Raw genomic sequence first — 119,220 nt, forward strand, 5'->3', positions numbered from 1 at the left:
GGAGAGGCATTCATTCGTCCAGCATAAAGGGCCTGGTTGCATCTAGAAACACTGTCTCTGACTTCTCAGCATGTTTCCAAGAGCCGGATTCCAAGTAAATGCAGTTTGCTCTAGAAAACTGAGTTGGAGCAAGGGCCTCCCCATATATATGTAAGTAGCGTAGGTCCCCTAAGTCAGAAAGTCTCTGTTCCCAACAACCTAGCTGAAGGATTGCTTCCACACATATTCAGATCGCAGAAGTGAGCATGTGGAGAGGCGTTCATTCATCCAGCATAAACGGGCTGAGTACATGTAGAAACACTGTCTTTGATTTCTCAGCGTGTTTCCTAGAGCCAGTTTCCAAGTAATGGCAGTTTGGCGTGGAAAACCACAGAGAGGCGAGAGCCTCTCCATACATATCTAAGTAGCATAGTTCCTCTAAGTCAGAAACTCTGTGTTCCCAACAAGCCAACTGAAGTACGGCTTCCATACACATTCAGAACTCAGAAGTGACCATGTGTACAGGCGTTCTTTTATCCAGCATAAAGGGCCGCTGGAAATCTAGAAACACTGACTCAATTCTCAGCAGGTTTCCTAGAGCCGGTTTCCAAGTAAAGGCAGTTTGCACTGGAAAACCAAGTTGAAGGGACTGCCTCCCCGTAGATATATAAGTAGCATAGTTCCACTAAGCCAGAACTCTATGTTCCCAACAAGCTAGCTGAAGGACAGCTTCCACACAGATTCACATCTGAGAAGTGAGCATGTGGAGAGACATTCATTCAGCCAGTAAAAACGACCTGGGTACATCTAAAAACACTTACACTGATTTCTTAGCATGCTTTCTAGAGCCGGTTTCCAAGTAAAGGCAGTTTGTGTGGAAAACCATGTTGGAGTGAGTGCCTTCACATAGATATATAACTAACGTAGATCTCCAAAGCCAGAAACTCTGTGTTCTCAAAAATCTAGCTGAAGAACGACTTCCATACACATTCAGACCTCAGAAGTGAGCATGTGGAGAGGAGTGCATACATCCAGCATAAAGGGCTTGGGTACATACAGAAACATCTACTTTGATTTTTCAGCATGTTTCCTAGAGCCAGTTTCCAAGGGAGTTTGCGCCATAAAATGGAGTTGGAGTGAGTGCCTCTGCATTGAATTGTAAGTAGCGTTGTTCCTCTTAGTCAGAAACTCTGTATTCCCAGCAAGCTAGCTGAAGGACAGCTTGCACACACATTCAGATCTCAGAAGTGAGCATGTGGAGAGGCGTGCATTCATCAAGCATAAAGGGTGTGGGCACACCTAGAAACACTGACTCTGATTTCTCAGCATGCTTCCTAGAGCCGGTTTCGAACTAAAGGCAGTTTGTGCTGGAAAACCGAGTTGGAACAAGTGCCTCTCCATAGATATGTAGGTAGCATACTTCCTCTAAGCCAGAAAATCTATGTTCCCAACAAGCTAGCTGAAGGATGGCTTCAACACACATTCAGAACTCAGAAGCATGTGGAGATCCGTTCATTCATCCAGCATAAAGGGCCTGGGTACATCTAGAAACACTGACTCTGATATCTCAGCATGTTTCCCAGAGCCAGATTTCAAATAAATTCAGTTTGCACTGGAAAACCAAGTTGGAGCGAGTGCCTCCCCTTACACATGTAAGTAGCTAGTACCCTTCACCACAAACTCTGTGTTTCCAACACGCTACATGCATGATGGTTTCCACACACATTAAGGTCTCAGATGTATGTGGACAGGTGTTCTTTCATCCATCATAAAGGGAATGGTTACGCATAGGAACACTTACACTGAATTCTCAGCATAGTCCCTAGAGCCACTTTTGAAATAAAGGCAGTTTGCACAGGAAAACCCAGTTGGAGTGAATGCCTCCCCATAGACATGTAAGTAGCGTAGTACCCTCACCACGAAACTCTGTGTTCCCAACATGCTACATGAATTACCGCTTCCACACACATTCAGATCTCAAATGCAAGCATGTGGAGAGCCATTCTTTCATCCAGCATAAAGGGCATGGTTACCCCAAAGAACACTTACTTTAATTTCTCAGCATGGTTCCTAGAGCCAATTGCGGCATAAAGGCAGCTTGCACTGGAATACCCAGTTGGAGGGAGTGCTGCCCCAAAGAAATGTAATTTTCATATTACTCCTCTCCATGAAACTCTGTTCCCAACACGCTACATGCATGATGGCTTCGATACAATTCAGATCTAAGATGTCAGCATGCAGAGAACTGTTATTTTCATCCAGAATAAATGGCTTGTTTATACCTAGGAACACTTACACTGATATCTCAGCATGTTTCCTAGAGCCACTTTCAAATAAAGGAAGTTTTAACTGGTATGCCCAGTTAGAGGGAGTGCTTCCTCCAGGACTTGTAAGTTACATAGTACCCATTGCCACGAAATTCTGTGTACCCAATACGCCACATGCATGACTAATTAGACAAACATTCAGATCTAAGATGTGATCATATGGAGAGCCGTTCTTTCATCCAGAATAAATGGCACGGTTATATGAAGGAACACTTAGTATTGTTTCTCAGCATGTTTCCCAGAGCCAGTTTTGAAATAAAGGTAGTTTGTGCTGGAATACCCAGTTGGAGGGAGTGCTTCCCCATAGACAAGTAAGCTACATTGTTTCCCTCACAATGAAACTCTGTTTTCCCAACACGCTACATGCATGACAGCTTCCATACCCATTCAGATCTGAGATGTGAGCATGTGGAGAGTCGTTCTTTCATCCAGTACAAAGGGCATGGTTAAACCTAGGAACTCTTACACTGATTTCTCAGCATGGTTCCTAGAGTCAGCTTTGAAATTAAGGCACTTTGTCCTAGAATACATAGTTGGAGCGAGTGCTTCCCCATAGACATGTATATTACACAGAACCACACACCATGAAAATCTGTGTTCCCAACAGGCCTCATTCATGACAGCTTTGACAGAGATTCAGGTCTGAGATGTGAGCATGTGGAGAGCCATTCTTTCATCCAGCATAAAGGACATGGTTACAACTAGGATCACTTTAATTCCTCAGGATGAAACCTATAGCCAGTTTTGAAATAAAAGCAGTTTGAACTAGAATACCTAGTTGGAGGAAGTGCTTCCCCATGGACATGTAAGTTACATAGTACTTGTCACCATGAAACTCTGTGTTCCTTACACGCCACATGCATGACTGCTTCAACACACATTCATATCTGATATGAGCATGTGGCGAGCCATTCTTTCATTCAGCATAAAGGGCATGGTTATACCTGGGAACACTTACTCTGATTTCTCAACATGGTTCTTAGAGCCAGTTTCCAAGTAATAGGCATTTAGTGCTGGAAAACACATTTGCACTGAGTGTCTTCCCTTAGACATTTTAGTAGCATAGTTCCCCTCACCATGAAAATCTGTGTTCACAATACACTACATCCATGTTGGCTTCCAAGTGCATTCAGATCTGAGATGTGAGCATTTGGAAAGCCGTTCTCCCATCCAGCATAAAGGGCATGGTTACACCTAGGAACTCTTAATCTGATTTCTCAGCATGGTTCCTAGAGTCAGTTATGAAATTAAGGCACTTTGTGCTGAAATACACAGTTGGAACAACTGCTTCGCCATAGACATCTAATTTTGATACTACCCCTCTCCACAAAATTCTGTTCCCAACATGCTACATGCATGATGGCTTCAACACACAATCAGATCTGAGATGTGAGCATGTTGAGAGCTGTTCTTTCATCCAACATAAAGCCATGGCTAAAACTAGGAACACTTGCTCTGATTTCTCAGCATTTTTTCTAAAGCCACTTTCAAAATAAAGGCAGTTTGTGCTGGAATACCAAGTTAGAGGGAGTGCTTCCACAAGGACATGTAATAGTACCCCTCACCATGAAACTCTGTGTACCCAACACACCACATGCGTGATGGCACCGACACACATTCAGATCCCAGATGTGAGCATGTGGAGAGCTGTTTTCTCATCCAGCATAAATAGTATGTTTATACCTAGGAATACTTATGCTGATTTCTCAGCATGGTTCCTAGAGCCACTTTTGGAATAAAGGCAGTTAGCACTGGAATACCCAGTTGGAGGGAGTGCTTTCCCATGAACATGTTAGTTCCACAGTTACCCTCAACACGAAACAGTGTGTTCCCACATGTTACATGCATGATGGTTTCGACACACATTCAGATCTGAGATGTAAGTATGTGGATAGACGAATTTCCATCCAGCATAAAGGAGATGGTTTTACCTAGGAACACTTTGATTTCTTAGCATGGTTCCTAGAGCCAGGTTTGAAATAAAGGCAGTTTGTGCTGGAAAAGCCAGTTGGAGTGAGTCTCTCCTCATAAACATGTAAGTAGCATAGTACCCTCACCACCAAACTCTGTTCCCATCACACCACATGCATGACAGCTTCGACAAACATTCAGATGTGAGATGTTGTCACATGGAAAGCCGTTCTTCCATCCATCATAAAAAGCATGCTTACACCTAGGAACACTTATACAGATTTCTCGGCATGGTTCCTAGAATCAGTTTCAAAATACAGGGAGTTTCTGCTGGAAAACCCAGTTGGAAGTGTGCCTCCCCATAGACATATAAGTAGTTTAGTTCCCCTCACCATGAAACTCTGTGTTCCCATCAAACAACATGCATGACTGCTTCCACACACATTCAGATCTGAGATGTGAGTATGTGGAGAGGCATTCTTTCATCCATCATAAAGTGTAATGTTACATCTAGGAATAGTTACTCTGATTTCCCAACATGGTTCCTTGACTCAGTTTCCAAATAAAGGAAGTTTGTGCTGGAAAACCCAGTTGAAGCCTGTGCCTCCCCATAGACATGGAAGTAGCATAGTTCACCTCACAATGAAACTGTGTTCCCAACACACTACGTGCATGATGGCTTCCACACACATTAAGATCTCAGCTGTGAGCATGTGGAGAGGCGTTCTTTCATCCATCATATAGGGCTTGCTTACATCTAGGAACCCTTACTCTGATTTCTCAGCACGATTCCTTGAGCCAGTTTTGAAATAAATGCAGTTTGTGCTTGAAAACCCAGTTGGTTTAGTGCCTCCCCATAGACATGGAAGTAACGTAGTTCCCCTCACCACGAAACTTTGTGTTCCCAACAGGCTACATGCATGACGGCTTCCACACACATTCATATCTCAGATGTGGTCACGTGGAGAGGCATTCTTTCATACATCATAAAGAGCTTGGTTTCACCTAGGGACACTTACTCTGATTTCTCAGCATGGTTCCTAGGTCCAGTTTCAAAATAAAGGCAGTTTGCGCTGGAAAACCCAGTTGGAGCGAGTGCCTCCCCATAGACATGTAATGGCAACCCAGAGTTTCCGGGTTAGGAGAAATACGCTACTTACATATATGTGTGGAAGCACTCATTCCAGTCCCGTTTTCCCAAGCAAAGTGCCTTTCCCGTCAAATGGGTTCTAGAAAACATGCTGAGAAATCAGATTAAGTTTTTCTATATGTACACATGCCATTATAAAAGATGAAAGAACGCCTCTCCACATGCTGCATTCTGGGATCCAAATGTGTGTGGAAACTCTCCTAGCTAGCTTGTTAACAACACAAAGTTTCTTGGTAAGGGGCACTACGCTACTTTCATATCTATGAGGATGCAGTTGCTCCAGCTTGATTTTCCAGTGCAACGTGCCTTTCCCATAAAACCAGCTCTAGGTAATATGGTGAGGTGTCAGAATAATTGTTTATAGATATACTCAGGTTCTTTATGCTAGATGAAAGAATGCCTCTCCACGTGCTCCATTCTTTGACCTGAATGTGTGTGGAAGCCGTCCTTCAGCTAACTTGGCAACACAGAGCTTCTGGGTTAAGGGAACTTTGATACTTATATATCTATTGGGTGGCAGATGCTCCAGCTATATTTTCCAGCATAAAGGGCCTCTCCCTTGAAACTGGCTCTAGGAAACTTGCTGAGAAATCAAAGTAACTGCTTCTAGATGTACCCATGCCCCTTATGCTTGATGAAAGAACACCTATCCACATGCTCCATTCCGGGATCCAAATGTGTGTGGACACCGTCCTTGAGCTAGATTGTTGGCAACAGAATTTCTGTGTTGGGGTAATATTCTACTTTCATATCTACGTGGAGGCACTGGCTCCAGCTCAGTTTCCCAGTGCAAAGGGCCTTTCCCTTGAAATCGGCTTTAGGAAACATGCTGATAATTAAGAGTAAGTATTTCTTGATGTACCCATGTCCCTTATGCTAGATGAAAGAACGCCTCTCCACTTGTTCCATTCTGGGACCCAAATGTTTGTGGAAGCCATCCTTCAGCCAGATTTATGGCAACACAGAGTTTCCGGGTTGGTGGAACTATGCTACTTAGCTATCTATGGTGAGGCTCTGGCTCTAGGTTGGTTTTCCAGCCCAAAGTGCCTTTCCTTTGAATCTGGCTCTAGGAAACAGGCTGATAAATCAGAGTAATTGTTTATAGATGTACCCATGATCCTACTGCTAGATAAAAGAATGCCTCTCCAAGTGTTCCATTCTTGGAACAGAATGTGTGTGGAAGCCATCTTTCAGCTAGCTTGTTGGCAACACAGAGCTTCTGGGTAAGGAGAACTTCACTACTTACATATCTATGGGGAGGCACTTGCTCCAACTCAGTTTTGCAGTGCAAATCGCCTTTACTTGGAAACCGGTTCTACGAAATATGCTGAGAAATCAGTCAGTGTTTCTGGATGTACTCAGGCCCTTTATGCTGCATTAATAAATGCCTCTCCACATTCTCACTTCTGAGATCTGAAGGTGTGTGGAAGCCATCCTTCAGCTGGCTTGTTGGGAATGCAGAGTTTCTGGGTTAGGGGAAGTACACTACTTATATATCTATGGGGAGGCACTCATTTCAACTTGGTTTTCCAATGCAAACTGCCTTTACTTGGAAACCAGATCTAGGAAACATGCTGAGAAATCAGAGTCACTGTTTCTAGTTGTACCCAGGCCATTTATGCTGGATGAATGAACGCCTCTCCACATGCTCACTTCTGAGATCTGAATGTGTGTGGAAACAGTCCTTTAGCTAGCTTGTTCAGAACATGTGATTTGAATCCTTTGTTCAATCTCATCTGCTTTTATAGCCACGTTTTAGGACTCTTTATTGCTGCAAACAGTGGGTTCATGTGTCTGTGAAACTTCCTTCTCTTGATTGGTTCCTATGTAGTCATTCTGTACTCCCTAAGTACAAATAGCTTGGAGCCGAGATGCAAAGCCCTCTCTACCTTTGTCTCCCACATCACAGCAGTTGTCTTCTTTTTTGTGCCCTGCATATTTGTGTATCTGAGACCTGCAGCTACTTTGCCTATTGATAAAGCAGTTGCTGTGTTCTACACGATGATAACTCCCATGTTAAATCCCTTAATCTATACCTTGAGAAATGGCCAGATGTAAAATGCCACTAGGAAATTATGTAGTAGGAAAGTAATTTCAGGTTATCAATAAAATGTGTGTGGAGTCCAATGTTCACTCAACTGATGAAAAGATCAAAAGGATGTTATTGGGGATTTCAGCAAAGAATACCTATGAGATAAAGACAAAAATTAACCACTACAAATCATTGATTCCGCACAGAGGGGATAAGAAATGGATGCAAGAAAAGGGAGAAACACCTAGCCCAGGACTAAACTTTGCTTGAAACATTCTAGCAGATTGGGGCTTAATATTACTTGTTTCTTTAATGTACATTGATTAGTAAGCTTTCATTGTAATAAAATAAAATAAAAACATCTTGTTATTGAACAATAATCTTTATAACAATCCAAAGTAGGCACTGCTATTATCTACATTTTGCAGGTCAGGAAACAAACACAAGGGGGAAAGTTCCAGAACAGAAATATTAAAGAACCAGTAACCAGAATCTAACCGACCTCTCAGACCATGTTCTTATGTCACTGTCATACACTGCCAGACAATATGATAGAAAGGTAGTGCAATTATACTATTTACCATTTATTGAGACAGGACTGTGCTGGAATATATAATGTATGCATGTATATGTTATATAATTGTATGTATTATTATTATACTATTATATACAAATTATTTATTACATATAACTAAATTCTAAAACTTTATATTAATAACTTTGCCCATTTTAATATATTGTAGTTGACAGTCATGTGTTGACTGTAACCACTTTAGGAGTATAAATGCAATGGACCATTTAACCTCCAAGGGGTAGTAAAGCATATTACACCACATTTCCAAATTTCTTTGTAGCATTCAGAATCATTTTCTATCACTCGTTTCACCATCTTATGCTGATAACCCATCAGAAAAAGTAGTGATTCAATAAAATAATATTTTAATACCAGGCATGAATTTAAATTTATAACATAAATAAATAGTCATACTCCATAAAGTACTTACCTACTTGATAATAGTAGTTTCTACAAGTAGCACAATGTCTGGTTCACAAAAAATGCTGAATTAACAAAGGCAGATATAATGCATGATGAACAAATTTAATAAAATACATTCTAAGTAAGATAGAGAAAGAAAAATACCATATGATGTCACTCATATATGGAATCTAAAAAAAAGAAAAAAGACACAAATGAACTTATTTACAAAACAGAAACAGACTACAGATACAGAAAACAAACTTAGGGTTACCAGTGGAGGAAAGGCAGTGAGAAGGGATAAATTGGGAGTTCAAGATTTGCAGATACTAATAAATACATAAAAAATAAAGTTAAGTTTCTACTGTCTAAGAGCAAGGAACTATATTCAATATCTTACAGTAACCTATAATGAAAAATAATAAGATAACAAATATATATATATGTATATGTATATGTATGATTGAAATATGCTGTACACCAGAAATTGACACATTGTATACTGATGAGACCTCAATTTAAAAAAATACAGAGCAAAAAATTACTGCTGGAGACTAGGACACTTTTTCTACCTTTATCTTTTTCAGACTCTAAGAAGAATTCTAGCTATATTTCTTTGAGAAACCACAATTTGTTTCACCTCCTGCTTAAAGTATGAATAAGAAAGAAATTGAAACTGAGGATGTCATCATATGAACAAATTGGTTGCTTTGATATTCTCCCTGCTCTTAGCCAGATTTCTTCATTTTATGAATGTGAATAGGATTCTAAGAAGCAAAAAATGGTGTTTGTAATCTTCATTTTCTATGTGGGAACCATGGTGGGAAATTTGCTTATTACTGTGACCAGCAAGTCCAGCTGGACACTTGGGATTCCTCATGTACTTCTTCCTATTTTGTCTTTGATTGATACCTGCTTTTCAACTTCCTCAGACCCCAAACTAATTGTGGATGACATCTGCAAAGAAAATCATGTCCTACAATGAGTGCATGACTTAAGTCTTTTCACTGCATTTATTTGGCATCATGGAGGTCTTTGTTCTCCTCCTCATGGCCATGGATCACTATTTACCCATCTGCAAGCCCTTGTGTTACCCAGGTATCATGAGCTTCCAGGTCTGCATCATCCTGATTGTTCTTGTATGGATAGGGTCTTTTACACATTCCATGACTCAGATTAACCTGGTCTTGAGATTACCTTTTTGTGGGCCCAATTTGATTGATGAATTCTGTGATATGCAGCCCTTGTATAAACTTGCAGGCATGGATATTTATGTGATGAAACTGTTGGTGGTGTTTAACAGTGGGGTCATTTGCACAAGCAATTTTGTAATTCTGATAATTTAATACACAGTTATCTTGCATTTAGTGCAAAACCACAGTGCAGAAGGGAGGATAAAAGCTCTCTCCACTTGCACGTCCCACATCACTGTAGTTGTCTTATTTTTGGTCCATGTACATTTATATATATCCACTCCCCCAACCACATTCCCCACAGGAAAGATGGTGGCAATATTTTATACTATTGCAACATCCTTTCTCATTCACTCATCTACACGCTAAGGAATGCAGAAGTGAAAAATGCCATGAGAAAGTTATGGCATATCAAAATTTCATCAGAAAACAAAAGATGAATTGAAACATAGTTTGACTGAATCTGTACAGATATCAAACATGAGGGTGTCTGATTATTGTGGGAAGGACATATAATCATATATGATTGTGAGTTGTTATCTTTTTGAGTCTACATGCAAAATGAATGACAAGTCTTCTTATAGTTACTTTTTTCCTTTTTTTAAAAAAATTTTATGGAGTTATAGCTCAGTTTATAATGTTGTGTAAGTCTTCTTATACTTTAAGTGGCCCAAACTTACCAATTCAGACTGTGTCTCCAGTCAAAGTTTATTCAAATAAATTCAGAAAAATGGCATTAAATTTTCTTATTATCAATTCTTTTTTCCTTCTGGGACATTACAAAGTTCAGTGTCAAACTGGTGTCACAAAATTGGCATGTCATGCATATGTAGAGTCAATATATAAAAAAGAATGGACATACCATGATTTGGTCATAAATTCATTTAACTATACCTCCATTACACCACATGCACACACACACAATACAGTGGTTTATGATTATTTGCATTCCAGAGAAATGAATGAATGAAGGTAAGATACATAGAAGAAAATAAAATAAGCTAATCTGTTATTGTATATATAAAATTAAAATAATAGAGTAAGAAGAAGTCATAAAGGTAAAGAAAACCTAGGAGTTTGTGTGGTTCAAAGTACTTGAAATCAAATTAAAACTGGGAGCATTACATGATTTTTTAAAAATATCTGGGACACAATGTCCATCCAATGTATAATTTTGCAGTTATCACTTATGTTCCAAAGTGATTTACCTAAAAGAGAAACTATAAATTCTAAATATCTTTTCATTTTAGGAAGAAGTAGAGTACCTGATATGTGTCAAGTGCTTTTTTGTTATCATGCTTTCAACTCAAAAAAAAAAAAAAAAAAAAAAGGACAAAGTTAGGTACATCTATTGAAAGTATACAGATTAAAACTCCAAAGTCCAGAGAAGTAAATGAATCTTTGAGGTTATTTTGCTAAGTACCAAAGCAAGGTTTTAAACCACTTCCATATGTCTTCCAAGTCAGTAATATACACCTCTACTCGACTTTATCCCATAATTCAAACATCTGCAAAATGGCCTAAAACACAGGAAACTTTAAGAATTGATGCAGTGATCACAAATATCACAGGAATTGATGCAGTGATCACTGTCCTTGTTTTAGCTTCAAGATGGGTAGCAGAACATAAAGATTAAGAATATGAGCTCTAGACTCAGACTGGATGGATCCAAATCTTGGCTCTGCAACCTTGTAGCCCTGTAACATCAGGAAATACAGATGAAATTTTGGCCCTCAATTTTTCTGTGCAAATTAGAAATGAAAATAATCCATATTTCATTGGCTTGTCATGAGGTTAAAAATGATGGCACACATAAAGAACGTTGAATAAATGAGACAACATAGCATGTGCTATGTATTTTCATTAGAAAATGCATTTTCATGAATATTTACTGAAATTTGTATTTTTATAATAACAGCCATCTTATATATACATACTAACAGTACTTTTCTTATGTTGAGGTATGTGCTTTCTACACCCTATATTCTAAGTGGTTTTTTTCTTTTCATGAAAGGATGTTGTATTTTGTCAAATGTCTTTTCTGCATTTATTGATCTGATAACATCATTTTTATATTTTATTATATAAATGTGGTATATCACATTTAGGAAGTCAAGAATGCTTACTTGGGAAATTAATGTCTCTTCAATATATGGTATTGGGAAAACTGGTTAACCACAGGCAGAAAAATAAATTTGCCTTCCACCCAACCCACACTACTCACAAATATTAACTCAAAATAGACCAGACATTTAAACATAAGGCAAATCACCATAAACTCCTAGAAGTGAACATAGGAAAGAGGCCCCTGGACATTGGTCCTGAGAATGATTTTTTGGATATATTAAAACACAAGCAGCAAAAGTGAAAATAAACAATAGGGAATATATCCACTAAAAAGCTTATGCACAGCAAGAGAAACAATAAAAAGAATGAAAAGAAAACCTATAAAATGAGAGAAAATATTTACAAGCCATGTATCTGATAAGAGGTTTGTATCCAAAATATATAAAGACAGAAACTCAATAACAAACAAACAAACCAATTAAAGACTGAGCAGAGGACCTGAAAAGATATTTCTTCCAAGGAAGGCATCAAAATGGCCAACATGCAGGTAAAACAGATGTTCAACCTCAATAATCAGGAAAATGCAAATTAAAATAAGATTCCACCTCACACCTGTTAGAACGTCTATCTTCAAGAAGACAAGCAGTAACAGGTGTTGGTGAAGATACAGAGAAAAGGGAGCCCCGTCCATGTGCACTGTTGGTGGGAATGTAAGTGGACTGCAGCCACTTTTAAAAATAGTATGTAGTTTACTCAAGGAATTAAAACTTCAACTGCAATATGATACAGTTATCAAGTTCAGGGTGTATATCCAAGGAAATTAAATGAATATCTGCACTGCCATGTTGATTACAGCACTGTTCAAAATAGTCAAGATATGGAAACAACCTAAGTATCAGCCAATGGATTAAAAAATGTGATATATATATATATATGTAATATATAATATATATAATCTTGCATCATATGGTATATTTGTCACACCTAATTCATTGATGTCAACACATTTGTACATTAAATACATTAAAAGTATTTAAAAAGTATTGTATTAAAAGTAAAAAATATAAATTTCAACTAATAATTCTGTTTTTCTTCTCCAGAATCTATCCAGGATACCACATTACTTTTAGTTGTCATATTTCCTTCAGCTGCTCCAAACGGTGACAGTTTCTCTGACTTTTCTTATCTTTGACGATCTTGACAGTTTTGAGAAATACTAATCATACATTTTATACAGAAATCTTACATTGGGGTTTGATATTTTATTCAAGATCACACCGGGGTTATAGGTTATTGGGAGAAAAACTGCAGGGGTAAATCACTCTTTTCACCACACATCAGTAGCTACATACTCTCAGTGTGACTTACCACCACTGATGCTAACCTTGATCACCTGGCTGAGACAGTGTTTGTCATGTGTCTCCTCCATAGTTACTTTTTCCCCACATTCCACACTCTACCTTTTAGAAATTAGTCACTATGTACCATCCATAAAAAAAGAGATGACTCTTTGAGAGCAGAGTATCTACATAATTATTAGGAATTATTTTTGATGTGAGATTTGTCTATACTCCCCTATCATTTAGTTATTTATTCAATTATTTATGTCATTATGAACTCATGGACTTTTATACTGTGAGTTACAAGTTCAATTCATTGTTATTTTGCTGCTGAATTATCTTTCTATCTTTGTCCACTGGAGGTACATTCACTCAGCTCCTGTGTCACACTGGCATATTCTCATCACTGTTTGTGTCTTTTCATTATTCCTTACTGTCTAGCACTACAAGATGCTCCATGTCATCTTGTCCATTCACTACCCCAGACCTAGAATCAGCCATTTCTTTAAGAGGTCCTAGTTTATTTTATTGGAGGACAGTATTAGGAAACAAGACCTGGGTACTAGAAGACAATTGTTTTTGATTTTAGTCAAAAGATGTCATTTATGGCACAAATGAACATCTTTGACTGCAAGCATAGTCCACCTTTATTTTTTCATAATCTAATAATGTATAATAAATGTTAAGTTCTTTATAACATCTGTTTTTCAATTGGAATGGGAGGCACACTTTAGGGAATGACTTTCCCCAGACTCCTATATTTTGCATCATTCATACTTAAATAGTCCTTCAGGGAATACAAAAGAGAAGCATTTTTTTTTTCAGTCAAAATCTCGTGTGAGAGTGGATTTCAGAAAGTTTGCAATGAATCTGGGATCAACTCAGATTGGCATGCAGGTCAGAAGCTAAGCCCCTTTGTGAGATCATAGAGATCCTGGCCTCCCAGTGAACATCCTAACTTCTACATAAGCTCTTATCATAACTGGTAAGTTTTCTAAGGCACTTGCAGACGTGTAGTTTTAGGGAACCTAAAAGTGTTTTACAATCTCGAATGAGCAGATGGGAATAAAAAGGTGCACACAGCACCTGATGGAAATAGGCACTACTACTGGTAGACGTGGTGTGAGAGATAACCAAATAGAAATATTGCTACTTGAGCGTTTCAGGAAATGCTCCATGAATATGATGATTTTGCTGTATATATAGCAGAACAGAATTCTCCTTTATCAGTGGGTAACTGAGTACAGAATGGTGTCAAACACGATTGAATTGTATCTATGGGAAATTCTCAATTCATTCACGCAACAAATATTTACTATTAAACACCTACTTTTTTGTAAAATCTTAAATTTGGCAGTAAAGAGATAAAACTCTCTTTCCTTGTGTTACTTCATTCTAAGTTATGCCATTCTTACATTATCATTCATATACATATAAGTTAGTTAAATATACAAGTGTGTCAGTGTCCATCTGTATCTGGATACAGATAGATATATGGATAAATATAAAGACAATTACGGCATAATAGTTGTTAGAAACTGCAAACTAGTTTTCATTTCTGATTGCTGAAGAGTTGTGAAAAACACGTATTTTGAAAACTTTTTGAAATTTGTTGAGCTGACTCACCATCTCTCATTCAAATTCCTAGATCTTAATATTGCTCTAAGAATTTCACTATCCCTACTGCCTACATTAGAAGATAGCTGTTGTAGTAATATGCAAATATAAACAAATTATTTACTAAGATAAAGTTTTTGAAAGTTTTATTTTTAATGCAGCATAATTATGACATGTATTAAAATATTACCAAAGGGAATATTTTAAAAGGTGGGTCATCCCCCAACTTTGATACCAAGATGCAATTTTCCCATTCAGAGACCACAAATTTCATGCTATTTTGATGCGCTCCTAACTAAAAGTAATTTATATGAATGTATCTGTATGTGATCTACATTATTCTGCTGTTGATACAAATATTACCATCCTAAGCACAGTTTTGAACTCTTCCACTTTACAGTGTATTTTAGAAACTGTTGCATATATATCTGCTTCATTTTGGTTGATGATTGATTCAGCGATGAGTTGGTCCCTGATTTATTCAGCTCACTTCTGATAGGCACTGAAGTTGTTTCCTATCTTTTGCTACCACAAAAGCGGCTGCAGTGATTACCTTTGTGCCTGTGAATGAGGTTATCTATAGCAAATAGAATCACTAGACCTATGACTGTATACAGTTGTAATATCATCAATGTTGGAAATCACTTCATAAAGACTGCTCCCACTTAAATATCTAGCAAAAAAGTCTTGAGATTTTTTCCACATCATTTTCAGCACTATTTAAAAGACTCTTATTAGAGGATCATTTTGCTAGTTCAATGTGTAGAAAGATATCTGTTTGGGATTTAAATTTGAACTTATTTAACTAGAATGAAGTTGAGCATATTTTCATATGCTTAATTATTTTTAATAATGTTTCTTTTGAAATTAGTTATTTTGCTTTAATTCACGTGTGCTGTGTTTTAAAAGACTGATCTCTGAAATTCACTTATATTTGAGTAAATTATGCTTTTTTCTGGTATTTATGCCATAAATATATTTTACCAGTTTGACACTTATGCTATGCTCTTAACTGCACTATTATTTGGAAAACATTTGTGATGAAGTACATAAAAACATTTGCCCATCATTTGGTATATATGAATAAATAATAATTTCTTTCCTTTTTCTATCTTCTCTTACTGAAGTCAGGGTTTGGGACACTCAAGAATATAGATCCAAACAATTCTATTGAAGTTTCTATAACTTGGGGCATCCTGAGCTAATTTTCCATATTTTCTGGTGCTTAACAGGAATAAAAGTTGAAATACTATTCAGATGTATGACAAATGTTCTCACTTTATTCATCTTTGTGCCGTAGCATCTCCTTTTGTTTTAAGAAAATGTTGACAGACTCAGAAAAATAATGAATAAGGGGAAGAATTTAACTTTGAACAAAACAGTATGATTTTAAAAGTACAAAGTTTAATGATAAAAGCTGAATTTGTAACAGTAAACAACTGGAAATGTTTGAGAGGTAAAGTAAAAAGAAATCAGCTTAGTCAAAGGCAAAAGATTAAAGTAAATTGCAAGATGTGCTGAACCAACTGAGTGTTCATTGCTAAAACTATGTTTCTCTTCCGTTCACTTACTTCTCCCTCTCGCCCCCTCCACCCACTTGTGTGTGTGTGTGTGTGTGTGTGTGTGTATGTGATGTGTGTATCTTCAGGTTTAATTAAGGAAGCTTAATCAACTATCAAATATTAAAACATAATTCTTTGAATGTTCAGAATATTTACTAGAAGTTATTTTATAAATGGCCTAGCAGGTTCAAGTAATGCGAAAGCATATTAGGGTAAGTCATGCATAAATTTTCGCTTTTTTTAACAACATGTTATCTTACTAGGTCTTAGCTGAAAACTGGGAAAAAAAATTCTGCCCAGGAAATTATCCACATGCCAAATCCCCTAAAGTCATGTTTATTATACCTGAAGAATCATTTATTTTCTCATTATTTAAATGTATCACTGTTTTCATAAGCAATCAGTTAAGTAGACAGAATAAATGTCATGATTTTCATTTTATTCAGGAATAAACAACATGGAAAGTAAGTGATTACCCACTGGAAAGTGGCAGTTCCATGAATGAGCACATGCATTTGACCTCCAACTATAGTATTCATGTCTTAATTTTTTTTCCTTTGCAGATTTATTACTTTTAATCTGTACTTTCTCCACTTTGATTGAAACAATGCAGCCAAATAACAGTGTAACTGAGTTCATACTCTTAGGATTGACACCAGATACTATGAGGCAGAAAATGGTGTCTGTAATCTTCTTCATTTTCTATGTGGGAACCTTGGTGGGGAATTTGTTTATTATCGTGACCATCAAGTCCAGCCAGATACTTGGGAGCCCCACTGTACTTCTTCCTATTTTATTTGTCCTTGGCTGATAACTGCTTTTCAACTTCCACAGCCCCTGGACTAATTGTGGATGCCCTGTCTGCCAAAAAAGTCATATCTTACAATGAGTGCATGACCCAAGGCTTTGCACTACATTTCTTTGGCTGCATGGAGATCTTTGTTCTCATCCTCGTGGCTGTTGCCCGTTACAGTGGCCATCTGCAAACCCTTGCGTTACACAACTATCATGAGCCGCCAGGTCTGCATTATCCTGATCACTCTTGCATGGATAGGGTCTTTTATACATTCCATGGCTCAGATTGTCTTGGCCTTGAGACTGCCCTTCTGTGGACCCAATCTGATCGCTATTGCTGTGACTTGCAGCCTTTGTTGAAACTTGCCTGCATGGACACCTATGTGATCAATCTGCTGTTGGCAACTAACAGTGGGGCCATTTGCTCCAGCAGTTTTGTAATTCTGATGACCTCTTACATTCTTATTCTGCATTCCCTGCAAAACCACAGTGCAGAAGAGAGGAAGAAAGCTCTCTCCAATTGCACTTCACACATCATTGCAGTCATCTTATTCTTTGGTCCACGTATATTTATGTATACACGCCCCCCCAACCACTTTCCCCATGGACAAGATGGTGGCAGTATTTTATACTATCGGAACACCCTTTCTCAATTCGATCATCTACACACTGAGGAATGCAGAAGTGAAAAGCGCCATGAGAAAGTTATGGCATGTCAAAATCACATCAGAAAGAAAAAGATGAATTGAGGGCTTTGTTTGATTAGTTATTAAGTCATAGTTTGGCTGAATCTGTACAGATAAAAAAACATAATAGTGTATCTCGTCACTCCTCCATACAATCTTTTACACTGCACCAGATTTTCTTACTTCTTTTTGTACCTCTGTCCTCAGATTAGTAGCTTCCCTCACATTTTCAGCCTGACTCTTGCATTGCCTGAGAGTTCTGGCATGACTGGTTGTAAAATACAACTCACAACACGGTCTACACTATGCTTGATAAGAAAAAATACATTTATATAATCACAACCTTGCAAACACATGATCATCCACAAAGAAAATGTAGCTAGTACTCTATAATTTGCAATCCCCACTATCATGCATTTCAAATTAGGTCTCTTGTTTTCTCTTGAATACTTCCAGAGCAAGAAAATTAACTTTATGTATCAATCAACTTCATTATGACATCATTTTATTTTTGAAATATTGAATATTATTGAATCAAATGCTATTTTATATATAATGGCATTTTAAAATAATTTTCTTATTGTTTCCTTTGGTTATTAAGATAACTGAGACTATACATACATATATATATATATATATATATATATATATATATATATATGAATATACTTATGTATCTATAAACATAGTGTTACAAACACCTTGAGATCTTTATAAATTATGTGACTGATATGACACAAATTATAGAACACTAGCCACATTTTATTTATGGATGATCATACATCTGAAAATAAACTACAATAATAGAAGTTTATAACTCAATGAGGCTAAAAAGTAAAATAATTTATGTCGACTAAAAAAACTTAAAAATATAGGGAACATGCAACATATTTTCTGAAACTGAAGTACTGAAAGGTAGAACATGGTATGAAGAAAAAAGTGTATTATGTTATTTTATTTAAAGTTGGGTTATATCGGTTAAATATAAGAAAGCACACAAGGCATTCTGGAAATACTCACTGTGCTTGTCTCTAGTTAGTGGACTTAGAAAAGACCCATTTCTGCAGCAAGAAGCTGCTTTCTTTTTTTTAACATTTTTTATTGATTTATAATCTTTTTACAATGTTGTGTCAAATTCCAGTGTTCAGTACAATTTTTCATTCATTCATGGACAAATACACACTCATTGTCTCATTTTTTTCTCTGTGAGTTATCATAACATTTTGTGTATATTTCCCTGTGCTATACAGTATAATCTTCTTTATCTATTCTACAATTTTGAAATCCCAGTCTATCCCTTCCCACCCTCCACCCCCGTGGCAACCACAAGTCTGTATTCTCTGTCTATGAGTCTATTTTTGCCCTGTATTTATGCTGTTTTTGTTTGTTTTTGTTTTTTAGATTCCACATATGAGCGACCTCATATGGTATTTTTCTTTCTCTTTCTGGCTTACTTCACTTAGAATGACATTCTCCAGGAGCATCCATGTTGCTGCAAATGCCATTATGTGGTCAGTTTTTATAGCTGAGTAGTATTCCATTGTATAAATATACCACCTCTTCTTTATCCAGTAACCTGTTGATGGACATTTAGGCTGTTTCCATGTTTTGGCTATTGTAAACAGTGCTGCTATGAACATTGGGGTGCAGGTGTCATCCTGAAGTAGGGTTCCTTCTGGATACAAGCCCAGGAGTGAGATTCCTGGGTCATATGGTAAGTCTATTCCTAGTCTTTTGAGGAATCTCCACACTGTTTTTCATAGTGGCTGCACCAAACTGCATTCCCACCAGCAGTGTAGGAGGGTTCCCCTTTCTCCACAGCCTCTCCAGCATTTGTCATTTGTGGATTTTTGAATGATGGCCATTCTGACTGGTGTGAGGTGATACCTCATTGTAGTTTTGATTTGCATTTCTCTGATAATTAGTGATATTGAGCATTTTTTTCATGTACTTTTTGATCATTTGTATGTCTTCCTTAGAGAATTGCTTGTTTAGGTCTTCTGCCCAATTTTGGAATGGGTTGTTTATTTTTTTCTTATTGAGTCAAATGAGCTGCTTATATATTATGGAGATCAAGCCTTTGTCAGTTTCATTTGTAAAAATTTTCTCCCATTCTGTAGGTTTTCTTCTTCTATTACTTCTGGTTTGCTTTGCTGTGTAGAAGCTTGTAAGTTTCATTGGGTCCCATTTGTTTATTTTTGCTTTTATTTCTTCTAGAAAATTTTTGAAATGTATGTCAGATTATGTTTTCCTCTAGGAGGTTTATTGTATCTTGTCTTATGTCTAAGTCTTTGATCCATTTTGACTTGATTTTTGTATATGGTGTAAGGGAGTGTTCTAGCTTCATTGCTTTACATGCTGCTGTCCAGTTTTCCCAACACCATTTGCTGAAGAGACTGTCTTTATTCCATTGTATATTCTTGCCTCCTTTGTCGAAGATGAGTTGACCAGAAGTGTGTGGGTTCATTTCTGGGCTCTCTATTCTGTTCCATTGGTCTATATGTCTGTTTTTGTACCAATACCATGCTGTCTTGATGACTGTAGCTCTAAAGTATTATCTGAAGTCTGGGAGAGTTATTCCTCCAGCCTCTTTCTTTCTCTTCAGTAATGCTTTGGCAATTCTAGGTCTTTGATGGTTCCATATAAATTTTATTATGATTTGTTCTAGTTCTGTGAAATATGTCCTGGGTAATTGGATAGGGATTGCATTAAATCTGTAGATTGCTGTGGGCAGTGTGACCATTTTAACAATATTGATTCTTCCAATCCAAGAGCTTGGGATATCTTTCCATTTTTTAAAGTCTTCTTTAATTTCCTTCATCAATGGTTTATAGTTTTCTGTGTATAATTCTTTCACCTCCTTGGTTAGATTTACTCCCAGATGTTTTATTACTTTGGGTGCTATTTTAAAGGGGATTGTTTCTTTACTTTCTTTTTCTGTTGATTCATCATTAGTGTAAAGAAATGCAACTGATTTTTGAATGTTAATTTTGTAACCTGCTACCTTGCTGAATTCTTCAATCAGTTCTAGTAGCTTTTGTGTGGACCTTTTAGGGTTTTCTATATATAGTAACATGTCATCAGCATATAGTGACACTTTTACCTCTTCTTTTCCAATTTGGATCCCTTTTATTTCTTTCTCTTGCCTGATTGCTGTGGCTAGGACTTCCAGGACTATGTTGAATAGGAGTGGTGATAGTTATAGTAATGGGCTAATAGATTTACAAAAAAAGGTAACCATAAGCCAAAAACTTACAAGGGATTCACAAAAATTAAATAAAACCCATGATAATACAAAGGAAAATAACAAACCACAAAAGGAAGAAGAAAGGAACAAAGAGGATATACCAATTCAACTGCAAAGATAAGTTCAAAATGACAATAAACACACATCTATCATTAACTACTCTAAATGTTAATGGACTAAATGCTCCAGTCAAAAGACATAGAGTGGCAGACTGGTTAATAAAGGAAGAACCTTCAATATGCTGCATACAAGAGACCCACTTTAGGGAGAAGGACACATATAGATTGAGAGTGAAAGGATGGAAAAGGATATTCCATGCAAATGGAAAAGCCAAAAAAGCAGGTGTTGCAGTACTGATTTCAGACAAAATAGACTTTAAAGCAAAGGCCATAAAGAAAGATAAAGAAGGAAATTTTATAATGATATTACACTCATTAATATATATGCACCCAATATAGGAGCACCTAAGTACATACAAGAATTACTAACAGAGATAAAGGGGGATATTGATGGGAATACAATCATAGTTAGAGATTTTAACACGGCATTAACATCACTAGAAAGATCTTCCAGGCAGAAGATAAACAAGGCAACAGAGAAATTAAATAATACAATAGAAAAACTAGATTTGGTGGATATTTTCAGAGCATTACAACCCCCCCAAAAAAAGAGAGTTGATTCTTTGAAAAGTCAGACAAATCAACAGACCCTTAAAGAGATTAACAAATTTAAAAAGAAAAATCAAATCAGATAAAAAAAATAAAAGGAAGAAGCGATGTTACAGCCAATGCCACAGAAATTAAAAAAAAAAAAAAAAGATCACAAGGCTACTGTGAACAACTACTAACCAGTAAATAATCCAGAAGAAATGTCTAATTCTCTAGATGATAGCAACTTACCGAAACTAAATAAAGAAGAAATAAGAAGACAACAAAACAATAACAATTGGACATTGAATTTGTGAATCAATTGAATTAGTGAATCAAAACCTTTCAACAGAGAAAAGCCCAGAACTAGATAGCTTCACAGGTGAATTCTACCAAACACTTAAGAAGAATTAATACAATTCTTCCAAAAATAGAGGAAACAATTGCAAACTCTTCTTTATGAGGCCAATATCACCCTGTTTCCAAAGGCAGACAAAGGCATCATAAGAAAGGAAAATTACAGACCTATATCCCTGGTGAAAGTAGGCACAAAATCCTAAACAAATCACTAGCTAGCTGAAAGACACAGCACACTGAGAGTATACCCCATGACCGATTGGAACTAATCCCTGGAATGTAAGATTGGTTCATCACAGGCCAATTAATTAGTGTGTTACAGCACGTTAACAGAATAGAAGTTAAAGACCTCATTATCATCTAAACAGATGTAGCAATAATAATTGATAATATTCAACATTAACTTTATGATAAAAATTCTCACCAAAATAGGAATAGTAAGAACTGAACTTGCTACAGTGAAGGTCATAAATTAAAAGCCCATAGCTCACATCATACTCAATGGTGAAAAACTGAGACCTTTTCTTCCAAGATCAGGAATAAGGCCAAGGTTCCCATGTTCACTACTTTCATTCAATATAGTACTATAAGTCCAAACCAGAGCAATTAGGCAAGAAATAAAAGGCTTCTTAACCACCAAAGAAGAAAAAAATTACACCTGCTTACAGATGACATGATCTCATATGCAGAAAATCCAAAACATTCTACAAGAAACAATTATTGGAACTACTAAAGAATACAACAATTTTTATATTTAAAATCAATATAAAAAATAATAATTGCTTTGATATACACTGACAGCAAATTTTCTGAAAATGAAGTTAAGAAAACAATCCCATTACAATAGCATGGAAATAACACTTAAAAAATAAACCTGTCAAACAAGGTAAAATATTATTATTATTACACTGAAAACAGCAAGTCATTAATGAAAATAATTAATGAAATAAAATAAATAATGAAATAAAAAGACAAAATAAATAGGCACATGTGCTCATACTTTGGAAGACTTACTATTGTTAAAATGCCTGTGCTTTCCAAACTGATCTGCAGAGTTAATGCACTCCCTATCAACATTTTGATGCCATTTTTCATAGAAATTAAAAAAACCCTAAAAATCATATGAAACTACCAATGTCCCCAGTTGGCCAATGCTGCATTGAGGAAAAAATAAAAATAGAGCTATCATGTTTCCTGATTTCAAAATTTATTAAAAAGCTACAACAATTAAAGCAGTATGATAGAGGCATAAAAACAAATGCACAAACCAATGGCACACAATAGATACCCAAAAACCCAAGCATACACCATAAACAGCTCTTTGACAAGTAAGCTAAGAATACACACTGGGGAAAGGAGAATCTCTTTAACAAATTCACTGAGAAACTGGATAAGGAAATCATATGAAAGAAATTGAATCCTTATGTTACACCATATTCAAAGTGGATTAAAGACTCCAATGTAGGAACTGGAACCACAAAACTCCCCGAGGAAAACAGAGGTGAAAACCTTCATGACATTAGGCTTGGCAGTCATTTCTGGAAAAGACACAAAAGCAAAAGGAACAAAGTCAAATTTAGGCAAGTGAGGTATCACTAACCATCATAAAGGAAACCACAAGCCCGGCGGAAAATCAGCCTACAGGATGGGGGACACTATTTGTAAATCACATACACAATAACAGATTAAAACTGAAAATATACCCAAAAAATCCCACAACTCAACAGCAAAGAATTAACAAATGAATTAATAAATGAACAGAGAACTTGAATAGACTATTCTCCAAAGAAGACACAAAAAACTGCCAACTGGTATATGAATACATAGTCAACATAATTAATTGTCAGGGAAATGCAATCCAAACTACAATGAAATATCACCTCACTTGTAGTAGTATGGATGTATCAAAATAACAAAGATCAAGTGTTGGCACACATGTCAAAAAACCAGAACCCTTGTACACTGCTGGTGGCAATGTAAAATAATACAACATTAAGAAAAACAGTATGGTGGTTCCTCCAAAAATTGAAAAATAATATTAGCATATGATTCAACTTTCCATCTCTGGGTCTGTATATACAATTGCATTGATACCGGGAATGCAAAGAGTTAGCTATATTCTTATTTTTATTGTGGCATTATTTACAATACTCAGCATATGAAAACAACACAAGGCCTATTTTACGAAAGCTAGTCAATAAATATTTGATGAAAACAATTATTTCAATAAGTTATTTCCTTTAATATGTCTTTTTACTAACATAAAAATAAACTTGAAAAATATAAGATATATATTCAGTTTGCAAAAATAGCTTGATATACATATTAATCATCAGACCAGTTGCTATTCATCTATTGTTCCTTGGTGGGGGATGTCTCAGGTTTTAGACATCATAGTGCCATCTCTGGATTGTACCTGCACAAAAAAAATTGGAACTAGGAAGACAAAGATATAAAGGCCTGAAAAGTTTTTTTCCTAATGCAGGGGTGCATAACTTAGGGCCCTGGGTGGAAGCATAATAGTTTCTTGGTGATCTATTTTCTCCTCTACCAGTGATATAATTTTTTCTTCTTCCTATTCTCCACCTCTCCTTTTTCCTTTTTCCCTGATACTTTTTTTTTCAGACAGAGGAAAATAGTAATTACAAACAAAATCTTTGTATCTGGTTCCTGAGTATGTGATGGATTAACTTGCTATTCTTACAGGCTAACTGGACAAATAGAAGTTGAGTTATTACATCTGGGATGAAGCTAACTAGGGAGAAACTTTGGGGAATTAACTTTCTATTATGCTAGTACCTTACAGCATTAAGTCTTAAAATATTCCCTTTGGAATGCAAAAAGGAATCTGTTTTTTTCCCCAGTGTTCTGTATGAAAGCTAGTAACAAAAAAGGATAGGCAGACTTGATGCTAATTCAGAGAGTCTTCTAACAGTAAGTAATAGATTATTTTCATCTTTATATTTTTTTTATTTTGGCTATATGAAATTGGGGCATATTTGTCTACTTACCGTGCACTATGGATAGGAGATCCCAGTAAATTAATGATACTAATGTGGATTATAGTCAGCATAATGCTAAAAAAGTGAGATAAATATTACCTTTTATGGGGTTACAGGAAATATTTAAGTTAAAAGATTTTACTGAGCATCTACACTGTACAAGGCATTGGGTTGGAACTGTGGAGAATAACATCTGAATAGCACATAGTTTTCTGACATACTTATTCCAAAAAAGAAGCTAAAAGAAGCATACACATTCTTGTTATAAACAACAATACAGACTACTATAAGAAAAGTTACAGAGAAAGACTTTAGAGAGCAGAGGTGTGAATTTAATTTCTCATAGGCAATAACTGAAAGCCATCCAGAGGACATTTCTTAGAAGTGTGGTTCTCAATTTCCTGGAAGGTTGAATCAACTAGATATGGAAAGGCATTTCAGGAAGAAAGAAGAAGGCAGGCTGAGTTTGGATACTCTGCATGTATTTATTTTTAATCCCTGGCTACAACATTACTTCCATCATGGAGACCCCACCTAATACACCTGCTAATCTTTACATGCTCACATGGCATCATGAACACACCCTGGTTACACAAAGACTTCCACATGGTTCACTTGAGAACTACAGTCTTCCTTTTCTAGATTGTGAAGTACTGCAGATTACAAAATAGGTTAATAACCCCTCTTTCAAAATACAATGTGCATCCCTGAAATGTACTTGAGGGCACAGGAAATGTTTTTCAAATAAATTACTTAATACTAAAGTAGTCTGAATTATTTGGAACATCAATACATAAAAATGGGCTTTATGGCTGCAGATTTGGGTGGAGACATTTAATGTATTTTTGAACCCACTGATTAAATATTTGATAAGGACACACAATTATTAATGAGCCAATATGACCATATGTGTTTATAATTCTTAATTTATCTTAAATCTGAAAGTCCAAAATTAAAAAAAAAGTAAGTTTGTCCTGGAAAGTGATAGGAAATTAGACTTGATAACATACAAACCAAAACTGTACACTCAATGCAGTGGCCAACATCATGAAATACTGAAGTGACACAGACTTTTACATCAAATTGCTTCCAATGCCTGGCATATTTTCAAGTGTCAATACTTTATAATACATCACTCTTTTAAATTAATAAATGAAAGGATCTCATTGTGATGATTAATAAGACTCAGTTTCCTTATAGATTAGGATTATGCACAAATCTAGAGATTTTATTTTTTAATACTTGGAAACCCAAACTGAAAAATTCACTAGATGTTTGCTCAAGAGTTTTTGTTTGTTTGCAGAAATGAAGGATATTTCATCTCTGTTGAAGGGAAGACAATTCACCACAGGAGAGGAAAACATATTGAAGGGAAACCTTGTGCCCATGTGATCAATCATAATCTGTGCTCTGGCTGCTTACAACTTTCAAGGCAATGTACTGAAGACTAGATGGCATTTAGGAGAAATACAATGGAATAAGTAAGTCTTTCAGCTTATATTTAAATGCATTACATTTCAGTTTATATTTTTACTTGTATATAGCACCACTGCCAGCATCATTCTCACAAGAAAGAACTAAAGAAAAAGTTTGTTTGTTGGAATAACCCCATGATAATATTTCTTTCCAAATGTGAGAGGGGAGAAAAAGCCTTCATTGAAAGAAATTATCATTATTTCAAGTTGAATAATTATTTGCCAGGACAAAAACAAATTAAATGAAGAAGTCAGTTACTATCTTCTATGATTCTTTTTGAAACCTACATTGGCCTCCCTTTTCTGACTTTCTGCTCTGTTCTGTGTATGTGGGGTTTTCAAATACTTGAATATTACAAACTCTCCTGGGAATATAACCATGATCAGGTCCTATACCAACTGCTGAGTGACATCTTCCCCCCCAAAAAAACCAGCCCAGATCTAACATTCTTAAGTAAAACCTTGAATTTAGAAAACATGAACTATTTATTAATAAATAAGCAAAGTTCCTTTCATTTAGAAATGTAACAAAGAAATCTGAGTACTCTAAAATGTGCTTTTCACATTGGAGAAAGAAAAAATAGTAATGGGCACTTTTGAGACATTAAATAACTGAGAACATTCATTCTGTTCATCACATATGTCAAGGACTAAATATAAACATGCTTGAAGTTTGCAACAGATTATTTAAAGGCAACATTTCATTTTACAGACTGGAGAATCCTGCAGAGAGTTTGTGCTGAATGTATGAGTATACATATTTATATGAAATTATATAAATTTATAAATAAAATACTTTTTATAAATATGTATAACAAATATGAGAAGTAGAAATGCATGGGCAAATATGATATTCTTTAAGATGTTAAGTGTGCTGTATGACTTTATATTTATATCATAAACCACCAAGGGCAGTCAAATATATCTGTAATTATGAGTAATACACAATGTCAAACATGCAAATCAAAGCCATATTAAATATGGCCAAAAATAACAAAGGAAGTAACAAAATGGAGTCTATATATTAACTATATATTCATAAATTTAGTCAGAATCACATCACATCTATCAAGGTATTATATTTGAAGAATTTTATAGGAAAGTTTAACATTCACAAGCTTATATGAGACTCATAATGATCCTATGAAGTCATCATTGCAAATTGAAAACAAAGTGTTATTACTAAGAAACCAACATATAATATACATTATTAGGAAACTCCAGCTGGAACATCCCTGATAAGCAGTACTTATTTTTACTTAAAATATTCCATAATATCAAATAACACACCATATATTAATTTCTTTACTTTTTCAGATAATCCATTTTACACTCATCCCATCTTCTCATTCATGAAATCATGAAGTTGAAGAATAATGTGACTGAGTTTATTCTGCTTGGGATGACCCAGAATCCTGGAAGGAAGAAAATAGTATTTGTCACTTTCTTGCTTTTATATCTGGGGACACTGTTGGGTAACTTTCTGATTATTACTACTATCAAGACCAGCCAAGCACTTGGGAGTCCAATGTACTTCTTCCTTTTCCACTTATCCTTATCTGATACCTTTCTCTCTACTTCAACAGCCCCTAGAGTGAATGTGGATGCCCTTTTGAAGAAGACCACAATCTCTTTCAGTGAGTGCATGATTCAAGACTTTTCATCCCATTTCTTTGGCTGCCTGGAGATCTTCATCCTTATCCTCATGGCTGTTGACTGCTATGTGGCTGTCTGTAAGCCCCTTCACTACATGACCAACATGAGCCATTGAGTCTGTGGTGGGCTGATGGCCCTGGCCTGGGTGGGGGCCTGTGTGCATTCTTCAGCTCAGATTTTTCTGTCCTTAAGTTTGCCTTTCTGTGGTCCCAATGTGATTGATCATTATTTTTGTGACCTGCAGCCTTTGTTAAAGTTTGCCTGTACAGACACCTATGTGACCAACCTACTCCTGGTGTCCAACAGTGGGGCCATATGCACAGGGAGCTTTTTTGTGCTGATGGTCTCCTCTGTTGTTATCCTGCATTCTCTGAGAAACCACAGTGCTGACGGGAGGAGAAAAGCCCTCTCCACCTGCATCTCCCACATCATCATGGTCATCCTGTTCTTTGGTCCTTATATATTTATATACACATGCCCTGCAACCACCTTCCCCATGGATAAGATGATAGCTGTGTTTTATACAATTGGGGCACCTTTTCTTAACCCTTTGATTTATACACTAAGGAATGCAGAAGCAAAAAATGCCATGAGGATGTTATGGAGAAAGAAGTTGATCTCAGATGACAAAAGATAAATGGAAGCTTCATAGTTTAGATTGATCTAGAAGAAGCCCCTAGAGAATATTATCTCTTATTGTGGCATTAATGTAATCCTGTCATAGGGCATTAGCATTAGTTTAATTCAGGAAAATAAGCATAGTAAACACATACACTGATTAGTGTTCAGTCAGTGTTATGTACAAGATGAGACAGCACCAGCTGTAAACATGTATACAAGGTCCATTGCCACAGATGTTTTCCACTGCTTTGTTTCTGCCTCTGTTGCCTGCCTAATATTACATTGCTATTTATTTAATATTTTCCATGCCCTCCTTCATTCTAACTTCTGGTCTCCTCTGTGTATAGTTATACATTTAAATGCTCATATCCACAGCCTGGCAGACTTTCCCTCTTTTAAATGGTTTTATTAAATATTTTAGTCACATCTGCCTCATCATAGACCTTCAACTTGGTGGCTCTTCCTGACTCAGCAGAAAGCACTAGATTCAAATAATACAGAATTGTAATGTTATAAAGAATAGTAAGAATAGTATAAAATCTAGATAGTCTCCCTTTCATTTCTTGGTGTTATACTTTGAATTCCTACCATGTGTTTACTGAGATCCTTCTAACAGCTACAGAATATGGAGATAAAAGTCCACCTTTGAAGAACTTCTTTGACCATAGGAAGGCTTTGACTACTGAGTTTATACTTATAATGATATTCCTTTGGAAAAATGTATGTTTCTAATTTGACTCCTTCTAAATTTAGGAGGTATATATTTTCTCTTGAATTATACAAATGTTAGTATTTTGTTTCAATGTTGATTTATTGTAACTGTAAAACTGATGGCCCAAATTAAGGGTGATATATTGATATGGTCCAGAAGTAGAGACTGTAAGCAGTTGACGTTGATGAATATTAACATATTGATAGATTAAAACAAATAATGAAATAGAGGAGGATCTTATGCTTTGAAACACTAATATTTATATGATGAATATGAATTATAAACTCCATTCAGCAGTCACACTTCTTGGTATTTACCAAAAGAAGTTGAAATCTTATGTCCACATAAAAATCTGCACTCACATTTATAACAGCTTTATTCTTAATTTCTGAAACTTAGAAATAATCAAGATATCCTTTAGTGGGTGAATAGATAAACTGGTATATCCATATGAATATTATTCAGTGCTAAAAAGAAATGAGCTATCAAGCCATAAAAAAACATGATGAAAACTTAGACGCATGTTATTAAGTCAAAGAAGCCAATCTGAAAAGGTTACATACGGTATGATTGCAATTATGTAACATTCTGCAAACGACAAAACTATGGAGACAGCAGAAAGTTCAGTTTTTGCCAAGAGTTAAAGTGGAAGGAAGAATCAATAGGTGGAGAACAAAGGACTTCTAGAACCATGAAACTACTCTGTGTGGTACTGCAATGGTGGATGCATGCCATTATATATTTGTCTGTATCTGTATGACATACGACTCCAAGAGTGAACTCTAATGTAAACTCTGGACTTCCAGTGATAATGAAGTGCCAGGGTAGCTTTATCAATTGAACAAATGTACCACTCCTGTGGGACATTAACAATGGAGAAGGCAATGCATGAGTGGGACAGGGGGTACATGGGATACCTCTATATCTTCTGTTAAATTTTGCTGTGAACCTAAAACTGCTCTAAAAATATAAAGTTTTAAAAAATGTCAATAGAGAAGATAAAATTTAATACTAAACAAAAATCATCTACTCAGCTTAAAAGAACACAGGAAAGAAAGAAAATAAGTCATAAAGGGGACAAAGAAAATGTAAACTGCAATAAGAATTTTAAATCCAAAAATTTTAACAATTGCATTAAATGAAAATACATGACATTAAAAGACAGAAGTTGTCAGACTAGATATAATAGGATAATCTTCAGCAAAGAAAAGTAGTGGACTAATGATAACACATCAACATGATTACTCTCAGAAACAGACTATACAAATTAGTAAGTGCTGTGATTCAATTTGTATGCAGTTCTAGAACAGGCAAAACTGAACAGTGACACACACAAGAGCTGTGGTTGCATCTTGGGGGATTGACTGAATATTGGGATGGCAGAACTTTCAGGGTTACTGAAAGTATTCTGGATCTTGAATTTGTTGATGGTTACATGAATATATGAATTTATCAATATTGATGAATATAAATATCAATCATATGCTTAAAATCTCTGTATTACATTGTATGTAAAATCTATCCCAGAAAAAGTAATACAAAATAAAATTACTATCTCTAAGTCCCAATAAAAATGTTTATCAAATCTAGTGATCATTTCTATAGGAAAAAAAAAAAAAAAACCAGAACAGCAAGTGTCATTAAGAATTTCATTCCCATGAATAAAATATGTATAGCTATGTTTAAATTGGTACATGATAACAACTTTTAATAGTTACACTGGACTTCATCAAAATGAAAAATTTTGTGCTGAAATTTGTGCTATCAACAAAGTAAAAAGCCATCCCACAGTTTTGGAGAAAATAACTGCAAATCATATACCTAATAAGGAACTTGTCTCCAGACTATATAAAGAATTCCTACCACTTAATAATAAAAAGATGATAACCTGATCAAAAATTTGGCAAAATATATGAATAAACATATGTCCACAGAATACATACAAATGGCCAAAACTACATTAAAAGATGTCAACATCTTTACTCATTAGGAAATGTAAATGTAAGCCATAATGAGATACTACCTTGTACCCACTAGGATGTCTAGAATAAAAAATTACAGACAATCATAAGTGTTGGTGAAGATGTAAAGAAAGTGGAGTTTTCTATATTGCTGGGGGTAATGTAAAATGATGCAGTCACTTTGGAAAAAGGTTTGGCAGCTTCTCAAATGGATAAAAATATAATGACCAATGACCCTGCATGTCCACTTTACCCAAGAGATATTTACCCAAGAGAAAGGAAAGTATATATTCACAAAAATACCTGCACATCAATGTTCATAGCAACATTGTTCATAATAGCCAAAATGGAGAAACAATCCATACATCAATCAACCGATGAACGGATAAATGTCATATCCATACAATGAAATCTTACTTGTGATAAAAAGGAAAGAAGTACTGATTCTTAACACAACAGGGATGAAACTTTAGGAACATTATGCTAAGTGGAAAAAGTAGGTGATTCCTTTTACACAAAATGTCCAGAAAAGAAAATCTATATAGATTGTTTGGTTAAGGTTGCTGGTGATGGTGGTGTAAAGGAAAAATGAGTGACTGCTAATGGGTAGGGACTTTCTTTTGGGGGTGACAATAATGTTGCAAAATTAAATAATGTTGATGTATACTAAAACACCATTAAATATTATACTTTAAATGAGTGAATTACATAGTATGTAAATTATATACCAATAAAGCTGTTAAAAATAAACAAATGCTAAATCTAGTGATCATTTCTACAGAATAAAAGACCATATAGAAGCTATCATAAAAATTTCCTTCCCACAAATTGATTCTATTAAAATCAATACATGAGTGACTTTTAATTCCTAATTATCATGATTAAGATTTCAAATAATCAACATTATGCTATATAATTTAATTTATACAATTCATACAGAAAGATTCAGAAATTTTATTATTGGGAAACAAATAGCATGTAGCATGAGAAAAGGCCACTTGTTTCTAATCTGGAAATAGTGGCCTGTGAGCAACACCATGGACATCTGCTTCAGCAGCCAAGTGCAGAGCACAGTGGTGCCCAGTGGGAACAAATGTCCTACATGCTGCTGGAGTCCCATTGACTGAGGTGCCTCAGGGTGTAAAAACCTGAGATCTTGAACCTTCCACTTCTCTGAGCCTTTGGGCTGAGAGAGTCATTCCCTTACCCATGCTCCAAAATAATAGTGTCCCTTTGACTGGAGAATACACAAGAAATTCACCTGAAACAGGATCCTCAAAAGATTGATGTTTGCTTTTCAAAATTAGATGGCATAATCTTCATTATCTCCAGACCAATAAATGACTCAAAGATCAGCATAATGCAAAGGAAGCTCTGAATGTGAAAGGAAATAACCTGCATCCCAAAAGTATTTGCAGGACTACACAAATATGAACTTGTGTGAGCTGGGAGAACATTTTGGAGGAAATGAACCTTGAAAGTGTTAGATCTGAGTGCTAGGAAGAGCTTAATTCTGGTAAGGACACTCTGAGTTTTGAGTGGGAACTTGGGGTTCAGCACTTTGGCAATAGCCTTTGGCAGGCATATCCTTGGAGTCTGGACAAGCTTGTGTGTTATAACAAATTCCTGGAGGCAGATAAGTTTCCTGGGAGAGAGGAGAGACTGACAAGGAATCAATCTGCCTGAGGAACTATGTGTTGGGAAAAGGGGACTACTCAAACTTCTTGAGAAATACTGGATATAATATCTGATCCATCACTGTTACAAGAAGACCTAAAATACTATTACAATCTTCCAATTAAAGTAAAAGCTTATAAAGGCCACGTTGTAAATTAAATTTTGGTGCAAGTCTGCCTCAGAGAAGGTTTGATGTGTCAATGAATATATCCTGTAATTATTTCCCTATTCTTCAAATATATCATTGGAATATATGGATACTTAGCACCTGGAAAAAACTTCATGTTGATTACTTTCCAATAAGCGCCCCTATATCACGGATAAAATAGAAAATCAGAAGCAAATCATTTTAAAAGGAATTTCAAAGATAAAAGCAATCATAAAAGATATGAAGGATTCAAATTTCCCATAATAATGCTATTTAATTAATTGGTCTGATTCATGCAAAAAAAAAAAAAGATGGATTATAGCATGTAACTATGGACTACTATAATCTCACTTAGGAAGGATCCCCAATGGAAACTTCAATGCAAAATATATTAACTTTACTATATTAAGTTTCAGAGTCTCTAGCAATTGGTCTGTAGCCCTTCTTCAAGCCCACACTGGCTGTTGCCCTCCAATGTCAACAGGGCAGCACAGGAATCTGGACTAACCATCCATGGAGACTCTCAACTCCAGACCCCACTGAGGGCTACTAAGGCAAGAAAACCAGGACCCAATCAGTGTGCCATACGTAAACAAGAAGGACACTGAGATGATGCCCTTACCGCTCCCAAAAAGGGAAAGAAATAGCAGATCCCATCCACTATCCTTGAAGGCAGAAATTCCAAACAAATAAAAGAATGAGAGAGCCAGAGGAGTCCTGAGCTGGCACTCCAGTTGCCCCCTCAGGAGCACCGGCTAACATTGGACATAGGGAAAAGCCTGTCAAATTTAGTCAACATCAGTGCCACTTAGCCAGTTCTGAGCACCAGATCTGGCAAAGTCAGTCACAAGAGTTGTAAAATCATAGGGGTATTAGGGAAGGCCCAAGAACAGGCATTCATAGAGCCATTAGAACATAAGTTGGATGAACACTTGCCCGCCCACCCACCCACTTCTTCCTGCATGCCCCAGAATGCCCTATACCCCTGCTAGGAAGAGATGTCTTATATAAATTGGGGGCTACTATCCTCCTAATAAGAAACAAACTGGAGACTGGCATCCCCTTAGATGAAGGGCACAAGATGATAATATTAATGGTTGAGGAAAAACTTCCTTGGAGTAAACCTCAAGGTTTGGGCCCAGAGATGAGTAGACTGAGCTGTGGGAGCCAGTCCAGTGATAGCATGCCTAAAACTGGACATACATGGCCCAATAGAAAACAGTACCCTCTCCATAGGGAAGAATTTGTGGGGCATTGTCCCTGTGATGCAAGACCTAATTGGCCAGGACCTTAGTAGATCACGACAATCAGTGTGTAATATCACCACTGTCCCCATAAAGAAACCCAATGGGGAATACTGACTGGGACAAGACCTCAGGACAGTCACTGAAGCCACAGAGTATATACATCCAGTAGTCCCTAATCCCTATACCCTGCTGGCCTCTCTACAGTCCACATGGACCTGTATTCTGCATTAGATTTAAAAGATACCTCCTTCTGTATTCTGTTAGCCTCAGAGTCACAAGAAATGTTTGTTTTAGAGTGTCAGAACCTGAACATGCACAAAAATAACACTGCTGGCCAGTTCTACCCCAAGACTGCAAAAATTTCCCCACAATTTTAGGGCAAACTTTAGCTAAAGACCTCAAATATCTACATGTGGAGTTGGGAACCCCTCTCCAGTATGTAGATGGCATTCTGATCCCAAGTCCAATATAATTGGTTAGCTGAGATCATGGTAAACCTTGGCATGAAAAGCATAATCAGTCAGATAATTGAGACATGCCCTACCTGCACAATACACAACCCCAGCACCAGACCCCCAAGAGTCCTCCCCAGATAAGGCCCATTCAGACCAGGGGGACACATCGTGGAGAAGATTGTCAGATTGACTTTACTGTCATGCTAGTACTGAGCAATGTCAGGTATCTCTTGGTGTCTTGGTGCTAATAGACTCATTTTCTGGATAGATAGAAGCATCGCCCTCCAAAAAAAAAATAAATAAATAACTGAAATGACAGCTGAAGTCGCTCAGGTGTTACTATAAGAAATAATCCTCAGGCTTGGGCTCCTGGGATCCATACAAAGTGATAATGGTCCAGCATGTGTGCCTCAAGTGATGAAGGGATAACCGGTACCCTAGGCATAAACTAGATCTTGCTCTCAGCCTAGAGATGCCATTCACCCTGGAAAATAGACAGAACCAATCAGGCCTTGAAACTAGCCTTAGCCAAGCTACGTCAGCAAAACCAAGGAAATTGGATTGTGTCTTCCAATTGCCTGACTGTGCGTGTGGTTAGCCCCAAGGAATAAGTTAAAATTAAAGGCATTTGAAATCATATATAGTAGACCCATTCCCCAAGCCTGTAAAGAAGAGACACCTTAAGCCCCTTGAAATGACACAACTCAAGTTTGCTCTCCAGGCAGGAGAAACCAGAAAAGCCCTCACAGGATATGATGAGCTAGTGCTGCGCAAATAACCTGGCCCTGCACCCCCTCCAGCCAGGAGACTGGGGGCACCTAAACACCTGGAAGACAAGCCTGCAGAATCAGCTCACTCTTAAGTGGAACAAACTCCACTAGGGCATCCTAGCCACCCATTCTGCCTGAAGCTGCAAGGGGTCACTCCATGAGGACATCACAATGGAGTGAGGACGGCCCCTGAGCACCAACCTCCAGAGAGACAACCTGGGGCAGCAGACCCCGTGACTACGCGTGTGACCCTCTCTCTCACAGGAAGCTTCTCTTCTGAAAAACAACAAAAGTGTGACCAGGGAGGGTCAGGCCCCGGCAGTGAGCCGCAACGACAGGACACACTCGCCTACAGGCAGAAGGCCTAGATGCTTTCACGTCCCCGTGCATCTGAAAGTGCCCGGTGTCCTTTGCCTCCTGAAGCTTAGACAAACACGGGCTGCTCAGTTAACACGAACAATTAGGCTGAAGTCTGGTGACGACCAACCATATATCATAGGCAGATGGGGGGAGTTCCCCTCCACCGCCTGGGGTCATGATGATGCCCCAAATCACCAGGAAGCAGTCACAGGAGATGAACCTGTGCCCCATCCCGACCCTAACACCCCACAAGAATGAGGAGCAGGACAAAGGAGGGATCTGTCATCGGCAAAGCCCAGTAACGGCCCATTAACAATTCCCGGGAAGCAAAAATAGAATCTGGGTAATAAAATAAAGTCTAACCTCTTTCTTTTCCTTTGTGCCATGTCTGGTTTCACTTGTTCCTGCGGTGTTGCATGCAGAGGTCTCCACCCGGCACCTCAGAGCAGGGCTCCTGGTGTGAAACTGCTGCCCCGGCTCCTCAGCCCGGCGGGCAGCGCCCAGAAGCGCCGAGCATGACGCTGCAATTCAAGATGGCGCCGCGGGCCGTGTGCAGAGATGCTGCGCCGGGCCATGCGGTCTGGAGCCTCGAACTGCGCAGCTGCAGAGGCCCTGCGATGGCTCCGCCCCCTGCCCGCCCCGCCGACAAGAACCCCGCCCTCAGCCTGTCCGTCCTGCAGCGCTTATGCGCTAGAATACCGGCTCACTCCTCTTTCCTTTAAGCAAAGACTAAAGCTTTTCTTTGCTTCTTAACTGAACCCAGTCTCAGTCTACTGCCTTGAACAACAGGGGCAGGAGGACACTCAGAGCCTGATTGAAAGGTTCGGTAGCAATATCACATTTAACATTTTAACCACAGGAGTAGAATGTGGTAAAGGTGATATGCAAATCCTGAAGCTTGCCTTGAGAGGCCCGAAAGACTTAGCTTTTGTAAAACAACCACTGTCCTGAAACAACCCTGGGCTTATGGAGCTCAATACATGCTGCTGGAGAACAGAGAGATAACTCAGGTACCTAAGATAATTGCCAGTGAATGAGGCTGTCTTGGAGGCATCTGCTCCATCCAAACTATCAGAGCGTGGCCAGGTAAAACCAATAGAAGAACCACCCAGCTGAATCCAACCCAAACTGCAGAACCATAATCGAATAAAGGGTTTTTACTTTAAGCCTATAAGTTTTGGTTTTGTAATTTGAAACTACTAATTTTTGATTAAATTCTGTGGTTTTAAGCAACTAATGTTTTGGCTTAGTGATGTTTGCCAACACATAGCAATAGATACCTTACATACACAAGGCAGAAAGTGGAAGATAAACACGAAAGTTTCACGGGACATACATAGAGTTCTGAGGAGACCTGTGGTCTGAGAGATAGAGTCTTCCTCCATAAAAAAGAAATGTGTTCCACTGTAATTGACTGTTCTTCAATAAATAAAAATTTAATTTAATTTAAATTTAAACAAATGTATTCTATCCAACCTCTTACCCCTAGGAAAGAGACAGAGAATTTCATGGGTGTTTAAATTTGGAGATAACAGCCTGTATGTTGGGGTGCTACTCTAAATCATGGAGGATTGATGTGTGGGGACTGGATACAATTTTCAGCAGAATCTGCTGGCATGGACCAAGCAAGAGAGAGTTGAGTCACTTTTGGATGAAGCAAATTATCACTTGCAAAGTTAAGAAACAGAGAGCTAATAGCTGAGTGTGAGAGAGATCAAGCTGAAGTGGTTGGAGGAGTAAGATGATGACTATCAGTTACAGCTCTGAGAACAGCTGCCGCAGTGGGGAACACGGCTTGATTTTCTCACCCCACGTAAGTCCCCTGAAGTAATTAGAAATGAACACCTTACTTTTTCTGTTTTTTTTTTTTTTTAAATTGAGCTATAATCGGTTTACAATGTTGTGTCAATTTCTGGTGCACAACATAATTTTTCAGTTATACATGAATATATATATATTCATTTTCATGTTCTTTTTCCCTGTAAACTATCACAAGATCTTATATATATTTCCTGTGCTACACAGTATAAACTTGTTTATCTATTCTATATATACCTGTCAATATCTACCAATCTTGAACTCTCAGTCTTTCTCTTCCCACCTCCCCCCTGGCAACTACAAGTTTGTATTCTATGTCTGTGAGTCTGTTTCTGTTTGACCACCTTCTTAAGAAGTTTGTCTTGTACTTCTGATCTCTCTCCTTTCATAGAAAAAGGTTATGTAATTTACTCTCCCACAAGATCCTGTATCATTAGAAAATATAAACAGATATACATGATACAAGGGTTAACTGTACTGGACTTCATCTTTGCATCACCCATTTTCCTGGACTTGCCTTGCTTGTAGCCAGAGATTCCCTAGCAGTGGCCTTCACTTCACCCATGACATTGAGAGACCACAGGTGAAAAGACCTTTGGAAACTATTCTCCATCTTCATGTCTCTTATGGTCATGACCTGACAGGACCTTGGGCTCACACCTATGTGGACACTTCTGGAATCCTCCTCAGAGATTCCTTGTTGCTTCAGAGGTGGTAGCTACTGCATGACATGATCGGAGCCTAAATATGCTCAGTGTTTTCGCATCAAACTCCCTCCTGCTCTGAATGCCCCTGGTGCTGTTTGGACTCTGTCCTTTCCTACAACTGCAGGAAATGTCCAGTGACATGGTCAGAGACTGCAGAGAAATTGGCCCACTGTGAGGTGAGTTTTGGCCAGTGGGAAAGGGGTGTTAATGAATATATTGTTGCCTTTCCTAGCTATTTACAAATTGTTTGGAAAATAAACATATAGCCTCTATTAAAAGGTCTAGCGAGATCAAGAAATCAACTGTAGTAGGCAACTCATAAGTGCCCTCAGAAAGTATGAAACAGTAATATTATTTTCCTTTTTGGACACTTGTACTAAAAAGGAAGAAGGAGGTGAGATGAAAGTAGGAAGTAGATAGAAAGTAAAGCAAGAATGAGGGGAAAGGAAAGGGTAGAATTAGGAAAGGAATAAGAAAAAATATTAATTGTCAAAAGTCAACCTTAATGGTTTGAAGTCAAACAGTAAAAGAATGAAATTCTGCACTATGATCCATTCCAGGTATAGGTTGAAAGTGAACTTTTTCCCATCAGTTTCTCCAGAAATCTGCAGAGATTCAATTAAAAATAAAAACAGTGAACCCCAATAGTACTGTTGAATCCACTATTTTCCAATCAAAAGGAATTTCAAAAGAGTAGGACAATTCAAAATAAAAAAATACCTTCAAAAATAATTTTAATTCATATGTTATATTAAATATCAAGTAATTTATATTAAATACATGTAAATATATATGCACATTATTCCAATAAACAAGAAAAACAATGATAAGACAATTACATATCTCTGTTTGCTGCAATGCTTTGGATTAGTGCTATGGTTCTAAATGCAAAGATTAATTGGTTTTTAAATATAGCAAGTTAAAGTTTTTTTATTTTTTTTAACAAGTTGAAAAGACATCTAGAAATTAAAGCTCATTTTTAATTCTCTGAAGTGGCCCTGATTATGGAGGGAGACTTTGGGGGAAAGGCTTCCCCCAGGGTCCTTGACATTTTGTAGCATTCTCTTTAAAATGACCTCATAAGAAGAATAGAAAACAGTATTTATTGCCAAAGGCACTATGAAATGGCAGATTTCACTTGGTGAGAGACAGACCAGGAACAAGATATGACTTCTACTAACTTTTGAGTTTTTAGGAGCAATGACACTCTGAAATTAATTATTTACAAAGAGATTCTTAAGGCATCACTCTTAACTTTATTTTGGACAGTTGCACCCAAATTATCTCAGGAGAGGTAGGAAAAGAAAGCAAAACTAGGGTCGTGGACAATACTGGTGAGTTTTTATTCTTCTAAAACTAATATTAAAGTTTTGTGGAAAGGGTAATTTAATCAAATTTATATATTTTGAATGCTTGTAACATAATTGCAAGATACTAAGAAATAAGGAGAGAATAAAAGGTTTAAGTTGATGAAGTGCATTCATACAAGATGATGAGATAGGACACTTAGGATTATGAGTAAGAAAATGCCAATAATTTTAAAAGAAAGTGAGATGTTACCATGTTTGAAATGTTCAGGAAATGGAGGAAGGAATTCTTTGAGACACGTCTTAATTCAGGGAAAAAGAAGTGTTCCTCTCGAATCTTAATGTACTAGACGTTGGAGGTAGCAATTGCCAGGCTTGTGTTTAAATGCTCAGTTTCTCCTGGATGCGAACCTGGTAACATAATTCACCGTTGTCAAAAACTGCTATGTCTTGAGCTCTCTTAAATTGAAGGGTTCTCTCAGTGGAGAATAGTTTTGTTTTTTGCTTTTGATCCAAAGCCAAAGGAGGATGAGCATGTAAAAGCAGGGAGATGTATTTGAGTGTGAATTTGAATTATTATTATTGCCACTGCTATTAGCACCATTATTATTATTGTTGTTAGAACAGGCAGATAGCTAGATATGAGCAGAGAAAGGGGAACACAGACCAAAAGGCAGAAATTGGACAGAAAAAAGGGCCACAGGCCAAATGCTGGAAACCACACATCATGTAAGCACCAGGGGTCCCTGGGAAGAGAAAGAAAAGCAGGAACCTCTAGGTTAATAAGTGGTCACACCTTTGAGGGTGATAAGTGGCCCAGAGGCCAATGAAGAAAGGTAGGAAAAGGTAGGAATCTCCAGTGTCTGAATGTGACCTTTTGCTCATTATGCCCTCATTTCAATAAAATAAGCCTTGCAGATTAGAAGTATCATCACTGCACCGAAGCCATGACACTTCCAATCCAGACTAAATAAGGACAAAAATCCCTCGTCTCTTCAGTAAAGTGAAGTTGGGATGAAAATCAGGGAATATGACCTCGGCCCTTTCCTTCCTAATGAAGGGGGCATATTCTGCCCATTCATTTTTACATTCTATGCAACCAACTTGCCAACAAAACTCGGGGAAGCCACTCACCTGAGCCTGCCCACTCTCCCCTTGATAAATTATCTCTTCCCTTAACAAATTCTCACTGTGTTTTTTTTTTTACTACATCTTGTCTCAGAATTCTTTCTAGGACGCAACAAGAACCTGGAACACCGGTTACATCCACCAGCAGCATTATCATTATTTTGTACTGTATAAGAGAAGGCACACCGGTAACGATCATTCCAACAAGTCTAATACGCAGATCTAGTTTCCCAAAAGCTGGGAATGCCAGGCACCACATCGCTGCAAAGGGCGGCTGAGAGCACAGAGCCCATTAGGAACTGTAAGCTCTGAACGTGAGAGATCGCTGGGGGATGTGTCCTTAGGCGGACAGAATTCCTGATAATACCGAAGACACCGTGCCATCCTATGCAACCCTAGAACTAAAGGAGTCATTTACATCTTTGGCTTGATTTGAAGAATAACTTGTGAGCCCCTTTAATCAAAACTATTCTGCAGTCCCCTCTCCACACATTCATTTCAGTGACCTCACTAGAGTGTCTGAATTTCCTCCACTGAAGAGTCACCCATTAAATTTGAATATGAAGTGGTGGTGAGGTTAAGTGCAGAATCATTTTTTCCGTTGTCTTTTTATTTATTCATTTATTTTAGCTAACAGACAAATATTTAAATTACCAAGACAAAGCAAATCCTCGGGAATCCTCAAACACTGAGTTTAAGGTGAGATCTCCCTTCCTTTCCTTTGAAATCAAACAAGGTTTGATGTGTCTCCAGCAGTTTCTTCTGTCACTTTATCTTCTTTTGCCTCTGCCTCCTTTTCAGGGTTTCATGGCTTTTCCAAGATGAAAGAACTGATTTAATTTCATAATAGAAATAACGGTCAATATTACAGATGAGAGTGAAATTAAGACTTTCTCATTTTGCAAATGGGATAACAGACGCTCCATGAAACTAAATGATTTATCTTAGAGTTACAGCACCAACATCTCAGAATCAGATTTGTATCATCTTGGTTCTCTTTTTACTACAACACACCACTCTTTTATTTTTTAACATTTTTTTTATTAGTAGTCATTTTACAATGTTGTGTCAAATTACAACACAATACTCTTGAATGTGAGAGATTGACATTAAATAGGGGACTGAAAATTCATGTACACAAAGATCAGAGTTTAATAAGAAGGAAGACCTGCAATGTCACCCAATCTTAACTACCTGAGTGCTCATGGCAATATTCAGAAGGGAAATGTGGGCTTATGTTTTCATTTCCATGTCAAAAATAAGATGAACATTTTCAAAATATAAATGTTACCATATCCCCAAATTCAAAAGGTGATTCAAATTTAGGTTACATGCCTTGGACAGATTAGAAGAAAGCAATTTGTTAGAAACAGATGAAAGAACCTTCATGGAAGATGAGGGAGGTGAAACTCTTGGTTAGATGTGTGACTTAAAGGATTTGTTTTGTTTCTCTGGACTTCGATGTAAATGAATGGACTATCATATTGAAATAAGATGATCAGAATTTGTGCATTTCAATTTCTTTAGGTATACATGCCAATTAGTAGTAAGTACACATTTATCTATTTTTAACTATTCCAATTATTCATTTGTTTTGAGTTAGAAATAAATATTGTTGGTCCTTCTTATGTTTTTTTTTTTTTCCAGGTAATTTAAGTGCCTTTTGGGAACTTTGCCTGCCAGACTAATTCCATGGAAAAAATAAGCAATGTAACTGAATTTGTTTTCTGGGTTCTTTCTCAGAACCCAGAGGTTGAAGAAGTTTGTTTCATGGTGTTTTCTTTCTTCTAGACTGTCATTCGTCTGGGAAACCTCCTCGTCATATTGACAGTTTATGTGGGACATCTTTTCAATTCTCCTATGTATTTCTTTCTCAACTACTTGTCTTTTGTGGACATTTGTTATTCTTCAGTCACAGCTCCAAAGATGATCGTTGACCTATTAGCCAAGAGCAAAATTATCTCCTACGTGGGGTGCATGTTGCAACTCTTTGGGGGACATGTCTTTGGTTGCACTGAGATCTTCATCCTTACTGTGATGGCCAATGATCGTTATGTGGCTATCTGTAAACCTTTACACTATATGACCATCATGGACCGGGACAGATGCAATAAAATGTTACTGGGGAGCTGGATAGGTGGGTTCGTACACTCCATTATCCAAGTGGCTCTGATAGTTCAACTACCCTTTTGTGGACCCAATGAGATTGATCACTACTTTTGCGATGTTCACCCTCTGCTGAAACTTGCCTGCACAGACACATATGTGGTTGCTGTTGCTTGTGACAGCCAATAGTGATACCATCACTCTGGGGAGCTTTGTCATCTTGTTAATCTCCTTTACTGTCATCCTGGTGTCCCTGAGAAACCAGTCAGCTGAAGGCAGGCACAAAGCTCTCTCTACCTGTGGCTCCCACATTCGCCTGTGGTCATCATCTTTTTTGGTCCCTGTACTTTCATGTATGTGCACCCTGATACTACCTTTTCAGAAGGATAAGATGGTGGCTGTGTTTTACACCATTATCACCCCCATGTTAAATCCCCTGATTTATACATTGAGAAATGCAGAAGTAAAAAGTCCAATGAAAAAACTGTGGAGCAGGAGGGTTTTATGGGAGGCTAATGCTAAGTAGAAGTAGAAATTCAAGGTGGATGATCTTAAATTTTCCATTCTGCACAGTGAAAACAATAACAACTTCACAGGGTCTTTTTTTTTCTTTAAGGAACAGATGAGAGAATAAAACATTTTACAGAAGTATGTTATGATTTATCATTATTATTATTATTGTTCTAATTCTTCATAATCAGATGATTTTCTGAAATATCTAGGACAAAGAAATCTTATTAAACTCAGATTTCAGGATGATCATACTCAGCATGACAATTTCCTCCTTGCCCTTTTTCCCTTTTTTCATTTTCTTTAAAGAATGAGAGTCTACTGTGAAGTACCTAAGGCTGTTTTATGGTGTTTAGAACTGTGAGCACTCGATACAAGTAGTTTGTATGAATGAAAGTATACAGAAACAGTGGCAAGGATCTGAGCTAAGGCATCCTGATGTAAGTTCTCCAAAACAGTGAAAACAGCCTCATCTGGTTGGAATGGGGAGACAGGGAAGGTATGTACAGAATCTCAAAGAGATGAAACACAGGCTTAGAAAACAAAAAGCCTGTTCTCATCCTCTGGGCTTGGGGAAAAGTTCTTGCTTTTTCTACAACTCATTTTCTTTACCAGAATGATAACTAAATTGGAAAAACAAATACCTCTAAGATCCCCATTTTAACTGTAGCATCCCATTAATGAGCTTCTGCTGACTGACTCTCACCTTTAGTTGCCGTCTGTAGCTAGCACTCTTTATGTATGTAAAGCACTAACAAGAAAAGCTGGAGAAACTAAATAAAAAACAAAGACATCTTTGATGAATACATGATTGTGTCTCAATCAACAGGGTCAATTTGCTGAAATTTCCTCCGTATTTCCTCCAATATTTGAACCAGCCAGCTTCACTGAAAATAGTGAGCCATTTATCACTGCTCGGCTAACATAACCTGATTTCCAGCGTGGATCCACATTTACTCTGGAGAAATAAACATGCATTTCTTAAGTGAACTTGTAACAGAGGAGAACAAATCCTATTTCATATTGAATCTATTCCTTTAGCTCTAACTTTTGTGCTCTGTTCCCTGTGCTTAGTCATGCTGTCCACACCTTTTGTAAAAGACTGTTGCCTATACCCTGAAATACAGAGGATAGCCCATTTTCAAGGCTCTGGTCTTTAAAGGTATAATACTTTTCCATTCATATAGAAATAAGTTGCAAACATTTGTCTTACTGGAGGTTCATAGGAAGATTGTGACTGGACCTACCAGGACAGCTGGAAGAACAAAGGATTCCAGCACCAAGAAGTCTGCAACAACCAGCCATATCCACCCCTTTTTTAGTACAAGTTTGATAAGATGGTTCTTTGGGATACTAGTCCACTATCTTCTCAATCTACTGAATTTCCAAATAAAGCCACTATTCCATGACCCAACAACTCATCTCTCAATCTATTGGTTTGTCATACAGCAAGTAGTATGGGCTTGAATTCAGTAACAAACTGAAACTCACCCTGATGACACAATCCTCCTTCACTTCACCCAACCTGAGCTTTATTTTTCCACAGCAATAAACACATCACTGACTATCTCTCTGCTATTGTTTCATTCATTGTTTTACAAGTATGATTATTCAAGTTATTTCCCATACCTGGGTATGTGTTTACAGTTGTGGGGGGTGTGTGTGCAGCACAAACATATTATGTCAAGGACTATGCATCGTTAGTGCTTTAAAGAGTAATCTCTGATGTTGGAGCACTCACAGAATAAAAGGTAAGAAAGATCAAAAGGCAGCAAGACATCTGGACTAGAAGATATAGTTAAGAAACCCTTGCCCCAGACCACAGGGATCCGTGTGTATTATCCCCAACTTGGACATATACTCACTGGATCTCTATGAACTTCTCTTTGCTCAACTTAAAGAGGTGATTAGGTTCTCAAATTTATCTGATCATTGAAATCATCATGAGAGGTTTTTGAACCAATAACTGGCATCTATTCAAAGAGTTTCTGATTCAGTCGGCCAGTGTTAAAGGGTATAAAAAAATCAGTATCTTTAACAATCTCCTCTGGAAATTTTTAAACAGGCAGTGGTGCATCTAAGATCTTAGATTTGGAAACACTGGGACTAGGTGATACTGGATGTTCTTTGAGCACAAGGGGTTTATGAACAATGAAACCAAAAGAGCCCTAACTTCAGATGTATATTCCCATCCATTCTCCTATAACTTGAACTGAACTTAAGAAACTGTGGAATAAATAAATGTTATCTATTTGATAAGTTTTGTCCAAGATACTCTTTCCTTTGTGTCTCTCCACTAAAGCCTTAACTATTAAGGAATAGTAGTAATATTGATGGTCTCACATCCCTAGGAAGGTAAAAGGTGACAGATTCACTACTCTCCAAGACCAAGAAACAGAACATATAAAATAGTATTCAAGTTTCTACCAGTGACTTTATAAACTTATTCCTGTTCAGAAAACTTCCTCAGAGTCAGTTCTAATCAGAAGAGCTCAGAGAGTCTGCTCTTCATTCCTTGAAAGAGGTGGCCAAGAATCACGGCAACTCAGACTCTCCCCAGTTTCACTAGGGGTGACTCTTGTCAAGGAGAAGATCACCAAGATTTGATCCGTGGATAGCATGATCAAGCTGTAGACATGGGGGTCCTGAGGCACCTTCTTGATACTTTGGTGACTCCAGCCTCCAGGTCTCAGGTGATCCTAGATGACATCAGAAGTCTCTTCCAATCCATAAGGCTTGAGGATTCTTGTATAAATTAAAGAAACACCTCAATGTACCAAAAGTGATTTTAGCTTATGCTTTCCAGTTGGCTATACCTGTGTCTTAGTCTAATCTCCCTTATTTCTCCCTAATATGAGGTCCTGCCTGAGTGGAAATGAGACAGATTTGCATAGTATGCATGATGGAAGAAAACATCAAAATATACTATCAGCATGAGGAACAGTGAGGACTGACAAAAGGCATCCCAAAACAGCCATCTCTTTAGCTATGTGCCTTCTCAAATTCATGGCCTTTCACAGACTGGGAGATTTTCCAAATTGCACATTTACAAAGACTGTCAGTTTGCTTACTCATGAAGACTTTTAAAAAGAGATGATAATTATAATCATAGAATTACATTTATGGATTGAACAAATGTTCATTATCCATTTTGAAACTTCTAATTACCACCAATAAAGTACTGAGTATTAATTAGAACAACTTCTGGAAGTATAGTGTGAGTATTATTTGTTGGGAGATAGTTGGTGGGGCCAGTGATGTGAGTTGGTAAGAAGAATTTATCAGAAAGGGAGGTGTTTAAGAGCAAGGAAAAGGTTTAATTGTAATGTTTCTATAGGCAGCAGTGGGTCACACAGGCAAGAGGTGCCTGCGTGTCCTCCAGGAGGAATGTGCAGATTCTTTTATTGGGGAAGGGGTTGTGAACATAAAGAAGTAGGGGAACAGCCTTCTGATTGGCTGTAATTGAGGTGAGGGACTGTGTTACACAGGAGGATAGTAGATTTACAACTCCAGTAAAATGGAGACACGGGCTGACAAATGAAGGTAGTGGAATTTATGATTCTGATAAGGGGGAGACATGAACTGTGACAGGTCAGCCTGAGCTACAGTGAGGCTAGTCATTTCCCATTTCCCAGCTGTTAACTGTGCTAAACAGCAGTCAGAAGTTTACCTCCCAAAGAGGAGCAGGACGATGCCTAAGGGCCAGAAGCTGGTGGGGGTGGGGGGAGTCAAAGGGCCTCAGCAGGCATCAGTTGGCACCTCAGTCTTATTACATTCTATTGAATTATTTTAGAAGAGTGATTTGTTAATGTAAAAAAAATTAAAGTATAAAACACTTGTAAAATTTTTGGCATTTTTAAAAATTATTGAGTGGAAACCTCAAAACTATGGAAGATTTTTAGGGCCACTCTGTGAGAGATGTTGCAGTCAGGGTATCTGTTTCCTAAAGGAGGTCACAATTGCCAGACCATGCTGCCTTTACAATTTTCCCTGACAAGAGTTCTCTGATGCCCATCTGTCAGGGTTATGAAGGGCAGAACATTCCAGAATGTCAGTCACAAGTTCCAGAGTGTCAGAGCTGGAAGGGATCTGGAGATCATCAGATCCACTCCCCTTGTACACAGTCTCAGAAAATTAAAGTGACAGAAATTGGTAACCAAGCAGGATCTTGTGGGGCCTTCCCAGGACAGGGCCCTCCCCCATATCCTCTGCTGTAGCTCAGCTCTGAAGAACCCAGGTAATAGTATCTCCTATAGATTTCCTGAGTTTTTCAGGTGCTAAAAACCACCACCAAAGGGGAGAAGTTAACTACCTGATGATCATGAGCATGCAGCCCCAGACCTTCTGGCACCTAGGGGTTGATAGTGTTGACAGCCCTGTTACTTCAACATCAACCAATCAGAGAACTATGCATGAGCTAATCATATACCCTGCACCCCTCCTCCCTTACCTGGCCTTTAATATGCTTTATTGAAACCTTTGGGGAGTTCAAATTTTCTTGGGCATAAGCCACTTCATTCTCCTTTCTTGGCCCTGCAATAAACCTTTCTCTGCTCCAAACTCCAATGTTTCAGTTTCTTTAGTCTCATGGTGCATCAGGCACTTGAACTTGCCTGAGGGGTCATCTGTCTTCACGGCTTGCAGCTTTTGATGACAGCACACCACCTATCTGCACCTAAAAGATTTGTCAACATTACAGATTCTGTGATTAGAGCCCAGTCCAGCAAAGGGTGCAAACACCAGAGGCTTCATCTCCCTCGAGAGAGTTTATCCCATCACCACACTTTCCTCATGGCATTCCTCATGTCTGTGTTTCTCAGGGTGTAGATAAGAGGGTTGAACATGGGGGCAGTCATAGTGTAAAACAAGGCAAAAATCTTGTCATTACTGACAGAAGCAGCCATGGGGACATAGGTGAAGATGAGGGGCAAGAATAAAGTGAACACGACAGTGATATGTGAGCCATAGGTGGAGAGGGATTTGCGGAAGCCCTCAGAGGAGCAGGTCCACAGGATGATGATGTAAGAGATTACCAAGGCAACAAAGGTTAAAATGGACAGCACCCCTGTGGTGGTGATGATTGCAATTACCAACAGACTAATGTCGGTACAGGCCAGCTTCAGCAAGGGGAATATGCCACAGAAATAGTGGTCTATCTGACTGGGGTCACAGAACGGAAGCTGGATAATAATCAATACTTGCATGATGGAATGGACAAAGGGGCCGACAGCAGACGCCATTACGAGGCCATAGCACACCTGTCTCTTCATGATGACCATGTACTGAAGTGGTCTGCAGATGGCTGTGTAGTGTTCATAGGTCATGGCCACCAAGATGAAGATCTCAGTGGCACCAAAGAAGTGAGCATAAAACATCTGGGCCATGCAGCTGTTGTAGGAGATGGTCTTCTGCTGGGCCAGTAAGTCAGTGATCAGCTTGGGGGCCATGGTGGAGGTAAAGCAGACATCTGTGAAGGACAAGTAGCTGAGGAAAAAGTACATGGGCTGCTCTCTGAGGCGGCTTCCCCTGATGGTGAGAAGAATGAGCAGATTTCCTGAGAGCATCGCAATATAGCAAAGTAAGAACAACACACAGCAGGTGACCTTCACATTGTCATCACTGAAAAGCCCCCAGGAGGATGAATTTTGTGATGTTTTTATGTCCCATTGCTTCTGTGGGTGTAAGCATTTAGAGGGGGATGTTAGTATATCTGAAACATGCAACTTTTTGAAATGATTTATTTTAAAAGTCATTCATTTTTTCAGTAAATACATATTGATTGTTTCATATGAAACAATCACTATAATCAGCACTGAGGGTACAACAGTGTACAAAATACACACAAACTCTACCCATAAGTAAAGTTCATTAGAGCAGACACGCAGAGACGGCAACAGCACAAATAATTAACTCATTGTAATTACGATAAATTCCAAAGTCTCGCACTTACCAAGATCAGCAGGATGAGTATTTAAAAGATGAAACACTCAAAGTTTTGGGAGTCAATTTGGGGATGCAATTTCAGTATTGTCCCTTAAGGATGATGTTTGAATCTCTGGTATATATGAAACAGCACTGACGTGATCGGTTCTTCAAGGGCAAGAAGGACCCTATAAGTCTTAGCCCTTCCCAGTCACTAAATCTGTGCTAAATCCTGAAAGCTCAGTCATGTCATTAGACTTCGTGATGTCATAATTTTAAATATTGATCCTCTGGATGATAATTTCAGATAATGCATTAAGAGACTTTTCCCTGAACATTTAAAAATCAAGGAAGAGATAAAGCAAGAATCAGAATTTTGGGGAAAAGGTAGCCCCATTGTATGGTCTTCTGGCATATTTATGGCTTCCTGAAATCAACCTTATTCCCCAGGTCATTTTCCAGTCTAACCCAGGAGATCTCATCATTCTTGCCCTTCAGTCACACTTTCTGACACATCCTTTTATGACGTCACCCTTGGAGGGGCAGATTGCGTATGAAGATTCTTTTTCACTCAATCTCTTTCCATCACCTTGTATGTCTTTGAATTGAATCACTTTTCTTCCCAGTCTCATTATACTTCATGGGAACAAATCCTTGAATATTTTAGTTAAAAAGGAAATATTTCTTTGGTGCAAAATATAACATAAATCCCTTACTTCCTTTCTGCAACCTGATCTAAAATGTATCAAAAAACTACTAAATTCAGTTTTATAAAAAGATAAAACCTATACATTGAGAGCATTTGTCAGTCTGTTTATGAGCAGTTATAATAGTAATTGAACACTGAACTTTACTCCAACTGACTTTTTAAAAAGTCAATTTTTCCTAAATTAATCAATGTACTCAATAATTAAAACAAAAGTTCTAACAAAGTTTTTCATGAAATTTGATAATCTGATTCCAAAATTCAGAAAGAGTTAATATTCAAAGTAGTTAACCTAGCTTATTAAAAGAAAGAACAAAAGGTACCTGCAAATCCCAAATTTCCAGTTTACCCATCACCATTCACTGTTTCCTCCCTGGCAAATATGAGTCTGTTTCTATTTTTAAATAAGTTAATTTGTGTCATTGTTTTTTTTTTAGATTCCACATAAAAGTGATATCATATGGTACATTTCTTTCTCTTTTTGGCTTACTTTGCTTAGGAGAAAATTGAGAGTTCATGATTGGCAGATACTAACTACCATATATAAAATAGATAAGCAACAAGATCCTACTGTACAGCGCAGGGAATTATATTCAATATCTTCTAATAGCCTATAATGAAAATAATATGAAAAAGAATATATATATATGTATAACTGAATCACTATGCTGTACACCAGAAATTAACACATTATAAATCAACTATACTTCAGTTAAAAAAAAGATACAGAAAATAATATATATTTTTAAAAAAGCACAAAAAGAATACACCTACCTTTCAAGGCTTAAGTACATTATATAACAATGGCAATTAAGCTGTTGGGAAAGACAGATCACTAGACTTGAACACAGTCAATAAATAAACATATTATATATATGTTTTTTCATATATATATGAATTTATTCTAAGTTTAATTTGAACTTTTAAATTGATGTGAAATAATAGACTTTTCAGTAACTAGTGTTAGGACTTTGAATTTCCCTCTATAGGAAAAAAATATCTCACAAGGCTCAAAAAGTTGTATTCCAGATGGTTGGAAGATACAAATGTATCAAACAAAACTAGAAAAAATATTTGAGAATTAATCAGAAATGATTTTTACTTTAGGATAGGGACTTTTTTTAAGCAAAGCACTAAATCAAATTCATGAAGAAAAATATAATACATTTACCTTTTCTGTATGACAATATCCCATATGGACAAAGTATTTCAAAAAGTAAAAAAATGAGAGCAAATATAAATCCTACAAATCAAAAACATAAAGATGAGTAACTCAATTTCTAAAAGAACATAACCTTTTTTTCTAGGCAACATATGGAGAGGAAGTTACCATTAGCCAATAGGATATAGATAAAAATAGTCAATCTCATAAAAATCAGAGAAATTCAGATTAAACAATGAGATACTATCCTCACTCATCAATTTTGTAAAAATAAAATTAAAAAACCTCTCCATATAACATTTTGATAAGTGACCCAGTGGAATCTTCCCACAGAGCATGCAGAAGGTTATTTATTGCAGAATTGTTCCAATTTAGAAAATGGAAATAATCTAACTACCTCCAAATACAATGAAAATAAGGTGTGGTATGTTCTTATAATGAAAAACTAGGCAGAAATTTTAATGTTTGATCCATGTGGCACATCTACTATGATATGAATCACTAAGATATTTTTTTAAATGGAAAATATAATAAAATGCACAGTATGAGGATTTGTATGTTAAAAAAAAAAATCACACCCACTGAATACCATGTAGTTTCTATGAGACCCTCTGTGTTTGTAAAGTAATAGGAAAACATGTGGAAGGAAGAGTCACTTCTCAGAAATAAAGTGATGATCAAAGGGGATATAGTGGTGTACATTATCTTGATTTCTTTACTAAAGACAGTGTATATCAGTTATTACTTGCATACTTAAAGTTAATTTCCCCCTGCAGGAAACTATATTTAATACATTGTAAAATCCTATAGTGAAAAAGACTATGAATAGGAATATGTTTATATGTATGTACAACTGAATCACTATGATATGCAGCAGAAATTAACACGACATTGTGAATCGACTATACTTCAGTAAAAGTTCATTTTAAAGCTCATTGTTTGGTAACATGGTTTAAGAATACAATACATAATAAATGAAATTAAAATAATATATAAACCACAATTCTTTACTGGAATTCAGGAAACACATATAACTTGTTTCTCATTAGGTTCATCATTTCCTCAATTACTTTAGTAAATATAGACATGGATGTTATTCTGCAATCATTATATGCCATCAATTGTCATTAAAAAATGTAAACAGACTAATGCATTTCTATCACCCTCACTCTGCTCCACAAGGAGATAGTCGGTATAAAGAAGCAGGAAACACATTTGTATATGGATCTATATTTATACTAATATCTGTATCTCTTCTTACACATATCTGGATTTGGTTTTCATATCAGCATTAAAAAGTCTAGTTATACTTTGGTAATTCTAATAGGATTTAAATAATTTCCAAGATCATTTGTTAAACCTAATAGCTATTATTATTGAAGACTCTGTTTTCTCATGGCTCCTTGTTTTGCTGAACTAACACTGATTCTTATTACAAGTTGTAATGGAAGGAAACAATGCATTTGTAAAAGAAGAATTAGGGTGTGCTACATGAAAGATATCTGATATGTGATGGGCTCAACTGAAAAGACATCATAGTTAAAGCTGCTAATTAACTGAAAACATCAGCTCTACTACAAGTTCATTTGAAAAATCTAGGCTGGAGAGCATCCTAAAAGAGACAGTTAAGAGACTAATGTCCATCCTGCCTTACCATAATCTCTAAAAAGGAATTTTTAAAAAATGAAAAAAATAAAATAAAACCTAATCTAAACTCTGATTTTCAGGGTCTTCTTGGTTTCCTTAATCGCACAGAAATGTTTCTTAGAAAACAAGACTAACTAATCTTTAACTCCTAAAATAAATTAGCAATTGTCGCCACTAGGGAGGCAAGTTATTATGTTAAGTGAGGGTACTTGAGTTAGACTAAATGAATTCTAATGTGTGGCCCACTTCTTAACAGTTGAATAATATTAGACAAATTGCATATTCTCTGAGCCTTGTTTTTTTTTTTATGAAAATAGTAATAATACTAGCACCTACCACATGGGATTCTTGTGGGAAACCAATTAAAATATCCATATAAAATATTTCAGTATTGATATGTACATCTAATACTTTGCAAGAATTAACTGAATACTGACTCATTCATCATAAAAGGACTAATACTCTGTAAGTGTTTCACCAGAGTGAAAGGGGAGCTCAGGGAATAAATTTTCTTCAATGAGTTTAACATGCCATTGAATATAGATTTATAATGAAGTTACAAAATATTTTGACCACTGGCCACTACTGAAAGTCCCAACTACCAGGACAAGGGTTAGGTAACAGGATTTCTCACTTCACGGATGGAAGAACTAAAATCAAGGTAAATTTTTCTTCATGAAGACCACCAGAATCCTACAAAAGATAATCTGTCTTGTACAATTAGGAAAAATTGAATCAAACACTTCAAGAAGTTAATAATTTTATCCATATGTTTCACATAGGTCATTTTATAGTTTTCTTAATTTCTTTCAATTTTAATAATATATGCATGATGTACCTTTGTTAAAGAAATAGTCATTAATTATATAATTTGCACTTCTCCAGCTGTGGCCTCATAAATTTCCCTCTGAACTACCTCTATTCATTTCAAATATCAGGGATTATTGCAAAATATTACAGAGCTGTGACAGAGGAAGCCAGGGAATAGAGTTTCAAGTCCTGATCTGAAACTCCCTGATTGTGTGATTTAGGAAAATGTCCCTCACATTTGATGAGTATCTATTTCCTGTTAAGAAAATGAGGAATCATAACTTTCATGCATTATTTTTCAGCTGCAAGGAGCTATTTTTTTTAAATCAAGTGGTTTACTAAATCATTTATCAATTCATTTTCATCAGCTTTATCATCTTTACTTATTTCTTATCTTATTTAATTGTTTAATAGTTTTCAAATGTATATGGTTTTTTCTCATTGATTTTTCAATCCAAAATAGACTCCAACACATTTCAAAATCCTCTAAACCTCCTGTCCTAGTGTCTAACAGTCCTAAGTTTGATACCACAATTTCAGGATAGCATTCTTGCCATCTATCTGCTGTTACAGCACACTTTAAGTTGTTTTGTGAACTAATGTCAAATTGTGACATGACACAATTTATATGCTTAGAAGCCTTTAAGGGTTGTAAAAGAAATAGTTATCAAGCAGATATATATTTTTAGAAATACATTTTTATGGAAAATTAATTTCCTAGGGAAAAAAGCAGGTAAGGATAGGTTATTCTACAGCTAGACAAAGAGATGACTCTCTGCAGATGTACACCTGCAAAGTAAAAATGGAAGAAAGAAAGAAAAGATGGAAAAAGGAAAAGAAAAAATGAAAACTCACATATATAGTATCAGCCAATTCCAATCAATATTTGAAGGGAGATCCTTGTATACTTGAACTCATGACAACATGTTAAAAAAAAGGTATATATATATATTAGAATATATATATTCTAAATCAAAATAACAGATGCATCTCTTAGGGGAAAAAAACAGTGGAAGAGTATCATGCTTTGTATCTAGCTTTCAAATTATATTTAAAATAATAATATTTTAAAAACCACTTTTATGAATATTCAGAATAGGAATGAGGCTTACATCACAAAACTGCAGGGAAAATGTCTAATGCATATGGGCCTTTCTCTCTTCTTTTTTCCCTTCAGTACAATAATGTGCAGCAAGGTCCAGCTCCCTAAATGCATAGGGTCTGATGGCTCCTGGAGAATCTGCACTGAAAGAGGCAGGAAGCGTATTTAAAGGCACTGGAGGAACCTGTGAGCAACCTCAATGGCAAGCCTTATGATAATTCTTGGATACTGAAAATAAAAATTAACCCTGGTGATTTTAATTTGCTACTGCTTTGGATTTTCAAGTGTGCTTTTAAGAATATATTATGTTAGATTGCTTCAAATGTATACTGTTAAATAACAATTATGGGTTTTTATACTCAGTAACCAAAAAGTTTTAAATTTAGTCTTATTACTTTCTACACAGGGAATAAACCCTAAAACATTCATTATATTTATTAAGAGTCTTCCTCTGTGTCCATTACCAAAGGCTAATTATTTATTAATGTTGAAGTTATTGAGATTTTTTCATAACAATTACTGGAATAAAGTAGAAACAGTAGAATTAATAGCTTTATTTTAACAATGGGCCTGGAGCTCTGAGTAACAACCAGTCAGTTGGGTTAGTTGACCTTTTCAAGGGCAAGCGTAAGAATAAGCAATCTGTTAGCCTAAGTGCAGCCATTTATCAATTCTCCTTCACTTACACCACAAGACCCTCTCTCTAAATAAGGTCACATTCTGAGTTACTACGGATTAGGACTACAGTACATTATTTTCTTGGGGGAAACAATTCAGCTCATAATGACATCCAACTTCAAGTCAAGGGTGAGTGCTTTGTGTCAAAAACTCTTCACTCACCAGACAACATTTTAAGTGCAAAGGTTTCTTTTAAAAAAATTATGTGTAATATTAGACAACATTATTTAAAGTTAATTAATTTTTATTTAAGGAATTTCACGTGTTGTGATTTTTTTCTCCAGTGCCCATCAAGTTCCTCCAAAGTCTGAGTCAAAATTTATCTTCAAGATAACACTTTTGAAAAGAACCTATACTTTTCTTTTATTTGAATATATTAGACATATAACATTGTGTAAATTTAAGATGTACAACATCTTGATTTGATCCAGTTAAATATTGTAATATGATTGCTATTTGAAAAAAATAAGAACTTACAAGCTGTATTGAGAACAATTTATATCAGTGAATGGAAGTTATATTTATTCTGCAATGCACGTGGAGAAGGGTTTTAAAAACACCTATAATAAAGAGGTTTCTGACAACGTTAAAGTAAATAAATAAATAATTAGTTGTCATATCAGTCAGCCCACAGTTCTTTTTGTTGGGCTTCTTTTATTTCCCTGAATATAGATATACTGATGACATACTTCAAAAGATTCCCCTGCCCTAAAAACATTGAGATCTAATTTCTTCAAACAATTTACTTTAGGGACCTCTAACTATGAATTAAGTTCATATCATATTCACTCCTAAGCTATCATACTTAAGAGTAGTACAGATTTTTAAGATATTGTCAACTCCTAAGATCAAAATAATAAATCATAATTTAGCACCTCTGTCTTGTAGGTCTTTTTGCTTTCTTTCCCCAGAGATCTAGTGCTTAGTTTTGTGAGTGAAGCTAACCACATCCTTACTCTATGAGGCATTCCCCATGGTGTGAGTCTACAGAAAACAGTACTTTCTTTTTTGGAGCTTCCTCCCACTTACCCCTGGTTAGCTGTTTGGAAGCAATATAGAATGATGGAGGAAGTTTATGCACAGAATAAATAGCATTGCATGACAATTCTTTTAAATGAGGTGATAACATGGTATCTAGGCTAAGGGAGACTGTTCTTTCCTGTCTTTCAAGAAAGAGGAAGCTACTTATGACAACCAAGACAATGCAAGATAATTTTTGAGTTTGTGATTCTTATTCTTCTTCACACAAACATGTATTTTAAACCTCAGAGTTCCACTCTTTCTCTATCAGAACACTGACTTAAACAAAAACATCATGGTGAGGTTGTACACTCAGTCATCTTTCAGCTTCTATAATCTTTATTACATAATCCTGGATAGAAATTTCATCATAATCTCTGTCTACAAGAGATATGGTGACAGTGACCATGGGAGCTCTATATTCAAAGCATGTCCAGAAGGTGTATTAAATAGAGTGTGTCTGGGGAGGTACCTAAGTTGGATCCAGTATACACCATTTTCATATTTTCCTTGTCTTTTCAAGAATTATTTATTTGGTGGGAGAGGCAATTAGGTTATGTATGTATATATGTATATATGTATTAATGTAGGTACTGAGGATTGAACCCAGGACCTTATTCATGCCAGGTACACACTATACTACTGAGCTATCCTCTCCTTACTTCCTTGTCTTGATAGAAGACTTCAACTAAAACTCCACCAATGGGAATCTACTGCTATATAAGCCTTGCAAGGGAAGAATCAAACTGTAGAATCTGTGATCAGTGATAAATTATTTGAGATGGATTAGCCTTGAAATTTACAGAATCTGAAAAAAACAGATGATGCAAATGTGTCCCTAGAGTTCATTCCCTTCCCACATGAAGAAATAGATAGCCTTTTTCTCAAGCTAAAATTTTCTAAAGTTCTTGGTACAATAAAATTAATACAAATTTAGTCATCTTAATAAAATTTAATTATTTATAAATAGAAATAGAAGTTACAAATAAACAAAAATATTCATATTGAATTTTCTACATGGATAAAAATACAATTAAGAAAATAAACTGAAGTGAGAAAGATTCTTAGGGATCATATAATTAGAGATTTCAGTGTTGATGGATGGTGACAAAAAGCGATATCCATTCCCTTGCATAAATTTTCATCCCAATATCTGTCTTTCTTGACTTATTCTTTTTTTCTGGACTGTATTAAAAGACAATAATTTATGTCTGTGATGTAACTATCTTCCAAAGTCTAAAAACCCTCTTCTGAATTATAACATTCTTTCTTTAATTTATGTTCAAATACCTAACCATCAGCTAAATGTACTCCTTACTTCTAGCTCACGTAAATATACCTACCTTAGTCCAGAACATCTATGCTACAATCATAATAACCTAATACTATAAACAAATTATTATAATGGGTGTAATTCAAGAGAAAATTTAATATTTCCTACAAATCTGAAGGGATTATTTTAAGAGCAAAATCTAGTTTTTAGAAAAATAAAATTATTATGAAGTCTACCTCAACTATCAGAAACTTCCTAAGGAAAAAAGACTCCTACAAAGTGGTGAAATTTTTCATCATATCCTATAACTGTTCTAGAAGAATCTAGGTAAACAAGATAAGAATTTGAAGTATAACCCCCCCCAAAGAATGGGTATTACCAAGATTATACATATCGTCCCTTAAAACATGAAGATTTTACAATTATTTGAACCTAGTGCTGCCTGCTGAGTTAAGAAAGACAACTAAGTTGAAGGCCCATGATCAGGCATGAGACCACAGTTTCCAGTAAATAAGCTGTTAGGGAGGAAAACCTGTCAGGCTGTGGCTATGAGCTTATAGAAGTGTAACTCTAAACAGAGAACACTGGAAGTCAATACAAAGAAGCGCATGGAAAATTGATCAAAACCACCGTGCTATTAGTCAGGATAGAGAGGCAAAGAATATAGAAGAGAACATCAAAGGCAGTGTGTCTTACAGGACTGTTTCTTCCTAGTGCTGTGTCTTCTTCTACATAAAACTGACTCAACACTAACCAGCATATGAGTTTACATTGCCTTTTTCCTAAAGAAACTAATTCTCATGCCTCTAGTTAGGGTTATAGTAACTCTACAATAAGAAGATATTCTCTAAGGCTTTCTTTTAGAGCAATCAAAACTATGGAAGAAAAGTTTGAAACTTCTATTCATCTTTTGTCATCTGAGATCACCTTTTTGCTCCACAATTTCCTCATGGCATTTTTCACTTCTGCATTTCTCAGAGTATATATCAGAGGTTTGATCAAAGGTGTTCCAAGTGTATAAAACACAGCTCTCATCTTATCCATGGAGAAGGTGGTTGCAGGGCGTGTGTATATAAACATACAAGGACCAGAGAACAGGATGACCATGATGATGTGGGAGATGCAGGTGGAGAGGGCTTTTCTCCTCCCATCAGCACTGTGGCTTCTCAGAGAATGCAGGATAACAACATAGGAGGCCATCAGCACAAGAAAGCTCCCTTGGCATATGGCCCCACTGTTGGACACCAGGAGTAGGTTGGTCACATAGGTGTCTGTACAGGCAAGTTTTAACAAAGGCTGCAGGTCACAAAAATAATGATCAATCACATTGGGACCACAGAAAGGTAAACTCAAGGCTAGAAAAATATGAGCTAAAGAATGCACACAGGCCCCCACCCAGGCCACAGCCACCAGCACAATACAGACCCTGTGGCTTATGATGGTCATGTAGTGAAGGGGCTTACAGACAGCCACATAGCAGTCAACGGCCATGAGGATAAGGATGAAGATCTCCAGGCAGCCAAAGAAATGGGATGAAAATACTTGGACTATATACATTCATTGAAAGAGATAGTGGCCTTCTTCAAAGGGCATCCACAATCATTCTAGGGGCTGTGGAAGTAGAGAAGCAGATATCAGATAAGGATAAGTGGAAAAGGAAGAGGTACATTGGACTCCCAAGTGCCTGGCTGGTCTTGATAGTAGTAATAATCAGAAAGTTACCCAACAGTGTCCCCAGACATAAAAGCAAAAAAAGTGACAAATACTATTTTCTTTCTAACGGGATCCTGGGTCAACCCAAGCAGAATGAACTCAGTCACATTATTATTCAGCTGCATGATTTCATGAGTGAGGAGATGGGATGACTGTGAAATGGATTATCTGCAAAATAATAATAATAATAATAATAATAATAATAATAATAATAATAAATAATAATAATTCATGATGTGATAATGATTTTACAGAATATTTTAAGCAAAATAAGTATTCCTCATCATGGACAATTTAATTGTAGTTTCTTAATAAGTCACTTCAATCCCTTGCTCCTTAATTTGTAATGACCACATCATAGGGGCTTTATGAGTCTCAAATGAGCTTGTGAGTGTTGCATTTCCTACAGCACTTTTCAAATACAACTCTTTGTGGCTTTTACATGATTCTGGTTAATTTTGCTAATTCAATGAATGTAAAGTTAATTTGGCTCAATTTTTTTAACTTTATTACTTTTCCACATTCAATATTCTAGGAACCATATTTGGATGTTGTATCAGTTGGCATTTTGGATATATCTGGCTGCCTCTGGAAGTTCATAATCTAAATGTAAAATCACAGCCCACTCCCATCCCATAAAAAATGTCTTCTTTATAGAGATATTTACATCATATATTTGATACACTTATTTATAGAAATGTATATTCTTATAAATATATATATGTCCCACTTCATTGCACACTCCTTCCCAGATATGACAGCTTAAAGGAGGAAGTACTAAAAATCTCTAAATAAAACACAAGTTACTTTTAAACACCCTTATGATATTTTAATATTTGACACACACTCGTGTAAGGAAGTGAATGTTTTTCAGTAGTTGATAATTACTAAAATATCCCCATTTTTATTTTTCTTTCTCCAATTTCTGAAACGCATCCTCTAAAAGATGCAAAGTTTTACAGGTTACATATAAATGAAAGGTAGGTATTATCACTTGAAAGTTCATACATTCACAATTCAAGTGTTTAGCTTAAGCATTTTAGATCTGAAGTTGTTAAGGTAGATGACACCAGGCAGTTTGTGTAGGACCAGATCATGTTCATAATGTCATGTAGAGTTTGTTTTATCCAGGTACCTGAAATCTCCACATACTTGTAACAGGGCAGAGTCAGAGAAGAAAGGAGATATAGTTTTAGGTCAGAAGGATAGTGGATGGTCAGTAACTGACATTTCAATTTGTTTTCTGTCCTGGAAAAATCAATGATTATGATTATCCAACTTTAAAACTTCACTTCATTCAATGAAGATTTTTAATTTATTTTTTCTTTTTTCAGATTTGAAAGGGATATTATCATTGGCTTCACTTCCAAGAACAAAATATTTCCCCTAGGTATTTCTTGTCAAGATGATGTTGAAAACAATTCAAATAAAAATATAAATGGAATATGACAAATTTAAATATAATTTGGAATACTTACCCCATTGTGTTTCACCTCAATCCCATCCATACCTTCATTGCATTGTCTTGAAAGTTGTAAGTGGTCAAAGCACAGACTATGATAGGCCAAATAGACACAAAATATATCTTTATTTTTTTTTCCTCTCACTTGGTAAATTTTCTTCCCTTCAGCAAAGTTGAAATATATCTTATGATCCTCCAAATCAAAAATACTCCCAGGAAAGTGTCTGAAGATGTTTTTTACTTTATAATTCCCAATTTAAAAAAAAAAATCTCTTTGGACCTTGTAATCTTTGGTAAAGATCTTAAATTTTCAGGGAACTTAGTATCTTAGTACAATAAGCTCATTCTTTTCTTATTCATTTGAGTCATCCATCATGTAGTACTTGTACTTGTACTTGTGAAAATACGGCCTGTGTTTGTGGTCATCCTTTTGTATGGCTTTTGGTTTGCATGTTACCAATCCCTTTAGACTGTCCATTTCTAGGACAACCTTATTTATAGATTAGGACATATATTTTTAAGATAAATTAAGAATCTTAAATGCATGCAGTTTCACTAACTTGTTAGTAACTGTGAATTTTCATCAAATATTCAGTCAATAGCTTAATCAATAGTCTCCATTGTTACTAAAGTGTAGTTTTATTTCTAGCTACTTTTAACTGTTTCAAAACTTCAGAATCCAACTGCTAAGAAATCTTCTGACAGCCTCCAGTGATTGATTTGTAATAAAGGAAATTCTCTCTTCTGTTCTTCAATGTCTTGTTTTATTGCATTTCTTATATTATTACATACTATGCCTAAGTTCAGTTGTGTGGGCTTTCCTTACCTTCTTTCTTAAAAGGAGAATTTTTGAAAACCACCTACTCTCAGGATATTATTCTCTTCAGTTCCAAACCTGATGGTCTGTGCAATGTAAGTGCTTTGGAAGTGTTTTTAAATTGAACTTTCTTATGAACTTACTCATAATAATTATCTGCTTGTTTTGGCACTATTCTGAATATAAAATACATTTACATTATTAACCTACTTTGATCATCCACATATTATGTATGGTGAACAGACAAACACGCCCACAATTTATAAATCCAGGGAAAAAAATGTGATAAATTTTAAATAACTTACCAAAACAGCTCTACAACATGGAGTAGAAGATCCTGTACTTTGCACAGCACCACATAGTGATGTAAGATTTGGGACTCTGACACACACAAGAATGCTCATCTTGAGTATTTAACACTTTTTACTGTATCCTAGACCCTTGAAGAATGCAAGAAGCACCCTGGCATTTTTTTCCCATCCTCTTCATATTTATACATGTTTTTGTGCATGCCTCTGTGTATGACCATATATCCATTTTTTTCAGCTTTTCCAGAAGTATATTAACAACTTTCACCAGTTCCTCAAAGGAATCTGACATAAAAAACCTATGTTGCAATGATCTGGACACAAAGCAGCCCTGGTAAAATGGCACATCTGCTAGTAATTACTATACTTATCTCAGCTTTTCCAACAAGGCTAGCCAGCTTAACAATGGCTAAGTTTGTCAAGACAATAATGAAGAGATAAGATGTTGAGTTGGGAGCCAACAGAGAAGAGCTGAAAGAAAACCACACAGAACAGCTGATGGGCAGATGAGGGTGGACTACAGGCTGTTAGGTGGGCCCTATACCCTAAAAACCTGTCTTATTACAAAAGCCACAGTGAGAAGCATTGCTGACCCTAGGACTCTCTTAAACTAGCCAACCCTCCCTGGTTGGATTACTCCACATTTCTATCTTTGGGAGAATCCCTATACTCATTTTATTTATACCAAAAAAAAGTACCTTTCTCTGTGGGAAGGTTAACAGATTGTCCCAAAATTCTTTATCCCTCAAAAGTCCACATTAAAGAATGATAAAAACTCCACCTCCACGTATATCACACACTACCTCTCAGCTTCATTATTTAGTTCTGAGCCACCACATTGTCGTTTTCTCTGAACTTTCAATCAAGAGTAGTTATTCAGCTTTTCAAACTAAATCTCAGATATGTGTCAACTGTAAATTATATTGTAAAATAGCATTTTAGAAACATGCAAAAAGTAACAATTTTAATCTGTGATATACAGCAGTCTATTTAAAGCTGTCTCTTTTATATAGAAAAGCTGGCGTTCTCCAGAAGGGAAGTCATAGTCTACTTTTTCCTATTTTTCTTCCTTAAAGAGAGTAGGAGCAATATAGTCACACCACAAACAGAAATATATGTTGAAATGATGTTAGATTATTCTGTAATGTGGCCTCTTTCAGTGCAAAGAGGTAAGCATTCTGCCACTCACCTGCTAGAACACTCTACATTGGTATCAAATCTTTCTATCCCTTTCTGAAAGCAATTTTCCCAAAGAATACTGAAAATTCTGCACTCTAAAGGGAATGTTTTAAGACAGAGTGATGTAAGACATTAGCATCCTAGAAAGTAGTATTCCCTGAAGTTTCCCTACCTTTGCTAATCAGAAACAACCCAGATGTTGTAATACATTCAATTTTTGGTTTGTCCACTCAGCCTGTAGAAAAGCAAGTTGGCCATCCTTGCATTCAGGAACTGAATACAGACAATCTTTTGGAGGTGTCAGGTCCCTCAGGCTGTCCAAAGTCATCACAGGAAAAGAGGAAAATACAAATGGAAGGCAGAGAGGATGACAGAGAACAGGAAGAAGGTAAAATCCTCTCTCTGGAGAAAGGAGAAGTGGATCACCAGGAAGCCTCTCTGCTCCCACCTGGTGCCCTAGATGCCCCTCTGTGCTTTATGAGACAAACCTCACCTCACCAGCTCTTGTAATTTAACTGCAAGTACATTCCAGGGATGACATCACAGTGCCTGAGACCAGATGTTCTATTCTGTGCCTATAACCATCCCTCACCAAGAAACCACAGGTCTGTAGTAAGTGGTCTGACATTAAAATGTCTACTGAATATTGAGTAGATAGCTCATTTTTTTCTAATTTATTTTCATTTGTTTTGCTAATTAATGTTAGTAAAAAAGACCTTCATTAAGATATACAACTTACTGATTTAGTTTACTCCACTGAGTATTGATTGAATACAATTTATATCCTAGGCTTTTTGCTTATCACTTTACATAAGTTATATTTTTAATTTACATAATTATTCCATGAGGTATGTATTAACAATGCCATTTCACATGAAAGAAAACTACAACTCAAGGAAGTCAAGCAGCCTGTCCAGTTTGCCAATTTAGTAAGTTCAATATGGTTATCTGTACTAAGGACACTTTTTTTTTTTTTTTCTAATTTAGCCTCTATCCACATATTTTCCTGACACCAGCTCAAATCAAAAACCAGGTTGTTCTAGAAACTGGTGGTAAGAAGAGAAATTTTTAATGGCTGGCAATATTATCTCAGGTTGAAAAGTTTAGAATTCATAATAAGACAATGAGGGCAGGTCGAAATTCAGGTAGTCTTGGAATATACAAATGAAGATGTTCAGTAGGCCATTGGATTTTGTTTTTAAATATGAATTTCAAGTTAGCACTATAGAGCTAGATTTGGGGATCATTATTTGCGAGTAGTAGTTTAAATCATGGGATCAGGTGAGGTCATCCAAATAAAACAGGTGGAGAGTTTGGCACCAACAAAATGTAGAGTTACATCAACATTTAAATAATCCCTGAAGACTCTTAAGAAGCATATTCAAAGAATCATGAATAAATCACAAAAGGACAGGGATCTGGAACCCAAAGGATTAGACTTTTAGGAAGAAGTGAGTGAAATTCTGCACAAGAGGGCCTCATGAGCACTAGTGTCTAAAATTCATATACATGCAAATCCTGATCAAAATGATCAATTACTGAAAAATTAAAAATAGGAATCTTTTATATAAGGATGAAAAACCAGGACAAAATTCCTATTTTGTTCCTCAAACTCTTAGCATATTATGTAGACTGTAAATATTCACCTAGAGTAGGAATTATGACTTTTTCCCCCACCATACCTACTATAGTACTTATGAAAAACTGTTTAGATTATCAATTGTTTACCTGCTAACTTATGAATCCATAAAACAGGTTAATGAAATTTTAAAAATTTGTTTGACACAACATTGTAAAATGATCATACTCAATAAAAAAAAGAAAAAAAAATTTGAGTAACAGCATATAATTACTTTTTCTGAAAAATTACCTTTGTCATGGCAAATGAGATTCTTTCTGAGCTACACTAAGTCTACTGATTTAGGACAGCAGGTAGAAGTGAGGTCAGGCCTTGGGACACAACACATACTCCTCCAGGAGTCTCTTTCACTGGTGTGCCTCAACAGCACTTAGAATCAGCAGAAATAGGACATTGAATCCCACCAAACATCAGATGGGACTTTGAAAATGTCATGCTGTTCCCATAATAGAGTATGACATTTTTCATGATGTAGTGTGGAATGTAGCATCAATAAGGAAGATGCATTCAATCCTTGCAGGACATTTGCTATTTTGCTAAAAAAAAAAAAATCTAAATACTTCTGCAGACATATCCTGCCTGCCTCATAAGAATATTAAAGATGAATTGTAAAAACTGTCTTAGTGGGCTCTGGTTGTTTTTTTGCCTGACAGGAGTCCAGTTTTCCTTCTTTGAGTTACTGAACCCTGATTTTCCACTGAGAATCTATAAACTCTCCATTTTCAGTGTATAGAAGTAAGAGTCGTGAGTGCTTCTCCCGAGGCTGGGAGTATGACTGCTGCATGGTTGATGAGAAGGTGTTTCCCCAGGTTGTAATGATGGATCAGGAACGTATTAACAAATGAGATGCAAACTAAATACTTTGGACTATTGAGGAAGTTTTTTTTTTTTATTTCCTAATAATTTCTCAAAGTATAGACTCAGAACTCCTGCCTAATCTTACTACAAATGGACAGAGCCTGATTGAAAATGGAGTCAACAAAAAAATAAGTAGATCCAACACACAGAAGAAACCCATTCTGATAGTAAATTTTCAACTCGAGAATTCAACCATTTCCAAACTATTATACCATCTTTTATTTTACTCATTTTATATTATTGCTTTTTTACATTTATGTAAATAATAAAGAAATCCCAGTAAACTTGCTAACATCTTAAGAATGAAAATATTACTAATAATTAAATCTATTTTAATCCCTTTCCTCTCTACCCCCACCTCACCCTAAAAGTAAGTGATATCTTGAATTTATCTTAAAATGTATATATATATATTCCCCCTGGCTTTGAATTTTAAAGAACTTAGCATCTTATATGCAAACTTCTAGGAGTGGCTTTATTTTTTCATTCAACACTATCTTACTAAGTTTTTCATTGGTTATTGAATATAGTTGTAGATTCCTTTTCACTGCTATGTTATACTCCATTGTGTGGTTATTTCAAAATGTGTTTATCTGTTATCCAACCAGTGGATATTTGACTACTATGAACAGTAAGTATGAACATTTTTAAACATGTCTTTAATGAGTGTAACTGATAGCTTGCAGGATGGGTTGCAGGTTGCATTACTAAACTTTGCAAAATAATATGATTTCAACAAGGGGCCCAGGAGATACAATAAATTATGTGCCAGAGAAGAGTACTGGAATATTTGTGAGTAGATCTAATAACCTTCACAGGAGTAGCAAAGAGTTAAGTGGAAGAATGTTCTATTTTTTTGTCATTTTAATTAAGACCATGGATAAAATTATAATATGCAAAGCAACCTGAGTTCATATTTTTTTAATGTCAGTTTAAAAATGTCAATTCTTAGGCACTTTAACGTTGTTATATTTGTATTACAAGATTCTGAACCCCAAAATAAACCAGTGTCCTGTGTAGGGAAGAGAGTTTCTTTGTGGTGGAAAGGCTTCCCCTTATTTATTAAATATTATTAAAATATGTGGTCTGTAAATTTAGATTTGAGGCATATGGTTTTGCTTCAATTAATGAGAAGCATATTTACAAAAACATTTCCAACTACTCCTACATACCTACATTGATTAAAGATGACTTGCAGAGTTTGGGGGAGGCATCGCAATGAAAGATCTTAGTGATATAAATTTATAATGACAGCATGATATTATAAATTTCTCTGACCCCTAGAATATGGTCTGAGCTCAGAAGCCTAGCCAAGTAGAATAAGATCTTCTGTTAGAAAAATGATGATGAGATGTATCATCTTTACTCTCCCATTTATTTGTAAAAGAGCTCTATTTATTAGATGAATTTCCAGGACCTTGGGTCCTAAGTGGACCTCATAACTTTTAATGGAAAACCCTGTCTACAAGTACTATAACCTATAAGAAATTTGTAATGTTGGTTGAAGAACTCAAAAAGATGTCCTAATTAAAGACAGGTTTATCTTTATTCTATTTCATAATTTAAAAATGCAATATGAAGTGATGGTCTGGAGATGGGTAATGGAACACTGAGGATTTTAAGAGCAGTGATACTATAATGATGGATGTACATCATTATACATTTGTCTAAACTCATGGAAGGTATAACATCAAGAAAGACCCCGAAGGGAAACTATGGACTTTGGGAAATTATTATGTGTACATATAAGTTTATGAACTGGAACAAATGTACCACGCTGGTGGGGGAAGTTGATAATGGATAAGGCTAAGCATGTATGGGGGGAGGGGGCATATGGGATATGTCTACCTTCCTCTCAATTTTCCTGTGAACCTAAAACTGCTCTATAAAATAAAATCTTTAAGAAAAATTAATCCAATATGATTTATTTGCTGATGCATAGACTTCTGTATGCAAATGCCAAGTGTTTTTCTAGGGTGTAATTTCTTGGGGTCTTGAGCTACACTGAGGCAATGACTATGATATATTCTTTGAGTCAATATTACTTACAGATGCCTTGAAACTCCAGCCCCTGCCTTTGGCTAATAAAGCAGGCCAGGAAAAAGTGCATTCCCTGAGGCATGTGGCAGACTGGTCATTCTCTCCTTCTAACCTGGTCTCATGGTCTCCAAGGCTGATGCAACATTATAATTATTCAGAATGCTTGGTGCCAAACCACTTCCACACTAATGGGCTCTTTTGTTTATGAACTCTCCAGTGATAACTTATTTTAGCAACCAGTGGTTTCTTGGTAAGAAGCTTCAGAGATGAACACTACTATTGAGCTTCTGAAAATGGCTCCCACTAGCAAGTCCCAATTCCCCCAACATAATGAAAGATTCTCTCAAGAGATTACATCACCTTGAATGATATCTCTGTCTCCTGTGCCCTGACCAGTCAAGAACTGTGACTGAGGACTCTTTCCTTTTTCCCCATCTGTGAGTTCATGCCAACTCTCTGCTTTTACACAAAGCATCTTTGTAAGATCACTCTTCACCCTCTCCCTGTCACTCAGAGCATGGGCACAGTACCACCATCACATTCAAGACTGGGTGTCCCTTTGAACTCACCATCATTTATATATATAACACATAAGGTTACCTTTTTAATGTGTAGACAATTGTTTCTCAAATTTGAATATCTTGCAGAAAACTTTTAAGTAGGGATGCTCTGAAGTTCAGCTTCAGCCTTGGTCTTCAGCCAACATTATTTATCAGCTTGAACTCCAGCATTTGAAAGGCTGAAATTGAAATGCCTACATCAGTGTCATTTGTGACATCTCTGCCTTTCAGGGATATGCCTGCATAGATTACTTCCACGTCCAATCTACATAATGGCATAATCACAGATTAGTCACAGCATTCAGATTTATTATTAACATATAAATATTTACTCTCAAATATTGGTGAACATTCTAGGTGTGACTTGGAGAGAACATGTTATTTGTTTTGTATTTTTTTCACTTTTGTTTTCTTTGGATGTGAAACATTAAACAAGTTGGCATTCTTATAATACCAATTATTATAATATTAACCTCATCTCCAAAACATGAACACAGACATGACAAACACAGCTACAACTGACAGTTCATCACTTGAGAGACAAGCACATAAAAGATCACAAAGCAAAAATGACTTTGCACAACTTTTTTCTTTCTTCATTTTTTCAAACCTAACACCTCATTGATAAAAAAAAATGGAATCTTATTATTTTTCTTGCCACAAACTAAGTAATAAAATTATCTGATAAGTCTTCCACAGTTCTGTAAATTTGGTGTGTGTGTGTGCATGCACACACACCTGCAAAATCCCTTAAAGTATATGAAATTTCTCTTTAAAAACTTTTACTTGTTGTTCACTTTGATCATTTTTATAGAGTGATGACCATTGGAGGGATTTTGGGGAATTCCTTTAATGACACATTGAATAAAGTTACTAGAATAAGGGCAGGAAGGAGGAAAAGAAGAAAGAAATACGATGGTTCAGGTTAAAAATACAGTCTTTAAAGGAGAGGAAAATGAGCTTTTCATGGAACCACCAGGGGATGCTGGATGCTTTAGCTTCTAGTGCCCATAAATATTTACAAAATGATCCTCCTACATTTCAGCAGGAACTGACCTAGAGTTCCCAAATACTAGAATATGACTGAAGGAACAATCGCCAAGATTTCTAGTCTTGCTTTGTGTTATCATAGAAGGCTGCTAGCACACTGGAGTCAGTAGAGAAGTCACTGTAATATCAGTGGTGCATGGTAAAGAGAACTCATTAGTGGTGTATGGTAAACATGTATAGTAAACATCACTTATCATGGGTGATCATCTGGAATCAGTTCTATGGGGATCCAGGCCTCTGGGAACATGGAATCAGAGCCTCCCCCAACATCCCATAATTAGTAAGAATCCATAATGAAATGTGTTCTTAAATTGGAGTTGACTTTGATTAGATTTGGAATCTTCATTAGTTTGCTCTTGTTTATTTTGGTTTTGGCTTTGGCAAACTCTAACCTCAGGGCCCGCAGTTTCTTGGAATGGAAGCAAATGCCATTCAGGATACATTTGGGCACTTCTGCTCTCAACCCAGTTGTCAAAGCCTGGACAAAAACCATGCCCATAGTTTGTCTATTTATTTTTCAATATGAACAAACTGGCATGGTTAAAAAGTATCTTATTACTTATTTTACTGGGGGACTGGTTAACATGCAGGTGAACTTGTGGAGAGCTGAGATGGTCAGGATGTTGGGTATCTTCAGGATGTCAGGCAAGATTAGTGATCTGAGAGGAAATAATTCCAGGAACTCACACAGGACCTGGACTAGTTTGGGCTTTGTACCCATAAGAATATAAAACTTCACAATTGAAAATACAGCAATAGAAACTATCCAAAATGAAAAACAAAGGAAAAGAAAACTGAAAAACAAGGACACAGAATACTTAGTTAGCTATGAAATTTTTTCAAACTGCCTAGCATATGAGTAATTGAAATCCTCAAAAAAATAGAACAAGAAAAGCAACAGAAAAATATTTTAAAAAATAATAGCCACATTTTTTCCAAATTTAATAAAAATTATGTAAGTCCACAGATCCAATAATCCAATAAACCTCGAGCACAAAAAATCTTGGAGAATGTTATAATAAAAAATGCATTATAATACATTGGTCAAAAGCAGTGATAAAGAGAAAATGTTAATAGCAACCAAAGAGGGGGAAAAAAAACTTATGTACAGTTTATGCCCAGAGGAATAAAGATAAAACTTACAGTAGACTTCTCACCAGAAATAATATAAGTCAAAAGACAGCGGAAAAACATCTTTGAAGTATTCAAACAAAAACTTGTCCACCTAAAATTCAATACTTATCAAAAATAGTTTTCAAAACAAAGGTTAAGTAAGGACTTTCAGATACTCAGAAGCCAGGCAGTTCATAAAAACCCAACTGCAGTACAGGGAAGGTTAAAGACGTCCTCCAGTCAGAAGAGAACACCAGATGGGAATCCAGGTCTGCTGAAAGCAACGAAAGCCCCCAAAGCGGTAAGTGTGTAAACACAAGTGATGAGATTTCTGTCAGAAAAAAGTCAACATTAACTCAATTTTTCTTCCTGCAAAATGTAATTTTTGTCTCAAATAAGTTTCCATTTAATGCTATTCTATCCATGTTCCCAATATTGAAACCCCAAATTTAAATAGCCCCTCTATATAGCCACAATTACCCTCCTAAATCCCCTGAAAGTTAAATGTGCTGGTCCCTATAAAACAGCCCCAAATCAGGCTAAAGTTTGAGTGTATCGTAATTTTTAAAGCCTCATGGAATATGAGAAATGTATCCAACAATACCCTCATATTTAAAGAATGGGGCATTTCTACACTGAAATAATCCCACTTCGTCAGATATCTGTCACTCTATAACCGTTCTGCCCTGTGAGGTTTGAAATGTCATCAAAAGGCAGAAGCTAAATGAGCCAGCCCTGCACTCCTGGAATTGTAACATGCTCTAGGTGGAAAATGAAACTGTGAGAGAAAAGTGACTTTAACAATTTATCCCATGAAAACTAATTTGAGCCACATTTGCAACTATAGGTAACACAAAGTAGAAGAAACTTCCTATTATAAGAAGAGTTAACTATAAATATTTGGGATAAAATCAGGAATAGATGATGCTCTAGAGACTATTTCCAGGGCAGTTGGAGCAGCTTTCTGCCAGATTCAAGATGTTTTGAAATCTGTTTGGAGAACTTGCCAAATGCACCATTTACAGAATTCTTAACTGAAGCACAACACTGTTCAGATCTCTCAGAGGAAAACAGAAACAAAGACTCTTAACCTGGAGGGAAAAGGAAAAGCGTATTACTAAAGAGTTGACAATACTTTTTTTTTTTTTTTTGAAGTGGGGAATTTGTCACATCTGTGGACCAATAAGCTAAGCTGATGCAATGATAAATATCAAGTCCTTTATCAGATAAATATCAAGTCCCCAGGAAGATCTTCTAAACAGGTAGGGAACATGCCAAACAAACCTATCCCTGCACAGATTAAGGGCAAACCCATATATGATAATTTCTGTAGCTCCAACACCCCTTTGGTTAACTTGGCCCTTAAGCTATCTTCCCACAAGTTGGCGCCCAAGTCAAATAGTAGGCTAAGCCCAGCTCCTTCAAACTTCACCTAGAAATTTTGTAGATTTGTCTTCAGAAAACGCTAATGGACTGTGTGAATTTTCAACCTACAATTGTGCTTCATCCTGTGGTCCCATTACTTTGGGACCACACTAACCAATCCCTCTTAAAATCGTGACCTAGATCTCAAGTGAGACTTTGATGCTATTAGACCATCACACTGCATTTCCACCATCCATTTACACTCTCATTGTTCTAAAGTGAATAAAGGGCTATTAGGACTGTTAGTGATACAGGACCATATCTGCTAGAGGAATATTTCCACGTTTTCCTCTCTCTTTAAAATCCCAATACTTTATTCTCTTTCCTCTATCCCAAACCAATGACATCACTTTCTACTTCAGAGATACCTTGAAACAATTAGTCTTTAAATATAGCCCTGTGTGAAAAGCTGATTTTTTTTTTCCTGTGAACAGCTGTAGTCTGCATTTTAAACTTGTATTTAGCAGTTTGTACTGGTTCTCTCGAGCTCCATTCCACCTACCTTCACTTTGGAATGCATTGGGATGCTAAAAGCCATGCTGCCGGCATGCCCTAGAGCTTGGTCTCTGGATGAGAATTAGATTTCTCCCATTGTATGCGCACCTAAGGGATCTGTAAGGTGATAACTGCAGAGACCGTCTTCTTTCAGCTTTTGGCAACAGACCCATGAACGAGACCTGGAGAAAATTAGTAATATATGTATACCCAGTGTTTCACAGCTGCTAAGTTACAGTTAAAGTGTTTCAATTCATATCTTTTAACTTCATTTAGTTCAGTGGCCTGTAGACTAAAATAGAGCTTTTTATGTTGTTGTGTAAATTTCTGTAGGTATTTTGTTAATCCAACTTCAGTGGCATCTTCAGTATTACAAATAATTTGACCAGAGAGCTAGAAAATTATGACAAAATTGTTGTAGTACTTCATCATCCATAACTTTTGGCAATTGTGTTTCTCCATGAAAATGCTATATTCTTGGCTACTCTTCATCATCTGCTAGTCATCTCCTACCTGGGAGATGGAAATACAACCAAAGGCAAGTCAAGGGTCAGCAGTGGAGAGGTATTAAAAAACTACCATTTAACCCAGAGCATAAGCAAGTATGTAAATAATATCAAACTGAAAAATGGGAGTCTGATAGAAATGTATCAAGAGCTTAGTGCGGGAGGAGTTAAAATAATCATGAATGAGACACCAATGTAAAAAACTGGCAACAGCAAATCAGGAGGTAATAGGACTCTAGGATGTAACAGAAGTCAGTATGACTACCTCAAGGTAGAGAATCTTGATAGGTTAGGAATTCTTTCAAGGAACCAAGTCTCGCTTTCTACTTATGTCATGCAATTGCTCAAGGATACCAGTCAGTATCCAATAACTACTGTAGCTTTAGAAAGAAATTTTCCAAAGCTTGAAAAAGAACAATGCGTGTTAAGAAGCATATGGCTCTGTTGGACGAGACCATGTGTGGCCATTCTGTAATTAAAATACAGATCATGGTGCAGAAATAAATGATTAAGTGGTTAATTCTGTGATCTAGATTTCTGCTTGTGGAGAGGCATGTTGATCTGGTCTCAGTTATGGGTGATTTTCTTTCTCCTGGGAGCACCATATTAAAGTAGGAAGGTGGAAATTCACTGGATTAAGGATTAGCACCTCCATCAGTGGGGAATCAACCACAAGGGGGCCGATTAGAATGATGCCAGCCCGTGCCTTGTCACAGCTGCTGGAACAGTCACTCTGACATCTTACAGCCCAGGTTCATCACCCAATGGAAAACATTACATTTATAATGAAGCTTCTAAGAAGCTGAAAGAAAACTATTTCTATTTGATCTAAGAATACACTCAATTAGGATTCAAGAAGGGACTTGAAATGTTACATAAACAACAGGCCAGCCAAGAAACAAACACCATACAGAGGGTTGGAGTACTCAGATTTATTACTCCAGTGGGTTTAGAGGGGCTTCTGCTCTGAAGCTCTGAGCCCCTCCAAGATGTGCACATGAGGTTTTATAGGGTTAATTACAAGTATGGGGCTATTAGCCAATAAGGCTCAAACAACAAAAAGCAAGGAACCAGTACACTGAAGCTTATCAATTCAGAGCAGATTACGTTACTGACACTTGTTGAGCTTGGATTTATGAGTTAGCTTGTTAGCCCAGTAAACTGACTCTAAACTTCAGATTTACAAGTTAGCCAGGCAGAACTTGGATCAGTAAACCGACACTTATCACACTTAGATTTGTGACTTAGCTCATTAGCCCAGCTGGGCTTTTCCTTAACAAAATTATTATGGTAAGCACTGTACTTGGATGTCTTTTAGCAATTATCCTTAATTGGAGAGAGTGGAAATCCTTTGATAAATCAGAAAGGTTATTTCTTCATTAAGATTATAAATACTTAAGACTTCTGTTTTCAATCTCTCTTTGAAATCAATGAAAATCCTATCTCTACAAATTTGACCAGAAAGAAATAATTGGATAACCTTTACTTCATTTACATTCGATATATCATTATATAGGGCAGCTTGCCACCCTCATGAGAAAAACCAAGCTGGAATAGTTTTTCCTGGCTCTTGGACTCTCTAATGTTACTTTACATGAATGAATATTCAGTTTGGTAAGATCTTAGGTTAGACTTCAGATGACTTTGGAATCTTTATTTGCCACAATCTGTCATTTTTAACCAACTGTTAAAACTAAGCTCTAGGAATCACTTTGTTATTTGGTGAAGTATTTAATTATCAGATGACCTTTATCCCAATTTCACTTCCCTATCTTTCTATCTATCTATCTCAAGCTCTGCTTCTCTCTTTCCCTTTCTCCTTCTCTCCCTCTCTCCCTCCCTCCTCTGCCCTCATTTTATGTCTCCACTTTCTCCCTATGAGTTTACATCTGTTTCCCACTCTCTATTTGTTTTCTTCCTCTTCTTTTTCCTACATCCCAAGACTTTTCTCTCTTTTCTTTCTTACTATTGATCTCTAATCTCTGGTTAAGAAAATAAAACAAAACAGAAAAACTAAATTATTACTTTTTCTACAATGTATTATATTTAGTCAGTAATAATGTTAGCTTGATGGCTTTAAGGATGGGTTGAAATTTTACATTTCTCTATGTATCAAAACATAAGTACTAAATTTAGTTGTAAGTAGATCTACCTATAAGAATGATGGTAGTGACAGCGACAATGATGATGATGGTGGCAGTGGTGATGACAGCGATGATAATGTTGGTTTCATGACATTAACCAGGGAAGTAACTTAGGAGCACCCTGGCAAACACTAATAAGTTACTGTGGACCTTAAATTTTTTTTAAATTACAAAATTATTGCCATATTCATTCTGAAAAATTCTATTTGAGTTAGCTGCACTCTATTAACTAGTCCTTAGGTTTACAAAAGAAGAAAAGTACTGGGAAGATATTTGTGTGAAGGAGTTGTTTTGAAGCCTTTCAGTGATAAATCTAGTTATTGAGTTAGAATGCTCACAGAGTTCTATAGGATACAGGTCCATTAATTACACGTAAAATTGACAATCCAGATGCAAGCACTAGGATCATGCAGCTGCTCAAGTGGTCACTGGAGAAAGTATACATGTATTTATATATACAGTATTTGTGTGTATATATAGATAGTGTCTGTCTGTCTGTCTGTCTGTCTATCTATCTATCTATCTATCTATCTATCTATCTATCTATAAATCTCAAGCAGAAATGAGAAAGCCAAGCCACAGGGTTCAATTTCAGAGTTCCTGGAATCCAAATCCAAGTTACACCATTCACTAACTCTATGACCTCAAGGAAGTGACACTTTCTATGACTAGCTAGTTACCACAGTTGTTATTTTGAAATGGGTATACTGATGAATCAAAAAAAAATTGTCACTCTCTTTTATCTATGAAACTAATTTAAATGTTTGTTGAATAACTTTTCTGAATTATTTTTGACTATACAATGCATTCTTATAAGGTTATAAAGATAAAAGAAAAATACTATAAAATACAACTACAATTTAAAATAAGAAATACTCTACTTCAACTGAAAAAATAAGTAACTGTGAAATTTAAAAAAGTAATAATAAACAGCAAAAAATAAAGAGTGGATATAAAAAAGAAAGACAATAATTTATAGAAAGAACAAAGTGTCTGATATAATATTGGTGGGGAAAACATTTTGAGAGGAGAATTTACCAATACCTGTTCAGGGTAAAGTGTTCATAGTCTTTGATTCTGCAATTCCATTGTAAAAAAAAATTACCTTACAAAAACTTATACAGATAGATAGACACACTAACATGAAATGATTGTCACTACAGCATTGTTAAAATAGCAGAAATTGAAATAAAATAAATCTTCATGAACTGACATGGAGTGGTGTCCATGGTAACTTTTTTTTTGTTAAAATGTACAGTGTATATATGTACCTGTTGTAAAATTTTATTATTAAATTGCATACATAAATATACAAATTCAATATTTATAGATACAAATATACAGCTGAAAGAATAAATTACAGAGGCAAAATAATCACATAGCTTGAAAGTGGTCCAGAATCAAAACTAGAGCTTGTGTATGTGAGTCAAGGCCCTTACTCTCCGGCCTTCACTGCACAGTGTCTCTCAGCCCCACCGCTGGGCCTTTGCCCATGTTCTCTCTGCTGGGAATAGCCCTAGTCCTCCTTTCTCTTAGACAAGATCTAGCTTTAAAACACTGTTTATTTAATAGTTTCTTGATTTACTTATTTACTTTACAATGATTTCCTTTGTAATTATTTAAAATTTACCAGCTCTGCCCTTATTTAAGGAAATGGATTACCTCTGGAAAATTTTCAAAATATTTGTTGTCTACTCAAGTAATGAGGGCAAAGTGAAGGAAGCAGACTATCAAATAAAAGAAAAGCATTTGTCATAACTGCTCCTGTCTTTTCTTGAACAGCCTTTGAAAAAGTAACTCCTTGCTGACCAGTGTGAAAGGACTTATCAGGAGTGCAGCTGATGCTGAGATTCAACACTGGACTGAAGCTCCAGGCACTGTTTCATTCTTGGTTTTGGCTAAAGCAGAGATTATCCAAAAGCAGCCAGTAAATGGCATCATTATGCCCGGTTGACAGAGAAACAGCAACTAGACTGTGATAACAGACCTGTTTTCAAACCTGGAGAAGAGGGGGCACCAGTATTACCAGTGCCCTTCAGCTCCTTTCAGTTTCCTGCTAGTCGATAAGATGTCTTGGGTTGTATTGATCCCACTGCTTCCTTACTAATTTATGAAGGACTCTGAGAAATATGAAAGGAGTGGCAATCCTTAAACATGCCTCTATGGAAATAAGAGAAACATGAAATCAACATGAAGCAGTCATACACAGAAAAAAAGTTTCATGAGTAAGTGGAACAAATATACAGGCTGGTGAGGGTGCAGGCACTGGGGGGAAAGGCATCATCTGGGAAGCCCAGCGATGGATTGGTTGGTAGAAAGGAGTGGACAGAGGCAGTAAGGAAGACTAGAACTTACAGACATAAGGATATCGTCAGGAAAAACATATGTAGGCTGCTTTCCAGAGTTTTCTCATATGCATTCCCTTCTTTGACCTTCTCAGCAGCTCTGTGAGGCAGGAGGTAGGTTCTAGGGAGCCTGAAAGCACAGTAGTTAGTGCTGTATGCTTTGGAATTAATCACATGCCTGCCAAGAAACTTTGGGGGTGCCATACATCTTCTCTAAGGCTCAGTAGCTGCTTCAGAAAATCCACACAACAATAATACTTATATCATTTGGCTGTTTGAGGTAATTAAATGAGGAAGAAAAAAAAAAAACCTGTGTAGATTCTTCTCAAACAATAAGCAATGCATACATGTTATCTATGGTTTCTCTTTGACTAATTGCACTGCTGAAGGAATTGAGGACTGGGGAGGCTGAGATTATGTACTAAGCCTGCCAGTGGCCTGGCTGTGATTTAGGGGTATGTTTGTTCTATCTGTATCCAGTGATGTTCCCTGGACACAGAAAGGCAGATGTGAAAAGAAGTGATGAGACTGGCAGGAAGTGAGTGGGATGACAGTGAAATAAATAAAGTAAGGAAAACAGAAATAAAGTTGAATAATTAAGGGATGGGGTTCTGGAGAGAAATGTTGAATGTCAGGTAGGAATCACTGTAAGTTCCAAGCAGATGGGGCATGAGTTAATACTTAGAGCCCTGGCTTCCTTTTTTTTTTTTTTTTTTAGCATGAAATGAATCACCTCTTTAAGGAAATCTTACCCAGAGGCATAAATAATGAATGTAATTAAGAGTTGAATGTTTGTGTATGAAGAGAACAGAGTTCCTTCTGTTGCTACTCAGCTAGGGAACCATCCTTACATGCAAGTGAGGAAACTAATAGACTAGGTTAGTGACATGATTTGGGATAAGACCCACTTCTCCCTTCCTGACTCCTGAGCCAGTGTTCCTTATGATGCACAAAGGCTTTTCTAAGAATAATCTCAGTTCTCGAGCTGGGACGGAGAGGAGAAGGTTAAGTAACATGAATAAAATTTTACTCCCATAGTCTACTGTGGACACTCTGCATTTTGTGTACGGGGTGGAGGTGGTGGTGGGGTTGTTGAATAGCATGGCTGACCTCTCATCACTCAGAGTGATACAGTCCAAAGATCAATGTAAAGCTACGCTATTTGCAAAATTCCTGAGATGAGGCAGCCCACCTCTGCTTAGAAATCTCACAAATAGAAAGTATGTTTTCATTGTAACTTTCTTCTAGGTTGCCATAGTAACTATCCTGAAACCCCACATAATCTTTTCTCTCTTCCAGGGGCAGAAAATAGCAGTTAAGCATTTGAGCTTTGTGATCAAAATGCCAGCTCTGTAGCACACTAGTTGTATAATCTTATGAAAGAGATTTAACTTGCCAAGACCTCGATTGTTCTTTAAAATCGGTGTAGTACCAGTGCCCACTTCATATGGTACCATGAAGTTTAAATGAGGTAATACCTGCATCATACTTGACACTGCTTGGCAGCACAGTTAGTGAGTCTAATTATTGAATTGTTGTCACTACTGTGTTCCAGAGTCCTTTGCTCCATGTAGAGAACAGAGAAACTGAAAGGAATGACCTGGATTGATTCAGGTTTGAGTCAATTACATTGTGACCTGGGTCTTTGCTGAATCATCATACTTTGTAATTTTCATCAATGGACACTTTATTAGTCAGAAATGATATTATCATTGGTTTTCAATGTATTTTGATCATTTCATGTTTAGGAGCATAGCACAAAATTATGAAAAATTGTCACATTGCTTGGAAAAGAACCCAGAAGAATAATCCACTTCATGTTTATTGAAGATAAAACAGGATAATACATTGTAACATACTTAGCATGGAGATTGGTAAATGATAAACTCACAGTGTAATTACTAGAGAAGCAATACTGATGTTTGAAGGCACTGATTCTAGAGTCAGAAAATGTGGCTCACTTTCCAGCCTCGCTACCCACTAGCTATGCAGCCCTCATCAAGTTTCCTGAACTCTCTGAGAAGCAGTTGCCTCATCTGTAAAAGAGTCAGTCTTAGGGTTATTCTAGTGCCTGGAGCAAAGTAGGTGCTTTAAAATGTTGGCTATAAATGATAACAATAAAAGGAGGAAAAATGTATTTCACATGGAAGCACCATTTAAAGAGAGAGAAGAAAAGGCCTGGGGAGATCCTAGCCTTAGTGAACTAGCTCTCTTTTAAGCTCTTTATTTAGCATGTTATTAAAGGACAAATGCTTAGATGGTGAATAAATGAAGAAGAAGAAAAAGAAGAAGAAGGAGGAGGAGGAGGAGGAGGAGGAGGGGGAGGAGGAAGAGAAGGAGAAGGAGAAGAAGAAGAAGAAGAAGAAGAAGAAGAAGAAGAAGAAGAAGAAGAAGAAGAAGAAGAAGAAGAAGAAGAAGAAGAAGAAGAAGAAAACATAAATTCCCCGAGATCCTGGAAATACATGAAGCCAAATAATCACTAATTATAAATGGTATGCTTCTTTTTCAGGTTTATAACTCTCAACTGGGGCTTATATCATCATCTGATACATGGAAAATCAAAACAATGTGACTGAATTCATCCTTTTGGGCATTACAAAGAATCCAGAGCTGAGGAAAATACTCTCTGCTGTGTTTCTAATCATGTATGTGTTCACCATCTTGGGAAACCTCCTCATTGTGGTAACCATGGTCACAGATCAGAGTCTGAGGTCCCCTATGTATTTTTTTCTTACCTCCTTGTCCCTCATGGATGCCACCTTCTCTTCTGTCATTGCCCACAAGATGATTGTGGACTCCCTCTCTGAGAGCACTGTCATCTCCCTCAAAGGCTGCATGACCCAGCTCTTTGCAGAGCACTTCTTTGGTGGAGTGGGATCATCCTTCTCATTGTCATGGCCTATGAACTCTACGTGGCCATCTGTAAGCTGCTGCACTACATGACCATCATGAAGTCTGGTTTGCTGCCTCTTGCTGGAAGGGGCCTGGCTGGAGGGATTTTTCCATGCAGTTATACAGCTTCTCTTCATCTTTCAAGTATCCTTCTGTGGCCCCAATGTCATAAACCACTTTATGTGTGATTTGTTTCCATTGTTGAAACTGGCCTGGATGGATGCCCACATCCTGAGCCTTTTGGTCATCCTCAAAAGTGGGGTGATGTGTGTGGCCATCTTCCTTATCCTCATCACTTCCTATGTGGTCATCCTCTGCTCCCTGAAGTCCTGCAGCTCTGAAGGGTGATGCAAAGCTCTTTCCACCTGTGGTTCCCACCTCATGGTGGTCGTCATGTCCTTTGTGCCATGCATTTTCTTGTATGTGAGGCCTGTGGCCACCTACCCCACAGACAAGGCAATGGTTGTATTCAATTCCATCATCACACCCACGTTAAATCCCTTGATCTACACCCTGAAGAATGCAGAGGTGAAAAATGCCATGAGAAAACTGTGGATGAAACAAGGAAATCCTTCGGTTGGCAAGTGATCACATGCTGAGCAAATCACGTATTTCCTGTAAGAAGAAGTCATTCTTTTTGAAAGATGTAAAAAGTAAAACTATTCTCCACCAACAGCCAGAGGGATCTCTTAAAAATATAAATGTGATTTATGATTTAGGGTGTTTAAAATGGAAGGATTATGGTACTCTACTGCTTCACATCCTTCCTTGGCCTCCCATTGCCCTTAGAACCTCCTGACTTGTCCTAGAATCTCCTAGTTAATCTCTCTGCTACCTGTAATTCTCCAACCACATCTTGAGTGCTTCCCCCACCCCTCACCATGTACCAGAAATGTTGGGTTTTTTTCCGTCTGCCCTTAGAGCTGATAAAGCCTTTTCTCACCTCAGGGCTGTTGCTTCTCTCTCTGAAAACAAGTCATCACCTACTCAAGTGGTTGTTTGTCTCTAGCTTCTGGTCCCAGGTTAAGAGATTGACATTCCCTCAGAGAGCATCCCGCCATGAGTCAAGTCAATGATTCTTCTACTCTTACCATTACTCTCTATGTCTACATCTTCTTTGTCTCATTAGTAACAATGACCAAAAGTTATTTGTGTATAATTATCATTGGATTTTTTTAATTTCTATCTCTGTCTAGATTGGACAACTACAAAAGAGGAAATTTTATTTATGCATGGCATTTGTTTTAGTTTTCAATAAATACCTGTTGAATGATTATAGAATACAAGAAGCCAAATAACCAAATTCAAATAGCCAAATTCAAGTGGTTATGTGGGAAAAAAGAAGGCAATCAATAAAATGAAAAATAAACAAAGGAAAACCAAAAGGCAGAAACTGGCCATAAGTACAGAGTTTGTGGAAATGGAAGGCTGTGTTTATTTCATGGAACATACTTCATATTGGATAGTCAGAGAAGGATTCTATTAGCAGGTAATGTTTCAGCTGACTTTGAACTCTGTTGAGGTTCTCTTAGGAAATGTTATGAAATATATTAATTAATAAGCTTAATACTGATGAGCACCAATAATTGACAAAACATGGTCAAAATGAAACAGCCATATGAGGATCAGTGGGATGAAGACTCTAGAGAGAAAAGACTCTAATGCAAGAAATACCATGGCATTTCCAAGGAACTATGAAATACCAGAATGGATGGGACACAATGATCCAGGCATGACGTGGCAAGGAGCAAGATCAGAAATGTACACAGGGCTTAGATCCTGTAATGCTGATATTTGTAGTCCTCCTTGAGCCCCCAGAGAGCATGAATGTTGTTGTCTCTTAAAAATGACCCAAAGACAAAAATGTTTTAGGAACACAGGATAACTCTAACTTTTGTGCTATAGAGGAGATGGGAAACATGGTGTGAAAAGCTTTTGTAGTTCGCTTCTAGTTGCCCTTTAATTTTCAATTATAGAAGAAACTTCACAATACACTTAAAAATACTTCAAAGTAAAGATTCATTTTAGTCCTAAATTTCTTTATTTCTTTTCCACCATAAAGACTAAATTCATGTTAGTGTAATGACTTGAGTCTTTAGAAAACCCTTAGGATGACCTTTATTATAATTACATAATGAAAATATGAGGAAGAACCTTGGAGTGAGGTCCTTGACTTTATATTTGTTTAATATGTGAAGTAATAAGTTCAGAAAGTTTAATGAATGAAATTGATGCCAGCAGAGTACTATATTTTAATTGTATTGTATACAATTTTCTTATATATAGACCTAAATATACCACAGACAATTGTGTTTCACTTGAAAGACAGTAAGACTGAGTTTTTAAGACCTAGATTGCAAGTTTGTAGCTGAAACTTTTGAAAAGAAGGTGCATTTCATTGTAATAGTCCCTGACACACTATATGGGGTAAGCGTGTGTAAGTAAATTAGTAAAGGCAAGTAAGTTACTGAAACCTCTCTGGCTTCAATGTGCTTCAGTGTAAAATGTTCATATTAATAATGCAACAACAGGCTTAATATGTGGATGAAACAACTGAGGTGGATATGCCTGATAGATACTAAGTTGTTCATTTAGCGTAAAAATGTGTATCAGACCTACAGATCAATAGCTTTGGAACCTAACTATATTCATTTTTTGTTGAATTTGGATGAAAAAAAGTTTACCCTTCTTGTTTCAAATGGCTCCACAAGTATTTACACTGAAAAAAAAAATCTTTAAATTCATGACAAATTGTGAGCCATAGGGATAGTTAGGAAAGAATATGGAAACAAATACATTTATGGATATGTATGACTGAAACATTATACTGAACACCAGAAACTGAACCACTGTAAACTAACTATACTTCAATATAAAAAGAGTAACTTCAAAATTTCTGGCTACTTTTGTGCCAAGAAAAGAATTAGAGATGGATTTTGAATTATTCTTTCCTCCATTTGGGTATGTTTCTCTTTTTGGTTTTGTAAATTCATTAAGAAGGGATAAAAAAATCAGATGTGATTCTTTCAAGCAACTGTCCCTTCCCTGTGTGTCTGTATAAGAATTTTTATCCCTTATTGGTTTTGCCAAAGGCTAAGCAAAAACAAGAGTTCTTAGATGAAGGTCCTATGGAAAAGCTAATTTCATCCAAGTAACATATACTAAGAATTTGGTAACATAACAGGAAGATTCTGGAGAAAAAAGCATATGCTACAATCATTACTAAGGGTTGATGATTGTTCTCTCCATGGGCTATTAAGAAGCTACGACCATGAATATTGAAGTCTTGGTAAAGTACAAGTTATCAGAATAAATGCCTACCCATTACTAAATAGTCAAGAAATGCTAGTTCCTAGGCCTTTTTTCTCAGTGATCTGCAAACTTCCTTAATTTTTCTTTTTCACAATTTTCAACAGGTATAATCCTCCCTATGTAAATCATTATTTCTTTGGCATCATGAACAGCCTAAGTTACTCTCTACTTCAACAAACTCCTCATGGCATTTTTCACTTCTGAGTTTCTCACTGTGTAAATGATGGGATTTAACATGGGAGTAAGGACTGAATAGAACACACTCACCAACTTGTCTACCAGGTATGTGTCCACAGGACATTTGTAGGTGAAAATACAAGGGACAAAATAGAGCACCACTGCTGCAAAGTGGGAACCTCATGTAGAGAGTGCCTTGTGCCATCCTGCAGAGCCATGGGATTTCAGGGAGCTCAGGTGACTATGTAGGAGATGCGTAGCATGAAAAAAATCAGTAAGCACATGCCCCCACTGTTGGCTGCCACCGCCACTCCAAGCCTGTAGGGGTCGCTGCAGGCAAGTTTCAACAGTGAGAAGAACTCACACATGAAGTGGTCAATGACATTGGGACCACAGAAGGTCAAGTCATCTGCAGAAAGAATCTGCAGAGTAGCATGCACAATCTCCCCAGTCCAGGCCATCACCACCAGGAGCTGGCAGATCCTCTGTCACATGATGGTCGTGTAGTGCAGAAGCATGCCAATGGCCACATAGTGATCATAGGCCATGACAACCAGTATGATGACTTCTGAGCCTCCCAGGAAGTGTTCCAAAAAGAGCTGGGTCAGGCAGCCACCCCAGGAGATGATTTTCCTCTGGTGCAGCAGGTCAATGAGCATTTTGGGGGTTGTGACAGAAGTGAGGGAGGCATCTAAGACAAACAATTGAAAAATTAATACAAGGGAGTTGAAAGTGTGGGGCTGAGGGAGATGGTAATGACAATGAGCAGACTGGCCAGCAGGGTAAATAGGAAAGTAAACAGAAAGATGGTGAAGACTATTTTCTGCAAGTGTGGGTCTTGTCTGAGTCCCAAGAGAACAAATTCTGTCACATTGTTGGGAGGCGTAAGGAGATCCATTCAGCAAGTAACACCTTCGTGGAACCTGACTTACCTAGAAAAGAAATAAGGAAAGATATTCATTAATCATGAAAAGATCATGGTCTGAATACCTTGGTGCAAAAACAGAGCAGTCACTGTACCTGTGGAGCGTGGCCCTGACACTCCTGCCTTGGTGCTTGTTTCAGTTCTCTCTTACATCCTCCATGATGTTTCCTTCTCTTCAGACACCTCATACCTGTCACCTGTAAAACCTCTATAGGGCAACAATTGATGGGAAATTTACTGAGAAAAACCTGGGCTGTCCTCGTGAGATCTGGATTCTCTTTCTGGTTCCAACTCCATGCTACTCTGGTATGTCAGCTCTGTGTCCCATGATCCCGAGCCCTCCTCTGCGTCTGTGAGGTTACAAACTGTAAATCTCAGATGGGTCTGTAAGCTGAGAGGTGCTGAACACAGGTAAGATGTATTCCATCTTTCATGAGAATTTACATTTGAACCCTCAGCTCTAACTGGAAAGAAAGACAGTGGCAGTGAATATCTACCATAAGCAGGCCATTTAGGGAAGTGTATATGTTGTTGTTGACATACCCTCCCTGGGTACCTCCCATAATACATATACTATTCATGTGAGTCTTGTCACTCAGCCGACCGCAGTGCCTGGCCCACTGCCTGCAGTTCCTGAAACCTATTAGGTGATTAGTAAGTGCTTAGAGAATCGCCATTCTCCATGGGTAAGAATGCGACTGCTTCCCAGACCACAGACCTACCAGGAATTAAAGTGTGTTTGTCCCCTGCTCTGTTTATCATTGTTTATCTTCTCTATGAGAAACATAAATAAAAATCTGAAAAGAAGCTGTATTCCAGTTTAATAGTTTCTAACACATTTATAGGGTAAATATGAAAATATGAATCATCTCTAGTTAAGAGTAAGTTACTGGATCATTTTACTCTCAAGATAATTATAGTGTTTTTTAACTGATAATTCTTATTCTTCAAAATTCTGTTCCACACACAATTTAATATTGGCATATTCAGTGAATTTACAGCCTTTGTAGACTTGGAAAAAAAAAAACAAACTCTTGCATAGGTGTTCAGTACACAGGATCTGTCACACAAAGGGAATCCCAATTTTCAAAATTCTAAAAATAATAAAAAATGAAATAGTCTGCTAGATACAACAGAGAGATAGACAATATACATATATGTGTAAAAACACGCACAACACAGACATGTAAAATCTCTTACTTACTGTAAATACCTACTACAAGTTCACTCATTCAACACATATTTCCTAGACATATATTAATGTATGTTTGTTCACACAATCATGAAAAGTATTCCTCTTAAATGCCAATGATGCCTGAAATTTCACTACCAAAGAGCAGCAACTCATCCCTCCATGATGTGAGTGACCTTCCCACCCCTTTATGTTTCTGCGACAGGCATTCACATTCCTCCAGTCTCCCACCTTCCCGCAGCATCCATCATCCATCATTCCTGGTTACAGGACACGGCATTACTAATACAATGAGGAAATTTGGGGACAAAGTTTTCCCAAAGAAGAGGGAAAACATAAACATAATAAAATGTATTTGACCAAAAATATCTTTTCCTTTGAATGATACATTTTGAAAGCTTTATTTTTTTAATTATCCAAAATGAAAACCTTACACATATCTGGAAACAAAGTGCAGCAGCTGCAGTACATGCCCTTGTTGTGATGTGGGATCCCTCAGCAGAGAGGAAACAAGAGGAGTGTGCATAGAGTAAGAATTAGACATAATTAATAAAAGTGATTTAGGAATACCTAGGAAGAAATGAAAATTATTTTTTCCTTTTTCCTTTGGCTCCACAGAACTCTTTCTAGGAATAAGCCCTAAAGGAAAATATTTTTAGAAGAGAAATGTCATTATTTATAGACATGATCAACACTATTTTTAAGAGCTGTGAAAAATTTAGAAACTACATGGAATATTCAATATTGGCGGGTTGGATGATTAAAATATAGTGCATCTCCTTGATTCATTTGTACTTTTTAACAGAGATGTTTAAATCTTGTGTTGTATCATAGGAAAATTCTTACATTGTTTTCTTAAGTAAGGAAAATTTGGGATGTGAATTTGAATTATATAATAATTCTAACTAATTTAATTCTAATTATATTATTATCATAACTTAAATATCTCTCACTGAGAAAAAATATTTTATTTATAAATTGATGTTAGTGTAATTGAGTCTTTCTTGATGTTTTCATGCTGAAGAGAGATTGAAATCATAGATTGGTGAAGATGAGGGGTGATCATAAAACTTGTAAGATCCATTTAATCTTGAAAGCCTATGATTATATGATATCCTGGGGGAAAAACAGAAACAAAAACAAAAACAAAAAAAACCTTACCTATGAAGTTGTCTGACATAGTTCTATGGCCAGGGTGCCAGGCAGCTGTTAGCTCACCAAGAAAGAAGTAAAATTGTAAGATTAAAAATGCCACATAGCTCAGCTATAATATGTGTCTTTGCTGATTTGTAAGCAGGACCTTTGGATAAGGCATTTCTCTTGAAACCTAAAAGTGCTACCACATTTTCTGCTTGTAGCCCAGTTCTGTGAAGTTTTTATCTGTGGCTAATTGGACCTCAGGGGTACTTCACCACCATTAGTAGATCTTGCCAACAACCTAATTATTGCATTTAACTGAATTTCAGAGAACTCTTAGAGCATTCATGTTATTTTTGAACTCCTCCTTAAACCTGCATGAAAGCAAAACACTATGACAAGAGAAAAACATCATCAGTTTGAACAATTTTGAATTTAGGCATTTGATGACAAATGAGCATAATTTGGAGTCCAAATATTGACTATTGTATAAACTAATCATTTAGGTAGGTAACTATCTGAATTTAAAATTTTTCAGGATAGTATTTCATTTTAGTTGATCTACCATTCATTCTAATCATAATTTTTAAATATTGTTTTTAGATGTACAAGTGATAATTATGAACACTATTATAATTATGGCACTTTCGACCTGGTAAAGTTTACAGTAGTTTTTTAAAGTGGTCATATCTTGTGTTAATGCTGGAATTAGATTAACATGATAATGGTGAAAATAATTCAATTTTTCAATTATATTTGGAGATGGTAAAATGCAATTTTGTCATTTAATCTCATGATAGACCTATGGAAACTGAAAAAATTGGCAATAATATTCACAATTTATAACAAGAAAATATAAGACATTGAATAAGAAAACCATTTGGCAAGGGGAAATAAGAAACCAGACCACTAAACCCTGGGCCAGGATTCTTATCTTTAAATTATTGCTTTACAGTGAAATTGTCCTGATGTTGTTAAGCTGCCACCAACAGTAAGATCTATTACAATTACCTACTAAAATAAATAAATTTGAATATTTGAAACTATTTTGTAAATAAATTCAACCAATTCAATGCAGGAATATTCCTATATAGAACTACACTCACTCAACATGTTAAAGTATGCTTTTTTTAATAAGAAGGAAAATAAATTGTGCATAGCTCTGGATTGGGTCTAGAGGATGTGGTCACTATCAGCAGGATGTGCCATGAAGGAAAAGAGTTTAAGAAAACTGAAGCCACATGACTAAACTTAGTTTGACTAGGCACTTTAATAGTGTAATGCTGTAATAATATGTGTAATGATAGATGTCAAAGACTGAATGAGGATGTGAAATTACCTAAAGATCTATAAGGAATATGGATTTTGTGGAAGTGTCAGTGTGAAAGTGTTTTTCTACTTGAACTAGTGTTTTAATTCTGGAATGAAAACTAGAATCAGACCAGAGAATTGGCATGTACAGAGTCATCATTCCCAACCTCATAAAAGCTTGACATCTGTGGGTTCATCACCAGTTGTGGGTTCTGGCCAGCAGAAGTCCCTCCGAGATGGAATGAATTACTCAAGACTCTGTGGAAAATTCAAGAGAGCAAGAGAGAGTTGGGAGCCAACTCCAGAGCTTCTCAAATCTCTCATATTTATTGAGTACAGTCAAAGGAGGAATGCAGGAATTTAGGGAAGGACAGGGTGGGATCACAATGAGTACAAAGGCTTTGTTTATTGTTGGTGTTTGGCTCAAGGTCAGAAGACCCTTTTTGGTGAATCATGTTCACGTTGAGCCTTTCAGCTTATCAGGGCGGAACGTATGAGAATCAGCTGCTTGACAACTTGGACTCAGGTGGCTGTGCCTGTCTTAGGTTGCCCCCTCAGGGGATCTTACCTGGCATTGGCTACCCAGCCTTCTCACCTCTGAGTCTGCAGCTTTTTATAACTTGTTTTCCATTCCAGCCCAAGGCTGTTTTGGGGATAGAAGACTAACAGCAGGCATGCCCAGAGTTTATAGCCGGGGGCCTGGGTCATTTCTAAAGCCTCAAGGCAGTTACTAAGCACATTTCTTTAAGGAGATAAGTGGCTGGGATCTGTTACAATTTGTTAACCCAATCATGGGCTCCCTCAGACATCCATTCACAGTGACAGATTAAGTGACCTTCCAGCCTCTACTTAAATAGCTACAGTTTGGGGCACAGAGATTGCTTTAGAACCCCAACCCCTGTCTAGTCTAGCTCTCCAAGCCCTAGAGAAGCACGACATGGAAGAAGAGCAGAGTTCAGTGTAAAGCAGTGAGGATTGTCTCTGAAAATCATTTTTCAAAAGAGGAGTTCCTGGAGCTGTACCAGGAAAGTCTGTATCCAGAATACAAATCCAAGGCCAGAGTTGTTTAAAGCCCTGGAGAGACACAGGGTTTCAAACTTGAAAGGTAAATCAGAAAGAAAGCAGAAGAAATTATATAGAGATCTTATCACAGTTGATCAGAAACTAGGTGAATTATGGTTTAATGTCCAACAGGTTCAGGGAATAATTTCACAAAAAACAAATAAATACCCGACAAAGTGTTTTGACAGCAGGTTCATGCATTTCACTAGGTATAAAAAAGCATGTTCTTAAAATAAGGAAACACTTCTAAGAGCAGAGCTCCTGTTGTCTTAGTCCAATCCAGAGACAACTGTACCCAAAAGGACGTCTGCAAGACTGTTCACAAGCAAGAGAAAAGCTTTGGGAAGCAGACTGCGGTGTCATAACTCTTCCAGTTTTACTTCTAATTTAAGTAGAAGCAAATATGACAACACTTATTGCAATAAATATATTGGCTCGGGCAGGTCACAGAACTTGGAAACACCTTCCAATTTACCTAAGTTAAGTACTTCTAGAAATTGGGGAAGCTGTTCCAGATTGTGGGAGAAGATAATGGCTTAGTGTGAAATAAAACGGGCATCTGCTGATCCTAAAGCTAGTGCTCCTACACTCCATCACTGTTTTTATTCATAGTATACTTGCTAAATATTGTTACATCAAAGAGTCCATTGATGTTTTCAATAAAACATATGGTATCCGTGAAGTGGAAGGCTGAATCCTTTTGTCAAGAGAGAAAACTATAAACACATCTCTATGGCATATACACACACACGTATTTTGGTAGCAAACTTCATTTTTGAAAAGAGACAAACTAATTCACAATAGAGTCTAATTAACTTAGGTAAGTTATCTGAGAAATACTTTTTTGATCAACTGTGGATTAAATATTCCTTTTTTTTATATCTATCATAAACACCCTCCTAAAGCAGTTTTCAAAAATGATTCTAGATTCAAAGAAATAAATGTAAAGCCAAAATTGTTTTACAAATATATTTTACTATCTGCTCTTGAAAAACATCTGCATTTAATTGCTACTAATAATAGCTAGTATAATATAGTGCAACTTCCTATGGTATATAATCAAAAATATATTTATATACCAAAATGTAATCAAATTCTAGCCCTCCAAAATTCTGTATAATGAAAAGATCACAGGATGGGGAGTAAGAGTGTTTGGGCTCAAAGCTGACTTTCATGTTCTATGATCTAGTAATTTAACTTTTCTGATCTTGCTTTCTTTTTTTTTGTAAAATAAGAACACTAAATTTTAACTTTATAATGCTGTTGTGACAATTTGATTACACTTTAAATTTTTCATGTCAGTCTTAGTACAGTAAAATCAATTTTTATAATCACTGACAACTTTTACCAAACAAAATAAGAAATCCAATATAATTTTAAATATTGGGTATGTCAGGTGTGTGCCAAGGGAACATTGGCAAATATGTTTTTTTCTATAATATATTCCACATCATCCTTGATACCAACAAGCCTCACAGCTTTCTGAGTAACAACTGCTTATATACACAGACACATTATACAGTTCTATAATTAAAAAGGAAAGTTTTCAGTCACTGTAAAACAAGAGAGGTTCTAATAAAATGCTGCATTATTTCTGTTACATGTGGTTGGAAAATAAGAAAATTGAGACAAGGAGAAGTCAAGCCTTGCATCACAGGACATACAGTTAATAAGGGGCAGACCTGAAGATATAATTCATGACAGTCTGACCTCAAGTCTTGATCTTGATCTTGGCTCCACATTACCTCCCACATAAAAACTTACCAAATAATTAGCCAGATATTTCTCTAACATTTATCCTTCAACAAAGGCTTTCAGAAGACTATTTCTCATCTTAATTTGTGGAGGCATTGAATAACGGTTTCAAAATACACTTGGGAATTTGTAAGATGGCATCTTCTTCCTCTGAGAATTTCTCATCTCCTCTCTCAGGAGAATTAAGAATTGTATAGTAATTTTATTTACTTTGCTAAGTCAGTTAATAACATATAACTTTGTCCATTTCTAATCTTCCCTAAATTTGCTATTTAAAAAAGTATTATGTGAATATGGAGTGGATGTGGAGGACAGGGAACACTCCTGTGCTGTTAGTGGGAATGTAGTTTGTTGCAGCCATTATGGAAAACAGTATGGAGATTCCTATATAACTTAAACTAGACAACTGTATGATTCAACAATCCCACTCCTAAGCATATATCTGGAAGAAACTAATTTGAAAAGATACATGCACCCTGATGTTCATAGCAGCACTATTTACAATAGCCAAGACATGGCAGCAATCTAAGTGTCCATCAACAGATGACTGGATAAAGAGATTATGATATATTTATATAATGGAATACTACTTAGCCATAAAGATACCATTTGCATCTGAAATGGATGGACCAGGATATTACCTTTCTAAGTGAAGTAAGCCTGAAAGAGAAAGAAAAATAACATCTGATATCACTTATATGTGAAATATTAAAAAAAGACACTAATGGACTTACTTACAGAACAGAAACAGACTCACAGACATGAAAAACAAACAGGGTTACCAGGGTGACAGGGGTTGGGAAGGTGTATTGGGAGTTCAAGATTTGCAGATAATAGCTATTATATATAAAATATATAAACAACAATTCTATACTGCATAGTCCATGGAAATATATTCAATATCTTGTAGTACTCTATAATGAAAAAGAATATGTGTTTGTATATGTATGACATAAACATTATGCTGTACACCAGAAATTGATGCAATATTGTAAACTGGCTATACTTCAAAAATTTTAAAAATTAAAAAAAATTAAAAATCATGTGACAAGCTCTTCTTGACTTCTCTTTCATATTTAATCTCAGAGTAACCCTATGAGATGTATACATTATTCCAAGTTTGTTCCAAGCTGTTAGCTAGTATAAGGTAAGAGCTGAAATCTCTAGAAGTGTTGGGTATGGTTCACCATAAGCAGAATAATATTCCTGGATTTCATACTATATTATAAATGAGCTCTCTAAAAATTTGCATACATGGAGGCCAGAATTTGATCTACAAATAAACAAACATGCAATAAAATCATAGGCATTGAGAATTGAAAGGGTTATTAGAAAGTATCTAATTCATTATTTTTCTTTTACATAGAAAAACCTGACACCCAGGGAAGGAAAGGAACATATCTAAAATTGCACATTCTGATGCTGTCAGATTAAAAATAAGAATTCAGGTTTTCTTATATTCCAACCTGTTTAATCTTTTCTCTACACAGAATAGCTGATATTCTTACTTGTTACATTCAAACAAAAGTAATTCAAACAAAAGACATTGTTACATTTGCCCAATTGATCTCTGTAATTACTTTAATAAGCCTCATTGTTTCCCAAGTGAGATGTGCCTGGGGAAATGAAGATGTTGAGAGGTCATAAAAAAATACATCTTTGACTCTATCCTATAGGATTTCTTATATAAAGGAAAATCACACAAAGAAATGATATTTTTAAAAGAGATTTTTCTTTAAAAAGAACAGGATTGTTTTTAAGCTCCCATTTTCCATACCAATTTAGTATGTCTCTCCATTTTATCCTTAAACCAAACAAGTAAATTATGTGGGAACATGATAAGATGTTATTTCCTGTATATATCAGATCTCTTTGTCAGCACAAGAATGTGGTGCTGCTTTTTCTTTACTATTTGGAAGGGGAGATTAGTTCCAAATACTTCTACCCAGTCCTTTATATTGAAATAAATTTACTCATGCATCAGGGACACAATATGGAAATTTATGCCTTCTGTAGAATACCCATAGTCCACTAGATATGCAGAACTCACCCATTGAGAGAGCTTTGGGCCAATATTCTCATCTTGTAAAGCAATTAATAAATAGAAATTCAATTAAATAGAGTTGGGAGACCATGAGGGGGAACTCTTCTGTTCTGCAACATAGCAGAGACTAACAAAAGAAGAAAGATTCTTCTTTCCTGACAAGGGCTCAGCCAATGAAAAGTCATGGGCCCTTTACTTACTATAGCCCTCCCAAATCCCTTTACCCCTTTATGAAAGCATTCTCTTTTCCTTGCCATGGATAGAACTGTACATTGTTCAACATGGTTACAGGTCTCAAATTGCAGTTCTTGCTGGTGCCAAACAAGCCCATTTGTTTTTTAGAAAAGAAAATCTGATAATCTGTATGTTTCAGATAAACAAACATCAGTTGGCTTTCTGACCAGTGGACCATAGCGGCATTCTGCCACCCAGGAGTGAGTGTTAGCTTAGAATCTATCTCAAGTAATCTCCAGAAAGATTTAAGTATTTCTATTTGTCCAGAGCACAATTACCCCAGTAAATGGTCTCACCTCCCTCAGAGAAAGATTAGGTTGAAGATCCACATCACCTATTTGTGGTGCTATCACAGAGTTCCCATTCAAAATTACCTGATGTAGCCTTCATTTAAAAAAACAAAAACAAACAAAAAGACCCTCTGATTTGGAAATTATCCACATCTGGTGATTGGATGAGGAGCCATGATTTTTCTGAATTGAATCTGTTTACTCAATTCAGACCACTGTTCACCAAATTTAGATTATATTTGATCACCATCATCATCATCATCATCATCATCATCATCATATTACTTGGCTTGGGTTTTCACAGCAAAATACTTCAGATTGGATAGCTTAAACTAATGGACTATTTATTTTCTCACCGTTGTGGAAGCTGGACATCCAAGATCAAGGTGCCTGCAGGGTGGGGTTCTGGTGAGAACTTTCTTCCCAATTTAAAAATGGCCACCTTCTCTCTCCTCTATCCTCATGTTGGAGGAGAATTAATAAAATGGCTGCACTTAGGCTAACAGATTGCTTATTCTTATACTTGCCCTTAACACAGTCAACTAACTGGACTGACCGGTTTCTACTCACAGCTCACGGCCCATTGTTAAAGTAAAGCTATTAATTTTACTGTTTCTACTTTATTCCAGTAATCAAAAGTAATAATCATGCTAAGTCTCTGAGTCATTCACCAGGGAGAAAGTCACGGGACTGTAACCTTACAAAATAGCCTGAATTCCCAAGAAGACCACACCTTGGGTGCTTATAAAATAAAGAGATGGAAAGAGTGACAACTACTAGCCTCTATAGAACTGGTCACCTGGAGACACCATGATGTCCACTCTGAGTCTTATGAGAAGAAAATAATTCTGTTGATTGTTGTTTTGTTTAAGCTATGGCTGTGTAATCACCCTGTTCACAGTTTTGAAGGCACTAGCCTGCTGTGAACTCCCTTTGCCTGGCAAATCAATAAAGCTGTTCTCTTCTCTTCTAAGCCCTAAGACTGAGACAAAAAGGGGTCAGGGCACAGCCATTCAAGGAATGTCACAGCAATTAACATCAAAATGGTGAAAGATTCAACCCCCAGTAGGCCCTGAGGCTCAAGATGGTGGGTGATTTGACTTCTAGCAGACCTTGAGCCTCATTATATGCTCACTGTAACATATTACCTTGGTGAGTAACATGCCCACAGGTGCCATGGAAGCCCCAAGGCTAGCCACAAAAGGTCTCAGAGTGGGAAATGGCCAACTTCCTGGGAATCCCAGCCCCTTCCCCAGACTAGTTAGACTGCTCCTTCCACTTATTAGCATATGAAGCCACTGAGACCATAAAAACTGGCAACATGGTTCCTCACAACCACCACATCTCTCTCCTCTCTCTCTCTCTCTGTTCAGAGACAGCCCACACTCAGTCTATGGAGTGTGTACCTACTGTTAATTTGAGCAGCCAACACCCACACTTTGTGGCCTTTCTCTTGCCTTAAAATGTACCTCTGAATAAATCTACCTTTACTCAACTGTGGCTCACTCTTGAATTCTTTCTTGTGCAAAGCCAAGGACTCACACTTGGTGGGGCACATCCCAGGGGCTCAGCTGAAGCCTGGGACATGGCCCTCCTCATGCCCCACATCCATCTTTCCTGCATCAAGACCACATCTTTGAGTTTCAATTAGGCTCATCATGGATGGGGGCCAATTTTTCTGCAACAACATGGCCTTTCCTCTAAGCAAACATCAGAGAGCAAGCTCTGGTGTACTTTTCATTTCTTATCAAAATGCCAGTTCCATTGGATTAGAACCTCACTCTTACTATCTCAAAGAGTACAGCTATTCCAGTCCCTGCTGCTCAAGGCTTTCCAGCCTGCATGACAGGTATGAGTGAAGAAACTTTTTAGATGACTTCTGTCTTAGCCAATTTCTAACAGCAAACTTATGGGAGTAGCTAAGACTTGAAGTCCCAAATGAACTGATCAAATTCCTGACCCACTGAAACCATCTGAAATAAAGTGAATGTTGGTGTTTTAAATCACTAAATTTTGAGGTGTTTTTTTTTTTTTTATATGGCAATGGTATGTGTAACACTGCTGTAATTTAGATGTTGTAGTACTGGCTCATGGTAGATACGCTAAATGAACAAAATAGAAAGCTAAGTAATAGAATAATAGATACATAGATCTTTATATATGAAAGAAGTAGTGGCATTGCAGGCTAATTGGTAACAGAATTGTTCAATAAATGTACTGGGGAAAGGTACTTATCCTTATAAGAAAGCAACATATACACCCATCTCATACCATACCTAAAAATATATATCCTTTGTGGTTGAAAGATGTAAATATAAAAAAAGTAAAATATTTAAAGAAAATTATTTATCTCAGAGCAGGGAAGGAATTTGAGAAGTACATGCAGAGATATTTCACCCTGAGTCCAGCTTCCTCATCCCTACTGTACAGCACAGGTGGTGAATCCTTGATCCCAATCATGCTCCCTCTAATGAGCATCTTCAAATCCAACAGTTAGCTCCTTAAAATCTGACCGTTTTTGAAGTATTAGATTTCTTTCTAATTAAAAGACCTAGAGTACTTTTTATTTCCTTCACTGAAGAATAGATAAAACTTTATTGTTGGTATCAATTCAAAACAGTCTCAAACATATGGAGGCATTAGTATTGCTAAGCACACTGAGTGATTTCAGTTATAAATTGAGAAAAAAAATAAAAAGAAGGCATATTTTGGACCTGAGTGTCTAAGTTGTGAGTTGCATTTTGACAGGAAGCTTGTAATGCCAGAGCCTTAAAACCGATCTTTGTAATGCAGTATTTGTTCCCCAAAGCCACCATAGAGGTACTGTAAACAGAGAAGATACTTTCGATTCATCACTTAAGTCAAGAACTCATAGTTTATGGAGAATCAGAAAAGCATTCATTATGTAAATCAAAATAATCTGTATCCCTGATGTTAAATATTTATTGCATTAAACAAAAAGCTCTAAACCCAGATAGTTTAATTTAATGAAGCCAGACTCTGAAGATATAGATGATTTGAGTGACTTAAATATATATTCAACTACTGGGGAGGACCACTTGAGCTAGGTTCATAGCAAGGGGTTTAAAAATTTAATTCTTAGTCAAAAACTTGATCAGTAAAGAAAATCAACCACACCCTACCATTACAGCATAAATTTCACAAAGTTCATGTCTTGTGGATTTATCCTTTGCTATGAACATGTGCTGTGAAACTTTAAATTAATTAATTTGACTGAGACATTTATTTTTATTGTTAGATTAATGTTTTTAAAACAATCTAAATTTTTAATTTCAAATTTCACCCTCTCAGAATAAAAGAAACAAGTTCTTTTAGGTCGTGTTTCTCTATACCAGAATGGTACCATACCCCACAAACAAGAACTTGAAATAAAACCAAAAAATTGTTGTAGGTAAGGAATCTTCATACACTATGAATACATATATAAGAAATTAAACCTATGCAATTCTCTTGGTCTTAAGGACTATAAAATATTCCACTTACAAAAAGATTAATTTGTATAGCTGTTTCAGAACAAATAGGCTAAATAACCCAAAGGAAATGATGTTTTAAATGCAATCACGTGTAGTTTAAAGTATTCCATGATTCTGTAAAAGAATGAATATCATGTCCTACATGAGGGATACAGCCCTTTTCCACCTAAAGTCAGATTTTTACTCCAGAGTTTCTTCATGGCATTTTTCATTTCTGCATTTCTCAAGGTATAGATTAAGGGGTTCAACATGGGAGTTATAAAAGTTACAACTACCATCATGGATTTGTCAATGGGAAAGTTGACATTAGGCCTTGCATACAGAAAGATACAGGGAACAAAGAATAAAATGACCACCGTCATATGTGATGCACAAGTGTGGAAGGCTTTGTGATTTCCTCCCACACCATGCACCTTAAGGGAGTGTAATATGACCCCATAGGAAACTAAAAGAGTGAAGAAGACAACAGTGCAGATTGCCCCTCCATTAGCTATCATGGAGAGTCCAATGAGGTGGGTGTTGGTGCAAGCAAGCTTCAATAAGGGGTACATATCACACAGGAAGTTGTCAATGACATTGGGGCCACAGAATGGGAGCTGATGAATGAAGAGAAATTGAACCAATGAGTGCAGAAAGCCTCCAGTCGAGGCCAGCAGCAGCATGAGAACACATACCCGCCGATTCATGATGACCAAATAATGAAGAGGCTTACAGATGGCTACGTATCGGTGATAGGCCATCACCACCAGGAGAATGACTTCAACACCAGCAAACAGATGATCTATAAAGACTTGAGTCATACAAGCCTGGAAGGAAATAGTCTTTTTCTCATGAAGCAAGTCGGTGATCATTTTGGGAGCAATGGCAGTAGAATAGACAGTATCTATAAATGATAAATAAGCCAGAAAAAAGTACGTGGGGGAACCCAGGGACCGGCTGGCCATGATGGTCACCATGATAAGCAGATTGCCCGCTATGGTCACGAGGTAGATGAGTAAGAAGGGGACAAATAGAACTTTTTGCATCTCAGGGTTCTGTGTGAGCCCCAGCAGGATGAACTCAGTCACATTGTTCCTATTTTCCATGGTGATCCAAAGGTGTTGATCAAGTGTCAGAGTCTGCAAACAAAAGGGCCAACAATGACTTAGAGAGGATTGCAAGCTTTCTGTCAAAACTGTGATATCTTACTGCACAGTGTTTTATCCACGAGGGTTCACACAATGAGATTTTGGAATCTCCTCCCACAAGCACTCCATTCAATATCACAAATTCCTTGCTTCAACTACAGTGATGAGAGGTCAGTATTCTAACTGGGAGGCATACCTGAGAGGTGGCATACCACACAATAAGAAAGCTGCTTTTTCCACAATCTCTCTCACAAAGATGACACTTTTGCCTTGATATACCATTTCTATTTTTCCTGAACACATTTTGGCTTCTGAGGCCCACCGTGAAAACAATCTCATCTCTAATAACTGATTTATATATTTATGTAAAGTAATGCTTAGTCATGGAGCATAAAACTATTGGCTTACATTTAGATAACTATCTCTCTGAATTACTGTGAGCTCCAAAAATCAAGAATTAAGTCACCCACAGTGTGAAAGAACCAGGCTCATCACGAGTATTCATTAGAAGCTTGTTAAACTCTGTTTAAATAAACTGAACTTCAAAACTCATTAGAGAACAACTGAACAGAGATAATGTCTAAAATTCTTCCCAATAAAGTACAATGAAAGTAATGTTTTATTTAAAGATGCACCCCCAACAAACACAAACTAAAATGACACTTATCACAATGTTATTAGAGAAAATTAGACAGTATAAACCGAAGTGATTGATACTACATTGACATTTTTCCTACTTTCCAAATTGTTCAGAATCAATTGTCGCTAAGCATAGCTTAATTAAAAATGCCAAAATAAAATTTGAGACATAGTTGTGGTATAGGAGAAAGAATTCTATACCAAAATCAAGAAATATATTATTTGATTTGGCTCAGTCATCTTGGAAAAATCATGTCCCAATTCATTCTTACTGAAAAGGTGATTATCTTCCCAGATGTGTTTCTGAATTCTTTTCATAGAAGCCTTTATCTCAAACTGGATTCTAACACTTCCACTGGTAGACTCTCTTTATATTAATCAGGGTGAATTAGTGTGCATTAAAGGTTATTTGATTATTAAAGTAATGAGTAAACTAGATTAGTTATTTTGTTCATATTGTAAGTTCTTGATTATCTTAGTCTGTGTGGAACTTAGGACACTCATACTCACTTGAGGAAACTCAGTCATCTATTGGGCATTTCTGATATGATCCAGGTCCAGTTTTACATGTAATGTGGATAATTTCATTTTGGCAGGACTATCTCAAATGTGCTCCATTCCAGTGTCTACATTTATAGACTGCCATTTGTGAAGGGCAGGGTTTTTTTCTATTCTTTGTGCCTCTCATGAACCAATTTGTACTCAGACATCAGCAGAAGAATAAAAGTATAGAGGAGAGAAGTTAAGAGATGACAGAAAAAAGGCAGCTAGAAAATGTCAAAGACTATCAGCTGAATAAAATATGCTTTGAAATTTGTATGTGGTTTTGTTTAGAGGCATTGAGTGAGTTATTTAGAAGTAAAGGAATTTTGAATTTCCTGAGCTGTCAATCTGGAGGTGGATTGGAGTGTTAACTCAGCATCAGCACCAGGACTTGCCTCTCAGAACCTTTAGACTTCCAGAGTAAAGGAAAATGAGAAAATCAAAACCTGAACTTTCAGATGCATGAGTAGACAAAACCAGCTGCCTAAAGGAATTCCATCTTCTGAACTCCGGCATTTCATTGCATAATACATAATTCAGTGTCCCCGAGCACAATGAGGATGCTACATCCACATTTGTAATGGAAAATAAATACACTTCATAGGAGTTGTCTGAGGATTCAAGAGGTAACTTCTAATAGGAGAGTCTAAGTCCTTGACCTATGGAGCACTTACAACTCATGTGTCTCTAGCTGCTTTTCCACTGTCACCGGTTGGATCTATTGGGTCAATAACCATACCTTATCAATAATTGTATCTCTAGGATCTATGAATGTGCCTTATGCATTTTAAGTGATCAATAAATATTTGACTGTTAAAATGTTCTTATGAACATGATTACTATTCTAAACTGTTCAAAACTAATTAATTTGACTTAGAGTAATAAAAATTTCTATACTTTATCAATATTGCACTTTATTAAGACTAAATAGACCTGTCTCAAACATTTGTGAGACTCTTCAAATTTCTTAACATATTCAATGGGAACAAATAAAATCTTTAAAGAATGCTCAAAAATCTAAGTCTATGATAACTATCCCACCAAGATAAATAAAATAAGATAAACTAAGTAGGTCTACACTGTGTCAAATTCAGCAACATTAGATGGAAAACAAATGGTATGAAAGATATAAAATACTGGGAAAAAACTCAATTAGAAGGACATTGAAAATTATAGACCCTGAAATATTGTTTCAGTCTAGATCCATTTGAAACATATGATCACAATTCATGCCTAGATGTGTTCCTATTTAACTTTCTATATAGTTATTTCCCATGGAACCAATAGCTTTTTCTTAATGATTGAGCACTGTCTAAAAAATGATGTAGCAAAAATTTTGAGGTCCTATTAAACACCTAACCAGCTCATCATACTTTTTAAAAAGAAAAAAAAAAATTTAAATGTGGGAGCCCATGATTGGGTTAACAAATTGTAACAGATCCCAGCCACTTATCTCCTTAAAGAAAATGTGCTTAGCAACTGCCTTGAGGTTTTAGAAATGACCCAGGCCCCTGGCTATAAACAATGGGTGTGCCTGCTGTTAGTCTTCTATCCCCAAAACAGCCTTGGGCTGGAATGGAAAACAAGTTATAAAAAGCTGCAGACTCAGATGTGAGAAGGCTGGGTAGCCAATGCCGGGTAAGATCCCCTGAGGGGGCAACCTAAGACAGGCACAGCCACCTGAGTCCAAGTTGTCAAGCAGCTGATTGTTTCCCCACGTAATTTCAGTGTCTCATCTCTACATTAGTTTTATGTAAGTTTTCCCCCAAATCCACTCTTTTGTCTAGTTATCCAAAGGATCATTCCCCAAGTGATGGATGGATTGACTGTGTCATTACCGTATGCAATTCTGGAAACTGTCTTCTTTTCATTGTTTACATTAATGTGTGGAAATTGCCCTGTCTGTCTTTCTCCAAATCACATTCTCTTTGAAATGTATCATTAAAACTAATCTTAATCTGAGGGATCTTTCCATAAATTAAGAGGTCAACTGAGTGCATAATGTGATGTGTTCTTTTTCATTTACAGTATTTTTAAGTCCCTCAAAATGAGAAAATATCCATGTCATATACCCACGGACAAATAGATATTGGCATTTTATTTGAGTCTGTAAATCTTGTATCTAAAAATATACATGAATTCTGTTTCCACAGATACTAAAATTCATTTTCCAATAATGGATAAGTATAGGTCATAGGTCAATGAATCTAAAAAGTAACTAAATGTCTCTGAACTCGAGTTTTCACATTGTAAGTTTTGAGTTTCCCTTTGTAATGAGGCTGTTAGTTTACATATTAAAAAATGTTATTGAGAGTTTATACACAAAAGAATAGGAAGTAGAGACTCTAACTGATATTTTTATAACAATGTTCATAGCAGAATTATTCACAATAGCCAAAAGGTGGAAACAACCCAAATGTCCAACAACTAATGAATGTATAAACAAATTGTGGTAGATGTCAGCCTTAAATAGAAATGAAATTCTGAGATATGCTACAACATGGATGAAGCTTGAAGAGGTTATTATAAGTGCAATAAGCCAGACAGAAAAAGACAAATATTTTATGATCTCCCTTTTCTGAGGTACCTAGAAGGGTCATGTTCTAAGATACAGAGAGTAAAGCAGTGGTTCCCGGCGACTGGAGGGATGAGGAGATGGACAGTTACTGTCTAATGGGTACAGAGTTTCAGTTTGAGATGATGGTAAAGTTCTGGAGATGGAGAATGTGATGGGTACACAAAAATGTGTTATGTATAGTTTACCACATTAAAAATTATCAATAAATAAAATCTCTACAGAGAACCAGAACATTTAAAGATATCATGCATAAGGTAACAATTTATAAAGAGCTATATTGTTTCCATTATTTTAAATATATTAAAATATAAAATAGTTGTTGAAGTCTCTACACTGTATAATGAAATCTAAAATAAATTATTGTGAAGACTATATAAGTGGCAGGTTATGTTGTTATGTTGTGTTTTGCTCTGTGAATTCTGAAATGCATAGCTCAGTATGCATGTAAAGAACTCTAATACAAAACATTGGAGAAAATTATTATCATTGTTCTTATTCCAATAATATTTTACAAAATGGAGAAAATGCATGCATTATATTATTCCTGGAGCTTCTGGTATAAAATGTTTGAGGTCATATGATAAAACTTGCTTCTTAAGAAATATACATCATTAATTTCAAGTAAGTCTCTTTTCCCCATTCTTATAGCAGGAAAGAGTTTTTGTAAATATGTTACCTGGGTTTTCTATTTCCTCTTCAGTCCCTTGTTCCAAATACAGACTTCCCCACTTCTGTCTTTGGTCCTTGAAGATGAAAGTTTAGTTCTATGAAGATAAGTCAGAATTTCCACCACATCAAACCTGGTATGACTGCAGAGAGATCAGGATACACTTAATCATTTTGTCACATAAGCATACATCTCTTGACCATGACCATGTTCTTCAACTTTGATAAACATTTTGCAGTTTAGATTATAGAATTATTCAGAGTTGGCTTCAGGAATATGCAATTGATATGGATGGTAAGTCACTGAATTTGAAAGCTGTCACTGGAAATATATTTCCAGATCAAATTTAAAACTTTATAATGATGTTTAACTGACCAAATTAATTGAATAAAGCTTTGAAAATAGTGTTAGTCTATTCTACAATTTTGAAATAGCACAGGGAAATATACACAAAATGTTATGATAACTCACAGAGAAAAAAATGTGACGAGTGTGTATATGTCCATGAATGACTGAAAAATTGTGCTGAACACTGGAATTTGACACAACATTGTAAAATGATTATAAATCAATAAAAAATGTTAAAAAAATATATGTATGAAACTTAAAAAAAGAAAAAAGAAAATAGTGTTAGTCAATAATACAGAAAGCTGGATAATTTTTTAAAATGGGCTTTATTTTGGATTTTTCAAAAGCATTTATATGAATATTTTAATATGATTCTCATCTACTAAGATTATCTCTTTATTATCTACTAAGCTTCTCTCTTACATCTTGACAGTGACATAAATACCCAAGGAGAAATCTTCCCCCAGTTAATTGAAGATGTGTTTGGGAACTTAATCAACAATGAACAATAAATTACTTCAGAGTTGTCAAAACAGTTTGTCCCCAAGGCTGCTCATTCAACATTAAACTCACCAAGGAATCATGCTCTAGAGAACTGAGATCTTCCATAAGTGCCTTCCAATGCATTGTATATTTTCAGAGGCTTCTCCTGCCAATCACATTAGGGGAATTAACTAGAAAAATATCATTCTAATACCAAAGAGTGAGTCACTTATTAATAGCAAATACATAAGCTTGCTTGAACAAGAATCCTTTATTTTCAGTTACTCAGTGAAATCTTCAAATCCAAGGTGGTACTGGAGTGAATTAAAAAGATGGTCTTTGTGTATAGCAGATGTACTTAGTGAGATTATCCATAAGTGATTTATTAAATGTTTCAATTTAACTCAGATAACATCCACATACAAAATTCCAACTCAGAACTTCTGTCCAAGAGAAAAGAATCTCTCTTAAAAAGAAATGCAAAAATAGATAAAGACTCATAATTTGAAAGAGACAATTATAAATTAATATAAGGAATACATAAACTAAATCCAGAGGTCTTTAACATAGCTATTGCAGCTCCTTAAATCTGAATCTCTGTACACATAGTCTAATAAAACATACAACAGGCACATAAGATCGCACATAACTCACACATGCAGCATAACAAAGAATACACAAGATTCAAAATAATCCTAAAGAAGCAAGATTTAAATTCCATTAGAGAGATCTCTGGAGCTTATGATCCAAGCCTGAGAGGAGAGTGAAGGAAACTGAAAAAAACTATAGAGAAAAAAAGAGAGAAGTAACAATTCCAAGGAAGATAGAGTACAGCCATAATCACATGAAAAAGAGTAAATCACACTAATTTTATTTTATTTATTTTATTTTATTTTATTTTTATTGAAGTATACTCAGTTTATAATATTGTGTAAATTTCTGGTGTACAGCATAATGTCTCAGTCATACATATATGTACACATAGTTGTATTCACATATTTTCTCATTCTCGGTTACTATAAGATATTGAGTATAGTTCCCTGTACTATACAGAAGAAACCTGTTTTTCATCTATTTTTATGTTCAGTAGTTAGTATCTGCAAATCTCGAACCCTCAATTTATTCCTTCCCACCCTCATTTCCCCTTTGTAACTATTAGTTTCTTTTCTATGTTTGAGATTCTGTTTCTCTTGTAAGTAAGTTCATTTGTGTCATTTTTTCTTTTAGATGACACATATGAATAATATAATATGTTATTTTTCTTTCTCTTTTGGGCTTACTTCACTTAGAATGACAATCACCAGTTCAATCCTTGTTGCTGCAAAATGGCATTATTTTAGTTTTTTTTTTTTAAATCACTGAGTACTATTTCATTGTACAAATACACCATAACTTCTTTATCTAGTTTTCTGTTGATGGGCTTTTAGATTATTTCCATTCTTGGCTATTGTAAATACTGCTGCTATGAATACTGGGGTGTGTGTATCTTTTTCAATTAGAGCTCCCTCTGGATCTATGCTCAAGAGTGGGATTGATAGATCATATGACAAGCTGGTTTTTATTTTTTTTTAGCAGTCTCCATATTGTTTACCATAATGGCTGCACCAAACTACACTCACAACAGCAGTATAGGAGGGTTCCCTTCTCCCCACACCCTCTCCAGCATTTATTGTTTGTGGGCTCTTTAATGATGACCATTCTGACTGATGTGAGATGATAACTCGTTTTGATTTGCATTTCTCTGATAATTAGCAATATTGAGCATTTTTTATATGCCTATTGGCCATTTGTATGTCTTAATTGGTGAATTGCTTGTTTAGATCTTCTCATGGTAGGATAGGCTTGTTTGTTTGTCATTTAGTCATATTAACTGTAATATATCCTGGAAATTAAACCTTTGTCAGTTGCATCACTGTAAATATTTTCTCCCATTCCATAGGTTTTTATATTGTGTTGCCTATGGTTTCCCCTGCTCTGAAAGATTATGAGTTTAATTAATCAGGCCCCATTTGTTTATTTTTGCTGGTCCTGGAATTTTATTTGCAGGGAGGTTTTTTTACCGCTGGTTCTATTTCACTTTTAGTGATCAGTCTGTTCAAATGATCTATTTCTTCTAGATTCAGTTTTGGTGGACTGTATGTTTCTAGAAACTTGCCCATTTCTCCTAGGTTTTCCAACTTGTTTCCATATACATTTTCATAGTATTCCCTTATTTTTTATTTTTTATATTTCTGTGGTGTTGATTGTGATTTTCCATTTTCATTTTTTATTTTGTTTATTTGCACCCTCTCTCTTTTCTTCTTGGTGAGACTGGCCAGAGGTTTGTTTATTTTGTTTGCACTTTCAAAAAACCAATTCTTGATTTGATTGATTTTTTCTTTTTTTTAATCTCTTTTTTTATTTATTTCCTCCCTGATTTTTATTATTTCTTTCCTTCTGCTGACTTTAGGTTTTGTTTATTCTTCTTTCTTTATTCTTTTAGGTGGAACAATCTTTTGAGAAAGGCCTCTAGCTCTATGAACTTCCTTCTTAGGAGTGCTTTTGTTGCATCCTATAGATTCTGTGTGATTGTGTTTTCATTGTCATTTGCCCTAAGGTATTTTTAAATTTATTCTTTGATTTTATCATTGACTCATTGGTTTTGTAGAAGCATGTTGTTTAGTCTCCATGCAGTCATTTTTTTTCTTATTTTTCTTTCTGTGGTTGATTTCTAATTTTATGTCATTGAAGTCCTCATAAAAAGGGAATGTTGATGAAGTTGCAGAAAATTTAGAATGCTTGTACATTGTTAACAGGACTATGAATTGATGCTACTATTATGGAAAATAATACAGACATCCCTAACATAAATTTAAAAAAGAACTAACATATGATCTATCAATCCCCCTTCTGGGTACATGTAGAAAGGAAATAATATCAATATCTTGAAGAAATACTTACACTCCCACATAAATTGAAGCATTTTTCACAATAGCCAAGTTATGAAAACAACCTAAGTGTCTTTCAACAACTAAATGGACAAAAAAAAATGGGATATATATACAAATGGAATATTATTCAGTCACAAAAGGAAAGAAATTCTGCCTTTGGAAATATGAATGAACATGGAGGACATTAAGTGCAATAAACCAGATACAGAAAGATGAAAATTGTATTACCTCACTTACTTGTGCAATCTAAAACAGTCAAGCTCAAGGAAGCAGATAGTAAGCAGAATGTGGATTCCCAGGGGCTGGAGGGTGGGATAACTGGGGATAAATTGCTCAAAACATACCAACTTCCAGTTATAAGATAAATAAGTTATGGGGAATCTAATATACAGCAAGGTGGTTACAGTTAATAATACATTATTGCCCACTTGAAATCTACTAAGAGAGTAGATTTTAAGGGGGTCTTACCAAAAGAAAAACTAACCCAAATATCAAAATGATAATTATGTGAGGTGATGGATGTGTTATTTAGGTTGATTGTGATTATCATTTCATGATCTATATGTATATTAAATCATCACACTGTACATCTTAAATATATACAGTTTTATTTTGTCACCTATACATCAACAAAGCTGGGAGAAAGAAAGAATACATACTATGTGATTCAATTTATATGACCATCTGGAAAAGACAAAGCTATAGGAATAGAAATGGATTAGTGTTTGCCAGGACCTGGAGGTGAAGGGAGGAAGTGATTACAAAGAGACATGAGGAAATATTTTTTGTGATGAAATATTTTGCGTAATAATTGTGATAGTGGTACACAACCATCTGCATTTTGTCAAAACTTATAAAGCAGACTAAAAAGGAAGAATGCTGTACTGTAAAGATTAAATATTATGTAAAAATGGAAAGTACAAATACTTCCTACATTGAAACACTTGGAAAGTATAAGACAAGATTCTATTTATAATAGCAGCAAAAAAAAAAAATCAAAATGACTAAAATTACAAAGAAACATACTAGATATACATGAACATAAAAGAAGACTTGTTAAGTGGAAAGACCTACCGAGTTTGTGAATAAAATTTCTCAATTCTCTAAAGATACAAGTTCTTTCTAAATAAAAACTTATTGCAAATACCAACTAACTAATTTTTTACCAGACTAGCTTATTTTGAAATATAATTATGCAAGAATAGACATAGTTCTGATAAGTAATTGTAATGAAGAAGTCCTTGGCTCATAAGGTATCAAAGTGTATTTTAAATCAAATACAGTTACATCCTGTGTTGAATGACACATGAATATAGAGATCAATGGAAGATAATAGAGGTCTGAATTGGATCCAGTCACATGCCATTTTTAGAATGAATACTTGGAATATCAAAATTATGGGGAAAGTATGCATCTATATAAATGACCATCTCAAAAAATAATTGAAATATGATCCCTAATGAACTCCTTACATCAAGATAATGTGTAGATTGTATAAAAATTTAAACATAAAATGTGAAACAACAAAAAGACCTCAAAAGTTAAATGTTGGAAAATGTGGAAAAATAATTTGGTAACATTGAAATAGGAAAATTCTAAGTAAGTTATAAAATACAAAGGAAATGTTGATAGATTTAATTATGTAAAGGTAAAAATATTTCTATATGGACCAAAATATTCTGCACAGTACAAACCCTCTGAGGCAAATCACAAACTGACAAGTAATAATTTAATATGCATGGGAATGGGACAATTTCATCTGCATATGATTAAATCATTAAATCAGTATGAAAAGTATCAGCAGTCAAATAAAATGCAAAATTAATTACTTTGCAATTCATGAGAAAGTAATACAAATCACTTTAAACATGTGAATGGATGTCCAAATTCAATTATATTTATTTATAATTAAAGTATACAAGTGAAACAATATTTCTTCATTTAGATTTTCAAATACCATAAATGTTTACTAAACATTGGTTGTTTGATAATGCCACAAAACAGGTATTTTCCAGAAATAAAGGAGTAGTGAGTTTGGTACAAGCTTACGGATGGCATTTTGGCCACCAACATTATAAATCACTATAACAATTGACTCAACAATTTTACCTTTGTATCAACATTATAACTACATATACCAATTGACTTAATGATTTCATATCTAGGAGCTTATACTTACAAAATTTCAAAAATATTTCATTGCAGAACTATTTAACATAAAAAACTGGGAAAAAACATAGAGAAAAACAGATATATCGACTTTTGTGTATCCTTTATAAACTAAAGAATTTTGAAGAAACAGAGAATGATTTAAGTCTATATAAAATGGTATGTAAAGATTTTCAGAACACAGAGTAATAAGCTGCAAAATTTGTACACTTGAAACATAAACATACACATATATGGAAAAATACAAGAATAATGACTTGAAGAACCTTAAAATCAGAGTATAGTGACTATATCTAAAAAGACTAGGAGACACTGGCATGGGATATGTAGGAGGTTTATTCTACACTATTTTATTTTGCATACATCTTATTTCTAATACTTATTATTCTTCATCACACTTATGAACTTATTTTAAAAATTAAAATATTACACTAAAAATTTCTTATGTAAGGAAAATGAAATTGAATAAATGAGTCCATGCAAAATTAAATATTTTGATTAGTACAGAAAGATAAAAAAGATAATCAACTGAAAATAAAGCTAAGAATGAGAAACTACTAAAAGAAAATGCAGAAATTAAAAATCACTGTAACTCAATAAAAATTTTATTGACTAATAAATTATATATTACTTATTGACTCCTTACTAGAAACGCATTCCAACATTTTAGGCAAAGTGACAAACCAGACATCATATAGTTTATATTCTAGCAAGGAATTTTTATTAATAGCACAAACATACAGTTCAATTTGAATTATAATTACCATTAATCCTTCAGGGAAAAAGAAAGTTTCATGCAGATTAATGAAGACTTTTACATCCTGGGAGATCAGCCCTAATGCTAAATTACTTCCTTTATGATGAATAAAGCAATTATTTAATACTTGATCTGACTTTTTTCCTCCAGAGCTTCTTCATAGCATTAGTCATCTCTGAATTTCTTGAACTGTAGGTTAATGGATTCAGCATGGGGGTTAAGACTGTATAAGACATGTTTAATGATTTGTCAAAGGGGAAGGTCTTAGCAGGTCTTGCCTATATGAAAATACAGGGAACAAAAAAGCAGACAACCACAGTGATGTGGGAACCAAAGGTCTGGAGGACTTTCCACCTCCCTTCCTGACTCAGGTTCTTTAGAGAGTGCAAGATGACTCCATAGGAGATGAGTAAGAGCAGAAACACAGTAGTGCAGATCAGTCCTCCACTAGCCACTACAAAGAGGCCAATGACATATATGTCAGTGCAGACAAGTTTCAGTAAGGGGTACACATCACAGATAAAGTGATCAATGACATTGGGGCTGCAGAATGGGAGCCTATAAATAGTGCTAACTTGAATAACTGAGTGCAGAAAACCTCCAACCCAAGACACCATCACCAGCACAACACACACCCTTTGCCTCATGATAACCAAATAATGCAAGTGTTTACAGATGGCCACAAAGTGGTCATAGGCCATCACCAACAGAAGGAAGAACTCTGACCCACCAAAAATGTGCTCTGTAAACAGCTGAGTCATGCAAGATTCAGAGGATATGGTATTTTCCCCCAAATAATAAGTCTGAAATCAATCTGGGGGTAAAAGAAGATGAATAAGTGGCACCCATAAATGATAGGCTAGCAAGAAAAAAGTACATTGGTGACTTCAGGGTCGTACTGACAGTTATAGTTACAATAATGAGCAGTTTGCACAACAAGGTCAAAATGTAGAAGAGCAAGAACATAACAAAAAGGACTTTCTGCTCCTTTGGATCCTGTGTGAGGCCCAGGAGGATGAAATAAGTTACATTGTTCCCTTGGTTCCATCTAGTCTGTACAGGAGGTGATTTCACATATCAGAAGCATTTTACCTACAAAACAAGGCAGATAACTTTTAAATGTATTCATTGCAGTTTTATATTTTATTTATCCATTCCGTTAAAACAATATGTATGAAGTATTTGTGCCCAATGTATCATAGATATTGTGATTACCAAGTTGGATAAGGCATAGTTCCCTCTCTGTGATATGATATATTATCAGGAATCAAACAGCTTCAGATCCACGTAATGAAAAGCATCACTAATATTTACAGAAAGCTAAGAGTCAAAGAGTAGGAATGTATTAGTCAAACTAAAGTTAAAGAAGGCTTCTCTAAAAATGTAATTCCTTAGCTAAGCTTCTAAGAGAAAGTGAAAGGACAAGAAAAGATGGGAAGGAAATTCCATGAAGGTATACCATTTGTAAGTCCCAAAAATGTAATACTTGACACCCACATAAGCTAATTTACACATCCCAGTGTAGGTAGATCAAAATATGAATAGATGGCCAGTGCCCTGAACTGTCTCAGAACTACCCAAACTTCTTTATTACTGTCTTAGGTGGACATTCCCCCTTTTCCTGATGATTCATTGCTGAAGCCGTCCAGTTTTGTACCACCAGCCTCTGTCTCTACATGTATAAGCAGCATGTGCAATTTTGGTCATCTCCAGCTGGGTATCAATTTAATATATATAAAACATCATTTAAAATGTCCACAATAACCAATGTGTTTCCCACCTCATGAAATGGTACCACCTTCAAAGTAATTGTTCAGATAAAAAGTTCTCACAGTATCGTTTGATTCTTTGTTGCTTTCATATTAATTATTAATACTTTGAATACTTCCTGTTGTCCCTACTTTCAAAATACATCACAAATTGGGTCATTTCCTACCTCCCCCCACTTCTTTTTTTGCCCATTGTAATCACTTCTTGCCAAGTCTCTCCACTTTTATTCTGGCCTCTATGAATCTGTTCTCCTTAGGTAGTCCAAAGTTTGCTCCTTAAATTTTGTTCTGATTGTATCACCCAACTGCTCTAAACACTTCTAGTGGATTCCAGTCATGTACTCAGAATTTTATGTGTCACATTTAACGTTGAGTCATAAGAACTGTATTCACCTTTTTATAGCTGAAAAAAATGAGGCTCAGACCATCTCATTAATTTCCACAAGGTCACGCATTTTTACATGATAAAACTGGAATTGGAACCTAGGTTCAATTTATCTCAAAATGATTTATTTCTTACATAATGAAGTCACACAATTGTGAATCCTGGTTCCCACTATGTACTATTATTCTCACCTTGTGGAGGCTTGTTCCATAATCTAAAGGATGACTTTTTAAATTACTCATAACCTGGAATTCTGTTTTCATCTGATTTGACAGCAGAGGTCAAGAGACTGCATTATTACTTGAGGATATATCCTATTTCATTCTGCTATGTTTATTTATTGTATGGAGTCTCCTGAATATTCAGAAGATATTTTATTTTCACTGCAGATTCTTTAAAAGAAATACCATGGTGACTACAAAAAACAAAGGTTTATCATGTTTGGATAATGTATCAAAAAGGTCAGCAAATCCTATATTTACATAGGAAGATTGTAACCAGCCATTTTCTGAGGGAAATATATCTCAAGTAACTTCATTTCCTAAACTTCAAAATAGAAAAATATCATTTAATTTTTTAATCCTTCTCATCTATCTTGTTAGTGTGGCCAGACTAGTTGATTTGAGAGTTTGAGATGCATTCTGTTTCTTTCTTTTTGTTGTGATTTGCTTGAAGCCTAAAAAAGATCTCCTGAAAAATTATATCAGTTCTTAAATGATAGTATCTCTGTTCCCACTCGGGGCTAGATCACTGGACATTTTATTCCTTCTAAACTCATTTGTTGTTAAGCCTTAGAATTGGAAAGTTTCCAAAACTGATTGTCACTTAATTAAATTCACTGGGATTTTCCACTACATTTTAAAAATTCATCAGTATGTAAAGAGGCTACCAAACCTCATCGCAGAATTAGGGTAAAAAAGATGTCACATAAAAAAAAAAAAGAAAAAAGAAAAACAGCTTTATAACTGCTTTCAAACTATTGCGAATCAAGAATAAAATAGCAGCCAAATCATCTTGTTTCAGGGATGACTGATTCCTCAAGTGTTTCCCCACTTGCCATAGCAAGCTTATCATCCTTTTTATTTAATATTCGATTTGTGCTGACTTGACATTTATTAAATTCATGAAAATGTTATCACCATTTCAGATATGATATCTAATACTGTGTCTAATTATTATTTATTTTAATGCTGAAGACAACTATGTGATACAAGGAACTGTGTTATATTTGAGGAGACAGCAATCATTAAAAGAAGGGAAAAAAAATCAGATGAAAGTTTCTTCCAACATGGATCTTATATTCTTATAATAGAGTCAGACAACAAAAAAGAGATGATTTAATATATTAGGAGGTTAGAGGACCATTCCAGCACTAAGAATGCTTACAAGGTCAGCCAGCTTTCATCATGTTCCTCTCTGCAGACACAGAGAAATTATGTATGAGGCTTCCTAGAGATAGATTAATTAATTATTATTTAATTAACATATTGATTTATAAATATACTTATAAAACTAACATGTATATTAACTTAATACTCTATGTGAGTTAAGGAGTTCTATTACAATTTAAAAGACTCTAATAATAAAGTGTTCACAATAATTAATATTTCTGAGCATTTAGTTATCTAAGAGTTTATATAGATTCTTTTATTTGATCTAGAAAATATCTCCACCATTTCCCATTTAACAAAACTTGAGGAAGTTGTGTTTTGCCAAAGTTTATATTAAAATGGGAAAGTTAAGATTTGATCTCAGAAGAATCTTCCTCAAAAAGACTATGCTCTTTAACATTATACCATACTTGAACTGGTCACCCAAAGCTCAAAAATGTACGTGAAATTTGTAATAATGTAAAATCCCCACCAATAAAGCAAAACTGTGAAAATGAGTTCCTTAAAGTGAATAGCTAGTTAAGATAATAACAAAAATGAGTTTTTATTACTGAATCTAAGTTTATACTGCTCACCACACAACAGGCCAACACACTGAGACACAAGTTGTTAGGGCAAGGAATAGTGACTTTATCTGGGGAGCCAGCAGACCAAAGATAGGGTGGACTAGTGTCCCAAAGAACCATCTTGCCTGGGTTTGGATGCTAGTTTCCTTACAGAACGGAAAGGGTAAGTGAGACAGTAAAATATAAAAAGTGAAAGGTGTTGCAAATATTTGCTGGTTCTGGCCAGACTCCAGAGGGTGTGTGTGTGAATGTCCTGTGGTCAGTCACAGGTGGGCCTGGTCAGGATGTTTCCTTGAGCTTAACAGAGCTATTTTAGGTTAATGCTAAGGCACGGGAGACCGGTTCTCAGAGAGGGGCCATTCATTATGTATACTTTAAGCTACAGGTGACCCCCCCTTTGGTGATTAACTTGTAGCAAAAGCAATAGGGCACAAAGGTGAAAGCAGACCCACTGTGAAGTCATAGCAGTTCCTCCCGATCACAGGTGCATCCAGTTTAGTGTCTCTGTGTAACAAAGTGCAAGTGTGAGGAAACTGAGAATTAATCACTTCTATATAGATTCGTATGTAATAGCCTTCAGAAGGCTAAGTGGTGCAATGCAAACTCGCAACACAGACATAAACACATGCATGTGTGACAACATGCTGGTATTTGCAAACGTTATGAGTCAAGTCTCAGAACAGAGTAACTGCACCTGGAAGACTGAGAGACAATTGTTTGGGAAGTGGAGGAGGTTTTATTCTACACTCTTTCATTTCCATGGATTCTATTTTTAATATTTATTATCGTCTATCATCCAAATTTTATTTTAAAACTAAAATATTACATTAAAATTTCACAAGTAAGGCAAATGAAGTAAAGACAATAGTCCATACAGCATTAAATATTTTAACTAATATAATAAATAGAATGATGATTAAACACAAGATTCTGAAAAAATGAAACTAAGAATGAGAATGTAATAAAACTAAATGCAGAAATTCATTAAAATTAGTGTAACTCTATAAAAATATCATTGACTAATTCATTAGATATTATTTATTGATTCCCTATTTAATGCATTCCACCCCTCTCCACCCCGCTAGGTGCAGTAATCAACCAGATACTATAGGATGTACATTCTAACATGGAAACCATCATTGTTTTTGAACATATAATTCAATCTTTAATTTAATTATCAGAAATCCTTTAGAGAAAAAGAAAATTTGCATTAGATTTACGAAGACTTTTACCTTCCAAGGAGATTGGCCCTAATGCTAAATTAGTTTCTTTGTGAAGGATAATTCCCTTATTCAATACTTGATCTGCCTTTTTTCCCTCCAGAGCTTCTTCATAGAATTAGTCATCTCAGAATTTCATAGACTATTGATTAAATGGTTCAGCATAGGGGTGATGACTGTTAAAAACATGCTTAATGATTTATCAATGGGGAAAGTCTTAGCATGGTCTCACATATATGAAAATACAGGGAACAAAGCAGCAGACAACCACAGTGATGTGGGAACCACAGGTCTGGAGGGCTTTCCACCTCCCTTCCTGACTCAGGTTCTTTTGAGAGTGCAAGATGACTCCATAGAAGATGAGTAAGAGCATAAACACAATAGTGCAGATCAGTCCTCCATTGGCCACCACTAAGATGCCAATGACATAGGTGTCAGTGCAGATGAGTTTCAATAAGGGGTACATGTCACATGTAAAGTGATCAATGACATTGTGACCACAGAACGGTAGCCAATAAATAGTGCCAAGTTCAATTACTGAGTGCAGAAAACCTCCACCCAGGACACCACTGGCAGCACAACACACACCTTTTGCCTCATGATAACCAAATAATGCAAGGGTTTACAGATGGCCACATAGTAGACATAAGCCATCACCAATAGAATAACAATCTCTGATCCACCAAAAATATGCTCTTTAAACAGCTGAGATTTGTAATCTTCAAAGTATATGGTGTTTTCCCCAAAGAACAAGTCTGAAAGCAATCTGGAGGAAATAGAAGAGGAATAAGCCATGTCCATAAATGATAAGCTCACAAGAAAAATGTACATTGGTGAGTTCAGGGTCTTACTGACAGTTATTGTCATGACAATGAGCACGTTGCCCATAATGTCAAAATGCAGAAGAGCAAGAAAATAGCAAAAAGGACTCTGCTCCTTGAGATGGTGTGTGAGGCCCAAGAGGATGAAATAAGTTACATTGTTCCTTGCTTCCATCTAGTCTGTACAGGAGCTGACTTCACAAATTAGAAGCATTTTATCTACAAATCAAGGCAGAAAACTTTTAAATGCATTACAAGTTTTATCTTTCATTTATCCATTCAATTAAAACAATGTGTATGAAGTATCTATTTGTGCCCAATGTGTTATAGTGCAGGGGTCTACAGATGGTCACATAGGGTCATAGGCCATGACCACAAGGAGGATGATCTCTGAAGCTCCCATGAAATGTTGAGTAAAGAGCTGTGTCATATAGCCACTGAGAAGGAGACAGCTTTTGAATCAGAGAGCAAATTACCTAATGCTTTAGGGATTATGAAAGAGGAATAGCATGCATCTATCAAAGACAAGAAAGTCAGGATGAAATACATGAGAGGGTCCAAAGTTGGGCACAGATTATAGCAACCTCAGTGAGCAGGTTGCCCATGACAATGACAATTAGGTGATAACAACAAAAAAAGGATTTTCTGTATCTGAGGATTCCGCTAATTCCCATTAGAATGAATTCAGTCATATTCATCCTGTCTTCTTTCACTTTAATGCTGGTCATGAATGCAGAGTTGGGGCATTAACGTGTAAAGACAATATTTTCAGTAGCAACGTGACTAAAACTTAATATATTGGGTTTTCAAGTAATCCAAAGCTCCTTGATAATACAAACTATTTTTTCCATAGTGTGCTAGAGGATAAGCAACATGACAAAAAAAGAGTGAACAACTGAGGCTGTTTAATTCAGCTTCTTACAAAGAAGCTTAAATCCTTCTTCAGTGCCTTCTGACAGCTTGTCCCTGGGCCTTTGCTGGAGGACCTTTAGGCACAGGGAGCTCACAATATAATAAATCTGACTGCTTCTCAGCCAATAAGAAATGCTAAAAACTCTTCCTTAACTACTAAAATGTTTGTACAACTATTGACTCTGGTTCTGCACACAGTTGATACACAAATTGAGTCTAATTCACCCACCCCTTCCATTTAAAAGCCACTTAAATAAGCCTGAGGAATATAGGCCTGTCTCCCCAGCACTTGGTTCAGTGTCTGACTCACACTGCTGTTCAATAAAATTAAGTGAATAAACAAGTTGGAAGATGTTCAATTCCCTCTGTTTTTTTTTTTTCTTTTTTCAAGCTAACTCTAAAACATAGCATTTACTCTCTTACCTCCCCCAAAAACAAACAAATAAAATAACTGAATAAACAGTTAGAATGTTAAAAATGATCTTTCTTTCACCCATTGAGATCCCTCACTCTCTCCATCATGAGCAGCACTCTTTCCTGATCTACTTTAACCAGTGCCCTTTCCTTCTGGCCAAGGGGTAGTATGAGGCTGAATATTTCAGGGAAGGTGAGAAGAAAAGAGGCATGTCATTGTATTTATTGTTCTGGTTCCCTGTAGTGGTTAGTCAATAGCTGGGTGCCTTCCACTGAGGAAGGGCTCCCTTGGATGGACCTTCTGGGTTCCTGTGATCTATCTCTGAAGCCCTATTGTGTTCATGTCTTCCTACTGTTACTAACCCTGGGGTCTTTATCATTCCCTGTTAGTTTCCCTCAACTCAACCCATACCTTGACAAGTAAATATAATCAACTCATTTTAATCTCTCATTTTGAGTATGCTATTTCTTGTTAAAACTCCAGTGGATGCTGAAATTTTGTGGTTATTCCTTTGTAAAAATGTAAATATGAAAATAGTTTTCTCTTTATGTACATTTATTTTGTTCATGACGCATCTATAATTCCTTTGATGTATAGATGATAAATAAATGAAATTTTGTTTGGAGAAAATATTGCAAAAGGCAGAAATGCAACACACTCACAGAAAAACACTGTGTGTTATCTATAGCATTCCTTTGGAGTCATGAGTCTATGGGATTTATACCTTTTACTGACTTTAAGCTGCTTGAAGGTTGTAGAAAACTGACAATAATGCAAGTAGTTTTTAGTCCATAGAAATAGAGTGAGAGAGACTGACGCTGACAGAGAGAGTTCTGGAGAACTAAAGGGGATCCCTTTCAGCTAAGCATTAGAGTACTGACCAGCGCATGCATTTCAAGAAACTCCCTGAGGCTGGGGAAAGTTTTAACCAGATGGACTACTGAGAACAGTGCTTGGTCCTCACACTGGACCCAGAATAATGCACATTCTTACCAGCTGGAAAAGCTCTTAGGGCCCCAGGCCAGGGCACTGAGTTGAACACTTAGGAACATTTAGCATCAGTCGTGGGACATAATTACCCCCGGACTGAGTGCATCTCAAGGCCTCCTCAGAAACCACATAAGCAAGGAAAAAAAAAATAAAAAAAAAAAGCATCCAATAGAATGAAACTAAATACTAAATACTGTGTTCAGGGTTTTGTGTCTTTGTTAATGTGAAGTATTAATCTAATTCTTTTCTTTGCCATACTTTGTTCATTCTAGTATAAGGGTTTTGCTGGGTGCATAAAATGCATTAGGAATTGTATTAATTCCTCCCATCTGTGAAAGTATTTATGTAGACTGGGTGCTATTTCTTTATTAGTGGGTCTATAGAATTCATTGATTCAAACTATGTGGAAATGAAATTTTGTTTTGGGAATGATAGGATTCTAAAGAATTCATTTATTTAGGTATTAAGTTATTCTAGCTTTTAATTATTTTTCCTTGTGTGTTTAGAAACTTGTCTGTTTATAGCAGTGGTCCATTTTCCCTTAGTTGGTGAGTACACCATCATAAATTTGTTCATCATATCATTTTATTCTTTTTAAGATCCGCAGTATCTGCAGTGATGACCCTCCCTTCACCATTAATTCTAATAAATTGTTCTTTTTTCTTATTTTTTTCTTAATCTGTTTTCTAGGATCTTATCAATTATATCAAATTTTCAAAGAAACAAATTCCTGGTTTTAAATATTTTCTCTATTTTCGCTTAATTTCTATTTATGATTTCTGTCTTCTATTTGCTATTTCCTTTCTACAATGTCCTCTGGGTTTCATTTTTCTTATCTTTTTCTAGCTTCTTGGGACAGAAGCTCAGTTCATTTCTTGTAACATTTCTTGATTTCCAACACTTGCATTTAAGGTATACATTCCTCTCTAAGCACTCCTTTAGCTACTCCCAGTGGATTTATATATAATAAACTACATCATATATAGCCTTTTATACATATACATATACTTCATAAGTACCTTTCATGTACCTTTTAGAGAAATTTGTATCATTATCCTTGTGTTGAAAATATGCCTTTCAGAATGTTCACAGTTAATTTAGATTTCTAATGCTTACTTTGTAATTAATTGAAAAATCATATATTTTAGTTATTGATTTCTAATTG

The 119,220-nt window shown here is 36.1% G+C and overlaps 2 protein-coding genes and 9 pseudogenes across 2 annotated transcripts; 5 read left to right on the plus strand and 6 right to left on the minus strand.

Moving 5' to 3' along the window:
• Window positions 1-8,838: 8,838 nt before the first annotated feature.
• LOC102508327 lies at window positions 8,839-10,003 on the plus strand (annotated as a pseudogene).
• Window positions 10,004-16,630: 6,627 nt separating this feature from the next.
• LOC102508581 lies at window positions 16,631-18,067 on the plus strand (annotated as a pseudogene).
• A 9,592-nt stretch (window positions 18,068-27,659) lies between these two features.
• LOC116661723 lies at window positions 27,660-28,656 on the plus strand (annotated as a pseudogene).
• A 13,592-nt stretch (window positions 28,657-42,248) lies between these two features.
• On the plus strand, window positions 42,249-43,591 carry LOC102520091 (annotated as a pseudogene).
• A 4,730-nt stretch (window positions 43,592-48,321) lies between these two features.
• Window positions 48,322-49,110, minus strand: LOC102509073 (olfactory receptor 4P4). Its single transcript, XM_014554450.1, has one exon. It carries the CDS (start codon window positions 49,108-49,110, stop codon window positions 48,322-48,324), a length of 789 nt encoding a protein of 262 aa, XP_014409936.1.
• Window positions 49,111-58,769: 9,659 nt separating this feature from the next.
• On the minus strand, window positions 58,770-59,734 carry LOC102523335 (annotated as a pseudogene).
• Window positions 59,735-79,904: 20,170 nt separating this feature from the next.
• Window positions 79,905-81,000, plus strand: LOC102504070 (annotated as a pseudogene).
• A 2,877-nt stretch (window positions 81,001-83,877) lies between these two features.
• LOC102503822 lies at window positions 83,878-85,370 on the minus strand (annotated as a pseudogene).
• Window positions 85,371-97,476: 12,106 nt separating this feature from the next.
• On the minus strand, window positions 97,477-98,782 carry LOC116661683 (olfactory receptor 4A15-like). The gene has a single exon (XM_032474189.1). It carries the CDS (start codon window positions 98,428-98,430, stop codon window positions 97,477-97,479), a length of 954 nt encoding a protein of 317 aa, XP_032330080.1. The 5' UTR covers window positions 98,431-98,782.
• Window positions 98,783-109,658: 10,876 nt separating this feature from the next.
• LOC116661725 lies at window positions 109,659-110,488 on the minus strand (annotated as a pseudogene).
• Window positions 110,489-114,501: 4,013 nt separating this feature from the next.
• Window positions 114,502-115,805, minus strand: LOC102516185 (annotated as a pseudogene).
• Between the last annotated feature and the right edge of the window lie 3,415 nt (window positions 115,806-119,220).

The sequence above is a fragment of the Camelus ferus genome, chromosome 36, assembly GCF_009834535.1.
Source record: "Camelus ferus isolate YT-003-E chromosome 36, BCGSAC_Cfer_1.0, whole genome shotgun sequence".
NCBI classification, from domain to species: Eukaryota; Metazoa; Chordata; class Mammalia; order Artiodactyla; family Camelidae; genus Camelus; species Camelus ferus.

Bases quoted from the DNA above. Each gene is read 5' to 3' on its own strand.
- LOC116661683 (XM_032474189.1), bottom strand. From the start codon at position 98,430: ATGGAAAATAGGAACAATGTGACTGAGTTCATCCTGCTGGGGCTCACA.
- LOC102509073 (XM_014554450.1), bottom strand. From the start codon at position 49,110: ATGCTCTCAGGAAATCTGCTCATTCTTCTCACCATCAGGGGAAGCCGC.